The sequence below is a fragment of the Haemaphysalis longicornis genome, unplaced genomic scaffold (assembly GCF_048455015.1).
Source record: "Haemaphysalis longicornis isolate Haplotype H1 unplaced genomic scaffold, Haemaphysalis longicornis Haplotype H1 scaffold_19, whole genome shotgun sequence".
Lineage (NCBI taxonomy): Eukaryota > Metazoa > Arthropoda > Arachnida > Ixodida > Ixodidae > Haemaphysalis > Haemaphysalis longicornis.
In genome coordinates this window covers 7,308,026-7,444,610 of record NW_027526288.1, presented here as the reverse complement: position 1 = coordinate 7,444,610, position 136,585 = coordinate 7,308,026, and the positions used below count along the sequence as shown (strand labels likewise).

General features: G+C 48.1%; 3 protein-coding genes and 5 non-coding genes across 8 annotated transcripts in view; 3 read left to right on the top strand and 5 right to left on the bottom strand.

Annotated features, from left to right (window-relative positions):
* Positions 1-4,066: 4,066 nt before the first annotated feature.
* LOC144166824 (uncharacterized) lies at positions 4,067-29,732 on the bottom strand. Its single transcript, XM_077696311.1, has 10 exons — positions 29,702-29,732; positions 29,272-29,337; positions 24,980-25,198; positions 21,320-21,552; positions 16,722-16,886; positions 15,543-15,585; positions 12,628-12,744; positions 8,110-8,328; positions 6,585-6,817; positions 4,067-4,401 (listed from the first exon to the last, which is right to left on the bottom strand). The coding sequence occupies exons 1-10, from the start codon at positions 29,730-29,732 to the stop codon at positions 4,228-4,230; spliced, it is 1,500 nt and encodes a 499-aa protein (XP_077552437.1). The 3' UTR covers positions 4,067-4,227.
* A 10,960-nt stretch (positions 29,733-40,692) lies between these two features.
* LOC144166822 (uncharacterized) lies at positions 40,693-86,625 on the bottom strand. Its single transcript, XM_077696310.1, has 8 exons — positions 86,482-86,625; positions 73,172-73,390; positions 67,842-68,074; positions 61,460-61,652; positions 51,482-51,574; positions 48,374-48,592; positions 42,203-42,435; positions 40,693-40,881 (listed from the first exon to the last, which is right to left on the bottom strand). Exons 1-8 carry the CDS (start codon positions 86,576-86,578, stop codon positions 40,708-40,710), a joined length of 1,461 nt encoding a protein of 486 aa, XP_077552436.1. The 5' UTR covers positions 86,579-86,625; the 3' UTR covers positions 40,693-40,707.
* An 832-nt stretch (positions 86,626-87,457) lies between these two features.
* Positions 87,458-87,539, bottom strand: Trnas-aga (transfer RNA serine (anticodon AGA)). Its single transcript has one exon. It is a non-coding gene; the product is annotated as a tRNA-Ser (tRNA).
* A 21,140-nt stretch (positions 87,540-108,679) lies between these two features.
* Trnah-gug (transfer RNA histidin (anticodon GUG)) lies at positions 108,680-108,751 on the top strand. The gene has a single exon. It is a non-coding gene; the product is annotated as a tRNA-His (tRNA).
* A 12,594-nt stretch (positions 108,752-121,345) lies between these two features.
* The window catches only part of LOC144166792 (heparan sulfate glucosamine 3-O-sulfotransferase 6-like), a 92,011-nt gene continuing 76,771 nt past the window's right edge, over positions 121,346-136,585 (top strand). The window contains exons 1-2 of the mRNA XM_077696280.1: positions 121,346-122,250; positions 134,688-135,683. Of these exons, the coding sequence (XP_077552406.1) occupies positions 134,788-135,683 (896 nt within the window). The 5' untranslated portion in view covers positions 121,346-122,250; positions 134,688-134,787. The remainder of the gene's footprint in view (positions 122,251-134,687; positions 135,684-136,585) is intronic.
* Trnah-gug (transfer RNA histidin (anticodon GUG)) lies at positions 125,850-125,921 on the bottom strand. The gene has a single exon. It is a non-coding gene; the product is annotated as a tRNA-His (tRNA).
* Trnaa-agc (transfer RNA alanine (anticodon AGC)) lies at positions 132,448-132,520 on the bottom strand. The gene has a single exon. It is a non-coding gene; the product is annotated as a tRNA-Ala (tRNA).
* Positions 132,704-132,776, top strand: Trnaa-agc (transfer RNA alanine (anticodon AGC)). Its single transcript has one exon. It is a non-coding gene; the product is annotated as a tRNA-Ala (tRNA).

Here is a 136,585-nt window from a genome sequence, read left to right as displayed (position 1 = left end):
TAGCATGACCTTACAGAAGTGCTGCTAAGTTCTGCTTGAGTTTATATTATTGTTGGTCGAAACTATTGGTCCATTAACAAAGGCTGATGATGATGATGATGATGATGAGCAGTTTTATTCTGCCGTGGTCAGCCTTGCAGGCATCTCTTTATACGCAAAATTTAAAGAAAATTACAGTTTATGCGTAGAACCTGCGAAGAATGTAAAGCTCACAGCCCGGTTGGACCTTGTGTTGATCTGCTGTTGATCTTTTTATTGAACTTTGCGGCCACGCCCGTCCCGACTTGACCAGCCCCCCATGGACAGCACCCTCCGATGCTAGCTCCATTCGCTCGTCATTGCCGGGAGCCTCCTATACCTTCCCCTCTCATGGCGTTTCGTATGGAATGTGCGACAGCGGCCTACCTTCCTGTTTAGCAGCCGTTTCTCTTTCCCGCCACGCAGTCCAAACTCAGCTTTTTTTGTATGACCGGTTTTCTGTACTTCGCAACGCGCGTGTCTGAAACAGAAATTGATGGCTTTCGTCTTATAAATGACTGAGTAGTAGTCGCAGAACCAGTCTATGCTATCTGGGTCACTCCTTTGCGCTTGGAGAGTCATCATCATCATCATAGTCATCATCATCAACAGCCTGCTGGGGCCCAGTGGAGGAAGAAAGCGTGTCCAATTGACTTCCAACCGCTCCTGTCCGGCGCTGCACGAGTCCATTGCCTTATTATATGCGACGCATCTCTTGCTTTCGGGTATGTCCCTCCGTTGTCGTCGCGGCGTTGTCCGCACGCTCACTGCACATGCGCAACTCTCCTCCGTTCTTCTCTCCGACAGCTGTGCGCAACACTCTGACTCCGTCTCATTATCATAACAACAGTTGCGCGTGTGCGCTTCACTGCTCTGGGTGCGCGCAGGTGTGCGCATGCGCGCGACTCTCCCCTCCCGGCTCCTCTCCTTTCAAAAGCGGGAATATAAGCGCGGGAGCGCACGGCGCCGGATCAGTGCAGCGCTCGCTCTCGCACTTGACTTGACTTTGCTTGACGATACCTCCGTGCAAGATCTTCTGATGAAGACGTGATGGAAGCGACAGTCCCTTCAGCGAGTGGACTGACGCAATCCAATACCAGCGTCAGTCCAAACGCTCCCCCCTGATGCGTCGCATCACATCAAGGTTCCCTCGCGGGAAGATGGGCGTATTTCGCTTCATCGAGTTACTGGCCTTCCCCTTCTTATAGACCCATCTCTTCGTATCCACTCCGTTGCCCTGGTGGCCCGGCGATTTTTATTTCCTCCCTCTACATGGCCAAACCAAGTCCATTTCTTTTTATTTATTTGAACTATGATATCATATACCCTAGTTTGTTCCCTGATTCAGGAAGCTCGTTTCCTCTCCTTTAACATTGGTCCTATCATTATTTGTTCCATGGTCCGTTGAAACGACCTCATTTGCTTTCCAATTGTTTAGAAACGCGCGAAGTTCCCGCTCCATTCGTCACCACCTGCAGTGTGCTGACATATGTATGCTGAAACATATCAGGCACCTCACCGGCCTGCCTGATCGTCACCTCGCGGGTATACCAGCGACCCGCCCCCGGGCGTCGTTCGCAAAGGCAGTAGTTGCCCACAACACCAGCATGCCATCGAACTATACGCCGGCGATGAGACCGCTCCTTCCGATGTGGTGTGTGATGCAGCCCCTAGTGTGCCTAGCTACTCTAGGAGTAAAAAAAAGTGATCAACCTTATATCACATGGTGTGGGCTTGCCAACACAATAAGGATATAGACAGAATACAAAATCCAACTTTAGAGCAGTGGGAGCGAGAGCTGGTCAGCTCAGATCCTGATCGTCAGCTTCGGCTCATCGAGAGGGCGAAGGCGGCAGCAAGCTCTTCTGGGGTCCTGGACTGAGGACTCCACTCACAACGCTCTTATTTTATATGAATAAAAGTTTTCCTCCTCCTCCTCTTCCCATACCAGCCCTGCAGCAGCTAACTTTGACGTACCTGCACGAGACATAAAGCGACCGAATCCATATATACACCTATGGCTCGGTAACATCGTCGAGTTCTGCCGGCACTGTTATTGTACCACGAATGTCACTGTCCATCAAATTCAAGGTATCCAATTCTAACACCTCCACAGCTACAGAACTTACGGCCAACCGTAGCGCTCTTCTCACATGATTGAGCAAAATTCATGCCGAAGATAGGCGATCTTCTGTGATTCGAAGCCTGCCCTTCAGTCACTCCTGTCAATCCTGTGCTGGGGACCTCATGAACAGCTACTGACAGATATAAGGGTGTACGACCTTGCTCCCCGGGTAAGTCATGATGTCACCCTGCAGTGGCTTCCGAGTCACTGCGGCATTGTAGGCAATGAAAGCGCGGACGCTGCCGCCCGGTTAGCGCATCGAACAGCGAAGACTTCACACGTTCCATTGTCTACGACGGCCGCAGCTATAGGGCCCTCGGCATACTTTCCCAGGAAACAATATCTCAATGGTCTACAGAAGAATTCGCATGTGCACTTATTGGTGCCATTGAACCGCACCTGCAACGTCCCGTTTCACTAAGCTTCCACGGTGTGACGCAATTCTTCTTTGCCGTCTCTGGCTGGGGGTGGCATTTACAAATTCTTAATCATACTTCATAGGAATGGCAGCAAGTGAGGAGTACGAAACGTGCGGCACGACGGAGACGATACTCCACGTTTCATGTTAGTGCCCGCGCTATTCGCCTGAAAGAAAGAAGCTGTCGTCAGCACTTAGGAACCTGGACTCTCAAAGGCCATTTTCGGAGGAGAAGATTTTGTGTCACTGGCCTTCTCAGTCATCCGCTCAGAAGGCGAATGAGGACCTCTTATGCTTCCTACGGGCGACGAACCTAACACCAGACTATAGACTGAAAGACCCCAGTGACAATCATTGAAATTGAAAGTTTAGTGCTTATCCCTGGGCATACCTGTCTTCTCCAACTTTTCGTCATTTTTTGCTTTCCCTTTTTTGTCTATTTTCACTTTTCGACGTGCAGGATAGCAAGCTAGGCTCTAGATAGGTTAACTTTCCTGCCTTCTTTCTACACGTTTTCTTCCTTTTTTCGTTGAGTGATAGAGGTATCTTACTTCTCAGTCTTTGGGTGTGCTTGCCGAGCGCTCCTTAGCCCGTGCCTATTCTGCACCGGATTTTTCTCTCCTGGTTGGGGTCAGCCCTGACCGCCTTTCCTGGATAGTTATATCCTTGCACTTGTTCTAGCGTTTCGTTGCACACACTGAAGAGGGCGCTTTGGGCATGTTTATTCAACATTCCATTATATTTATTAGTGTGTATTTTTATCCCCACGACGTGCTTTCTGATTGTAGTTCCTCAAGCACTTTTGCAGGGGTTCTGTGCTCTCTGGATGATAAATGCAGCAGCCCCGTTCCAAAACGCTCTCTCGAAGGCGAAGTAATGCTACTGTGTCCAATATATGAAGACGTAAACGGGGATGTTTCTCGCAATTTTTTCGTTTGTACGAAATGTCGTGTGGAGAACAAAATAAACGATCTCAAGCGACGTGTGTAGAGACTGAAGAGCGTCTTGAAGAACGGACGTCTTAGTGTAGAGTACCAAGTACGTTTTTTTTGGGAAGACACAAAAACTTTGACAAATAAACTTTTTGACACTCCTCGTACTAAAACTTCGCGAGGCTTCTTCGCTTAGAACTATGGGTTTCAAGCTGTTTTCAGTTTCAAATCGTCTTCTGGGTGGCTTGTGTTTCAGGGAGTTATTGACAGCGCGGAAAGGTGGAGCAATTTGAAGGAGGGAGTTTTGCAAGCGCAACTTTGCTTAGTCCGAATCCCGAAATAGTGAACAGCTTCCGTGAAAACTAAGCACGATTACCTCCCCATTCCGTAGAGTAAAATGTAAGCTTTTGTATAAATTCCGAACTGGTTTGCAGCGTCTGCGAAAACTCTAAAGGCAAATATTTCATCATGCGGCAAGAGATTTTATTATAAAAAGTCCGTTAGGCTTCGCAGAATAGCCGTTCAATCGATTTTGCCCGGCAGAGAAGCATTGTACGTTGTTTATAATAGTTTCTGAACAGGGGTTGTAACAGTGAGAGAACAAGGAGCATCTTTGGAAGGGGCAGCAATGGTCTGCTTTAGAAGTCCGTGCGAAGAGGGGTATTACGGGATGCGAATACTGGACGAATTGTGGAGGCTGGGTACACTATGGTCAGTCCTTGAGAAGACACGCCTTAGAAAGGCGGCAGCCCGAACAGTTCGGGCTTGAAGTCGAGCAGCGAGGCGATGCACAGGGTAGCCCGGCATCGATTCTGCTCGTCCATGCGGGGGTCCGGAATCATGACCACCTGCATGCCGGCGGCCAGGGCAGCCGTGACGCCCTTGGGGGCGTCCTCCAGAACAAGGACCTGGCAGAAAGAAAAGTCGACCAGGCTTTGAGATGCTTGTGAGCAATGTGACTTGGCAGTGATGAGGCATTGCAATAGTAGCTTGTTATCTGTGGCACTTCAAAAACCGCGAAACAAGAAGCAAGGAGCCCTAGAATGCGACGGCAAGCTTAAGTTCGAATGATGCGTCCCTTTTTAATCACATCAAACGCAAACACTGTCCAAAACTGGATTATTTTGATCGTCACCGTAATTTAATTGTTCATCGCCAGCTAATATCTACATGAAACAAATCCAATCATATAGTATATGTGGTTATCGCAACGTCTATTTCCGCGTCTACGTAACTTGCGAAAAACAATTCGCACAAGAGCTCTCATATAAAGTGTTTGTAAAGCTGGACTTCGAGAACGACATTTACGTTGCACCCCTCTCCCATGCACCTTAAGCCATGGCACCATGCCAACCACTCATCACGTTTGACTGCGTTAGTCAATTATTGCGTTGGAATTAGTCCAGTACCAGGCCACTGGGCACATTCGCTCAACCGTAAGCGCGACATTATCGGGTGTCTTCAGCGTTTCAGTTCGGCGCTGCATTGCCGGGCTGATAAGTTTTCATGGCTTAACAGAATAGAGCAACTTACGTTGTTCTACCGTCGTACGAACCTCACCGCAGAAAAGCAAAAAAATGACCAAAACAAGATAAGAACAAAAAAAAAACTTGCAATGCAGTCAATGCCCTTCCCAAATCCTCCAAAGATCTTCATTGGTGTTTTTCCTAGAATAATTGAGAAAGGATTGATTTTTATGGTGGCAGCAGGAAGTGATTCCGTGTAAGCTTGACGCATCGCTTGTGCAGACAAACAACCGCAGGTAGTCTTTATTGTAGGATAGCCTTGTCGAATACCCCTTCGCGCTAATTCAAGGAAAGTGGAAGCTGTCTGCGCAGCAAAGACCTTTGCGGTAGACATCTCTAGCCCGCACCACAGCCACACATGTCCACGCCAGGCGAAAAAGCAAACAAAAAAATATTTAGAGATCCAGAGGTGGACCTTCAAGAATTCGTGCGCACCCGTCCCTATCCCTCATGGACTTCAGGCTCCACGCGAGCGCATGCCTTACACCTGCGTCAAATGTCCGCAACGGGACGTTTCTTGCACGTCCCTCGTACACCATTCCAACCGTGTTTTTCCTCTCTAAGTGTTTCAGTGGTGGCTAACTCACTCGTTTTGTTTCCCACCCCTATCGGCATTTCGTCGCCGTCATTTCTATTCCTTCCCCTTCGCCTCCCGCACTGGCTGCGGACTCGATTCTGCAACGCGCACAAGCAGTCGCGGGAGTCGCAAGACCGGTCGAGGCTGAGTCAGCTGGCGCCCCGCGCTTCTGCTTGTCTTAATGGCCCCGTGTCCAGGGTTCCGAAGGCTCTCCGCACGTTATCTCCTCTCTGTCATTATCTACTCTGCAACCGACCCTATGGTTACAGAGTGACGCGAAAATGAACAGACCTCCATGAAACGTTTGCCGACATGCCCACCATTGCTCAACGCAATAATAGAATGCAGTGCACATTGTGTCCTTGTTATGATCGGGCTTGGCGTGACCGACGGCGCCGCTACGTTCCCCCCACGCCATGCGGACAACGCCTCCGGTAGACGAACGTCATGCCGTACGACTTCCACCCGAAAGTAGCCCTGTACCGTCCGTTTCCTAAACACCCGTTGCGGGCATTCCTTCATCAGTGACGAGACGCCCTACAGCCGCAAGCCCCGCTCCGTCTGGCATTTTCAGCCACGCTGCGACCCGACAACAACGACCCATGCGAGCTCTGCGCTCTTAGCCAGCAAGTTTTGCAGGCCTTTTCAAGAAATTTTTTACAGATTTTTGTTGCAAAAGAGAGTGTGGCTAACAGCGGCCCTGCTGCTCTTCACAATCCTGTCACAACTGGGGATCTATTGAACGAACATTTGGAGACTATCGCTGCAGAAGTAACGCGTCCACCTTACCTTACCTCACAAGTTACTATACCCTTTCGCAAACCGTGTGGAAAGCATAAAGATTTAGAAGAACAACAACCAGAGCTAGTTGGTGTGAGTACATTCTAAAAACTGCTTGCACAAAACAGAAACTTTAGGGAAAGAAAGGCGATACGAGCGCCGACTATCACTTTTCTGTCGAGCTTAAAGACGTGATATGATGGCCAACCTTTTCGGGTGGAGGCTTGTCTGCAAACTTTGAGGCGGCGACAAGGAAGACGTCCGGGTGTGGCTTGCCCTGCTTCACCTCGGTGTCGTCACCCGTGCAGATCACGTGGTTAAAGAGGGCCACCAGGCCGTGGTGTCTGGAAGTCTTGAGTTCGAACGAGGCCGGCTTGGAGCTGGTGGCTATGGCCATTGGCACTTTATGGGCGTGCAGATGCCGCACGAGGCGCTCCACGCCTGAGGCAGCCAGATGAATTCAATTTCACTGCACAATTTTGGCCACTGCTTTCAGTACGCGCCTGCGCTTTTACAGACGTTGAAGACGGGTTAAATCAATTTCGTGCGGTGGTTTGGATAACCCTGCTTCCAAGGCTTCTGTGCAGTTTCTGTTGGACCACACCTTGTAGGAAACACGCCAAAGTTCTTATGACTGAGACAGTAGATTCAAGTTATTATACGTCATTTGTCTCGGTATATAACATCACTTACACTCCTTTATCTTTCTCAGTGCCGAATACCTATCAAATCGGCGGTTTTTTTTTTTTTTCAGTAGCTGCTAAAGGGAACAGGTGTGAAAGAGCCGTAATCTGTCTCCCCTTGCTCCTCGTCCTGTCTCTCTCTGTCATACAGTAGCATGTACTGAGTATCTGTTGCACCCTTAGCGTTACATGTCCTTGCCCTCGTACCTATCGTTGAAATGATCCGGAAGGTCGTACCTTATTTTCTCTCCACTTTACGATGCACGTTGTTAGGCTAAAGCGTGGCCGTAACAATTTTAGCGAGTAGGGAAAACACACATGACAGATCGGCACACAAATTCTACACATGATTAAAAACCAGTGAACTAACTCTTGGCCTAACTTTATCCCGAAACCGAACGATTTTAAGCCGAATGACCTTCCGATTGAGCTACCATGAAAATATCCCCATGAAACCTAACAATCCTTGGTGATTGGTGACATCTGAGCTTGTATGGCTATAGCTTAAAATGCCTTTTAGGTATCTTATGACACGGCATCCACACAACGTAGAAAATGGCGGCGGTGCTATATTTGTGGGAGAATGGTTCCGCAGTCTAGGGATCCACAGGACCGTCGGGAGGTATTGACTCTGGACGCCAGAAAAAGCCTGGGCTCCAGCTAACCGCTGGCCGTCAGCTTCTCTCGCAGCTCAGATACGAAGAGGGGAAAGGGGGGTGGGTCGGGAAGGTAATGTTAGGTAAGGTGCATGGTTGGGAGCACTGTTGGCACTCTGCCGAGTATCGGTTTGGGTGCATCGAATGAAGTCCGGCTGAGTAAGGAAAAGTGCTAGTTGAAGCAGCCGAAGGGTTCTTTCGTCCTATGTTGGAAGATTTGGGTAGGGGGCAGTGTGATGCCGCCGAGTCAATCTTTGATTTTGGGTGACTTCTTGGAAAGTGACCAATAGGAAGAACTCCCGTAGCTCCTCTCTTAATGGCACAGTCTGCTGGTGCGCAGATTTGGAATGTTTATAGCATGAGCCTAAAGAACCGCGGTCGCATGCATGCGTACCAGGCTTGAGTTCGGCCATGGGGAGCATATCGGCGAAAATGCAGTCCATTTCGGCCAGATACTCATCTTGGTTCATGGGCAGGCCGAGGTCGTCGATGATTAGGCGCGCCGAATCACTCGCCGGCGTGCCCATCGCGCGAAGTGTCAACTCCCACGTGTACTGCTTGCCGTAGCGGCCGGCCACCGCCTGCACCGCATCCGTGTACATCTGATCCGTATCTGCAGGAGAGAGAGACATGGTGTTGCGCTAGAACTTCCACTACTGAGGTGCTAGTTCGCAATTCCCTATCCTAGGATGTGACACATACATTATTGAATAATCTTTCTCTGGTTATTGGCAGTGAAACTGTCGCGGCTGCAGCCAAAAGCAGTTTGACATGGCCAGACGCAAACCCAGGTCGTTGCCCTCCAGGACACCAATACAGCCGCTAGGCTGCCCGGGTATAAGGCATGAGGAGGTACAACGATGAAGTGGGCCTCAGCATTCACACTCTCGTCAGCAAGCCGGTAGCTGCCGTTCAGCTCCACTTCCAGCTCACCACATTTATTGGCATCTTACTTGAGCTCATCCTCAGGCCATCCCCAGGATCGATCAAGCCACTTTGGCTCCCAAAGCGACCGCTGGCCGGAGAACACCACAGGGTGCGGTAGCATCTCCGCTTCTGTTCAATATTGCCCTCATCGGTTTTCCCTCGCTGCTCAACCAGATTTCATGACCTCTATGGTAGCGACATAACTATATGGCCATCTACAGGACCTCGGGGATATTGGGGAGCGTTTGCAGTGTGCCAGTTCTTTTGCAAAAAAGTACCGGCTTGCATGCGCTTCACAAAAAGCCGAGCTCTTCTTGAGTCAACCTGGTCGACCTGTCCATTTCTCTTGACGGGCATACTATCAAGCCCGCTCCTTGCATCAAAAACCGAGAGAATTCTTCCAGCATCATCGAAAGAGCCCTACTTTTGCCGTTTTCCTGATGACTACCATCGATCAAATCACTCACATGTTCCGCAGAGTCATCTTCGAAACCAGAGGCGTGGTAGAGCTCGGCGCTATCCGGCTAGTCCAGGCCTTTTGGTCTCCATGGTGGTGCACCGTACTCCTTACTCCCTGCTCAACCCTTCCGAAGTAAAAAAACTTGATACCCTCCTTCGCAAGGCCTAAAAACAGGCGCTGGGCCTCCTAATTAACACTTCCACTACCAGACTTCTTCAACTGGCTGTTCATAACTCCATTCTCAAGATTTTTGAAGCTCACCTGTCCCACGAGTGAGTACGACTTTCAATATCTGCCGGTCAAAACCTCCTACGCCTTCTTGGCCTTCGAGCCCGGCTAGAGCACCCACCATTAGCCATGGTTTTATCACCAAGAACTTACGCAACCTTATCACAGTCCCTCTGATTCCTCGAAATATTCACCGTGTCCACCATAAGAGCGAAGTGCAGCGAGGGTTAGAACTATTACGCGCATGTACAGAGATAATTGCCTAGTCGCATACAGAGATGCTGCTGCATACCCAGGTCGGCCAGCGTTTGCAGCTGTATTGCTTGCGGTCCAACAAGACATGGTCAGTGTCAGCGTCAAGGCCAAGGATAAAGAACTGGCTATAACCTTTGCAATTACGCAGACCGATAGCGCGGCAATCTTCATACATAGCCAACTGGCCTGCATAAGTTATTCCAACGGGAGCATTCCGTGCACAACCTGGTGTCTTCTCCGGGATCCCCCTCCTATAAAGTCCACCAGTATCGTCTGGGCACAAGCGAATCTTCTAATTCCTGGTAATTACAGGGCCAACCTCACAGCTCGAGGTTTGACTAACCAAGCATCCTTGACGGTAGATGAGCCACGGCCGCTCATCTCCTCGTTCTTGTATGGAAGGAAGGAAGCAAACTTTCCTGAGAAACGATGGAACGATGCCGCAAGGGAAAGGGGATGGCAAGGAGTACCATAATAATGCGACATCACTCTATATTATCGGCTGGCAAGCCCTCCCCCTCACCCGAATCTCTCTCCGGGCGAAGCACGGGCCTTTCGGGCCCTGCAAACAAGCTCCTTCCCGCACCTATCCCGCAGCTCTCATCTTACCCTGACCCTCCCCTCTCCACTTGGCCACCACTACGGAGCCATGGGCACACTCTATAGGGTGGGTTGGAATCACAATTCACCCATCCTCCACTATCCCATTCCATACACCTTAGCTTTGGGAGTGCGCCCTTGACAGTACCTCCCCCGCCATCCAGCATCAGCTGGTGGAGAGGGCGGTAGCTGCAGCGAGGGGCATTGGAGTCCTGGAAGGAGGGAGCCACCTCGAGGAAATCCTTCAGTGCCAGAGCAATAAAGATGTTTGTTGTCTCCCTTTGTCTTTATGAATAAAACGCCTTTATTGCAATAAAGTGGTGAAGAGTGAGGCTCTAGAGTAGTTGGCCTGAGCGCATACTTGGTTAAACATACGGCCCAGGACAAGTTCGTTTACGTTGACGAAGTTGAGGAGGATGCAATAACAGACTGGTTGCTCGTAAGCCGACTTTTTCGTAAGCCGACTCGTCAAATGAGTCGATAAGCAGCAACCCTCTTGAATTGGCGGTTTCCAGCAGGAACAAGGTAATTTCATGTCTGAACTATAAAATTGAAAGACTCCAGGAGAGCTTATTTCCGTTGACTATGTCGGCGCTGCTGAATAGAATGCGCCGCAGCAACCTGTCTGCAAGTGAACGCAAGACTATGTGGCTCAAATGTTCCACAAACTCAACATCACCACGTATGAGCTGTTCCGTGCACAACGACTGCCCCACACGTCATGAAAGCGTGTGCTGACCGCTTACGCTGTATAAAACAGAACGTTTGGAAGTGCTGGACACAATATTCAGGTGTTTAGGAGGCACCCTCCATATATTTACTGGACTCGGAGCCTTCCTTCGGGGCATCTTCATCGCCTTCTGTTGCTTTCTCCGCATAGCACTTTCCGGAGAGGGTCTAACGCATCTTCCTCCGCGTATTCCATGGGGGCTCGTATCCGCATTTAACGTGTTCGCAATCTTAAAGCAGTACTGATACGAAAATTTTATGTTACGTTTTTTTCGCTGCTATGCGTGCCTACCAGCCCACTAATCCTAGAACGACAGATTAGACGGTCGAGCGCAGCGTAAACATTCATTTACGGCGTCGTTTATTCGTGCCAGTTTCGATTTCGACAAAAAAACGCCGAGCGGCCGCCATGACAGCATGTATCACATGGCGTCACCATTCTTGCCGTATCGCTGCCTCTCTGGAAGCGCGCGCGAGCGAGCGCACGCGCGCGCCCAGACCGGCCGAGGTTTTCGCCATCCCCGCAGGCCCGGGCAGCATGACGTCAGTCCCAAAACCATGACGTGTACACACTCCCGAGCAGCGCGCGCCAACCACAGCCAGCGCATCGGCTTCGTCACGGAAGCCCCGACGTCGGCAGTTTGGGGCACGTAGCAGATGATGTCACATCGGCCCGCTCTGGGCTTTCTCGTGGGGGCGAAGATTGAAATGGATTTTAAATATGTTTCGCTGAACGGTTGCTGTTGAAACTTGCTGGGAGATATCTCCTGATAAAAAGGAAGCATTTTACATAGTTATCTCAGCTTTGAAATTTCGTGTCAGTACTCCTTTAATACCACCGGACAGTATTATATGTCATGTCAAAATTCATTTTCTGCCCCATTGATCCTTCATGTTCAATAAAATTAGTACAGCGTGCTTTTGTGAAGCTGTGAAACATGGCTTCCTAAAATGAGCGGTAAAATATCTCCAAGAAAGGCAAGACCATCTACCGCGTTAATAATGACTTGGTGAAAGCTCGGCAGATTTTTGTCTCAAAACTTCGGTCCTTAAGATTCTGGCCTTAATAGAACCTTGGAATGCGGCTGTTTCCAGACGATACACACTCCATTGTTTGGTGGCATAAAACCTGACGACACGTTTCGAATCCTCAATTGGTTCAGCGCAGATTGTTCACAAACTGCGCCGCCTAATAGTGATTTGTGACTGTGACATCGTTTGCGGGCCAGTATGGCCCCTAGGCATTCAAAATTTTCGCGTTAATATTTTAATCGAGCAAGAACCCTGCGGAGTCTCGTAGGCTCTCTCAACAGCAGGTAACAAAAGCGCATTCAAAGTGGTATGCACTACTCGCACCATTCGAAAGCAGCTTTCATTACTCGGCAGCACTCGTTTGGTGAACCTTTCGTCTTCCTATCACTACGGCCGCGTGCTCTAAGCATGAGGGGCGCGTTTACGCATGCGTCTCCCGTCTCGGGAACCGGTGCGTCTGCCGGAAGACCCCCGGATCAGCCGCTCCCGCGCGCGTAAAACTTCTAGTAGAGTTCTGCCGCGCCCGCGTCAGAAGTGGTATCTCTCGGGCGCACATGCGGCCGCCGCTTAATGTGCGCCTGCACTCGTTTTGTACAGCTGCGGCGCGTTACGCGGGATACATCCTTAGATAATTCCCAATGAAAATTATCGTCTATTCGGGAAAGGCTTCGATCGACTCACCCAGAATGACGCCGTCCAAGTCAAAGAGCACATGTGTAACGGGCTTGAAGATCGCCGCCATGATGATCGATGCTCCCCTTCTTCCGTTTGAGCTGGCACCGACCAGACAAAGTCGCCCTCCATTTGGAAATTTTGCAGGGACATAATGCTCCGGTCGTAAAGCGTGTAGCAGTTCTTTTGTTGTAACGACCTTTACTGCTATGAAACACGTTACTTTACAGCTTTGCTGTTATAAAAAAACGCTAGGGCCGTTAAGCCGACACCCTTGTTAGCTTTTATTACTTCGTAGGTCACGGATTTTACGACAGGCCAATCAGAGAGCGAGCGGGAGAATCGACATCACTAGCGGTCCAATAGTGGCGCCTGTCAAGATGCGAGCGCTTGCCGAGGCCGGAGAAATTCATTCCATCTCCTGAAGATAATCAAGGTGATGCGGAAAACTTATAGTTCGGCAAATGGCTTTCGATCCCGGTGTAGACGGCGACTTTCAAAACCGTTTCGCCAAAATCCCAGTTGGAAACACTGCGATGTTCCACTGCTCAGCAACGCCTATCATGTGAAACTCAATGAAACGAGAAATACAGTCTCCTAGTGTCCTTGATCTACGACTATTCGACAGCCCAGCGAAAAAAACATGGCTATGGTGTGAAAATGCAGCGTACCCATAAAAACTGACGGCATGTTCACGAAAACTTCGGGGTTGGGGCTGTGAGAACATGGGACAGTACACCATGAGGCTTAAAGGCGGGTTCATCAAACCGCAAGTCATGGCTACTTAAACTGTGCCCCGAGTAAATTGGTGATGCCCTGAAGCAAAAGAAAAGTCGGACAAAGTAGTAAACAAAGGGAGAAGACGATCGCTGTATGGTTGGTGTCGTGTTTGGTCGGCTGGCTGGTTAGCCTGCTGGCTGGCTGGCTCGGCGCGGCCGGTAGATCGTGCGGTCAGTAGCCTCCAATAGTGGCGCATACCTACGCGATGACTGGCCAAGAAACTGTCCATAAAAATTAGTCTAAGCTGACCCTAATTATTTTAGAAGGGCACTACTAGAAGGCCGGTATATGTTGAGCCACTCTTCTCAGTAATTCCCCGGAGATCGAGAGGGTATCTAAACAAACAAGCAGACAAACAAACACACTAAATAACTGACTGACTAACTCACTGACTAACTAAATAAATAACTAACTAACTGACTAAATATAAATAAATAGGCCAATGCGACAACTTTCACTTTCAATAAAAGTTACCGCATAAGCGTCGTCTTAGTAATTTCCTTAACTTTTATATGCACATGGCTGGTCCCACCTCCTCCGGTATTTGTGCTCTTTGTGGTGAACACGAAGCGGTAGAGCAGTTCATCTTGCACTGGCGCGGCTTTTCTTTAACGGGAAGATGTTAGCTTGCCGATCCCATTCACTGACTCGAAGTAACCTCCTCGATTGATTGTAGGGTTTAACGCGACGACGCAACGCAGGCGATGAGGCGCGCCGTAGGGGAGTGCTCCGGATTAATTTTGACCACCTGGGGATCTTTAACGTGCGCCGAAATCTCGTACACACGGGAGCTTTGGCTTTTCGCCTCCATCAGAAAAGCGACCGCCGCGGCCGGGAATCGAACCCGCGTCCTCGTGCTCAGAAGCGCAACGCCTTAGCCATACGAGTCACTGTGGCGGGTGGAGTTACCTCCTCAGTCCCGGTCCTACCTTTGTTTGGAGCCGCATCGCTAGGATCACTCACAGGGATACGCACATACTTTTTGAAGACCAGACGACTAAACTTTTAGCTTTCCTTCCAGAATTTATTTGCGCTATACACAAATTTTGACTTTTCTTCTTCCAACTTCTCGCATCGATCAAACTTTTTTTTCCAGTTACTCATACTTGTTCGTGCACTCTTTTCTCTCTTCAAATATTCTTGTTTCCAAATCATACTTTTGTGAAGCATGCCCACTAGCCCCTGAAAGCTTCCTCTCCTGACCAATCACCCAAGCGGGTGTGTTTCGAAACCAAAGAACAGCATCATCAACAAAATCAACGACTCGTTTCCCGTATGAATAGGTTGCAAAGGCACCGTAATCGATCCAGCTTGTTATACGATCTCGTTTGTTTGTCACGTTAACGAAAAAGTGCTGGTTCGTAATTATAACCTGGTTATATCAGAGCCTAATGATACTCTACTCCTGTAGGTGCGGCACGGGTTCGCGTTTTATCATGTACCGCAGACACACATGGCATAGTACAACTGAAAGCAAGGCTAGTAATGAACTTATCATAAACGTCGCGCAGGGAGGAAGAAACAGAGTCAAACATTGCACAGGGCACGTGCTTAAGATGGACACATGCATTGTAGACCCAAGCCGAGGTAGGGGAGGAAGATTCCCCGCATTTCCCCGAGGGGAAGAATGTGAAAGTGCGAATGCACGAGTTGAATTTGCGCGGTTCGGTAATGTTCGCGAAAGAGAGATCACACACACACACACAACTACAAAGAAAGAAAGATGCATTTATTCACAGACACCTATTTGTGTTGTCGTTGTGCTTGATTGCTAGAGCGGATCTCAGCTTTGAAATTTCGTGTCAGTACTCCTTTAAGCGGGTGCATTAGCCCTTCTCACGCCCGATTCTTGGCCAATCCCCCACGTGGGTATGTGCCATGTCAGCGGCCAGGCAGCGCGCGCCCATCTCCCCCCGTTGCCAAGGAAGACGAGGAGATTCCTGGCCAATCCCCCACGTGGGTATGTGCCATGTCAGCGGCCAGGCTGCGCGCGCCCATCTCCACGTGCGCGGACATCGCCGGTGGACGCAGGTTCAGGGTCGCTTAAGAAGTGCATTCGCACTTAATAAACTTTGTTTAAGCGAGCCTTAGGTGCTGGTGTCTGGGCACCTGCCTGGTGGCGGGTTTCCTCTAGTCCGAGATACCCGGGCCTGCGCTGGCCACAAGGACCCTCTCCACTTGGCAACGCTGGGAGGAGAGGTCGGAGCTGATCAGCCGTGCCACCCACTACTCGAATGTAGGTTGGGGATTAGGAGTAAGAAACGGGGTTTGTTGACACCCCCGTACAAGATGGTATAGGGTGCCCGGGTGGTGGCAGTATTTGCAAGATGCGGCGTGGAGAGTGGGGTACATTGCATGGAGTAGGGTATTATGGGGTGAGAGTTCGTTTGTAGTTGTCGGAATACAGTATAGCTTCGGTTCTGGATAGGTGTGGGTTGGGTTCTGGGTGTTGTTTGCGTCCGTGCCGGTAGTGGGCGAGTGTGTTGGCGTGTTTTCGGTGGGCGTAGGCTTGAGGATGTCGTCGGCTTGTAGGTTATCACCCTCTTCTGAAACGGCCCGGTGTGTATGGGCGCGCCCAGCGGCGTGTGCCGACTCATTTCCTGTCAGGTAGTCGTGGCCAGGCGAGCAGACAATCTGTAGTTTGGAAGTTGTTTAATTTGTTTTAGGATAGCCAATGCTGGTAGGGATATTCGTCCGATCAGGAAATTGCGGCATTCAGCTTGATGGTCTGTCAGTTTAACTGTATAGATTGCGCAAGTGGTGACGGCTAGGGTGATAGTAACTTCTGCAGCTGTTTCCATAGAATTCGTGGTGGTCGTGACCTTAGCCAACAAAAAAAAGCCGACTAAAAAAAAATCAGGTTTCTGCGCGTTTTGGGATCTCCACTGAATTCCAGCCAACAATAGTATTTTTGAGGCAGTATAAAATGGGAGCGTCCACACACTTACCAATGTGTGGACGCTTGCAGCCCCCGAAAAAGTTGCACGAGCGAAATATTACACTGCTCCTATGGATAACCAAGGTTTCTATTACCAAAAACTCCCCGCTATGTTAGACTTCCCTGAAAACAACCTAATGAGTTTTGCAGATTTGCGCGATTTTACCAGCTTCAAAGAGGAGCATGTCGGTTTATTTATTTCAAGCGGTTTTTGGGAACCTTGGATGAATGCGCGCCTTTTTAGAAAGTGCATCGACATACTGTTTGCACAGATGTCCGTGCAAAGATGCTTAAAGATAACGTGCTAATACAGGACGAATTATACAGGCAGGGAGCATTGTAGGGGTAAAAAGTCCTTGTGAAAAATGTATACGCCTTAGAAGGCCGGTAGCCCAAAGAGTTCGGGCTTGAAGTCAAGCAGTGAAGCGATGCATAAGGTCGCCCGGTGCCTCTTCTCTTCGTCGATGCGCGGGTCCGGTATCATAACCACCTGCATGCCGGCGGCCAGTGCTGCTGTGACACCGTTGAGAGAGTCTTCGAACACCAGCACCTGACAGGAAGAAAAGGGGACAGACTTCGGCATCTTTGTGAGCACTGCAAGTTGAGAATGCTGAGACATTACTAAGACCATTTTTATCTGCTATAGAACAAAAATCTGAGTTTCCGCAGCACTGAAAGGCGACGCCAAACGTGCTTTTGGATGCTGCGTCCTTTTTAGTGACACACAACATTAGCAAGTGTCTGATACTTGTATTCAGCAATCCCTATTGTCACTCATTTTTCTTGCTCTACGGTGTGCCAATATCCGAACATAACAAGTCGTATACACTGCGACTGGCTGTCACATTAAGATATTAATAAACTCAAATAAGAGTTGAGTAGATTAAAAATAACTGCAATAACAGCCATACAAATTTTAACAGGAACTGCACAACTTTAGCAAGAAATAAGATAAAAAAACGTCGATTTACTGGCCGTTTTTTTCGCCTTCCCTAATGATATATAAGGACGATGTTCTGTAATTGGCGGCCACCGACAAAGTATGTTGGCAATAAACATAGTTGTGCGGGTGTAGTGGTGCGTTCTAGTTCCATTCGATCGCTCCGCTTTAAAGGAGCCATGAAGAGAAAATGCAAGTTGGTTTTATTCGAAAGATTTCGTGTTTTATAGTGCCCCCAGCGCTTGTCCGGATACAAACGGTGCTTTATTCACTGAGAAATTAAACAATTTAGGTTAAAATTTTGATTTTCCCGCTCAATCGTGCGTTTTCGTGGTCCCAAATGACATCACAGGAACCGACCGCTCTGCAGCCTAGAGCCCCTTCATTCACGCATCCGCCGTACAGGGTAGAGACACGTATACGCTGGCGCCGCCATTTTCGGTTGCTCGCTCGCCGCCGAAGCAAGTCATTGTGTCGAAACCGCGCTAAAATTATCGCCGCAACGCGGTTTACTGAAGAAGTTGAATCATATTGTCTGTTTCGCGTTACTAGGTCTCGTGGGAAACGAAAAGAATAACGCGTTGAGCCCGTTGGCCCAATTGCGGCGGCACGGGACCGTTCAAAGGTTGTCTCCACCCTGTACAGCGGTATTGGTTTGTTCCCGCGTTTCTTTACGTTCCGTAACCTACATGACGCCACCATACCGTGGCAAGCGTTTGGTTTGTTTTTGCCCGCATTTAAACCTGGCTTGTTTTTGTTCTGGGAGAAAATATTCGTTCCCTGAAACAGTGCTCGCTCGACAAATGGGGTCACGTAAGACACCGTTGCTTGCGTCAATCGGCCAGTGTCGCCTGAGACAACCCCAAGCCCCGTAGTGCTGTGCAGCTAAACCAAGCATGCTGTGCGCAGTACGAACAGCAGAACGCATCAGTACTTCTATGTTTCCATGTGCTTTCGTAACTTTCACTGTTTGACCCATCATTCTTATTGCTTTGTAAAGAATGTGCCCTAAATTTAAGCGCAAATCGCTCGTTCGTCTAGTTTGTAAGCTCTACCTAATTTGCGTCTGCTTCTGCCAGCCTCCGCCAATCGCAGAGCTTAGATCATGTGACATCATAGGTTCTGTTGCGGGAAATGAGCTGGTGGGTCGCATGACCATTCCCGTTTTTCCTAATTATGTAGCTTATTTGAGCGAAGTTTACGTTAAAAGTGGTGTCAGTATGATTCTAACGAGACAATCTTTTGAATGAACCAAACTTGTGTTTTCTCTTCATGGCTCCTTTAATGCCACTGTGGATCAACACGGAATACCCTGTGACTGTAGTTACCCAATGGCGTTCTAGTTGAAGTTTTGTAGCTGAAGTATGAAAATGTCGACATTTGTTATATTTATCGCTAAAACAACGTCCTTCACGGCCTAGATATAGCGCCCACAAAGCCATCTATAGCATTACCCGCTTTCCGTACATGAAACAACGCTACCGAAGCCTAACTCTAGCTGTCAAATAGTGGGCTCTATACATGACACATACTAGCATGGCCTTTGTTATGATAAGGCGGCAAAGAACGTGATTTCTTAAAATATCTTACCCGGCGGAATAGAAGAGTCATCACGAATAGAAGAGTCCTTACGAACACTTTTATCGAAACTTTTCACATCCATAAATATATTCGACAATACTGCGGTTCTAAAAAAATATTATAGAAGCTTTGAAAACGGGGTTAAGCCACTAGGACTTATTCCGCAAAATTGATAGTTCCAGAAACACAAAAATAACTTTAGACACAAATACGATACATTTGATGCTCTAAAAGAGATGCGACGACGCAGCGAACAACAGAAATAGTTTGGAAGCGGTAATAACGCGCATAAGCGTTTTTACATACTCGGCTTTAAATTTTTTGACATTCCCGGTTTAGGGCAACTGTACACAAGAGAGGAAAAAATTGTCAAATTTACGATATTGGAAAACTTACGTTACTTGTTTATGACGACATCTGCATGTTCTAAACAAATAATGCAGCAAAAAAATTTGGTCTGGATTTCTTTCTTGCAAGTTAAAGGGTTAATGTTTCAAGCGCAGTGATTCGAGATTCGCAGCCAGCCAAACAACATACCAGCCAACCAAACCATTTGGTCGCTCTTAGTACAGACTACAAAATGGCACCTGCATTCAACGTTTAAGCGCTAATAAGTGAGAGGATTGCTAATAAATTTGTATGAACGACTCCCACAATTGCGCTATGAATGAGTTCAATTTCCATATTGCAATTAATTAAACTAACTACCGTGCGTTGGCATTGAGCAACAGAGTTCAAGTTTGGAATGTACGCGTATGTTTCTCAGAGGCATGTAAACGCAAAATACGAGTTGCTTCCAAGTTTTTATGTTCCGAGGAGCTCACGGAGGCACGGTAGTATCATTAGCAATGTTGCGTCGCTTCCGAAGCTGGATTTACAGTGCATACGGAATGAGCTCGTAACTTGTCGCTGGCTGTAGAGAATATTCCGGGCACTTGAAATTTCTGTCCTGTGGTATCGTCGGCACTCGTATTATACACCAACACCCTCAGCAAAAATAAAACTATAGTGGAACCCCGATAATACGTCCCCCGGACTTACGACGACCCGCTTTTTACGACGGATCACCGCGGTCCCGGCAAACTCACCATAGAAACAATGCATTAAAAACCCCGATGATGTGATACTCGGGAGCACGCGGTCCGCTTCATACGATGAACTGTGACGCGGATAAACCGGCGTTTTTCCCATATCGCTTCGCCGCCTCGCCCCGACCTTCTTTATTATGGACCCTCGTTTCACGCTGCTTGATGTGCAAAGGTCCGCAGGTGGACCAGACCAGTTGCTGAACAGACGCAAGCAAGCAGGCCGGTACTCGTGAGCGGGAGTTAACCTGCGACGACCCCACGCAGTAACAGTACGCCGACGCGCCAACCGCGAGAAGTCGAAGTTCAGGTGGCAGGCGGACCATGAATTTGAAGCTTCTGTCGAGCCGCCGACGAACACGAAAACACATACGATGCAACCCCATGGCGATGAACGAACAGCCGCTTTCCCCTCCCGCTCGATCCAAGTTTCTTCCTTTCACGACGCTCTCTGTCTCAACTCACGCTCCTCCACAGCAAGGGTGGAGACACGCACCAGTTGGCCCCGCCATTTTGGGTCACTCGCTGGCCACCGCAGCAAGTCACTGTAACAACTGTAGTAAGACCGCTCTATAAATTTCGCCGCAACACGGCTTACTCGCGAAGTTTGAATCATCTTATCTATTTCGCGTTGGTTGATCTTGTGGGAAAAGAAAAGTTATGTATTGGGCACTTTGACCCGATAGCGACGAATGTCGTTTTTTTTTTCAACTCCGCCTTGTACTATCGTTCGTTCCGCATGGCCTTGGAAGTTTCACATTCGCGTTTTCTCCTCTCAGTATCCTCGATCACTACCATGTCGGCCTTACCTCGCGCGCGCAAGGCACGGGCCTTTTGGGTTAGCTGGATGCCATGAAAGGGAGGGGGGCACAACATAGGCGTTGCTTTTTTTTAACTTGAGATTTCAGCCAGAGGTTCGCAAATCATGAGAGAACGCACTAAATACAGTAGTTTAAATAGGTTCTTAGCCCAGCTGTCGCGTGAGACCGTCTACTAGGCCGGAATTTACCGGCACCCCGGTCCTACGACACCCCGATCGTAGGACGCTTTCTCGAGGTCCCTTGAAAGTCGTATTATCGGGGTTTCACTGTATTTCAAAGTTTTTTTTTGTTTTTTGGTTTGCCCGTATACTCCATGTGACTCCGGTAAGCAGGTTGATTAGGGAACGGGTATCCATGAAACAAGAATGTGGTTAAAACGGGGCTTTGATGGGCCTTCGCAGTCATGGCGCTAAAATGTAAACCAGGGACGTAACGAACTAAGCTGCTGCCTTCAGGTCATAATTAATGCTACAGTATGTGCGCCTCACTAGGCCATACGGTGCTTTTGCGAGAGGAGAGTCACGAGCATTACGAAAATCGCATATTGCTAAGATACCTTCTCCGGTGGAGGCCTGTCATCAAACTTGGAGGCAGCAACAAGGAAGACGTCCGGGTGAGGCTTGCCCTTCTTCACCTCAGGGTTGCCTCCCGAGCAGACCACGTGGTTGAAGAGGGCCACCAACCGACAGTATCTTATGGTCTTCAGCTGGAACGAGGAAGGCTTCGAGCTGGTGGCAATGGCGATTGGCACTTTGTTGGCGTGAAGATGCTCCACGAGGCGTTGGATGCCTGCGGCAAACACAGCTATAGTATTTTACCGCAAGGCTTTAATTGACGGCTGCTTGTTAATTAGTTTGGTATCCCTTTCGTAATGGGTTGATTGCTTGAGTTATTGCATATACATTGTACTGCTTTTTTGATTTCACACCCCTTTTATAGATAGGGTTTAATAAATTATTATTTTTCAGTGCAAATTGTTAACAGTCGCTACCGCTGACAATGAACGTTAAGATGACAATGAACTACGATTTGAGTCTATTGAAGTGATCCGAAAAGCCTGGCGTCGTCTTGGACTGTTAACAGCGAGCAGTAACAAAAATGGAGTAACACAGCCATGCTGCCTTGGGTTATGCCTGCTAAGCTGTGCAACAACAGCCGTTGTCATGCCCGACCAAAAGAGGCGGGAAAAACGACGGCGGTGAAGCATTACCAACCAAAGTTGCAGAGTCCGTGTACGTTTGGGTCCTAAAATGGGAAAGGCGGCAGAGCTAACTTGTTCAGCTCTGTTCACTATCCATACTCTTGAAGCACTTAAGTTCAGAGAGAGAGAGAGAGAGAGAGAGAGAGAGAGACTAACAGAATATATTTTATAGGCCCCTTACACTCTACAGAGACCGCTGCGAGTACTCCAATTCTAATAAATCTCGTCGAGGACTTGACGATTGATTGACTCGACAAGTACGCCTCCTTGCAAGGTCAGGTAATCGACGTCGGCAGAAGCAGTCAGATGAGCTCAAAGACATTCCGACACGGCTTTTGATTGAGCCTAGGAGTAAAGGCTCGCCGCAACTAGCATACGGAAGTTGTACTGCCGGGAGTGCCGACCAGGAAAAGGCTAACATACTTCAGGATACACAGTGCGATGTGACTAAATTTGATTCTAAGAAAAATATGAGATTAAAGACCAAGCAGGAGAGGCTTTACCGTAAGAATTTAGAGTGGAGAAGAGTGCAGTCTCACGAGTTAGTTGCGCCGCGGAGCTACCATAACGATTTGTTGCGTTTAGGGCACGTTAACTTAAGTTCAGCTTGGGCCCCTACAGGGTCGGCTTCTGCAAAGATACTACTGCTCGGGATGTTTACGAGGCGTAGAGATTTCTGTTGCTACTTGAGTCATAGGTTTGGGAGGGGCACGCGGGCTACATGCATCGCATCAGCCCGTTCTCAGAGAACTGGCACTGTTTGTACACGAGTTTGGCTGTGCGTCACTGGACGTTCGAGGTTCGGTACAAAAAGGGGCAACTAATTGACTACGAGGAACGTTTTCCAGAGCACTTCACGCAGAAAGCATCCTCTAGATGCCTATATAGCCGGACTGCTTCACTTTTTGTCGCTTCGGTTTTGCCCTTTACGGTTACTCATGCCAAGTGCTGCAACTTTCTTTCACAAAATATATAAGGTGTCGGAAACACAAACTGGGGCGCTCGCTGAACGTACTGTAGTGGGGAATCGAATTTGCAGTTGTATCTAAAAGCCTAGGCTGAAGTGTGTATTTATCTTCTCACGATTGTCACCTGCCATTCTCACATTTGTGTTTTTTGCTTTTTCCTCGCGGTCACTTTCCTTCACATCAAAATCACTTCCAGTGAGCAGATTCTTCCTGCAGTCTGCCGGAGAGACCCAACTGCAGGGCTTCTTGTGAAGAGTCGCCTCTCAGATCGGCGCCCTGCCGGTGGACGAAGGCATAGGGTGGACGTCTACCAGAGACAACTCGAATCTATCTTACTGGACAAGGACCATTGGTAAATTCGGTGCTGTACGGGATTCTAACCACGGACCTTTGGAATATGAGACTGATGCGCATCCCAAAGATCACCGCAACTAGTTCAACCTTGCAGTCAAGTGTTCCTTCTCTTGGTGTCCTGGTTACTATCAGATAGTCAGCTTCGGGAACACTTCAGGATCTGAGACCGAGTGAATTGTATCCAGGCCCCATTCACCTCCCGCTTCCTTGAGCCTCAGAATAACTAAAGTTTAGTGACGAGATATGAACTGGGAGCCCATGAAAAATTAATAAAAACATTTCTTCACCTTGTTAATCAACCAGCCCATTCCACAGCGCAACCGTTTAAGAACCTTATCGATCGGAATATCTATCCACAGACGAAACAGCTGTTAAAAATATTAGCAGTGGCTTAGCTCGGCTATGCCAGGATATACGTATCGTGAGCTAAGGTTCAGCTTATTATTCGTAGCTTTCCTGGTTGTCTAGGATTATCTTGATTATCATGCTTGCGGCTGCTTCGATGACACACACATGGTATACGCACTATGTGACACATGTATATTTATCAAGCGGCTCCGGCGCAGAGTCACCAATCGCCCCAGAGCTTAGACGGTTCCACAGGCGTACGCCGGTGCTGCTGCGACGCACGAGCCATCGGTTCCACACCCGGCCACCCCTCGCTTGATCATCAAGTGGACCGGACCGCCACGTGTTTGGAACAAAGGTCGGCGAAGACGATGGGCGCGTGGGGTGAGTGAGAGACGCCGTGCAGCGAGCAACGTTCTGTGCGCCGTGTGACGTCATTGCTCCTCGCGCATGCGCAGCATGGCTGTCCAGGAGCCATGCGAAACTGCTCAATCTCGGCCAGTGTAGCTCACGCTACAAAATAATCTAAGAGCTGGAATGACGCCAATGAGTTTTGGGCAGAGATGTGGAGCTGTTACGCTGGCGGAGTAAGCATACTCATGATGGAGCCTCTCGCAGCCCTATTCGCAGTAATGTATGCATATGTTGATCTGGGCCTCATCATATACAAAGCAGATTTGTGTTTGCCTCTGGCTTTTCATCATCCGAACGGACCAAACCAGCACGCGGGCAGCTCCCCGTTCAAGTGAAGGTACTTCGAAAACACTCGTCAACGAGGCCCGGAAGCAACAATTGCATAAGTAGCTTTGTAACTTTTTATGTACTATACAGCTCTAACCATTGCTGTGATCGTTAAACTGCGAGGTAAGAAACACGCGAAGAAGAAATTAAAGTGTTTTGCGATTCTGAAGTTGCTTTCAGTGTATAAAACATGTATGCGCAGCCATGTTTAATGGCTGATGGGGCCATGGGTTTCCGTTGTTTTCGGCACAAGTACTGGGAAAGGTAGATGTATTAAACGTATCGGTGAAACTCCCCGCTCTGCCAGTCCATCACAGAAATCGCTGTATACTCTCGCTCTGCAAAGTACATTCATGGAGCCCATGCTTATTGATATACAGAGTCTAATTTGAGAAGTATCTTGAAGCAGCTATTACTTGTATTCCGTACCAGGCTAGTTTTTCTTCACGTGCTGTGCATAAAAAAAGCCTTTGTAGTTCGAAAAAGTTTATCCTTAGAATGATACAAGGTCACTGTTCTGAGCAGTTCCGTCTGGTAGGTAGCCATGTCGATGCTTTTGTAATACTAATAGACAAAGGCTGAAGGATCGCAAGGGCATGCGCACCAGGCATAAGCTCGACGTTGGAGAACATCTCGGCGTAAATCTTATCCATCCCGGACAGGTACTCCTCCGGGCTAATGGGTAGTCCGAGGCTGTCGACTACCAGGCTTGCCGACTCTTCCTCTGGTGTGCCCATGACACGGAGGTTGAGCTCCCAAGTGTACTCCTTGCCGTAACGCTTGGCCATTGTCTGCACGGCCTTCGTGTACACCTTCTCCGTGTCTGCAGGGGCGAGACACATTCTGTTGTACCAGAGCCCCCAGCTACATCGGTGAGCCTTACCGATCGCCTTGAAAAATTAAGATTCAACCCTCCCGTAACACGAAATTCTTTTGTTCAACGGCTACTGCAATATTACATACCAAAAGTTTGGAACAGTTTACTTATACAAATTAAAAACGCTGATAACTTTGCATTTACTCTGGAAAGGTCCTGCTTATCGACCATTGCATGAAATTTTGTTCTGTTTACTCTATTTAGCATTATTTGATTCACTGGCTCATTCTACTAAGTAATTAGAATTCGATATTGCTCTACTCGTCTTCATAATGTTCGCTGTTGTATTTTATATGCATCAGCTATTGGCCTTTAGAGTTCATGATGTGAATTTGTTTGCATGCAGAGTGGATGATAAATATTTAACTTGGTGTCACATTGCCAATGCCATTTAAGGGTTCATAAACACAGCGAAGCTATTGGATCTGCTTTTGGACCATGGGCCGCTCCGGATGTATTTCTGGTAAATAAACTGATTGACTGGTTGAAGTGAAAATACTTTGAACTGACTGTTTTTAAATCGTGTACAGTAAGTGCTGTAGCTAGCTGGAGGTGCATAAATTAAAATAGCGGAGGAAGTTCCCGGCTCCAGTGTACAGTCTCCTATTTTTTATGTCTTGTAGGGACGGTGCTACGACGGCCCGGAAGGGCCAAACGAGAAAGGGAGGTCACGCTCTAGCTTAGGACAACCCAAAGACCGTGTTTATCCTCCCGGGCACCGTTGACATAGCCTCGGCCGCAGCCCCGGGGTGGCAGATGGGCCAAAACACCTAGATCGGGAAGCCCCGTTACAAGATATCTCGTGTTGATCACAAGAAAGTGAAAGCGAAAGATTAACAACATTATATTACTTGCTAGCTGCCTAGGGGCTCGGGCTTCATGTTCGGTTTGTAACTTTCCGGTTTAGCTCGCGCTATTGGAATTCCTGAAACGTGTCCCGCACCTGTAAGGAACATGCGTATTCTTTATCGAAAAAACATCTACAATGCAACGAAGAGGCTGAAAAGAAGGTGTTTGCGCAAATACTTGTATAGTTAAATATGGTTTGTTGGTTCAGACTAATTAAGTTGAGCAGTCTCGTATGGCAGCACTCGTCGCTTGCGATCCACTGCTGCTACATTTTCTCATCTTTTCTGCCTTGGAAGGTTTCTCAGGAAATGAAATGACCTCTGGTGTTCGAGGGACGGCTTCAAGAGGACATTTCTACATTCAAACCTACAATGTCATTTATTTATTTATTTATTTATTCATACTATAAGCTGTAAGCCTATTCAAAGGCTCATGCAGGAGTGGTACAGTGCCAAAAACACATCACTTTAACACATCTCCTCGAAGGTGTTTAGCATACAAGGGCTAATAATGGCGATGTATATTTTTGTTTCACAGGTTAACACACTTTCATTGATCATCAGAGTTAAATCATATTTCAACTTCAGCAACAAACATGTACGCAGAACGCGCTTCAACAACTTCACTATGTAATTTATTCCGTGTTTCTATGGTTAGTGGAAAATAGGAAAATTTTAAAGTGTTACAACAAGGAACAAAAGGCCTGGTATTACAGCTATGGCTGGTTCTACGTGAATGATAAAAAGCAGGCCGGAGGTATATATCTTTGTCTATGTTTATGGCACCATGATAAAGAAGATAAAGGAACTTTAAGGATGACACGTGTCTGCGGCATTTTAATTTTGGTAGGCAAGCTTGGTTGCGGAGTGCGGTTATGCTATCGTACCGTGAGTATTTCGAGTAAATGAAGCGGAGGGCCATATTTTGTATGTGTTCTAACGTATCAATGAGGTATCGCTGGTGAAGGTTCCATACCACGCTCGCTATTTCAAGAATGGGACGTACTAGCGTTAAATACGCTGCTAGTTCTGCTTTAGGAGGTGCCGCTATTAGTTTTCGTCGCAAAAATCCTAATTACCTCAATGCTTTAGCGCATATATTGTTTGTATGTATATTCCACTTTGAATTTTTAGCAATTCTTACACCTAGGTATTTCACACTGTCCGTCTTAGTTAAAATATGACCTGCTAGATCGTAATTACAGCATAGAGGCTGTTTTTTCTGGGTTATAGTGATATTTTTTGTTTTGGTTGCGCTAATTTGCATCCCCCATTTGGCGCACCCGGCAGAAATGTTAGCTAGGAAAGTGTTTAGTTTCATTTGATTACCCATGGTCCGCACAGCCATATAGATTATGCAGTCGTCTGCGAATAACCTTAGTGTTACTCCCGGTTCAATGCAGGTATGTATATCGTTCACGTAGACCAGGAAAAGAAAGGGGCCTAAAACGGATCCTTGGGGTACTCCTGAGTACACGTCAAGTTGGTCCGATTTAGTGTTCTTAGTTTCTACATATTGGGTACGATTGCGGAGGTAGGCTGATATCCATGAGATAACTTGTGAATTAATGCCTATTGCTTGAAGTTTATCAATCAGTTTGCTGTGGGGGACACAGTCGAACGCCTTTGGCACGTCTATTAGGATTGCATCTGTTCGTTCATTGGAATGAATTGTCGACGAGAAGTCATGGGTGGTTTCAGGCAGTTGGGTGACTATCGAAAGCCCTTTACGGAAACCATGCTGTATATGCTAAAGTAGATGGTTTTGTTCAAGAAATGTCATCACTGCCTTCTTGATAATATGTTCTAAAAGTTTACAGCAACCGCTTGTTAGTGATATCGGCCTGTAGTTATTTACCAAAAACTTATTCCCGTCCTTGTGAGCTGGTTTTATTTTAGCGCAGAGCCAATCTGATTGGAGAGAAGCCGTTGATAGTGACGTTTTGAAGATGGAGCATAGAAATGGTGTTAGTTGTTCTGCATATCGTTTTAAAAATGAGTCCGAAATATTGTCAGGGCCAATAGATTTTTTGATGTCAGTATTCAACAGCAAGTTAATCATTCCCGGTTGTGTAATCACGATTTCAGGCATCGCAGACTCGTGATAACATGGGATATGGACTGGCCCGGGCATGCGCGAGAAGACGGACTAGAAAAACTCGTTAAAGAAGTTGACGACAACACGAACATCATGTACAACACTTCCATTGACCTCTATGCTGAACAGCGTCATGCCGTTTTGACAGATAGCGCCAAAATTTTTGAGGCTCATGATTCATAAAGGTAATTAAGGTTGTGAAAAAGAAAGTGGCTCCTGGCGTGTTTCAGTTTAGCGCGCAATTCGTTGGAAAGTTGACGAATTATTGCGGGGATATCTCTACGCTTGCGCATTGTTGAACTTTTCGTTTGAGATGAATAATGTCACTTGTTACCCAAGGTGTGTCACGCTTCGTTCTCTTTGTTTTCGGCGGAATGAAATGCTCCTCACAATATTCAATGGTATGTTTCAATTTCAACCATAAATTGTACACTGTGTCAAAACTGTTAGTCGTGAATCCGTCCCACAGTCTTTCAAGGTAATCGACAATGGTTGCATCATCTGCTCGGTTGTACATTTTAACTACTGTTTTCGAATTGCACCTGTTGCTTCTTAATCTAGAACCATGAAGAAATAGCTTTATTAATAGCAGTTTATGATCAGATATACCCTCCTCGACGCTAATTTCGGAGTATATAGATTGTGATACAATAGCCAAGTCGAGAAGAGAAGCAGAGGAACCTTGGATTTGGGTGGGCTGTTGAACTATTTGCGATAAGGAATAGCTAAATGCGGTATTCAGCAGTAGTTGGCAGCTAACTGCCTCCTTGGTGCTTGCTGAAAAGTTCTTCCAATCAATACCTGGTAGATTGCAGTCGCCGGTAAGTACTACTTTTGTTGTATGAGGCAGCATACTATTTAAAAATTCATGAAGTTGATTAAGATAGTCATCAGAGGCGTGCCAAGAACAGCCTACGCCCGGTATTGCACCTACCTTGCTGCTGCTGTTACGCGCCAGCAACAGACTTATAGTAGCCCCACGTGACCAATATAATTGCCGTGCGCGGCGCACCCATTTAAGATTTAGTCCCCTCACCTACTTTTCCCGGCCTTTAAAGATCTTCGAAGCTTACCTACGATTACGCCGTCTAGGTCGAACAGGACATGTGTTACGGGCTTGTAGACCGCCGACATTGTCCGCGTCGCCGTCCATCTTGTTCCCCTTAAGAGGCGGGGTGCGCACACCATAGGGAATCGCAGAAGCATTGCCAGTTTGGCTATAGTTAGCGTGGACTGCTAATTCTCAAGCCGAGAGCGGGACACACCATGGACACGATGGTGGACAATCTCAAAAATGAGATGGCGATGATGATGATGAGGCGGCAATACGTTCCCACTCAGGAGGTATTGGCCCAAAATAACTAGAGGTAATCAGCGAATTCAATTAGACAGGGCGAAAATTGGACAGCGGAAAGAAAGATATAGTCTGAATGGCAGAGAAAAATAAAGGGGAGGAGGGGAACTATAAGAAAACAAGTCTACCTGATTATAATAGCTCCAGAACGACCCCGAGGCGTCCCCGAAATGACTGCATGAGCGGCGTGTTACACATCTGAGTGACAGTGGCTCAGCCTTGTGTCCCCGAAAGACGAAAGCACAGGAATAGTCAATGGCAGTCATTGCAAGCGAGTCTCCAGTAGCCCTTTTCTTGGATTAGCCTCGCGCTTGCCTTTTTACGCCTTGACTGTTGTTCTAGCCATACGGAAGATTGCCCAGGTGTTGACAGAAACGGTTATTAACTTTTCAGGCTTTTATAGCATCAGCTAAAAGTGCTGCGTTTATCAAGGACCGGACGTCTTTTTTGGATATCGGAAGCTATCAACATTATTGTGAGATGCCATATTATCACCGGTGGCTGTTTGAACGCCAAACACACCAACAGGAATTACTCACGCGTAACCGCGAGTGGCAAATGTGTAATTCTCTGTGGAACACTGGAAGCCTATGGCTTTGACATAATAGTATTTTAACCATCCCACTCGGCTGGGCGATTCCACACAGAACAATTCCACCACACATGAACATATGAGCCCATTGTCCCCAACTTGAAAAGAGTCCAAGCCATAGCCAACCTCTCCACGCGTGCCCCTTCTATCTACAAGAATATCGCCTTGATACTTTAAACCTGGCTTTCGTTAGACATCAGAGCTTGAGCCAATCTATCTGCACGGTGTGCCAATCCCAATACCACACGACCATAAAACGACGACGCCCACCCAGCCAACCAACATCTCACTGGCTACTGGGACACCAGCGACATCTAAATGAGGAAATACGAACAAAATTAGAAATGTTTCTGTGATCCTGTGAGCCCGAACTAAGTTCAAAGAGATCCAGCAATACGTAAAGCCGTTGCACCTTTTGTTAGAATGTTGCGACAGCTTAAACATGGTACCCTACAACCGAACTCTGACATGTTCTGCTCGTACGCCAAGAAGAAAGAGTCCACGTGCTAGCGCAAGTCCGCCTTCAGCACCGGTTCAGAGGCTACTGACACGTTCCCCGTGTAAACGCCAAAACAACTCCGACACGCCAGCATGTTGATGTTGGTTCAACCCATGGCCAAAAAAGTCCGAGGACACCTAAGCCATTACGGGTTCGGAAAGCGAAAGTACGAAAGCCTCCAGACACGCTTTCGCTTCAGTCTATATGCCGATAATATCACCCTCTCGGCAACACGATGCAGTGATGCCCTAATTGAATAAACCTTTCAAACAGGCGCTCAAGTAGTCGCGGAGGAAGACAAACTGGCTGGCCTTACCTGTTCATCCACCAAGTCGGAATTGATTCTTCTGCCACCTAAACGTGGAGTGAAGACTCCACCCAACATTAAAATTTTCCTTGATGACCACCGGATTCCAGAGGTACAGTCAGGATCAATTTGAATGTGATCGCTCGGGTGGCAAATAAACAAGCAACAGCACCATGTTACTGGTTGTTTTAGGGTTGTATCGTTCAAGAGACAACGAGGGAAAGAAGGCACTGCTACCTATATCTCCAAAGTTCTGAAAACGTCCGCTGTGAAGGTTGGAAGGCCCGCTAAATTGATTCTCCCGTGATAACCTTCAAATTGATCCCGACTGCACGCACCCTCACGGTGATAGGTTTGCTCAGACAGCACAAGGCAAACACCCAGTTCGCATCTCAATTGAATTAACATGCCCAAATAATCGGTCTTATCAAACGATAACTAACCGGCGACAAGGCCTACCGGAAGAGGAGAGGCTCGCTTGATTCAAGCATTTGTCATCATCAGGATAACGTAATCCCTCCCTCACCTGCACGCCAGCGTTACTTAATGCCAAAACATTCATTGCCTTATTCGGAAAGCTTACAAGGTGGCGCTGCAGTTATTCTTGCATACCTCCGCGGCAAGGTTCGAACAAGTAGGGGTCAACAACGCAGCAGAAGAGCTGGTAGAGGCCCGTCTATCCAACCAAATGACCTGTCTAGCTACTACACCCACTTGGTTGTGGATTTCAGAGCTCCTCGGCATCAATATCACAGCAGATTTAGACGGCAAAATCCCCATCCCTCACACCACCCACGCTAAGCTCATTGTTCGGCCTCTACCGCACGATATGCACCAAACGCAAAACGTAGGCCGAAGATTACAGATGGCACGGGCGCTGGAAAAGCGTCTTTTAATCCGTCCGGATATACAATATGTAGACGCCGCTGAGTACCATCATCAAAACGCATATACCGTGGCTGTGATTAAGGAGCCCGACGGCCACGCCCCTATAAATTCTCTCACGCTTCGCTCCCCTCTCCAGCCGTGGCGAAGGGAGCGGCAATAGCGTAAGCATTTTCCAACAGGCCGGCTCCCACTATTATAATCTGTGATTCCGAAACGGCCGTCCAAAACTTTGCTCGCGGACGCATATCGCCGGTTGCGCTCCAAATTCAATAAAAAAATCTCCTAACCTCACCGGCGGAGTTGATTTGGACCCCCGTCCAAAATGGCCTAAGGGGAAACGAGGCAGCCATGACGTCGCTGGGGGACTCACGATCCGAGCGTGCCCAAGCCTCACCGCTATCATGGTGCTAGGTCCACCAGAGATAAACTTACAACGTTCCACGATATCGCCACTTATTGACGCCTCAGCCATCATAAATATCCCCCCGCACATCCAGAACTCGTCCATTCACAAGAACGTACCTGGCTTAAGTCGTACAAGCCGCAGCAAGTTGTAATTCTGACCGATTCGAAAGCAGCACTACAACTTTTGCAGCGTGCGATCCCCACAAAAAGGGTCTGTCCGCGTTCCTTGCGGCTTGTGCAAGAACTCATCAGCGAGGGATTTAATGTGTGGTTTCAATGGATTCCATCCAACGCTGGCGTTAAGGGCAATGAGACCGCTTATCAGATGACATGGAATGCGCTGTCATTTGCGCCGATATGTTCAAAGTTTTCGCCGATCACTGGAACGCCTTCAGGCGAACAGTCGTCCGGCATTTCAAGTCGTTGGGAGATCCTTATCATTAGCCTTGCGTCACAAAGGACTTAAGAGATCGGAGGCAACTTTGCTGTACAGCATCCGACCGGGCTCAGCGAAGGCCACAGCACGGTTATTCAAAGTGGGCCTCGTGTGATCGCCTCTGTGTTCGTCATATGCAGTGATAGGGGATGTACAGACGTGATCAAAAGTTTACGGACCAGGGAAATGGCAATTTTAGGTGATTTCTTCGATAGCAGCCCGACAAACTGTCGAATGCATGCCAGATGTCGTATAAGTACTGAACTAATGAAAACTGCCGCACATAGTACTTCGGGCTGCCGTGCGCTTGAGACATAGCTCAAAATTGCTGCTTTCGTCGCCCGTAAACTTCTGCTCTTGGGAGTACATTATTATGTAATGTGTTGCCCAGAGCATGACGTCAAACGGACGGCAATGCTCTCAGCGAATCGAAATTTGGCAGCCCCACACAACACTCTGGACTACTACATCGTCTTCCATTGTGGACATTGGATTCGGCCTATAGGCGTGGACAAGTAAACGTTGCCACGCACTTATTCATTCTTGTAAAGGTGTGCCGGGCCAGTTTCAATCAGATTCCTTTTCCGACAACGGATCATTCCACTTTGCGCATTCCATGAACAGAAGTCCCGCAATGGGAGCGCAAGTTCATTGCAGCGACGTCGTAACCGTCATTGACACCACTTTCGGCATCGCAAGAAGAAGTGATGCGGTATTCGGGTGCGCTGATTTGCTCGTTCACATGTATACAGTGCTGCCCAGCGGGTACAACGGCCACCATAAAAAAGCGTGCCAGTGAGACTGGCGAGGAGTGGGGAAGCAATGACTTTCACGGGATCCCGCATTTTTTATCAAAGCTGTTAATAACTCTTCTTGTTCAGGTGACGACCGGAATCACATGGGGAGGCATGGTACTGTGCATTCTTTTAGGTGCGTGGTTAACTCGCTATATTCATCGTGCTTGCGAGGCATGTGCTGGTGATGTAGAGGAACATGGCATCATTCTGGTTCGCGTTCCGGTTTGTTTTTGGCCAGTAAAAAGCAACATGCCATGGTACAGTTTCTCTTTAGTGACTCTGCAGGGGTGTCGTTCGTGAGCTATTTGAAGGCTGTTACAGAAACCGGATTGTTTAAGAGGGAGAGTGGAACTACTATACGATGATGATGACACTAGGAGGCAGCTTCCAGTGGCCACATCTACTTTCTAATATTTTTAACATCCTCCCGGCTACACGAGGAATAGAGGAAGATATTGAATTAAGGGACGAGAAAATAGTTCTCAGCGGCTGCCCAGCGCCTCCCTAGTGTTCGTTGTAGCCATTTTATTTTTCAAAGTCGTGTGGGCTGTCCTTTATGACCACGATCGGTTCCATGTACGTGTTAGCTGCATCAGAGTACTGGGTACTTCGTACATCGATGGTTCCACCGCCTATGCAAACTGCGGTTTGTGGAATCAGAGTGGGGTTGCGTTTTGGCTTGGCCGGCACAATCCCCTTATAAGAACCCGAGCTACCGCGATGGCGACGTGTGCCTGAAAGCTGTGTGCATGAGTATGAGGCTCGGTCGATGCTTCGATGCTGATGAGGGGGTCCTTGGTTTACCGACAGCGCTTGTGGGCCTTCAAGACATCGCTCACTGCGCTCCGAACCTATGTTAATCTTGTACAGACAACGCCAATGAGACGACTCTTCCGGCGACCCACTTCGTCGCGATTGCTCGGCTGTATCGTCTTCAATGTTAGAGATAGCGGAGGGAATTCGTCGTTTGGAGTGTCCAGTGTCGTGGACGCTGTTGACAAGTCGTCTAAGCACGGAACAGAAACGCTTGCCACATATTTGTCTATTAGTGCGTCCATTTACCGTTGGAAAGAAGCCGCTCGTTGGGTGACTTCTGGCTCCTAATCATCTACTTTAAAAGGTGCCACCAAATCGTTCTCCTTGTAGAGAGGGGGTCAGCTCATCACAGCGGATTCATTGATGTTTATACCATCGCGCCTTTCCGACGCTATTATTGTAATGTATTTTCCTAACAAAATTGACACAATGATTTTGATTTTAATGATTTTGCAGTTCCTGGAACAATCGGTCCATTCCAAATTTTGCCAACAGGATAGAAGATTCGAATTAATTGGCGCTTTAAAATTCTTTGGTTAAATAACCCAGGCGTCTCCGTCCAGCTCCTTCAGAATATCATGTTTTCGAATTAGGCTTCAGAAACATCTTACCGATGGGTGGTGTCTCGGGCATTCATCTGTGATGTAATGTCGTCAATCAGTGCGGTGGTGTCGTTGCTGACTAAGCTGACCATCGTTACGCACACGCCACCCCTCACGTCCTCGCCAGCGTCGCTCAAACGAGCGTCTCGTGCGGGCACAGCATACTGCCCTTCTCCCCCACAGCACACTTTCGGAGAGTGTTCGCATGCACAATAGATTTATGCACAATAGAAGCATGCACAATAGATTTATATACCCACAGTCAAATCTAAACGTCTAAGTCCGCTGGCAGTGTTCAACTTGTCAATATTTTTGAACAAGAGCTCCTCATTACGCTAATATGAGGCGAAAATGTTTTTTCAGTGCTCCTTTATAAAACTTTATGTATGCTTGATTTTTGTGATCCACTGCAGAAAAAAAGAATCTCTCTGTCGCCTGCTGCTGCCCGTGCCAAAATAGTATCTGGCGTCATTTTAAGAAATCAAACGGCAACGGTGACGAAAGGTGCCACTACATAGGCTCCACGTTCCGCTTGGAACGTGGAAGAAGAAGAAGAAGAAGAAGAAGAAGTCTGTAGAACATTACCTTTTGACATGCCGACGTTTTTCCCGACTGAGACGTCAGTCCCTGGAGGTGCCGCTTTACAGTTTGGGGATATCCCTAACAGTGCCGGCTATTCTATCGTTCGGGGCATCCGAAATGGGGTTCTGCCGCCGGGATGTATGCTCTGCCCTCCTGCGCTACATTGAAAATTCAAAACGTTTCTCTTTATGATTGCGATTGGTCACCCTCGCTTTGATTTTTCAGGATTTTTTTTTTTCTTTTTCTCAAAATTTTTTCCAACCGGTCTAAATTATCTTTCCTAAACGTCTCGTGATTATATAAGAATTCCATTCATTTTAACCATCCTCTGTTGTTTGGCCGATCCCCTGATTGGGTATGTGCCATACTTAAAGGCGCAACAACAACAACAGCACATTTATTTGGGAGCAGAGTTAGTTGACGATGCTGACCACCGTTTTGGCGGCGACCGCGGCCGCCCGGGCGACCAGTGAAGCTTGGGCCTCCTGGTCTGGGCAGCGCAGCGCCTCCTCCCACTACTCACATGTGGTTTTTTTCGGATAGGGATCTTTCGGGCATCCCCACATAAGGTGCTGAAGGGTCCGAGGGACTGGCAGGCTGTACAGTTATGGGAAGGGTGTATACGGCTAGCTGAATTAGGTGTAATTAACCGGGACTGGGAAATGTGTTTGTTTGCAAAAGACGCCATGTGTGTTCTTGATGGATGGTGAGTTTTGCGTGTGCCGGTGGGTAGACACGGCGATAGAGGCGGTAATGGGTGGTAATTTTATTGTGCGTGATCATCCGGTCTCTAGCGGATCTGGCACCATGGTAGGGGAACGAGCTGGGCCCGGCTCGGATGGTGAGTTCTCGAGCCATACTCTGGGCAGCTTCATTCATCTCCAGGCCAGCGTGCGCCGGAGCCCCGATGATTTCTACGGGGAACGTTGGGGGGCCTTGTTGGAGAATTTTGAGTGCCTGAGGCGAAATAAAGCCGGAGGCGAAATTTTGAATTGCCGTTTTAGAATCAGTGATGACTGGGGAGGGGGTCGGCCTTTGCGTTGGCATTAATGCTATACTGCCGCCTCTTCCGCCGTGGCTGGGTTGGTGGTGCGAATGGTCAGGAAGTTGCGCTGGGCCTGATTGGAGGGGCGGTAAGAGACGATTGAGAATGGAGAAGGGCTGCGAGGTTCTATGAACGTTGAAGTAGGGTGTCTCAATTCACGCGTGTGATACGGGCTTGCAGGTTGTCGCCATAGTCTACAGCGGGATTCTTCTAGTAGTTCACTTAAAAGGCGGCAAGCACCGACCAGGAAGTGTATTGCACTAGCGCGGCCACTCTGACGAGAATGTGAAGATGTGCATATCACGCCGGGAGTTGCGAGAGACCCGAGGGCGGATAACAATGATGACGATGATGATGGCGATGATGCTGATGGTATTGGGGATATACTCACAAAAGGTTCGGACAGACTATTACCCTAACTGTGGAATCCGGTTGCTGGTTATAGGTTCAAGATAGTTCACTTTTCAGAATATAAAATAGCTTGGTAAAACAAAAGAAAGTGCGCGGTGATAAAACCCGAATTACCTAATAAATGTGGCTTCCACAGCGATTACAGCGACCTGTCGCAGAGAGGTAAGCTCAAATGATATGGCAAATGCTCCCTTTTACGTAAGCCAGATTTGTGGCCCCGAAGGACATAAAAGCTGACATACAGAGGTGCGGCACCAAGAGTTAACCGGCTAAGATGTTCCATTCAGGGCCTGGCAGGGGACAGATACTGCAGTATTGCGAAAAGCCCTGATCTGGAGAGAGATAAACTGAGCCTCGAATTCTGGCAGTGGAGCTCAGTAAAGTTGCCTTGCATTGCCGTAAAGCGCAAAAGCGAGTATTCCAGCCTAACTTTGAAAGCATGTACTCTTCGCTGGACAAGAGCGCATCTGGTCTAGCAGCGTCTAGATACCAATATCTTATCACCTTTGAGAATTCAAAAACAGGCAGATTTAGGATGCCAAATTGAACTGGAGCTGTTATAGCTCGACCAGCTAGGCTATGGAAACTTTGCTACCCCTGAGGCCCGTACGCCCGCATGCCAAACGGGCAGTAGACTCCATGTCAAACGTGCAGTAGACTCCCGTTAAGACAAACTCGAAGGGACCATAAAAATTTGTTCGTATTATCAAAAACTCGTAATAAGCGGAGGTTTTTTTGGCTTGTGTACGTTGCAAGAGTGCAAAAATGTTGTTCGTCTTAACCATAGTGTTCGTCCTAACCAAGTTCGTCTTAACGGGAGTGCAACCATTTCCTTTACGTGTCCACACACCAAAAAAATAAGTGTTTGGGACAATGGAGACTCTGAACATGTGTTTAGTGCCAAAATTGTTTTCTTCTGTCTGTTGCCTGCAAACTTGGAAGCGGCGACGAGGAAGACGTCCGGGTGTGGCTTGTTGAGGAAAGATTATTACCAGCGCTATTGTGGAGATCACCCTAGTATTGACACAATCCACCATACATTTTACAGTCACGTATATGATATTTGAAATATTTTTATAGCGTTATCTATAAGGTTCGAATCATCCCACTATCAGCCGTCCTTGTTGGCCACAGCAAACTATATAAGCATCAGTATGGAACGGCTAATTACCATTGGTGGCTCTTTTAAATGCAAATACACCACCTCAATAGCCCGTATGCATCCGTCCGCGCCAAATCTCTGCAGAAGAGTGTGGGAACTATGGCTCTTACCCGAGAATATTTCACCGCCACCACCACTCCGCTCGATCACACGTGAACTGATGATCCCATTGTTCACAGCTGGCTTAGTGAGACCAACCCATGTTCGACCTCTCTAAGCGTTGCACCCTCCCCCCACACAACAGCAAAAATAGCATTTTAATACTTCCAACCTGTCTGTCGCTATCGACGACAGGAGTTCAGCTATTCTATTTCTGCGGTGCACCCCTCTCACTGCCACACAACCACGGTATATGCCAACGCCCTTCCAGCCAGTCAACCCCTCATAAACGCTGGGGCTCCTATCACACCCTAGTCACTAGATACAAACAAGGTGAAGTCCCACCCAAGCCGGAAGAAATCCGGCGATACGTAAAGCATCTTCCACCACTCGTTAGATAGAATGTTGTGACAACTTTAAAGGGTAACTTCAACACCGTATTGAAACATATTGTGCTCCTTCAGCACCAAGAGGAAAAACTTCCCCTTTTTGTCCCAATTCGCCTTAAAAACGTAGTGAATGGAACAAATCTCTACGAGTGACCAAGAATCACCTCTCGTGCATCCCCGTGCTCGGTACGCCAAGCTTCTTGGCGTACTTATCAGCCAAATCGGCAACGCTACCGGATGCTTGTCTTAATCGTGATAACACTTGAAGTCTCAAACAATTTCCATTTAGAACTTGCCACCTACTTCACAAGGAAAAGGTCTCATACGTCACCCCATACCATGAAGCTCGGGCCTATACCCCTATCCCCACCCCAACTCGTCCGTCAGTGAGCTGGAGAATCACATACCACGTTCTACAGAAGCATCAAAGACCGCCTCTACCACCGCAACACACTCTTTAGCCACCATACTTCTCGCTTTGCAAGATGGATCACCCACACCATTGCCTATACCCTCCCCCCACCCCGCCCCCTAACAAACCATTCGGAAAGTTGCCCTCCGCTCCAGCAGCGTGAAATCGATAACATAGAGGTCCGCGTGCAGTGCCGACGTGCGTTGTGCGACACATTCCCCGTCATGTGCACTTTCCTCTCCCCCTACTCCCCAATCTTGACGTGAAATATTCTTACCCCACTCGCCGAACACCTTCGTATTGGCACTTGTGCGTCATGATCCTTTTAAAGATGGTTGAAAGCTTGCAATAGGCATTTGGTTACTCTGGCCGGTTTTGAATAGTAGACCTCTTGATCGTCCGAAGAGCAGGCTCTACACTTTGCGGATGAAAATGTGCGAGCCTACTGTTGCACCACTCTTGGACGGACCGGGAAGAAAAAATACAACCTTGCTTTATCTGGAAGAGCTGCCCTTTGGTAACCCACCCAAATTTATTTTTCCCTGAAAGTTGCTCACCAACGGCAAATAATCTGGTAGAGAAGAATCTGGGAAAACACATGAACAAAGAAGTCAGACTAGCACAAATTTTTGATTGATTGATTCTTGGGTTTAACGCGCCGACGCAACGCAGGCGATGAGGCGCGCCGTAGTGGAGGGCTCCGGATTAATTTTGACCACCTGGGGATCTTTATCGTGCGCCGAAATCTCGTACACACGGGCGTTTTTGCTTTTCGCCTCCATCAGAAAAGCGGCCGCCGCGGCCGGGAATCGAACCCACGACCTCGTGCTCAGCAGCGCAACGCCTTAGCCACTGAGCCACCGCGGCGGGTAGACTAGCACAAAAATTCCATAAAGGGCTTTTTTCTTTTTTTATGGTGAGGTGATTGTACAGTAGCGTTACGACTAACGCCGCTGTGCAACGCCACCCGATTACAAAGGGGAAGCCGCTAGGCTTTCCCTTTGTAAGCATCAAGTATCATCATCAAGACACAAAAAATCATTAAAATTTCACGCCACATGAGCTTAGCCAAGATATAAGGCCACTATTAAAACAGTTGTCAGTGCGTTAACTCAGCGTAAACATCCAAGTTACATAATAAGATGAACTAGACAGCAATATCCACGTTACATGATAAGATGAATTAGACAGCAATACAGTTTCACAATCATGTTCCTTCGTGGTAGCTTTGATCAGCGCCACCCAAACGCGCCAACACGTTCCTGTGACGTCATAAGGCCCGTGTGAAAAGTAGTTTGCGAATCGCCATCGCATCAGCTTCGCATGTTATTATAGAAAGAAGCTGTTCAGAGCTGGGTTGGTAAAAGGTAATATTTTTCTTGAGAATATCTTGAATATCCGATTTTATTGGACTAAACTTATATTAATTCTCTATAGTTTTTTTATAAGACCGAATAAGCGTTTCTATTACAATAAAGTATTCGCTATGACATGTCTCACTCGGCAGCATTGGTGACGGTTTGGAGACTTGAGAAAGAATCATGTCGGTTCATTAATTTCTCAACGGGGTGCATAAAATAGCCGGTGCATCGAAGGGCTGCTTCCGGTTGTGTCCGTACAAAACGGTTTATATGTGGCGGACAAATACAAGAAGAATCGTAGACGTAAGCAGCGCCATGGTTGCGATTAGTCCTCGAGAAGGAGAGACACGCCCTAGAAAGCCGGCAGCCCGAACAGTTCGGGCTTGAAGTCGAGCAGCGAGGCGATGCACAGGGTAGCCCGGCGTCGGTTCTGCTCGTCCATGCGGGGGTCCGGAATCATGACCACCTGCATGCCGGCGGCCAGGGCTGCCGTGACGCCCTTGGGGGCGTCCTCCAGAACAAGGACCTGACAGAAAGAAAAGTCGACCAGGCTTTGACATGTTTGTGAGCAATGTGACTTGGCAGCGATCAGGCATCACAAATACAACTCGCTAAGGCAACGAGCTGGATGAGGAACCGGATTGTATCCAAGTTGGTAAGGCAGCAACATACTCGTAATCATGTTTTTCTCCGCTTTCGTTCTTTCATTTCAAGATATCTGTCGAAAAATACCTAACTACAAAACCCTATACCTTCCTTGGCATTCATTACTGCTGGCTTTCAATAGTCCGTTTATTTGAAAACCCTCTCATTCCCAATTCTGATGAGTTGCACGCATTGCGGGAGCCCCGGTTTCCGGGTGGTAGATTGCTCCTGTCAAATCGCGTTGTCATGAGTCACTGCCCATGGGTAAAAATGAGGAACCATTCACGCACAGCAGTCGGAAAAGCCCCGGCTACCACTCCCAAGCGAAGGATACACTTACATTTGCGTAAATGCACCAGAAAGTTTAGAGGCATATAGCCTGCTCAGTAGCCGAGTTGGTAAGGCATCGTGATCATAATCTCAGGGTCATTAGTAAGGGTCACACTCTGGCAACCCGTTTATCGCCCTCCCCTTTTTTGTATTTCAAAATGTATCGTTCGACATGAACAAATTGCTATATAACCATATGCCAACCTTTCCCATCTTCTAGCTTGTTTTCAGCGTTAATTGAGAATTCAAGACGCCACTGGTTCCCATTTCTGATTGAGATAGAGAACGATGAAATATAAACGATGGTGGGAAAAGAAGTTACAAGACTTAGAACAAGGTTGCGGCCTCATCCGGTGCCATGGCTTCGACTACAAGACCTGCCTTCGTATTTCTGGCACTACGCAAATCGAATCGTCCGGTGCCATGGTTTCCACGACAAGACTTGCCTTCGTATTTCTAGCACTACGCAAATCGAATGAGGTCCTGAGGAGCCGCCGTACAGGCTCAACAAAGGCACTAGTAATGTTCCTCTTCTGGTATCGTGTGCACTGGTATCAGAGCGACGACTTGAGCAAATATATAACGACAATTTGAAAATTTTTTCCAGAAAACTGGTTTAGCAGTAAACAGGCTGATCAGGAGAGCTGGTGTTCATGAAAACAAAGAGAAGAGTGTGGTTAAAAAGTAGCCTTTCTGGACCTTCGCAGTGATGACGCAAAAATCAAACACTGGAACGTAAGAAAGCAAGCTCGATGAGCAGTTACCTTCAGGCCGTAATTAACACCACATACTGTACGCCTCAGTAGCGACGTTGAGTGCCCGCACAAGAGCAGAGTAACGAAAATTAGGTATATATCATATTGCCGAGTCACCTTCTCGGGTGGAGGCTTGTCTGCAAACTTGGAGGCGGCCACAAGGAAGATGTCGGGATGGGGCTTGCCCTGCTTCACCTCAGGGTTGTCACCCGAGCAGACCACGTGGTTGAAGAGGGCCACCAGCTCGCGGTGCTTGGCGGTCTTTTTCTCGAACGAGGCTGGCTTGGAGCTGGTGGCTATGGCGATTGGCACTTTCTTTGCGTGAAGATGCCGCACTAGGCGGTCGACGCCTGTGGCAGTCACAGGAATACAGTTTCAGTGGACAGCTTGCACCACTTCACGATGATTTTGGGGGGGATCGAGGTGATGATGTGCTTCACTTTTTTAACACGAAAGTGTTTTATGCCGGAGTCCACCAAGGTCTGACTGACGTCATATCCGTCACAGAAATGACATCGCCAGAAAACCTTCGACTGACGCGGCTGCGCCGGGATTTGAACCACGAACTCTTTCGCCGCAAACGGGAGGTACGAAATGTGCTCCCGACTGCGCTATGATCAGACGCGTGAGCAGGCCGACAAACGCGCCTTATATCCTTTCTTTCAGATAGTGCTGCCGTTTAGGAGAGACGAAGGGAAGTAGTGCATCATGAAACTAATTAGCGCGGACAGTTGGCGCCTCGATGCCAACGCCTGTAAGCTCCATAAAAATTTTAGTGGCCTTAAGCGCGTACGTGTACGGGGTACGTGTAGCGTAACCTGCGGAGAAGCCGGCAATGACCACGGAGTAAGATCGACGCCGAATTGCGAATCTCGCGCTCGAGGCAAGGTACGCTGCTCCCTTCGCTGTAGCAGACCGTGTGTTCACTAGACGATTCGCTGACAACCCGTTTGGTTTCATTCGCACAGACGGTTTGCGAGCGCTGTGGTTTCAGTCGGATTTACTCAATGCTCGGGCACGTGGAATCCAGTGTCTAACGTTGATGCGTCAAACGGTGCCATACCGACGAAATATAAATAGCGACGTACAAGTTCATATTGATGCACAATAAGCCTTCAACTGCCCCTGTGAAGGCACATTTCAGTTTCGTGTTTTACCAGTTCCTATGAAAGAGGAATCAACCACATTTTTTTGCAATAAATGCTCACGAAGTAAAGTATTAAGCGCTTTTCGTACGCGTAATAACGCTACGAAACAGTTCATTTAACTCTTGCAGCTGTCCTACGATTGGGACCGCGCATGAAAAAATATGTTCTACTATTTCCTTAGTTAGGAAAACGTGAAGAAGGAGCCTAACGTTTCAAATGCTTATGCATTTCTTCGTGGAGTAAACGTGAAAACACGCTTGTCCATCAGTAACGTTTAATGTGTCACACTTTCGCCACGTGCAAAAATGGTATTAAAAAGGCCCTGAAACAGGTTTTCAGCATACAAAACGTACTAATACCGTCATTATGCCAGGTGGTCAACGTCGACTGCACCAATTATAAGTTTTTTTACGTGCAGCGGAAAGCTCAAACTTCTGTTGCGTACTTTCTAAACTACATTTCTACATTTTGCTAAACTGCATGCCAAAATGTATGGTGTTTTGTCAGGAGATTATTTTCATACATCGCAGCTTGCTTATATTTTGTCTACAAAAAAGATGTCATAGACGCAAAAAATTCGCAGAGTCGGCCATAAGGTCCAAGGCAAGCTTGGACGTCGTAAAACTATCGCCCGACACAGGAGTGGTAACCTGTTGAGCGAAGGAAGTCCGATCGGAGCCAATACCTGTGGCCGCAGAAGCTAGGGGCTTCGTCATTTTTAAGTGCAATGCACTTCTTAAGCGACCCTGAACCTGCGTCCACCGGCGATGTCCGCATCACATACCCACGTGGGGGATTGGCCAGGAATCTCCTCGTCTTCCTTGGCAACGGGGGGAGATGGGCGCGCGCTGCCTGGCCGCTGACATGGCACATACCCACGTGGGGGATTGGCCAGGAATCGGGCGTGAGAAGGGCTAATGCACCTGCTTAAAGGAGTACTGACACGAAATTTCAAAGCTGAGATCCGCTCTAGCAATCAAGTACAACGACAACACAAATAGGTGTCTGTGAATAAATGCATCTTTCTTTCTTTGTAGTTGTGTGTGTGTGTGTGATCTCTCTTTCGCGAACATTACCGAACCGCGCAAACTCAACTCGTGCATTCGCACTTTCACATTCTTCCCCTCGGGGAAATGCGGGGAATTTTTTCTCCCCTGGTTTCCGGATTTTATTCTAGTCGGGACGAATCATCACATAACGCAACACTGCAACATCAGAAATATGCAGAGGATAAATTGAACTGTTATCGCCTCCTCACATTGTTCTGAGAGATAGAATGGCGCATGCGCAGACGTTTTTGTGATTCCGCTTGCAGAGTTCTTTGCTGCTTTGGCACATCTACTGTGAGGGCCATTTATTATAGGTAACTGCGCAACTAACTACCCATGTTCCCACGCCTTCACAGCATGGCTTCAGAGAAACGGACGTTCACTTTCAAAAGTGCATCCCTCAGGTTCACACTTCACAGTTGTGAATACAGGGGGGCCACGCTTAAAAAGAACTTTTGAAGGGGTTCTTAATTACTCGTCATGTTGTGTACCACGCCAGTTTAGCCTTTAGTGCTGCGCGCGAAAAGAAACTTGCTGTTCACTTGAAGAAATTTCTCGGGCACTTAATCTGGACTATTAGATCCTGATATGCAACCTGCCTACACGACCATTGAAGATTCGAGAAGTGTTATTACTCCCTCCCCGCTATTCCAATTTACCGCTCTGGCCAACCGGCCTTACCTTCCTAATAAAGTACTTGACTACTACCGCTTAATTCTGCTTGTGTTTTATGAAGGCGAAACCCTAGCCATCACCAAACACTTCTTTACTACTGCGTCGTGTTTACGGCTCTTTCTTCGTCTTGGTCTTTCGACGCGAATTACTTTGACAAGCAGGCTTCCCGCACTTTCAAGGGACACTTAGAGTGAATTGCAAACATTGCGGGATTACGAGCGCAAAGTGTAGTCTGGAGTCTGTAGGCCATGTTTCGACCACTCTCGCTGCGTTTACGCGACTTTATTCAGTAGAAAAATCAATTCCAAAATGCTGTCCTCCTCTCTATATTCTCGTTGCCGATTTCTTATGACGTTTCGTACGATGTCAAAACAAGATGGCTTGGCTTGACTGCGCTACTGCACGGCTCGCCGACCCTCCGTCAGAACCAGTCGGCCGGCGGCCGTCGGGTACTGACAATTAGTTCGCTCAGTTGAAACTAAGCCACGGCACGTTTATGGCAGAAGAATGTACCTTTCGTTTGTTAGGTTGAAGGCTGTATCAAGCAGTATAGTCGAAGTTACTTCCGTGACTGATATGACGTCTGTGAAATCTTTGTGTACCCGGGCATAAAACACTTTTGTGTTAAAATCTAAGGCCAATTGGGGGCGAGAGAAGAGTCAGTGAAGTTAATATAAGTGCTAAGGAAATAAAATCAACCGAAACTTTTATCCTACTGCGTAAAACCAAGGTGCGGGAAGCCCTATTTGCGCTGGGTGAACTAGCACAGCTGTCAGAAGCCCGACCACACATCTGCGAACACTTCTCCATTCAAGGAATGCGGTCGCTAGACATGAGATATTGTGGGAATTTGGGGGCGCTTACTGCACGAGCGCTATACAATAAACACTCATCTCAGTTGCTTGAAATACCAAAACTAAATAGAAATTTAAACAGGCTACATGATGTATACTTTATATTTCCGCCCAGGTGCTACTGGCTTATGGCCGAGTTTTTTTTTTATTTGCCTGGTTTGGGTAAACACCTTATACAAAACATCAACAAAATTACACCACATGAGAAGGCACTAGCACATATCTTGCTATTGTGTCAGCTTTATAAAGGCGGTAGCCTCGGCACACTCTCCAGCACAGTCACCCATTCGGGTGGACTAGGCTCGGCTCTTAACACATCGACTATATAACGGAAATTCTCACAAAAATATTCCCTCCCTGGCCTCGCATTTACATCATTGGACCTACGGGCCATGCGAGCCTTCCATATATCGTGTAGGGCCAGTAACATTAGGCAGTCGTAGGGTACACCCCGTTCGTTTTCTATAGCTAAAAACCTGATTCCAGTGCCATTCACAGGAAAATCTTTCTTTAAAATACGCTGTAACACGTCCGATAGGAAGACTCCATCCCAACAATCTATGAGCACGTGTTCGATGGTCTCTGGCTTTTTGCAGAGGAAGCAATCAAAGCCCTAAGGCACAAATAAACCTTCCTCAATCATCCATGTTTTTTACTGGTAGCACACCCACATGCAAATTAAAGAAAAACGATTTCACATAGCCAGGAGCTGGCATTCGTTTCACACGCCGAAGATATAAACCTGTACAGTGGAATCTATATTACCGTGTCCACAATATTCCTATGCAATTTATTCCTCGGAACATTAGATATCTATTCCAAGGTGAAACGGGCACAAAGAAATCTTGCGGCATCTACATCTTCACGTAGGTAGCCATGGATTCCGCAACCATAAACATAACAGGAAACAACCAATTCTGGCAAAGCTGCACCCAAATGAACGGTCTAGATATATTGCTTTACAAATCTCAAATTCGAATCCCCGAGAGTGCATGTATTTTTTAGGTTCGTTTATTTGTGTTTGTGCAATATTTTCTATACTGAATTCACCATTTTTGCGCTGTAACTTTCATTGCTCCACGAGCGAGTTCACAGAACGCGTGAAGACTGGCACCGACGCACTGGTGCGTTCTTGTCGGCGCGGTGTTGCCATAAGCACCGACTGCTTGCGGGCACAATCCCGAGTCACCCTGCGAACACGCCTCTTACGATAAAGGCATGAGTCAGGCAAGCTCCAAAGTCGGAAGAAAAAACGCATCGCATTTGAGAGTCTGCGGTGACGCGGAGGGCGTTCACATACTACGTAGGCCTAGGCTAGTGATTGTTAAGATTCCAAGCCTTGCTGGTAGCCTTATCTAACGCCTTTAACAGCCGAAAACGGGGCAGAAGCGCGGTATGCCGATTACGGAGATATCGAAAATGTCCATCCAACGATAACGTCGGATGCCAAACATGTTGTTTCACAGAACCGAATTTCCAACTGGTTTGAATTCTAATCGCGGACGTCGCCCAATCATGTAGCACCTTTTCCTGACGTCACTACTGTTGGTGCGTCCGCCGCAGACCGCGCATGGTAGCTCTTCTTTCAGGCTTTATAAAATAAATACCACCTTATCGCCCGGATAAACGATGAAAGGTGTGTTTATTAGAGCCAGTCTACGCAGTGCGAGCAAAAACAGGAACTTGACCAATTCACTTCAGTACCCCTTTAAGGTGCAGTTTCTCCGCTGTCAGAGCTGTCCCCCACGAGCCCCCGTTCTGCTCACAAGCCGCCACGTGGACCTGTCACGATGCACGCGCACGCAACAGGCTGATTCTTGCTTCATTTTGCCAGGGGGCCAGGTTAGCGCTGTGGTTAGGGCATTTGAATGCTGCTTTGGCTACCCAGGTTAAAATCCCACACGAACCCAATTTATTTTTTCTCTTCAGAGTTCCGGCCATTTTGTTACCACTCATCAATTTTCAATTCATCAAGCTTCGGTCGATGTTCGCGCTTGAGGAGACACTATAAGCATTTCACCTTACACTGTCCAGAATGCCGTCCGGCGGTTCTATAAACACTCCACTAAAGCGACGTCCAACGGAGTTTTGATGAAAAAATGCCACGTCTGGCACTACTTCGCGCTCTATTAACGTAACGTGACGTAAACTAACCCTACATAACCTAACAAATAAAAAAATATACATTGAAAACACCAAAAACTATTAAATCTAATGAAAACTTAATAGGTAAGAAAAAGTAACCGAGGCAAGAGCCGGACTCTAATCACAGCCTTTGAGATCAGGACGCTGAGACGGAATATCTATACCAAAGCGGCGACAGCCTAGCCTGTGTCAGCTCAGTCTTAAAAATTCGAATGCTGTCGAACGGTACTTTAGCCAAGGCTGTAGCGCTGAGCTTGGGTGCCGTCGGACGTCACCCTAGACACTGCGTTCGCCTTAACATTTGTACTGGTAATGAAAGATCACCGTTGTTTTCAGTACCCTCCAGTAGGTTGCCACGGGGATGTTTTGTAATGCGTATAAACAAGGCTTGAAGATTATGAGTGCGTGCATGCGTACCTGGCATGAGTTCCGCGTTGGGGAACATCTCAGCGTACATGCGGTCCATCTCGGCCAAATAGTCATCCGGGCTCATGGGCAGGCCGAGGCCATCGATGACCAGGCGGGCGGCATCCTTCCCCGGCGTACCCATGACCTTGAGTTTTAGCTCCCAAGTGTACTGCTTGCCGTAACGATCTGCCACCTTCTGCACCGCCTCGGTGTACATCTTCTCTGTATCTGCAGGGGTGAGACGCATGCTGTTGCATCGCAGAGACAGAGGGAGAAGGAGAGAGAGAGAGAGAGAGAGAGAGAGAGAGAGAGAGAGGAAAACCTATTTCCCCAAGGGTAATTCAGGGGAGGGGCGATGACCGGGAGAGGAAAGCACCTGGTGAATGGGCGCCCGAGCGACGATGGCTTCTTGCCCCCACCCCCCGAATCCGAGGTTGATCTGAGTGACCTAACGCCCTCGCCCAGGCTCAACGTCTCGATAAGGGGAGAGTGGGCTGTGGGGGCACTGCTACGGGAGGTGATCAATGGTTTGAACCACTCCACAAGTGGGGCAGTGGGGTGAGGAGCACAGAGTGGGGTACATGCGGTGCAGGCGGGAGGGACGAGAACGCGATTGGCCCAGCAAAAAGGTCGAATTGAACGTTGTTAAACGGTGTAAAGTAAGGCTCCGTCTATCATCATCATCATCAGTATCATCAGCATCCTTTTTGTGTCCACCGCAGAACGAAAGCTTATCGCATGTTCCCCTACCCATTCCTGTTTTGCGATGCCCCAGTTCAATATCTGCCTCTGAATTTTCGCATTTCATCCCTCCATCGTCTTAACGGTCTTCCACTACTCTTAGTCCCTTCTTTTGCAGCCGCTCGGTCACCCCGGTGGTCCACCGGTTGATTGTCAGTTCTCCGCATGCCCATGTCAACTACTTACTCTTATTTTGAGATATGATGTCTTCCACCTTAGTTTATTCTTCTGTACGCGAGCCTCCCAAATGGTTAAATAATCATCATGCATATATAGAGCACAAGCACAGAGAAAGCTAACGGCAAGACAGTTAGCAGCTCTAGTGCTCTAATTTTCCTTTCTTATGTCAATCATATCAAGAGTAGGGAGAAACGCTAGCGCCGTCATATGCCTGGAAGTGAGCTGCCTAAGCAGTTGTGTTTTGTCGTGTGTTCCCTTTCGTACCTTCCATTTCAACTTGGCTGTTTGGATTCCTGGAACGGAGCCTGTGCCCCTAGCGATATTTTGTTTACTTAGCCGATGTATCGTCTTTTTACAAATTAAAGGGTGAGGTACAATTGCAAGAAGTTGGCCAACATGATTGTATGGTCGGATATACGTGGTGTATTGATTGACCCTAATGAAATTAATGAGGCCGATATGCAGCTCTCATTGCTTGCAATCCCCTGTTGGTAAATGGTCTCGTCTTGAGTGCTTAAGAAAAAGCCCTATAGCTAGATTAAATACTTTCTGCAGGCACAATGGATGATTTAAAATGGAGATGTTTATGTCTGACCCTACAAATTCAAAGTACTAGGACCAGTTAACCATTTTAACTGCCTCGGTGCGGCTGTCGAGAGGTGCTCCAGCAGGAGCTGGTCCCCAATACTTATAAACTTACGTAGGCCAAAGCACATATCTCCAGAGTGTAGTTGTAACGACGGTAGCTTAGTGAGTCATCCGCGATGTCAAGTCAGAACAAAAGGAACCCCACGAAAAGGCAACGCCTGTGAGGACATCCGTGGTTCAAAGCATCCACCAGTTCATTAAAAGATTGAATGGGAAGGTAGTGTGTTGTGACCTGGGTGCACACACACGGGTTTGTAAAGCTCCATCACGCTGCAGAAAAACCACACAGTGCGACAGAGTCCCTTTTAGAACATCTGATAAATCAACCGTGGTTCAAAGTGAAAAAATGCTTCCCAACGCTGGCGGCTTTATATCTTTGTGTGTTCCTGCGACTCAGCCTCGCCTCCTTTCATGTACTCCCCACGGAATTTCTCTGCCAAGCACTTACATCATCCTGCTCCTAGTTTTTGACACCTTGTCTGCTTAATACGTTTCCACGAATTGAAATCACGAAATTTCAGCCCACGTTTCAAGGTCAACTATAAGAAATAATTAATTTAAATATAATATTTCCACTTATTCTCACGTATGCCTGGAAACGCTAAAGAAGCCTTCCCGCATACCCCCATACCCGTCTTGAAGTCTCTCAAATGATCCTTCTTGCTCCTGGTATACTTAGCGTCGTAGCATAGTGGCTATAGCCAAAATCAGGGAAGGCGATTTGCAAGTTCAGCTGCTCCGACTTTTTCTGCTGAATGGCACGTGTGTAACTGATGTATATGTTCTTGAGGAAGATTTTAACGCAATAATCGGGTTCCGGTTCCTCAAGAATTGCCAGAGGATAGGAATTAACTACATTTCTTCTAAGGTAAGTACAGCATGATTTTGTTGAACATGCATCTGCAACGCTGTTCCAGCATTGAAATAAAAGCTCCGTGACAAAAGCAAAAAATTGCCATTCGCTTTCCACAACCGTTGAAATGAGAACATCGTGCATATTTCCCCAGTTTACGATTATCGTCAGTGAGCACTCGTTCTCACTGACGGGATTTTTTGTTCTAGACGGCATGCGGCCTGACCGTTCCTGGCTAACTCCGTTGGTTAAAGCCGATTAGTCACATTTACAATGTTTTACACATTTACAATGTATCGCTTGCAATCCTTCAAAGTTTTTGCAATGGCCCCAAATCAGACTTTTCGCGCCCTTCCACAATTAGCATGGTGTTTCCAAATGCACTATTGTGCAAGGTTATAACATGCCCGAAGTTATTTGCGAGGCATGGCGGCATGCGCCAACACATTTCACAATTAGTCACCAGTTGCTGGAAAATACTTCCAACTTTTACTGCATACATGGTTGCATACCGCCTAAGCCTGTTATGATTGAACTCGTCGCGAGTACCTAAATGTTCTGATTTTCATACTCGTGAACGGTCATTGGGACGCTCATATACGCTGCTGCCGCTACCCGTGGCAATGCCCTGCGCGGTAAGAAGATCCGAGATTTGAGCTTCTTATCAACACTTCCGGTGCTTATTTTTGACTCACCCAAGATGACACCGTCCAGGTCGAAGAGCACATGAGTAACGGGTTTGTAGTTCTTCGCCATGGTCCGTGCCGCCGTCCTTCTTCTTCCTCTTTCTTGAAAGGCGGAGCATTGTCACCAGAGGGCACAGTATGCAGTAGCACGCCATATACTCAATGAAATGTCCCCTACTCAGTATGCAGACGCGTGGCCGTTTTCATTTAATTTCACATCTTTATTCATGAGCCCACCCTCTGCCTTACTACTTGGGAATGCCAAAAACAACAGCCTCCCAAGATCAAAAACCCTAATGCGGAGCAATTCATCCCTTCCTCTCTAACGTGCTGACGCGTTACCCTCCAAGACACCGACACCCGATGTCATTGAACGTCACATCCGCAGAGCAGGATGCCACGCCAACTACAATGGTACACGCCACGGGTGAACCCTCCGGCCCCACGATTTATCCTACACGGCTTGAAGGCAAACTGCACTCAAATTTCACCTCGGCCGAATTTGCTTTGAACGTGCAGTGCGTACGACCAAACCAACTGGCACATGGCTCGTACCCCCTTGAAGTGTATTGTTCATTAGTTAGAAACGTTTAAAATAGCCCAGTCGCAGACGACGCAGAACATGCCGGCGGATCGCGCTAGCAGCCATGCAGCAGAAGCGACATTGCGGCCGGGCGGGTGTTCGGTCCTCCGGCTATCGTCGAGTGCCGCGGGGCGCGCTTCTCCGAGGACTGTCGCCCGCGCAAAGCTGTTGTGCGCAGGTTTGCTCCGGCAGGCCGGAAAGCCCTATTTCCAAGTCCTTAGTTCATGGTCGGGGCTTAGGCAGGAGGGGGCTCAGTGATGACGTCACTAAAATTGTGTTTACGAGAGGCGACGGGCGCAGAACCTTGGCGGAATCTAGAGATACGCTTGCATGAAGAGGGCTCGGTGCACTGTGGGCAGCACTTGCATCCCAAGATGTGTTTTAGTGTCCGTCTTCTTTCAGCTGATCAGTTGGGGATTTCCGTCTATGGGAGCATGCGTGCGTAAAGTAGGTGATGCGTTAGGGCCCGGTGGACTGCACTTGTGTTCGAAGATGCGTTTGTGTGCGTGTTTCTTTTGTTTCAGCTGATCAGTTGGTGCGTGTTTGGAGTGCACATGGGTGATGCGCTAAGGCAACTGCTTTGAACGTTTTCTTTTTTTCTGTGAAAGCTGCGCGGTGATGTGCCGCAGCTATGACGCGTGTTTCTGCGTCCGCCCCGTTTCAGCTAATCATACTGGTGCTCCCAAACTGGGTGATGAGCTAAGGCACCGCTTCAAATTTTAAGTGCGAATGCACTTCTTAAGCGACCCTGAACCTGCGGAAATAACGCAGCACTACAAGTTGGGACGTATCACCTACCCAGCACCGCATAAACACCTAACGAAAGAGGAGGAACGGCAGCTTCGTGCACTCCAGACGAATACTTTCCCCCATCCCACTAAATGCCATATCTTGCACCCCACCGTATATTCCCCGCTATGCCGCTTCTGCGGAGCCCCCGGGACGCTCTTTCATATGGTAGGGGGCTGTGCGCACGCCCCACTACATTCGCGAAATCCCTCAATTCCTTCTTGCGAGCTTTGGGAGAGAGCTCTGACCAGCTCTGACCTCAATGACCAGCGCCTGCTGGTGTTGAGGGCTGTTGAGGCGGGGAAAGCTCAAGGGGTCTTGGACTGAGGACTCCTCCCCATTGCTTTTCGCAATAAACACGTTTACTCTCTCTCTCTCTCCACCGGCGATGTCCGCATAGCATACCCACGTGGGGGGTTGGCCAGGAATCTCCTCGTCTTCCTTGGCAACGGGGGGAGATGGGCGCGCGCTGCCTGGCCGCTGACATGGCACATACCCACGTGGGGGATTGGCCAGGAATCGGGCGTGAGAAGGGCTAATGCACCCGCTTAAAGGAGTACTGACACGAAATTTCAAAGCTGAGATCCGCTCTAGCAATCAAGTACAACGACAACACAAATAGGTGTCTGTGAATAAATGCATCTTTCTTTCTTTGTAGTTGTGTGTGTGTGTGTGATCTCTCTTTCGCGAACATTACCGAACCGCGCAAATTCAACTCGTGCATTCGCACTTTCACATTCTTCCCCTCGGGGAAATGCGGGGAATTTTTTTAAGCTCCCGTGCGAAGTGATGCGAAGCTTGCTCCACCAGTGCGCAATGATGATTACTACCTTTTTTCCCATGAAGGGCTACGTACGTCCACTGCCGGTTTGTTAAAAACCGAACTAGGCGGTTTGTTTACGCACAATATCGTAAGTAGACTGAAGGAAAAGACAAAATCGCCGCAGTAGAGTGTCCTTTGTGCGGTAAATGTCGTCATACCCGCTGTTAGCAACCGGAGAGAATGCGACTATGTCGAAAGAATGTGCTAAAATAAAACACTCGCTAATGACCTAGAATTATTTAGATCTGCAACCTTAGATTTATTTGGTGTAGTAACGACATCGTTCACAAATGCATACCCAAGAGAAACTTTGTGCTAGCACCAGCTACTTTATAGTTAAATTCCCAGCTGAGCTCGGCTGTTCTCCGCTGGTATAGTGTTCGCTGGGAACAGCAGCGAATTTAGCCATAAACGAGCTCGTACCAGCCCATATTTACTCTTGGGTACGGATCACAATTCAAATCTGTCATATTCACTTCACCGATGCGTGGAACATCTAAGTGAAATAAGTACAATCTTATAGCCCTTAGATAGCATTTTTGGCACGCTGCTCATGATTTTCTTGATTTCTGACGCAATCAATAACCTAAATGTTCACATAACACAAGTAAAATATGGTGCATGTTCAGTTAGTCTCCAGAATAAACAATCCGCGGTTCTCTTTTATTAGAAATTAGCCTAGTGGTCATTAACATAGAGACTGCAGCGCACACAGAAAAACATTAAGGGAACGCAGCAATGTGTACTCTGAATTCATGCGGATATGTATAGCACTTAAATACTGACCCGTTCCACTCTAACTGAAACAAACTGTGTGCATTTTGGAAGTGTCACTTTCAGTAATGTCTAATGTGTATCATACCTGAAATCATCTGGATGGCACGGGGTTAGATACCTTTAAAACGCGTGAAGCATTTGAAAAAGGGTTTACTTAACTCTGTTTTGAATGGCATTGCATGTTACTATGGAGAGTGGACGAAATGAGATATTTATTTAATGACAGAACCGCAATGTTATAGAAATATGGTGATCCTGGGCATACTTTAAGAAAAGGGAGTTCACAAACTAATATGTGACATTTAAAGTGCTACAAGGCTCTTGACATTAAAAGGAACTACAGGTAGTCCTGAACCATTTCAGTATAAAAAGGGGGGAAGGAGCGTAGGGCGGTGTGGGTGTTTATATGCAGGGTTTGAACAAAACAAGCAAGTTGGCTAGGGAACACAGATATTTATGCTAAGTAAAACGAAAAAAATTCCCTCGCCTTCCCGCGAGGGGAACACGAGTAAATGCAGAGCATTGGGGCCTCAGTACTAGTTGAAGGCAGTGTTGCTTCCATCGCTTCTTCCGTGATGCTGGGGTAGCAGACACGAGTAAACGTGGGAGCGAGCGTCAACCAAGGAAGGAAGGAGCAACGCAGTGACTGAAGCACCAGCGACCGCTAGCCGCTTTATATTTGCAGCGCGCGGAGTAGAGGGAGAGCAGTACGGGGGGGAGAGCGCGCATGCGCAAGCAGCGCGCGCCCTTCCACGCCCCACCGCGCTGCTATCACGCACCTGTTACGCCGAGACCGCGACGGAGCGAACGGGCTGACTACGACGCATGCGCGCGCCAGCTGCTGTTGAGAGAGAGGAGGGAAGGAGGAGAGGCGCACCTGCTGCGGACGCGGAGCTGTGGACGCCGTCCGACACAGGAAGAGGCGAGGCTAAGATATGCTCTGCATGTAAAACATTTCTCAGTATTTTTTGATCACCACTTGTGCCAACCGTGATGCCAGCGCTGACATTTTTCCAGTGCATTGTCACAGTTTCTGCAATCTCATTCGTCACGTGGCTTGACAAAGAGGGGTTACATGTGCGCACCTCCCTTGAAAACTTGCGCATCTCCCGGCACGCTTTCTGGTACACCACTGCTCCTTTGCAAAGAAGGCTGAGCTCAAGTTGCATCTTAGGCAGTACTAAAAAGCGCCTGTATTGTGTCCCTGTTCCTGTGTCTCGTCTTCTTAGCCGTGCTCAAAATGCAGTGCTGTTTGTTCACTGTCAGAAGCGAAGTCTTTCCTGATAACCTGACGGCTTTTCTTAGCCAACTCCAGGGTATGTGGCTTGAGCAGCTGTTGTTGGGGAATTTCTGAAAGGCAGTGTACTGCACAAAAGAACCGGCTCACTTAAAATGCCACAGTCCTCCTAAAGCCTCTTGTTAGCATAATCCAGAGACAAAGGGCCTGTGCAGTAGTAGGCAAAACTGACAATTTTTTCGGTAGGGCTACGGCTCAAACTGATGAGCTTTGAGGTATGCGTAGTGTAGTTGTGACTTTGTGAGGTTCTGGAGTGCTTCAGTGGGGCCTATTTCGATTTCTCTTGCATCAGTGTCGGGCGCGCATGTCGTAGATCCGAAAGGCCCATTAAAGGGTCCATGAAGAGAAAATACAACTATGTTTAACTTAAAAGGGTTAGGCTTCAGTACCTCACTCAGCTCCATTCTGGCCACGAAAGACGTTTTTTAACCGATAAAAATGCAAGAAATACCTAAGAACTTTCAAATTTCGCGCCACAGTGACGTGTAATCAGCGCGAGTGACGTCATATGGGCCAGCACTAAAAACATAATTTTCAGTGGGTTAGGTGCACGTTAGCATTCAAGTGATTCGATCAAACGGAACTAGCGGCCCCACTACAATCGCCCAGTCATGTGTCCTGGCGATTGATTAGTTCGGCCGCCGTGAATAGCCCAAACAAGATTCTGTGACGTCATAGAAAAGTTGCTGGAAACTGGCTAGCGAGTCGCCCCAGCTCCACACGTTTTATTTAATATCTCAGTTATTTTTTGGAAGTTTGCGATGAAATCGGTATCATTTTTATCCGGACAAAGTAGCCTTCATAATGAACCAAAGTTGTATTTTGTCTTCATGGCTCCTTTAAGGTAACTTACAGGACGCTGTAGGAATGAAGTGTCACCATGCCTAAAGACAGTGCAGAGATGTTTACAGAAAATTTTCATTACATTAAAGCCCATTCAGGCGCATTCTTGCAGCAACATCTTCACTGTGTGCCTGCCAGATTGTAAGCACGCTTATTACTGTCTAACGATACCTGCGGAATCCACATCACCATCCTCGTACATCGGTGCAGTGTTCATTCTCTGCATCATCAGCTGGCCTGTAATACAAGATTGGGGCATGTGATCGCATTAATCGACCAGATGTAGGGGAAATCCCCAAGGTGGAGTACGTTTCTGCGAAGGAAAGTTTGACATCCACCTGAATGCAGCCATACGGCTACAAAGGAAAGCTAAAACTTCATGGCGGCAACTTCGGCGTGGTACAAAATAGCTCGACGTGACCTTAGCGGACCCCAGCACTGTTAACGCTTCGCTTTTCTACGTGACAACCCGACAGCGTGTACTAATACTCAGCCGATGCTATATCGGTATCCGGCCCTTTACGTTGCGCGCATGCTCTTTACCAAACGCTGAAAACTCAGCAGGGGCTTGAGCAGAGGTCTGTACCTGTACCTCTAGATGATCCTGATAATGATGATGATGATTGGTGTTTTATGGCCCAAGGCCAACTATTGGCAAAGAGCCCCAAAAGGGATTTAGGTGATCCTATAGGCATGCGCGTTGAGGTGGCGTACAAATGATTTGCCCTGCTACATTGATTCAGTCTTACAAGCTAAACTCAGCTCAGCTGGCCTATTCTCCAACAAATGTTCTCAGCAGTTTCAAGAAAAAAATGTGTTGCGTAATGGCACAATGAGACAAGACGAGACGGATTTGACGAAACAATATTTTTTTTAAACGTTGAATGCGTATTACAATACCCTTGGTCACAGGACTGAGGCCCGCGCTCGCCATATCACACATACTCATTTATCCATATGCAACGCAAACTACCCCACCCTATCTACATGCGGAGATGTGAAGGTTATTTGCAAAGGAATGTGGATTCACGGCCGTCCAGTTTCAAACACCACGCGTCCAGACACTTCACAAAGACGTCCGCTTAAGTATACTGGAGTGAAGACATGCAAGTGCTGCAATCACAGTCGCAACTGCTGACGGGACACGTTGTTAGTCGGTAGGATCGACTTGTAACATCATCTTCGTGACTTTCATCAAACACGTGCTATGGCTGGACGTTAAACAATCAATAATGGCTTTCAATCCTCAACCCAAACGTACAAATACCAAAAATAGCATTCGCCTTGTTTAAACCACTCGCCGCTGTATGTAAAGGTAAAACAAAAAAAAACTAAGTGCTAGCTATCATGAACAAGTGCTTAATGAGGTTTCGTTGTTAGTAAAAAAAAGGAATAAAATTGGAGGAGCAGAATCTTCACAACATAACAGTTCAAAACCAAAAAATTAAGTTTGGAAACAAATTCCCAGCGAAGCCTAGAGTATATACTAACTACAATTAAGTTTGCTCGCGCCACCAAAACACGTATTATCCAGCGGGTGTTCCAGTGTCCGCTCCAAGGCTTGACAAATTACGCCTGCTGGTGGCCTTCTCCTTTTATATCAATAAATACCTACCTACCTATAGCCAACGTTGCTTCAAAAAGTAAGCAGCGGCGTAGAGCATTGACGAACATTTTACGTTTCCCTGAAAAGGATTTTGATTTTGAGACTCGTATACGAACGGCTTCGAAGACACTGGGCCGAAGGCTATAAAAAAACAGCAAGCATCCGTGTACCTGATGCTCTACAATAAATAAATAAAAAAAGCAATGTCCATCTACCTATAACTTGCCCCTCTAACCTCCCAGTCAGCACCATACAGCGATGTTTTCCAAAGCGTGAAGCAGTGTCGAAGACTCATGATTGCCTGTGTACCGCTGTAGACAACCAACCATTGTTGCGTTGAAAATGTTATAGTCAGTTTAAAATTTACCGTTCCAGTTACCTTTCCAGCCGCTAAGAGGAAGAAAAAAAACGCATCAAATGTTCCCCAGTTTTGCACTCCGATTCCTGGCAGAGCCCGAAGGCGCAGTATTTATTTGACGCACGCTGATTGTTAACAAACTTCGGGACAAGTATTCATCTTCCCTTGAAAAGTTGCGCTATATCTTTGTAAACGAACGCTTCTGTATAACATGGTCGCACCAAAAAGGTGTTTACTTGAAATTATCACTAGGGTGTGCTACAGGGATCTCGCTCGTGCACTAATTAATCCGTGAAGCGTTTAGGACACCGCAGACATAGCAGTGGTCTTCACATAACCCGGAACAGCGATGGGCTGGCTAGATTTTTTGATCCAGCATTAGCATTAACAGCATTACCAAATGTTATAAACTAAACTGGCGCGAGCAACGTAGCGCCAAGGTAAGTAACCTTCCCTTACAAATTTGCAGCAATTTCAGCGTTTCTGGTCCGCTGCTCCCGGCATACAAGTTGGCCGGCTAAAAGGTATTCCAAATGTACCACTGAGTATAAACACCATTCAGCAGGCAGCAAAAACAATCGCGGTTTGAACATTCCCAACTCCAGCATAAGTTCTGCGTTTTGGGCCATTGCTTGAGAACACGGCGTGATTAAAGTAGTGTTGCATTTCACCATAAAAATAAATCTATAACGAAGCAAAGGCTGCGCGGAACAACGGATATATATGCGCGTACAGCCACTGCGAAATGTGTCGGGGCCGGACGATAAGCCGCACCAAACGACTAATTTCCCAACGGTCCAACGTCGTATGCCAAGCGTTCGCATGGAAGGCGCTGCAAGGGAATTCACCCTTTCCTTGTACTCTCTCTAGTTCCATTTAAAGGGGTCCTGAAATACCTTCCGCCGATGCATGGATCTACATGTAACCAAATAAGACAATGTATTAGCAATCTCCTCCCGCAAGAATTTTGTTAAAGCGATGAGTATTAGCTGAGAAATCGTAAATCAAAAACCGCACATTATCGTCGCGCCGCGTTTCCTCCTCTTTTCAACTGTTGACGGCGCGCGAGCACAGCCTCCCATGATGCTGCGCTAGTCAGCGGTGACGTACTTCCGCATTACGCTCCTCCGTCTGCCGTCTGCTACGGGCAAGTTTTGTTGACACCATGAATTCCGCACTCCGCTCAAGGATGGATAAGCGAACGAAAAATCTGGCCGCATGTGTGCGGTGGCCTGGCCTTGCCCTTTCGCGGTGTGCGTTGCTGCAGTGCAGCACGTGACTTTTAATCGGCGGCGAACTCGCAGCCGCTGGGGAGGATCTTGCGCTCGGTCCCTTTCATGCACCGCGCACTGTTTATCCAAAAAGCGCCGTATCAGATGTGGCCCCGCTGGTGCCGGGTCTTATTTTGCGGTGGTGGTAATTCCTGCCGGCGCCATGTGAAAAAGACATTTTAAGCCGATACAGAACCCGTGCACAAAACGCTTCAATCATGTGACCAGTTCAGCTTGGGGCGACGCGTGGTGGAGAGCGGCAACGTTGGCTAAACATGCTCCGGCGCGGCTCTGAGCTTTCTAGCGCTGGAGCGAGCGCCTTTCTTTGACGATCTCAAACATCGGTTGCCTTGGCAACAAGGCACAAACCGCCCCAGAGGTCAGTTACGGTTGCGTGATCCCGGTTCAGCTTGGGGCCCCACCTCGCGGCATATGGGCACTGCAGGCATACTACTCACTCTCATTTGGAAGTGCGAGATGCGTTTGGCATTACAGGAGGCGATGGTGTGTGTGTTGTGGACGCCTTTGTTTCGCGATGAAATGCGACGTTGTGCTTCTGCGGGTGGATAGTGCTTCCCATGGCCTGGATTATCTTTCTCGAGCGACGTACGACTCAACCTCGCATGGGGTATGTGCAGTGTGCGTGGCTAAAAGCCATCTCGGCTTGCGCGCCAGAGTTAAGTGACTTGCTGTTCGTCCCCGCAAACCGCGCGCGAGGTGAGTGCCGAATTTACGAGGGGCAGGAGGAGGCAGCCCATCGTCTGTCAATCGCGGTTCAGACTTGCAACGCATGTTGTGACGTTGTGTTCGTTCGAAACGCATCTCTGGATTGTTTGGAAGTTGAATAAAATGTATGCGTCAAACCCGGGCATTCGGCTCAGGGCGTTCTCTGCGATTGCAAGAAAGAAGTGCCACGGGGCTTCAACGCTTTCTTTATGGAACGTACTCAAGTAAGAGAATATTCATGTCGTGTTATGGCCCTGTCGCATTCAATACAAACGGTTAAGCGTTTGTTTACACTTGTTTCGTTTGTCGTAAAATGTCCAAGCACTCCGGCACTACGCTGGCAGATCAGCCGGCGAGTCGACGCTGAGCAGACGACTCATCTCTTTGCCGGAAGTGCGTGAAAAAGCCGCCCAATAGCAGGATGTCTAGCTCATGACGAACATCGGGGAATCGATGATGTAGACATGTGAAGATGGCGGCGTCCAAAAACACGAAGGAAAGGGTGAGAAAAAAGCGACAAACTTTGCAACAAAAGTGTGAGCTTTCCGCTGCGCGTAAAAGAGTAATACTTGGCCCAGATGACCTTGACGACCCAATCTAACGATTGCGCTACTTCATTTAGTGTGCTCAAAATGCCTTTCAGGGCCCCTTTAAGCAGGCGTGTGTATCGAAGCGTTCCCCCGGTAAATGAGTTCACAACAATTTTTCAATCTTCCTACGGCAGTGGCTGTGGTGCGGGGGCCTAGGAAAATGAGTCTACGCGCGACATCTTGTACCATTACGGAGGCGTATTGCACTTTTTCGGGACGCCGCAAGCCGTGTGCGTGTTTTGGGCGTCTCGTGGAGGGTCGATCGGAAATAGGTGCACGTTGGTCGTCGGGAAGGCGAGGCGGTGGGCGCGCCGCCGTGTCAGCTCTTCTGGGAGGAGTCTTCCTTGAAGGCCGGCAGCCCGAACAGTTCGGGCTTGAAGTCGAGCAGCGAGGCGATGCACAGGGTAGCCCGGAGTCGGTTCTGCTCGTCCATGCGGGGGTCCGGAATCATAACCACCTGCATGCCGGCGGCCAGGGCTGCCGTGACGCCCTTGGGGGCGTCCTCCAGAACAAGGACCTGTTGGGAACATGCGGATCAGAAACTCAGGATTAGGCGATCCGGGTGCCATGCCAATCGCTTGTGCCCGACAGAAACATGCAAACACTTAAGCCGCTGAAAGTACGCCTGCCCTATGCAGCGCCGCCTGTGAACCACTGAACAATGAAGACCTTGCAGAGCGCGTGCCAGGCAAGAGAGGCGTCATTAGACGTCTTGCTGCACCGGGTGCCTGATTTGTTCCGTGCGCGCGGCTCGACTTCTTGCAAGACCAGCGCGGAAGATAGTGATGATGGTGGAGAGCAGGCGATGATGGCTATGGGTGCTGCCGTGGTGATGATGATGATGCCGCACAAGTTTTTTTAAAGTGAGTCGGAGTTGCGTAGACATGGCGTTTTTTTTTTATTTACTACGCCCACCAGGCATAAAAGCCCTGTCCTTGCACGTGAAGTTAAGGCCTTGTATGCATCGTCCTATGCGGATGCTGATGGCCATCGTGGTGCGTGTTTCAAGCGAACCCCAGAAAAATTAAATAGAAATACGTTTAATAGACGGCTCTAAATCTTTGCTCAATATGCTCTGAACCCCGCGCTAAACTACACCTTGCATGGCCGTGGCATTTGCCGCTGCAGTACCCTACTTGGTCAAACACAAACAGCGATACAACACTAACAATTATTGACTGTTTATCTGCTTGCTTCACTGCCACGGATATCGGAAGAATAGTTTCGGCCGCACCTGCTACTCAAGTAGCCCATCTCTCCCCTATAGTACCCCTCATTTTGTGCCTCTCTGAGTCAATCTTACCTTCCGTCCTTCTCTATTCACCTTTCTTTCGATTATCCGCAACTTTCTCTTCTATTGCCCACTCCCCGTGAATACTCATCATCGCGCTACACTTTTCTTCCACACTCCCATCACTTCTCCTCCTTTTCCCCCGCCTTTTATTAGGCCTCGCTTTCGCTCTCTCTATTTTCTTCGTTTCTCCCTCCCTTAATCTCCCCATTCCCTCCGATCATCTATACCCTACACCTTTCCTTCATCCCAGGTATTTTCCAAATGGCAGTGGTGTTGGGTAGGGGGTACTGGGGGCCCACCATCGCCACTCTTCCCATCTCCCTCTTAATTCCCTTAACTTCTCCTCTTATTCCTCTTTCACATCCCGCCACTTTCTGTGCTCTTTTTCCTGCTTCCATCATCCCCTCTTCTTCCAACCCCAATCCCCTTCATCCAACACCATACCACAAGCTAGGTTCATACCACAAGCTAGGTGCAGCACTGTGGAGGCTACATTGTTGTTAACAGTCCGCCCATTGAGGGCGCTTAACTCACCACGAAGGGGGCCCTGAAAGGACATTTCCCTCTCCCCTCTCGGCAGGTGGAAACGCAAGGCCCCGGCGCCATTTGTTGCTTCCCGCGGTGAGTTAGGCACCCTGAGAGGGGGACTATTGACAACAATGTAGCCTACACAGCGCTGCACGCAGCTTGTGGTCTGAACTATAGACTCTATGCGGTGGTGTTGCTTCATCCCAACCCTTCACATCCCTCCTATACTCGTCATCCGCTCATTTTTTTCTTTTACCCAATCCCACTCACACACATCCACCACATGCACCATTCTCCTCTTTGCACCGACCTGTTTCCCCTACATTTCCCCGCCTCTCTCTTTCTAGCTGACTGCCCCACATTCTCTTCCTCTATCATTACTCTCCTCTTCACAACCTGTCCCTTCTCAAAATTGGCAGACAACCATTCGTTTCTCTAACCCCCTCATCACCCCCTCCATACTACACAATTCCGAGGCCTCCCCTGTCCGCTCCCCTCACTCTACATTTTTTTCTATCGTCTACTCCCTTTCCTCATCATTTCATCCTCCTCTCTAGATCCCACTGTCCCTCTTCCTGCTCCCCCCTCTACACTCTTTTTGCCTCGCCAAACACTTGCTGACGAGCTCCCAGTGAGTCAGTATTCCCCTAGCGAGCAGGCGCGCACAGACATCGACTGATTCGAGTGACTGCTAGAAAGACCAAAAGTTCGAGTTTAGGTAAACCCAAGAAACCGTATCGTTTTAAAAAATTCGTGGATCTAGATTTTGTCGGTCCAGCCTGCCATGATGCACCTGAATGGCCGGTCGTTTCACCCAGGGGAGCAAATTAACAAATAACAAGGCAAGACGTATGCGATTAGACATTATAATATCCGCCATGCGCTACCACAGCGTGCGATGCAAAAGGTAACTGTGAAAAACTTCGCGAAATCGATGACAGGGGCGGAGACTATCAATTACATGTGTATTCACAATGACACTTGCAACGCGCAGGTGTGCCGTGCACAGTTTGAAGAGTAATTACTAAAGAGTGTTGGTAGACATACTAAAAGTTGTCAAGAACTCGACATACTAAAAGTTGTCAAGAACTGCATTATGGGGCTTTTACTTTTTAGCTGCAAAGTTCCAATGATCCCCGGTTCGTGGACTTGGGTGAATGGTTCCAGGAAGGCCATGCTAGCTAGGTATATTTTCGGGGAACAATGCACCAAGCCGTTCGAAGACTGCGCTATGTCTGCGTCGTCCATTCTGTGCGCGTCTGTCAACTCCACGGTCACTGAGAGCGTCGCTAGTCAACTGTGTCGGCTCAGGAGTGCTGGATACTCGAGCACATGCTATCGTGGTATTTCGAGGTGTACAGATGCATAAGAAGACTCTGCAGCACTTCGGATAAACGCTTTCAACCTTACCTTCGCGTCTGGAAGCACTGTGGAAGCTAGAGTTATCGCTAGTACGGAGCCGCACAGCGAGATTTGGTCGAGGCAGCAGCTGCGCCTTTCGGTTCTGCTTTACCCGTTAAGGCTTTCTTTTTAAAGTGATATCGAATGCGTTCATTGCTGCAACTGAAGGAAATCCGGCCAATAGTCGCTTCTCAACACTGTAATGACGTAATTCCAGCTGTCGAAGCACGCCAAGACCGGCAAAGACAGGAAAATCTTCTGAGCAATTTTCTAAGTCATCTGATGGGCATATAACCGTTAATTTTTGGCTGACGTAGGTTGTGGTCCCTTATTCTGAGTACTGGATGTGTTTGTTCCGTACACTCTGAAAGCATTTGAGATTTCGAAAAAAGGTGAGAAAAGTGTTGTAGGATCTCTTTAAAGGGACACTGAAGTGATATGTAAACATTGCGGGATTACTAGCGCAAATTGTAGTCCGGAGTCCCCAGGCCATGTTTCGACCACTCTGGGCGCGTTTACGCGATTTTATTTAGTAGAAAAACTAATTCGAAAACGCTGTCCTCCTCTCTTTACGCTCGCCCATTTTCTGTGGCGTTTTCGTGTGACGTCAGGAGGGGATGAGCTGGCAATTGGCTGCGCCACGGCTGCGCTACTGCACCGACTGCACGGCTCCCCGGCCGACAGAGTCAGTCGGCCCAGCGCTTCGTCCGCCGGCCGCCGGCGGGTCGTCGCAATCAAGGAGGTTAAAAAAAATTGCTTGGTCGCAATTCGTTCGCTTAGTTGAAACGAAGCCAAGACACGTTTGTGAATGGAAGAATGCGCCTTTCTTTACTTGGTTTGTTTGTACACTGTATCTAGCTCCAAGTCAAGGTCGCTTCACACAAGCGCTGCACATGCGACGCTTCGCTGACTGGTACGCCAGTAGGAAAATATAAGGCCTCTTGAAGGCGGGAGAAGAGTCAGCGAAGTCAATATAGGTACTAAGCAAATAAAATCAACTGATATTTTTACCGTGCAGCGTAAAACTAGGGCGCGGGAAGCACTTTTTTGCGCTGGGCGAACAAGCACAGCGGTCAGCAGCACGACTACGCATCTGCGAACGCTTTTCCGTCTACGAAATGCAATTGCTAGACGTGAGCTACTGTGGAAACTCGGGCGACGCTTACTGCACGATCGCAGTACAACAAATAGTCACCTAAGCGGCTTGAAATGCCAAAACTAAATAAAAGTGTAAACCGGTTGTACAATATATACCCTATATTAACAAGGCATTCGCGTCCCGCTCCGTGGCCTAGCAGTCTGGAGCGCTAGGAATTCACCGCAAATGTTTTGCGAGTCACGAGTTCGAATCCCCGCGGGTACGTGCTTTTGTTTTTGTAAGTTAACTTTTTTGTTTTCCGCCGATGTTTTCTATATTTAGTTCACCTTTTTTGGGGCCGCAACGTTCATGGCTACACGAACTGGTTCACAAAACGCGCGCAGGCTGGCACTGGCGCGCTAGCGAGTTCTCGTTGGCGTGCTGTTGCCTTAAAAGCACCGACTGCTTGCAGGCAGTGGGCACAGGCCAGAATGAACAGACCCTTGGCCTGGTGCGAACACGCTTTTTACGATACAGGCATGAGGGAGGCAAGCTCCAAATATGGGGGAAAAGCGCATGACATTTGGGCGTCTGCGGGTACGCGGAGGGCGTTCATGCACTGCGTAGGTCTCGGCTAGTGAATGCTACGACTACAAGCCGTCCTGGGAGGCTTATCTTGTGCATTTTACAGCCGACAACATGGCAGAAGCGCGGTACGATGATTACTGAGATATTGAGAATGCCCATCCAACAAAGCCATTGGTTATGTTTTACAGAACCGAAACCGAAACCGAAACTTGTGTGATTGCTAACCTTGGGCATCGTCCAATCACGGCGCCCCTCCTCTCAACGTCACAGCCTTAGTTGGTGCGGCCGCCGCAAACCGCGCATGGTAGTTTTTCTTCTTTCGCGCTTTGTAAAATAATTACCGATTTGTCAACCGGATAAACGATGAAAAGTGTGCTAATTTGAGCCAGTCTACGCAGTGCAAGCAAAAACGGGAGCTTGACAAATTCACTTCAGTGTCCCTTTAAAAGAAACCATTAGGGCGATGCTCCAGGTGCCCCATTATTGACACAACTCGGTCTAGAGCGTTTGTTAGGAATGCATAGGGTATCAGGAGGAATTTAATTTATACCTGTGCTACACGGCCGTTACAAATGCCTTCCAAAAAGCCGTTAAACTAATTGTCTATGGAGTGCCCCGTCGCAAATACAAAGGGCACACTTAGGGCCAGCATTTAATCGCCAATTGAATGTCGCCGTGTAGCACAGGCGTCAATTAAGCATACATAACCTATTCAGTACGGTGGCCTTCGGGCCACCGTACTTTGGTATCAAAAAGCCTACATGGCACCTGGAAAAATGTTTTCTCAGCAATGCATGTGTGTGTAGTAAATTGTTTAAATCGTTTCGGTGTATAGCAGAGCGGCTTCAACATTTATTCTTTTATTCCTCAATCCCTACTTGGAAGGTATTGCATTTTTTTTTGCTCGATAGCGCATCAAGTTTTTAGGGGACTTATATTCTCAGCGGTTTAGAGAAATCTTTGAACTCAAAACGAGTCTACTGTTTTGTACTTTGCTAACATAGACAGAATAACCTTAATGGAGACCAGCGATGTCAGCCGAGCCGTCGCGCTGGCTTGCTACCCCGGATGATAGAAGATAAAGAAGAAAAAACAAAAACAATAATTATAAAAATGAAAAGAACCTGTTCACTTTCGCAACAACGGAGTCAGTAAAAAGACATTACAGTGACGCCACAAAGTACCGGAAAACTTCTTTAACGAACCGAATTCGTTGTTGGTAGCAAAAAAAAAAAAAATTAAAGCCGTTCCACTCAATGTGAAAGCTGTATGAAGTGCAGTGCAGTGATTCGGCATAATTGGTTGTGGCGCCGTTATCCCTTCAATGCTACCACCCAAAGCGATTCAAATTTCACGCCTTCGCAGTGTGCGCGCGCCCCCTGCTTGAAACTGCGCGAGCGGGAGTTCTGTTCTTTCTGTTCTTGCTTTGCCCCCCGCACGTGCCGGCGGTGCACTGCCACTTTTTTTTGCTTAAAAACGTAAAAACCAACCCAACGAGCGTTCCTGACTAAACGAATGCGGGCGCTGCCGGTTAATTGCGTATATTTTGTCTCAAATGTACCTACAGCTTCCATTTCGCTAAACAACGGGGAGATGTATGACAAGCACCAGCGGTTCATGAGCTTGGAACGCTTATGACTATGTAAGCCCTTTCAAAGTCTCTGGGTTACGCCGCGACGACAGCCGCTGCGATTGAACGCCGTGTGGCTCTACTTGGGCCCAGCAAGCGAGCTACCACGACAAGGTGAGCTCCTAAAGCGCCCTGCACTTTAAAAAGAAGAAAATGGGGCTTCGAATGTGAAAATCGCCGGAAGCACCTTTTCTGGCGGCGGTTTGGCGGCGAACTTGGACGCGGCCAGCAGGAAGACGTCCGGGTGGGGCTTGCCGCGCTTGACTTCGGGATTGCCGCCCGAGATGACCACGTGGTTGAAGAGGGCCACCAGGTCGCGGTGCTTGGCCGTCTTGATGGAGAACGAGGAAGGCTTGGAGCTGGTCGCGATCGCCATGGGGACGTTGTGGGCGTGAAAGTGGCGCACGAGCCGCTCCACGCCTGCACACGGAGGGAGGATCACCGTTAGTCGTCGCGCTTATGGCGGATAGTCCGCCTTGTTAAACCCTGCTCTGCCCTGTCGAAGATAGAAACGAAGACTGCTTGGCGAAGACAGCGTCGAAGGCAGCAACGATGCAGGCTATTTTCCTGTCTTAACTGAAAAAGGACGCCCCCGCAGCCATTATGCACACTTGTCGTGGCGTGGCGGTAAATACTTTCGCGGAGTTCTACACGCCGCGGTAAAGAAATAAAAAAATTAAATAGAGCCTGCTCACAAAAAGCATCGTGTGGACATTTTTTTTTTTTTTGCTTGAATAAACCAACACTCTCTACATTTTTGTTTTCACATTTTGATACATTAATGCGGTGTGTTAATAACACTGGTGCAAAAAAAGGCCGAAAGCACTCAGAAAAGTTTGGGGGGTGTTCTGACAGCGATACGCCCCGCTGACTAGGCCCCTGCATACTAATGTTGCAAAAAACTTGTTCTTCAAAAGAATGCTTCCTGCAAGTTATTACGTCCTATTCTACTTTTATTTACTTTGTACGATGTTCTAATCTATATTCTAATACCATGTTTGTTATTTAGAAAAGTTCGGCTTGCCTTTGTTATACATGCCTGCTGCAACATTTTCGTCTGCGGTATTTGCCGCGGCGCCTTTCCAATGTTCGACCTTTCGAGCCTAATTAGATTGGTTCCTATGTTGTCTACCATGCTGTCCGCGAATTGGAACGCAGCCAGAGAGGAGTTGAGCAGTTCAGAAGCGTCGATCGTTGCTTTATTCGCAACGGGAGAAATAGAAAGGTTTCCTATATCCCGAAATTTCCCAAAAACCAACGTGCAGCGTTTCATATTCCGTAAAAACAGTCAATACGTGCGTTGAAAAATGGTAGGATATATCCTTTCAATGTGAGCCGCATTGTAGGCAATAAGCGAAATAGGCCTGGCTATCTCAGAGCAGGACAGAAACGACGTCCGTAATCTTTGTATAGGCGAGAAGCTGCACACGAAACGCAGGCGCAAGGATGTTCTCGTGTAGCATCACCAAGTAAAGAGGCAGCGCTGAGTAGGCTTTGCCTATTTTTATGCCGGCACCGGAAACGTACATGTGCATTTTCATTAAAATTCTCAAGGGACGTGTGGGAACAAGCTAGGTTGTAGGATATTTGAGGAAAAGGAGGAGTAGAAAAACAAAACGCCTCATTTATTCGTATCATCAAGACAAGGTTGGAACAGGGAACATGATGGTGCGTGGATTTTAATGCTGCAAGGCCGACTGAGGGCAAAGAGCGCCAAAAGGAAGTCGATTCATGAGAGGGAAAGTAAAAGAGAAGCATTTCGGTAAGAACAAGCATGACGTAAAACACAAGGCAATGAAGATGACTGGTGTAAAGGGCCAGGTTGTCAAGATGCATGATAAGAAATTAGATGTACAAAGTTTACGTCGGTAATAAACTTAAAAATACATTTCACAGAAAACATTCGCTCGTCTCGTCTCCTAAAACGTGCGACGGGTGCTGTGGAATATGTCGTGTGTATAGTTGTAGCAAGTGTTTGCGTCGTGTTGTGTCAAGTGCCTTGCATTGAATAAGTATGTGTATTACGGATAGGCCCTCTCCACACCCGCTGCACATGGGTCTTGGGGATCCAGTCAGCCGGTGGGAGTGTGTTACATGTGTGTGTTGGCTATCCATAACATTGCTAAGCCAACTTCTGGAACAGGGAACAAAGTGCTGTCACACAGGAAGGCTGCTCGCGTGCTCACATCTGGCTTCGGTAGTTGGCGTCGCCTTATTTAATGTTGCACCAGCACTGCCAGAAACTAGTCCAGGAAAGTTCACTTTAATTCACGGATCGCGCCGGACGACAGCACATTTTATATCAAGTTTTGTTTCAAACATTTACCCACTTGCAAAAAGCGCAGTTGATGGGGCGAGTGTAAATCAACCTGGATACTTTATATTTCATCAAAGGTTAGAGCAAATCAAAAAGCTCATGTTATTAAATGTGGAACGTGGCACTTCCCAAGATAAGCCGCAACTCTTCGTATGGACAAGTCGCATTCGCACCCGAACCTAATTTAATACACCCTACTTCTATGAATTATTTGAAGGCCGGGGGCTCCTCGATATGGCTGTCGATGATCGAGCATGTCTTCAGCATGACTCGGAATAGCTTGGCGCTTGTGTGAGGGTAGTCGGCATTTATTAAAGCGACTGTCAAGTAAGTAGGGCTCCATCGTCTGTGATGATTCAGAGCTTCGCAAAGGGTGGATGGCGGATCTTTGCAGTCGACGCCAAGCATTCGCTGCAGCGTCGTATCAAAGCTGTTAATCATTCGCGTTTTTCTCGCGTCAGCGAAGGCTCTCCTCTTCGCGACCTTTATCTGCGCATGAGCTTGTAGACGCCGCCATTACTTTTGGTGCATGCTCTGTCTTATCTGAGTCGCCACTTGCGACGGATCCGGTAGGCACTGTGGGCTTAGCTTTAATCGGAGACTGACTGCTATATCTCCCTGCGCAGTTGAATCGCTTAGTCATCGGACGGCCCATCACCGGCATAGGGCACGGCCGGCCTGGAGGAGCAGCGGGCGTGCCCCTCCGCTTCTCCAGTCCGGCCGTGCATATATAGAGAAGCGTGTTGGCCAACAGCGCAAACATTGAGCGACATTTGCGCTTGAAAAAAAAAAAAAAAAAGCGGAGCAAGTTGCGCATGCGAATCAAGGCTGCCCGGCTATCAACCATGGACGTGTCTTGTGATTACCAATATCGGACGACAACGTAATCGGCAACCGTGGTCGAAAGAGCCGCCAGTTTTTACTTTCGTATTCGCCGCTACTAGCGCTTTTCTTGCCCTGTATATGGTCCATTGTAAACGTAACGAGCGCGTCAGGTTTCAGCTTTAAACTGACGAATACTGGCGGCGGCATGTGAACGCAGTGTGCAATCAACTGTTTGTTTTGATTTGTTGTAGGGTGCGCCGTATGGAGGGCCCCAGATTAATTTTGACCACCTGGGGATCTTTAACGTGCGCCGAAATCTCGTACGCACGGGCGTTTTTGCTTTTCGCCTCCATCAGAAAAGCGGCCGCCGCGGCCGGGAATCGAACCGCGTTCTCGTGCTCAGCAGCACAACGCCACCGAGCCAGCGCGGCGGGTTCAATCATTTGTTACCCGCGTAACCACTTTGTACGATGATGTGCAGGCGCTACAAATGCTAAAGCTAGGTGAAACACCCGCGTGTACGAGATTTCGGCGCACGTGAAAGATCCCCAGGTGGACAAAATTAATCCGGAGCCTTCCACTACGGCGCGCCTCAACGCCTGCGTTGCGACGGCAGGTTAAACCTACAATCAGTCATATCAATCACAAATGCAAAGCTATATATGCCTGAATAGCCGCCTGCTCCACAAACACTCGAACCTATTCTGAACCAGAAACCAAGAGTGAAAGAAGTGCTAAACCTCGCCGGTAGACAGGGTGTCCAAGCTATCATACACCAATTTTTTTTTTAAAGAGTAATGGCGTAACTCGAAGAAAACCTCGTGCAAAATGTTTGCAGTGCTGTGGAGAAGCGGCCAGTATTTTTTTCGTTAATGAGACTTCACTAATTATTTGTAATTAATTATCTAACTCGAGAAGTACTGTCCTAATCACTAAAGTGTCAATGAGGCACTTGTAGCTACCCACGAGGGGCATCTAACTGCGGTATTTTCAGCGACGAACTAATAGCGTACACATTTATTCTGACTGATAAAGAAAACCCGCGAAATATGAAAAATACCACGTGACGGAGCCTCCGCGCGCATCGTAAAGCAACGCCCTCAAACTGCTGCCTCTGAGTAAGCCAGATTGAAATAAACAAACGAAAGAAAGAAGAAATCGCAGACCGAGTTTGTGCCTTATCTGCACACGCGCCCCGCGAATCTTGCTGTTGCTGCTCCTTCCATGCATGCCATTATCAAGGTGATGCGCTGTCTCTTCGGGCGGGTAACACGCGAAGCAGTTGCTTTCAGCAGCTTATTTGGGGACGCTGCTTTATAATGCGCGCGGAAGCGCCGTCACGTGGTATTTTTTTCATATTTCGCGGGTTTTCTTTATCAGTCAGAATAAATGAGTACGCAATTAGTTCGTCGCTGAAAATACCCCAATCAGATGTCCCTCGTGGGTACCTACAAATGCCTCATTGACACTTCAGTGATCAAGAGAGTAATTCCCGTGTTGGATAATTAATTACTAATAATTGGTTAGGTCTCATTAACCAAAAAAATTACTGTCCGCTTCTTCACAATACTACAAACATTATGCACTAGGTTTTCATCGAGTTACGCCATTGCTTTTTTTTTTTTTAATTTTGGTGCATGATAGCTGGGACACCCTGTATATGCTTCATTTGCTGCAGATGTGGCAAACGTCGTCGACAATGGCTAACACCGTTCCTTAACCTTGTCCCCAAAATCGTGCGTCCCTCGTGCTTCTACTAATAAGACCACATGAGTCACTTACACCTCATCTACTCATTCCTTCTACACTCGCGTACAAGATAATAACGGCGATAGCTCATGTTTACACTCCGCCGAAACGACGGATTCGTGACGTCAACGCGCGCGCGTTTTGAAAAGAGATTGCATGCCATCGTCAGCTTTTTGTCGTCGCTGCAGTAATTTACAGGCAGATTAAGCCCGAAAGAAATCACAGGAACGACCCCTGTTCCGCTGAAAGCACTCGCAAATAATGCACCCGTTGCGGCTCGCGGAGAACAGCCGGCTGCGTTGACGAGGCGCAGAGGGAACTTCCGCTCTCGTTCTTAAGTTGTACCTCAGTATAACTTAATAAGGTGGGGCGGGTTGGTTTAACACGATTCAGACTATAGCACAGAAAGGCACACAGGAGGACACAAGGACATATACAGCGCAGAGTATGTCCCTGTGTGAGTCTTGTGACCCGAGTATATATCAACACGACGTCGTCGTTTGGCCGCTGCAGTGAGCTTATATTTGGTGCGGCAGGCAAACTTCGCGCAGTCGAAACTGCGCTCGCGTATCGACCCTCATATGCTCGAGACAATGTCCACCACAGACGAGAAGTAGATGGCGTACCGGGCATGAGTTCCGCCTTGGGGAAGAGCTCTGCGTACAGCCGGTCCATCTCGGCCAGGTACTCCTCCGTGGTCAGGGGCAGGCGTAGTTCGTCGATGACGAGGCGTGCCGAGTCCGGCCCTGGCGTGCCCATCACGCGAAGCTTCAGCTCCCACGTGTATTTTTTCCCGTAGCGGCTGGCCACCCTCTGCACCGCCTCCGTGTACAGCTTCTCCGTGTCTGCGCAGAGAACCATGCGAGGAAAGCAGGACGCGCACACTCGATGGGTGCTCTTACAGTATAGGGTGTAACGCTACTCTATAGCATGCGAAAAATTATTCCACAACTAACGTCCCCTTATGAGTTTCATACTGGCCCACTTCGAAATGGCGCCAGTACGACGCTACCTCCGGTTTCTTCCCCGGGAGAGATTAAAAAGCATCACCCCTCCCCACATCTTTACGTATTTACCCCTCAGCCGATCTCAACAAAATAATTAACAACAAAGTACTTGCCAACACGGCCACTACACCTCATATCATTCATAAATGGCAGACACTTGACGACCCGAAGAAGGGCATTGACACCACTGCCCCCGGCACATGCACCTTCTGTCACACTGTGTGTGAAGCAAACTTGGACCATCTTGTTCTGCACTGCTCCGCAGTTGATCTTCACAGATTGTACCATAGGGCGTTTCAAAATTCAGATATACAAGCATTGAACAGGGACACCCTCGAACATCCCGGTGACTTTAGCCCAGTTTGGCGTTGCCAGCGGCCTGGCGAGCGTAATTTTGTGGGCGTCTACCTCCCTCCCTATTCGCCTCTTCCCTCACCAGCGACCTTCGGTCCTCCCCTTCCTAATAAAATAATTTACCACCATGATACTAATATATGCTAGAGGGAAATCTGTTGCTGCAATCGCGTGCTTCCGTGGGCGCTCGGCGCCGCCATAGCAGCATTAAAAGCGTTCCCCTCCTACTAGGCTTCGCTTGGCACTTCTTTTCGCCCCTGAAGCCGCGTACCCGGAGTAACATGAGCGTAAGTAAAGCAACCACGGGTGTCTTTGTGTTGCCCTTTCATCCGGGCAGGCACAGCGAATGCCGGCTTCCAGCCACCGACCTGGTGGCTGGAAGCTTTGCACTGCGGTGTGCCGACCACCCGAGTCGTAGCTTCGGAGCGGGTAATGCCAATATCGTTCGAAAACCCCCCCCCCCCCTTGCAGTCGTATGTCTTTATGGGTTACGTCAATATGTGGCAAGGGCTCATGAACGACACCTCTATGAACTTAAGTTATACAAAGTAGCTGAGGCAGCGCTTTATGTTCTACTAGGCAATGCAGACGTCCAATGCTAGTTGTTCAGTTTAGACACGTCGTAACGAACCCCGTCAGCTGACGCTGAGCGTCGCCGCTTCGCGGTTCTGGCTTTCGTAAATCAAAACCAAGCTGCAAGATTCCTGAAAGAAAAGCACATGTGGAAGTAAGCAAATGAAATTAAAATCGCTTCCGGACACTAACTTGCGGCCTGAATGGCGGCAAAGGCAAGCGTCACTACCCACCGCTTCCAGTGCTTCCGACAGCCAGCTCGATCGAAGAATGTCGTCCTATATTCATTTCATAAAGGGCCGACCAATCAGAGGCAGCCAAAAGAAAGGGCTTCTCTTCTCCTTGGGCGGAGAGTGCGCATCTTGCAAGATGGCCGGCATTTAGACTCACTTACGGTACATTTCAACGTGATATTCGGAATAAGTGTGAGAGAAACTATATACACCCCCCTCATAGCCTTTCAAAGTGCCGCTACGGCGACGTGTGACGAACTTGCTGGAAGACCTGATGAATTAGAGGCTCTTTCGGAGTGTAACACGGCTGATTCGGTTGAGCAGGCTTGCTCGGAGATCAAACGTGATGCTGACGCTTCAGCAGCAGATCGCGCGTCAATGAAAGTTGATTGATTGATTGATTGATTGATTGATTGATTGATTGATTGATTGATTTTGATTGATTGATTGATTGATTGATTGATTGATTGATTGATTGATTGATTGATTGATTGATTGATTGATTGATTGATTGATTGATTGATTGATTGATTGTAGGGTTTAACGCGCCGACGCAGCGCAGGCGATGAGGCGCGCCGTAGTGGAGGGCTCCGGATTAATTTTGACCACTTGGGGATCTTTAACGTGCGCTGAAATCTCGTACACACGGGAGTTTTTGCTTTTCGCCACCATCAGAAAGTTGAGCTCGATGGTCTGGTAGCAAGTGTTACGCATCTTAACTCCCTTGTCGAAGAAGCTCGCGCGGAAATCAAAACTCGCTGCTAACAAGGCATTGGCTGCTCAGAATGACGCACTCACAAAAAAAAAAAAAAAATGTCGCTATGTGTAACAGCACTCTAGGATAAACAGTGTATAGTTGGAGGGAATTCCGTGTTCTCATGGAGAGGACTGCACGGCCATTGTTAAGGCCATTGGCACAAAGGTTAGCTGTATACTGACATATACGTCATTCAACGGGTACCTACGAAGGCTGGAACAAGCCAAAAAATTATTGCCCGTTTTTGTTCCCGCTCCAAAAAACATTAATCCGTAAGTAAAGTGCGGAAAACCCGTCTTAACACGAAGGACCTTGATTTCCGCGGACCAGATAACTACCTCGTCCACATTAACGACCATCTGACTCCTGATAACAAGTGGTCGTGCGCAAACGCTCTGGCAATCAAAAAAGAGAAAGGGTGGCTTCACTTGGGGACCGACAATGGCCACATTAAGGCAAGACAGCCCAATGACAGTCGGGTGTTTCGAATTGCGTCGGAGGCAGATTTATCTGCGTTTCACTAACTGGGATATCCATGTAGACAACGCGATAACAGTATCAATTCCCTTTCGTCATGGCCACATATTTTTCACCACACATACTTAAAGCTTTTCTTCGTAACCCTTGTCTATCAGCAATACACTTTAATGCCCGAAGTTCGAACAAACAATATGACGAAATTTACACTTTGCTATCAACAATAGAGCACAATTTTTCTTGTATTTGCAAGACAGAAACCTGGCTTTCGCGTGATCGTAAAAATTTACGCAGCCCTCTATCCTACACAGCATAATAATTCTATCGTTCGAACAGCAATCACGGGGGTGCGGCTGTTTTCGTTTCACCATCCCTAAAATACAAAAGGCGACTTGATCTGGAACCACCCCTGATAAATTGCGAACCGGAGTGGATAGAACTTGAAGATTGCCTTTTACCATCTCATGCTAGCAAAATTATACTAGGTTGCATATATCATTCACCGTCATCATCGGTGTCGGACTTCTGTACTGCCCTCAACGACCTTCTCAGCACTATTTCATCTGAAAAGCATCAAGTTGTTATCATGGGTGAAATTGATAATATTAATATATTAGACGACGACAATCCTACATTCATTGATTACACCGTTTTGGGAAGAGGGGGGGGATTTGGCTACGAATCGTTAATCACTCTCCCCAACTAGGTGCGTCGCTGGCTATGCTGGCAGTTTAATTGATCATATATTTCCAAACTTCATATCACCTCGACACTGTGGCATTGTAGATGTTAGAATCACTGATAATTATCCACTCTTTTTTGGTTATCCGTGTCGTCTACCTAGTAACGTAAATTGGTCCAATATTTTAGCATCAAATGACGCTAATGATGCGTATGATCAGTTTGTATTGGTAATTAAAAATGCCTAAACTAATCTTGCATTGCTACAGAGACAAAAAAGGTCCCTGCTCCTCATAATCCATGGTTAACGACTAGCTTACTTAAAAGCGTGCGCAAAAAAAAGATAATTTGTATAAAAAGACTAAAAAGCAACCATATAATATCAAACTCAGAGCCAGCGACACCAAATATTGCAATGTACTAATCAAACTTTTAAAGGAGAAAAACGAAAACATTATGAAACGAAAATTGAGCAAGCCGGTTCTTATGTAAGGAAACTATGCAAAGTAATTAACTCATTTCTGAATCACAAGCTTGAGGCACCTATCTCTGATTGATTGATTGATTGATTGATTGTAGGGTTTAACGCAACGCAGACGATAAGACGCGCCATAGTGGTGGGCTCCGGATTAATTTTGACCACCTGGGGATCTTCAACGTGCGCTGAAATATCGTACACACGGGCGTTTTTGCTTTTCGCCTCCATCAGAAAAGCGGCCGCCGCGGCCGGGAATCGAACCCGCGTCCTCGTGATCAGCAGCACAACGCCTTAGCCACTGAGCCACTGCGGCGGGTCACCTATCTCTGAGCTTCAGTCATCAGGGTATGTATACAATCACCCCTTACATATCGCCAACGCGCTAAATGAATTTGTTCTAATATACCATATGCTCGCCAGCAATTCGTGAGCAGAACCACCAGCGTTCCTTACAGTCATTTTTTTTTCTGTTTCCAACTATCCCGGATGAAGTCAACACCACAAAAGCGACAAGTGCAGGCCTCGACCAAATTAACCCTTGCAACATTAAATGGATAGTTCACCAGATGGCTGAACCACTTGCTCACATTATTAATCCAGTTTTCAAAACAGGTGTCTTTCTGGTCCAACTTTTTAAAAAGAGCCAAAGTCACACCGTTATTTAAAAAGGAGACCAAACTTTTATTATAGAGCAATTTATAGACCAATTTATAGACCAACCGTTATTTAAAAAGGAGACCAAACTTTTATTATAGACCAATTTATAGACCAACCGTTATTTAAAAAGGAGACCAAACTTTTATTATAGACCAATTTATAGACCAACATAGACCAATTATAGACCAATTTCACTTCATTCGTTTTTTAGCAAAGTAATCGAAAAACGCATTGTTCGGCGTTTAAACAAGTATTTATCACAGTTCCACACCCTATCAAAACACCAGTCCGGCTTGCGCGCCGATCATTGCACCAATCTTGCTTCACTGTCTTTCACTGACAAAATTAAATACGCAATTGATGCAGGAAATTATGCTAAAGCCCTCCTCATTGATCTAACAAAAGCTTTCGATTAGATCATTCACAGCATTCGCTTTCATAAACTAGCTCCAATGGGCGTTGTAGGACCTGCTCTGTCACTATTCAAAGCTACTTATCTGATAGAAGACAAGCAGTCTGTGCTTCACAAAATCTTTCAAACTTTAAAACCACAAATAAAGGCGTGCCCCAGGGCTCCATGCTTAGCCCTCTCCTTTTCTTGATATACATCAATGACCTACCTCATCGTGTTTCCAACTCCGAACCACGCCAACGATACACAATATTAGCTGCTGACAAATGCCTTAATTCCCTGACAGAAAAAATTACCTCTGACATTAATAACACTTTGCTATGGTTTCTCCAAAACTCTTTGTATATCAACACATCTAAAACAATGTTCATGACCTTCCATTCCAGTCAGCGGCGCCTTATACATGAACCAACAATAAGTATTACCGATCATACCATTAGTCAACCAATGCATGTTTCTTGGAGTTCTTGATAGTCATTTAAAAAGTAGTCAGCACATTTTATATTTAAGGACAAAAGCTGCTTATGGCATAAGGATATTCCTCACAGCACGCCTTTTTTTTCAGTGTATCCACCTACTTTCCCTTTAATATGCTTTTATTCATAGCCATTTCGCGCACTGCGTATCTTTATGGGGTAACCGTACCCCTCATTTGATTCCATGACAACATTTCCAAAATCAGGCCATTCGCATATTGACTTTTAGTCCATTTCGCACCCATGATTCTTCACTGATTCGGCAGTTGAGTATATTATCTATCAATGAATTATTCAAACATAACTTGACAATCTTGTTGTTTAAGTCATTGCGTGACATGTTACCACTGAATGACCTCACTCGGCGAAGTCTTGCTCTTACCTATCGCACAATCTAATTATAGAAAACAAACTGCCCACTTTGCCGCTCTCGTGTTTTGGAATTCCCTGCCAACCAACTTTAAACTCTCTTCGTCGTGGCAGGTATTTAAAACAGGTCCTCTGGATTTTTTTTTCTAGAATCATAACCACAGTCGCACTTTTTATTGTCAATATGGAACTGCCTGTCTCCTGTTACCGTTGATTATGTGTTAATTTTGTTGATTTATTCGATCTACTGCCAATATTTCATGTGTCATTGTCTATGCGCTTACTCACAGGAGGTCCCCTTTCAGCCCTTGGCTCTGGCACCTCTTTCTGTATTGTCGTATACATTATCAATGAACAAAAAAAAAACTATTTTTCTGGTTCTGGTTGTAAAACACATCACGTTTCTTTGAAGGCTCTTTGGTCTTGGAGAAAAGTTTACTATTTCCAGATGTCACGCCCCACTCTCTCCTCAAACCCGCTCCAAAACAAACGACTTGTTGCATCGGCGAAAAAAAAAATTCCACATATAGGCTCTAGCAGCCTGAGAAGTAATTTTTCTTGTGACAAGTAACGCTGACCCTCCATGCACAGGACTTCCTTTATATTGCAATGAGGTGCCCGGGTACAAGCGACGAGGAAGCGGAAGCTGTCACGGCGGCTGGCGACTGAAAAGGAGGCGGGGCTGCGCTGCAAGTTACGTTCCAGGCGAAACCTTTTCCTCGTTTCGTTTAGCGACCGGGAAAAGGTTCCGACGCAGCTGCAGGTCACAGGGACTCAGACAAAAAATTAAAGCCGTCCCACTCAATGTGAAAGCTGTCGGAAGTGCAGAGCAGTGATCCGCCATTATGGGCTGCTGCAGCCCCATTATCCGCTCACGGCTGCCAAACAATTGATGCATTTCAAATTTCCCGCCTTGTCAGTGCTCGCGCGTCCCCTGCCTGAAACTGCACCAGCGGGGGTTTTGTTCTTTTTGCGCTTGCTTTAATTTCGTATGCTGGAGCTGTTTTGCGTCATTTCGAACGCGTAATTTTTTTTCTTGCGCGACCAACCCAACGAGCGTTCTTAACTGAATGAATGCGACGGCTGCCGGTTATATACACTGATTATGACGGAAATGTACCTGAGTTTTCTTTGTGCTAAACAACGGGGAGATGTATGACAAGTGCCAGCGGTTCACGAGGTTCGAAAGGTTATGACTATTTAAACCGCGTGGTTTTTCGAAGCCTCAGCGTGACTTCCTGACGCCGGTATAGAAGGCTCTACTTGGGTCCGTTATCTCGCTGCACCGCCTGATTCCTGCAGTCGCATCGACCGTTAGCGAGCTAAGACGATAAGGCGAGCCCATAAAGTGCTCTGCACTTATAAACAGGAAGTGGCTCTACACTGTCTGCTGACAGCCTAGCTTACCTGGCGTCTGCAACACCACGATCCTCCCTGAAGATGGCCAATGCCATTTAAAAACATACTTAAGACATGTTGCAAACTTTTTTTTCTGCGCTTCGTACATTCGACGGAGCCCTCCTGTGGTGTCGCACGCCTGTGTAGCTGACCGCCCGGAACAGCTGTTATACTTTCCGTTAGAATGACAGTCCACCGTCATTTCAGCTGTAAGAGATATCGGTGTAAGAGCGGGGATTGCCGATACGCAGCAGTAAGTGTTGCACCCGATCGATTCTGAGCCTAACTGCCCCGGCGTCGGCTAAAGACGCGCATCGACGTTCAGTCGGATCACCCCATGCTTCGAATTCGATGCCGACTAACGACGCGAGAAGAGTCGTTCGAGCATGCAGCCTTACTTGTCTTGGGGGCAGGCAAAAAAAGTTGGGATGGCACTGCTTGCCTCATCGAACAGAATGTATGAGTAGCTCCCTTAGAGTGGGGATCGAAGTTTGTATATTATTCAGAATGGGTGTGTGTGACATCGCCCGCGCCTATTTGAGACGTATTTCTCTGTCCTCTGGGGATGTTCCACTTGCAACGCGTCGAGAGTGACCCCTTCAGAAGACATTATCACTCGCACTCTCAAACTGAATTTTTACATAGTTGTATGAAGCGCGACATTCCTTTTAAACACTATCAAGCGCCTGCTTAATTGTGTTACCCTACTCTGCGGACATTACTGTGACTTCGTGAAAACTTTCAAGCGTCCCTTAGAAGTCTAAAGCTGTGTTTCTTTAGCTCTTTATATGTTTTCTTTTGCACATACCTTTATTCATTCACTCCTTATTTCAGTTTAACAAGAATTTCAACGGTAACGAGCATTTATCAGGTAGTCTATTGTAGCTCGATGCCAGTGTGACGTCGGGGAGCTTCTTTGTAGGTCACGGTGAGTGCACGGGTGAGCTTCACGACGACAGCAAAAGATAAAGGCATCGTTCGATACAACCAGAGTCCTTCAATGCTTTGAAGGACTCTGATACAACTGAGCAAAATAATATCTTCACGCGCCACCTTCGTATGGTGATGCTTCGAGGGTGGTAAGATAATGTTGGCTTAATGAGGACCTCTGCTCCGTGGGCATAAACGCCGACGGCAGCGTAGCAGCGTCGCCTTATAGCAAGCTATCAAATTGCAGCAGAAGAAGGAACAAGTATAAAACGCAAAAAAGAATTTTTCAGGGTAAATCTTAAAAGATGAAGCAAGCAGGACAGGACGCACTTGAAAAACGAGGCTTAATTTTACCAATTAGCACATTCGAACTCACAGTTATTAAATTATTGTCTCCAATGGATGTTTCCTCTGCACATTTCTGCCTGTCTTCGGTCACAATATACACGCGGATTCAATGCGCTGCACTGACGTTAAGGGCAAGACGTAGCCGGAAGTGAGGTCACCGTCATTGATTTTTTGCGTCTGTCGTTATGCTATTATCCACAACGGAAACTTTTCACAGCCCCTGCCACTGAAGCGAATCTTGACCACCCCTTGGGGAAATGTCCGGGTCTCCAGTCAGCCCAAGTTCTTCACATGAATGCCCTCCAGGACGACGACCACCTGACCTTCACCGCTGTACGCACGATCGCTGATACCGGCCCCTACTGAACTTCAATGTGGAGAGCGAACTAGTCGATTTCATTTACATTCTGCCACAGGGCGTACTTGCACAATAGTAAAATAAGGCGACCTTCCAGCATCCCCGTGATATCGTCCTGGGGTGCACGAAGCCCAAGAATAAATCCGGCATTTACGGTCCCTGAGCGCGAGACATGGAATACGGCCCCCGAGAACCCAAGCCTACCTCTTCGAGAGCCGTGAATTGGAGCCCTTTCTGTAGCCCTGTTTCTAGCGCTGTTTTATAAGTTAGTCGTGAATTGGACCCTGTGCTCTAGCTCGCCGGCAGAGTGAGGAAGTGAACCGCGGAGCGGGCACTTACGAAGCAAACTCTATATGTTTGTGTCCTTGTGCGTAGCTCTTCCTTTCAGTATAGCAGTTGTTACCTCTCTTATTTGCTCATCGCAATAAATGTATTTGAGCTCCATTGTCACGGACTGCACAAGTTCCTGTAAATTACAGCCGCACAGAAACGCAGATAGGCGTGAGTGTCCAGAGAAAATCTCCCAAAGGGGGAGTAGGAAGCTAACCGGTAGGAGAATAAAAAAGGGTGAAACAAACGTGGTTTGGCGCCACAAATAAACATTTACTGAGAGCAGATGAAGGATGGTACTTTTTTTCTCTTTTGTAAGAGGCCTCCTTGGGAGGTTAGGGCCCGGTGTGTCCGCGTGGCCTTGTCTATCAAAAAATCCCGCGCCATCTCCACAAACGTGAAACCTGGAGAGGGGCGAAGCATGCAGTGTATGTATCCTTGGCGCTTTGGCGTTTTTCACAACGGAGATGAAACCATTGTGGGGTAGAGGCATACAGCGTTGCTGTAAAAGTCTCGTGTCTTTGAAGCACGAAGCTCTCTAGCGTAAGGTGTAAACAAGTGTCCCGGTTTTTTTTTTTTTTTTTTTTTTTTTTTAGTACGCAGTATGTTCTAGCGCGAGGCGTAAGCGACTTTGCCGGTGTTTTAGTACCGTGACTACTACATGAGACGACGACTACGACGACGACAGAAGACCCCAACAGCCGCCGCCCCTAAGGGGCTTTGCTCTAAAAGTCTTCTGGCCCTCCCACTGCTCAAAAGTGGGGTTGAAAATAGGGGCCTACCATGCATGGTAAAGAGTTCGTTCGAATGGGTAGTGTTAGCAAGTGGCTGAGATACAAGCACTCGGTAAGCTGCCGTGGTGTACTAAGTGTTGGCCTACATGCCGCGCAGTGTGATTTAGTCTTTCTCGGACAGTTTCAGGTGGTATATGGGGGAAATTGCAGCGTTGTTGCGTGCAGTGGTGCAAAGTATGCCAATGTACCGTCGTGAGATCTAGACGTCGGGGAGGGATCCCATCCCTGATCTTCTTCAGGCAATGCCCGCTGTGTGCGTGGGCGGGCAGGGCTGCTTTGTTCCCCTCGTAGAACTCGTGATCTGCGGTTCATACAATCTCGGGTTCGGGCAACGGGTTGGGGGACTGAGCCTACGGAGCGCCGCTTGGGAGATGCGGAAAACTTGAAAATGCGGCAGGCGGCAGCGCTGGTTTGCCATGAATCGATGAGGTGAGTCGGTTGGAGGACAGTGAGCTCCAAGGCGTTGGGTAGTGGCTAGTCCGGCGCCACCTCTTTGGGAGTCGAGGGCCTTTACAAAGCTGGTGTAAGGCACTGGTATTTTGTTGAAGGCCGGGGAGTGATAGGATGACTGTGCGAAGATGTGGGCCTTGCAGATAGGACGTTTAAAGATAAGGAATGCTGACTTCTGCGGGACGCTACAGGACCGGCCTTGCGAATGGCAGCACGTAGCAGCGCTGTCATTGTTGCGTCCCCGGGGAGAAATTGCATCTTCATCGGTTTTTATATCTGACACTAACGTTCTCTGGGACCTTTTGGCGCGGGGGTCACCTGCCTTCCCAGTGGACGCCTATCAGGAAGTCAGCGTACGTCCTTCAGAAGGAGGAAAAAACTTTATGTAGTCAATAATCATTGAGTTGTTTGATTAATGATGGGCTTCTTCTCGACGCCGTGAGGTGGCCAGAAGACATTGCTTTCGCTTCGGCTAGAATGTGGACTGTCGCAAGTGTTCCTAGCGCAGACGCAAATCTAGCAGCTTAAAGTCGACAGACATTACAAAGAACATAACGAATATGATACATACACGCATTAGCTAACATATTATTTTGTTACAACTGCGCTAAGTGTAGCATTTGGCACCGTGGTAACAAAATACAAAAAGTGGCAACAAACACGCGCCTACATCCGCCAATTAAAAGCACTGCAACTACCAATGTAAACCAAATGAAGAAAGTATAAATCCCAATTAAATTTGAATTAATATTCCAATATTCGTGTGTGAGGTTATAGAACAAGTCAGCGAGTTTTATTTGGTTTATGGTGCGTGATATTGTGGTGTCGCACAATGTTTTTCCAAGTCATAATCCTTCCCGGCATTGGATGCCTATTTTGCTCAGAGATTCCTCAAAGATACGTGTAGCCTTGTTCGATCTTCTTTGTTCATGTTTCGTCTTTGATTACTCTTCTATCAACAGTGAAGCTGTTGAGCAAATCATTTGTGTGTGGTGTCCACAGTTAAAAATAGCAAGAAAATGCCTAGCGCTCGCGCACACGTGCCTCAAGCGCACGTTCGTCAAGCTTATCACATCCACTTAAAAGAAAAACTCCGGCTGCCGGCTGCCTCGAGCGGCAGCGAAGACGCAAATCAGCTACAATCGTGGACTTAAATCGTCGTGATGACAGTGAAGATTGTGTACATTCCCGGCCGCGGCGGCCGCTTTTCTGATGGAGGCGAAAAGCAAAAGCGCCCGTGTGTACGAGATTTCGGCGCACGATAAAGATCCCCAGGTGGTCAAAATTAATCCGGAGCCCTCCACTACGGCGCGCCTCATTGCCTGCGTTGCGTCGGCGCGTTAAACCCTACAATCAATCAAATCAAGATTGTGTACAGCTTCCCTACAGCGTGCAAGTCTTTAGTGTGAGCTTCCTGCATTTTTTTTTTTTTTTGTTAGGGGTGATCCTAAAGTTGACAGCAGAACATCAACTCCAGTGTTTACTGCACACAACCTCATGGTGTCAACTTCGTCTAACTCTCCGTGTCCTACTGCCAATCATTATTTGATACCAACCTCCCCGTTAAATCGCCTATCAAATCAAATTCCAAACGTATGGCAACATAGCAAGCTATTCACCAGGGAATGTCCATGAAAGAAAACTTATCGTCCTACTACTTTATTTTGAACTTCTTGGCCGCGATACAATTGTAAAAATGCGCTCCTAATTAGCTTCCTTTAGCGCAGATATAATAAGTACCCATCTTTCTCGAAAATGTATGCCTAGTGCAAAGTTTGTTACTCCGATTCGGTAATGCGGCGGACTGCTTTTAACGAGAAGCACCCCGTAGGGCGAGAAACATTTGAAGGAAACGTCAAAGCAATCCGACCTTGTTTACGCGTCATCAACAAAGGTCGTTGCCAGCCACGATTGTCTATCTCTCTAGCAGGGTGGCTATATACGTGACCCTAGTTCTGTCTAGGTCGTTCGCTGCAAAAGATGCCAGATATGCGTATTGATAGTCCACCCGCGTTTATGTGTCAAGTAGGCCGTGATAAATCTGCGGGTTCGGGTTCGATAGCTTGGGGAGCAGTGATTAGATTGTTCTTTTTCTCTTTTTTTTTTTTACGGCATTGTAGTTTCAAGGTGATACTAAAGTACTCTGAAATGGCCAACACGTTCGCGGTAGCAATTATTTTCCTATTTTGGATTTGATTCTAACTTCCACTGCCACAGATCTTGCACGCGAAGTTTTAGCTGGACGTAATTTTAATTATTTCAAAAGTCGATATCGGCGAATCCGCTCGGTCAAAACAGCGCGTGTAAGTTAAAGGACACAGTTTTTTTTTTTTTTTTTTCTAGGCCTGAATGAGTTACCAACATCTGCTGGTGATCATTAAGCTGTCGAAACAGCTGAAACGGTGAAACAGTCGGCAGGTCGACGACAACATTTCTGACAGAGAAACTCAAACGTTCGAAATGCGCGCGCGAGGCGCGTCGAAACATGGAAACGTCTGGCAACGGCTTCTGCGAATTTCCCAATTCTCCACCGGTCGTCTGCGCAACGGGTGACAGCTGCAAAGCTCTTGCCGGCGCTCATTATCGTGCCACATCAAACTCCAGAGAACTACTACGAATAATCAACCGCTCGAAGCGCGAAGTAAACCCATTCGTATATTCTAGACACGCCCGAGGCGCGCGAAACTAGTTTTCGCCTGAGACGACCTCAGCAGCCGAAAGCGGAGCAGTTACAACCGGCAGCCACGCGGCTCGACTGGCGTCGTCTGCTAGGTGGTCGCGCTTCGCATCGACGGCCTCGGGGCGTAGTCGCGTTATTGATCATCTCGCGAGGTTGCGAGCAGCTCAAACTCACCTAAAATCACGCCGTCCAGGTCGAAAAGCACGTGTGTTACCGGCTTGAAGGTCGGTGCCATGGCCCCCACCCCGAGCGCTCCCTGTCGACTGCACATCTTCCTCGTCGCAGTTGCGGCAGACGACGCTGTGTTGCAACATACGGTTTTGGTTTCGAAAGTGCAAGCTTGGCACTATTTTGAAACGCACTTCCCGTTTCCGGCCCCAAAGATAACTTCGAAATCATTCATTTTCATAACGCTGCTTTTTATGCATAATTTTTTAAATTCTCTAAGGTTGTGATTGCTACGCTGCATTTATTCAGAAAAACAGCAAAGCAGAAAAAAAAAGAGAACTGTTTCGTTTTCTAGTTTCATGCTTAGCGCAGAGAAATAAGTCTGTTGGCCACACTGCCTGCAATGCTTCTTGCGAAGAAATGTAGATGTCGCCACCTACCTGTGCGCTTCCAGCCCAAAAAATGCGGATGACGCGTTGCTGCTGCCTTGCTGTTTTTACTTCTTTTTTCCACCGCAGTTTTACGGGGCTATGACTTATACTTCGCAGCCTTCAAATAAATCCGCCTCAGCGAACTGTTAGAAGGGAAGCGCACAGCCGATCTCAACTGAAGCCGTTGACAAGACGGACGTACCCGAGCTTAAATTGAACTCCTCGATCCACCAGGATCAACCTTTGTTTCCTTTATGGCCCGGTGTTTGTTAACACGCCGTGCCCCTTCATTAAGGCTAAAATGGATGTTGAAAATTAAAATAAATTAATCAAACTTTACTCATTAAATACAGTGGGACCTCTGAAGATCTGTATAACCCACTCGAAAACGGCAGTAAATCTAGTGAATAGAGATGGACAATTTTTTTAGTCAGAAGTCGTTGCGGAAAAAAAAGGACCTGAAGAACAACGTGTGAAATGAGAAACCTCTCGAGGAAACTAGTACGCCGTAGTAATTGATTAAAAAATTGAAAAAAAAAAAAAAAAAAAACCGCAGTCGACAGGATTCGAACCTGTGCGGGGAGACCCCAATGGATTTCTAGTCCATCGCCTTAACCACTCGGCCACGACTGCAGACGTGAGGAGGGGACGGAAATATTGATGCAAACATTGGGTGCCACTTCTTTAAGTAGACCAGCAGCTAAATCGGTTCAATGGCCCTCGTAACTTTGATTGCGGCCCTGCAAGAGTTGCCCCCTTCCCGAGACCACTTCTAACGGCAGGCGCGTGAGCTCTAGGGTACCCATACTAACCGTATTGGCTTTTACTACGCGCTACGGCGCTACTGTGAAGCGTCGGCTACCTCCAACCATGTGTGGGTCTGCTACGGACAAATAAACTATTCGCTCTTGACCGCGAACGCTCTGTTAATGTATCTGTTAATGTACCTGTGGGAAACAGCAGATACTGGAAACAGACTTTGGGAAACAGCAAAAAGGGGCGCAGCAAGGGGGTGTTTCGGTTTCAGAACATCCCTGAAATCTCCTCTTTTTCTTTCGAAGGGGGGGTAAACAGCCCCGAAATTTATTTCTGGCTATGCCACTGATCGCCGACCTGCTGAATATGGAGATGGAGAGTTTGGAAGTGCAAAACTGCGGGCTTTCTCTCCAACACGCGAAAAACTTTGTCGTAGACACAATTGTGTCCATCGCTCATCAACCAAGCGTTTGGAAACGATCTATCCGCCCCACTTATCCCCAAATGACGCCCTTTCCCCTTAAAACAGTCGCTCTCGGTCCTGTTCTGTGAATCTCCTGTTTGGATTTGACGGGAGTAGGTGTCCCAGAGTTCATTTCCTTCTGAAATGATGGCACACTCATCCTAGGTTCTACCTAAACTGCTGCCGCTATGCACCTCATATGAGAAAAAAGTTGGCCCTGTCCTACAAAAGTTGGAGCACCAGTTACCACCACCACCGACTTTAGTCCTGTGCTTTTTAACAGCTTGTTTTTGGCGGGAAATGTCTTATAAGGGCAATGGGGTTCAAATTATATGAAATATTTTTTATCAAGTGTTTCCTCCAAAATAATTCTATAGGGATGCTTACCTACACGACAAACATTAAATTTCGGCTAGCTTTCAAGGTATTCCTTCAAAGCGCAATGCTCTTGCATTGGAGCTGACGGTCACTATAGTGCGTTAAAAAGCCTGGAACCACTTTGGGCGAAAGACTTGTTCCACCAAATTTTTTCTCCTATCGTATTGGTAAGCGAAACCACGGGCTATGGAACGCCTTGCTCTGTGGAATGCCTCGCACTTCGCCACCACCACTCAGACAGACATCTGGCTCCATCGAGCTTTGTTCTTGAATCTCGAAAGAAATACAGAAGCACAAAAAAAAACATGTTTCCTTCGATAACAGCAGCTCTCGCTCCGATAAACAACTATCCGAAGCTAGCAAGACAGCCTCAGGGTTTAAAGACACATGCATCACGTCTGATCGCATCCAGCGAGTTAAAACAAACAATGGGGGATGACTCAGCCAAATAAGCCAATTAAAGCGATTGATTAAACAACTAATTCACGTGACTTATTATGCGGATTAAAATAGAGCGACAGAGAAGCTATTTATTAGCAAACCGAGTGTTTAGCCTAAGGCTACCTCAGCAGACCATACCTTCCGGAACATTCGAAAGGCATTTTTCACTAAACACGACCCTCCCGTCTCGGCCGCCCTTGCAGAAACAAAACGCATGTATACTCATGCACTTGATCGTGGGCTGACGACAAGACTTCCGCACCAGCTTCGTCGTCACCTAGAAACTTTATACCGTCGGCTCCCACTCAACTTAGAGTACACCAGTAGTTCCCGTTTCCGCATTGGAGTAACTTGTGATACCTGTTGCAACAACTGTGCATCAGAGGAGACAATTGAGCAAGTCTTGCTCCACTGCTCCATTTGCGTGGACATCACGTCAACCTTTCAACGCAACATAGTTCGTGTAGCTTATGTGCAAGTATCGGTAACTCTAAAAACCATTTTACAGCCCAAAAGTACGTGAATCCTCGGAATAATTTTATTTACGATACTTTTTGAAACGAACAGCAAAATGCACAACCCAACCATACAGCCCGCTCAGCTGTGAAAGAAGAAAAAACTAAAGCCGTTCTACTCAACGTGAAAGCTGTCGGAAGTGCGGAACAGTGATTCGTCATAATGGGCTGTAGCGCCGTTATCCGCTCACTGATACCACCCCATGCAATTCAAATTTTCCGCATCCGCACTGCTCGCGCACCCCCTGCCTGAAAAAGCGCCAGCGGGAATTTTGTTCTTTTTGTGCTTGCTTTTCCTTCTGCACGGGCCGGCCTTGCACTGCCACTTTTTTTCGCTTAGTAAAAACTAACCCAATGAGCGTTCCTAACTAAATGAACGCGGACGCTGCTTTTCAATTACTTATATTTTGCCTGAAATGTACCTGCAGTACATTTCTTAACGCTAAACAACCGGAAGATGTATGGCAAGCGCCAGCGGTTCACGAGTTTCGAACGGTTATGACCATTTAAACCGCTTGGTTTTAGATGCAAAGCATCTCTTGCTCTCGGATCCGTCGTCCGTCGTCCGTCATCCGTCCATCCACCGGCCCAGGAAGACACCGGCAACACTGCCGCTCCAGCACCTCATGGTCGGGGCTATGTCCCTACCTTGTTGTGGCGCCGTCCACACCCCCACTGCGCATGCTCGGCTCATCTCGGGCCGGCCCAGGACACCGGTAACACTGTCGCTCCAGGAGCCATTAAGGGTAAGACACCACCGGGCGTTCAGCAAGCCGAGCATGCGCAGTGGGGGTGTGGACGGCGCAACAACGACAAGGGAGGGACATAGCCCCGTCGCATCTAATAAAATTACACCATCTTCCCGTAGGGGAACCCTGAGTAGTATGCGAAACAGCCATGGGCTCAACGCAATTTCCCATTTCGTATAGTTCCGGTAAGTGAAAAGTGTGGTCGTTACCATGGAAACCAAACTGTAAATATAACGGTAGCTACGTACCTCAACCTAACGGAAACGACGAACTGAAAACTAATGGGCACTTGAATCGACCCCATGGCTGCTTTGCATGCTACTCAGGGTTCCCCTACGGGAAGATGGTGTAATTTTTTTTTTAAGCCTCTGGGTTACGCAGCAACGACAGCCGCTAGTACGGAACGCCGTGTGTCTCTATTTGGGTCCAGCGAGCGAGCTACGACGATAAGGCGAGCCCCTAAAGTGCTCTGCACTTAAAAGAAAGGGAAAGAAGAGGCCGTTGTTCTAAAATCAAGACCGTAGGGCCGGATGTGCGCAAGATTGCTTTCGCGTATTAGCTACCGCCGCTTATTAATCTCGGAACAGCCAACACGTGCCAAATGAGCACGCGTGAGGGCGTGTCTCTGGTGCATCGACTTGGACGTTGGGAACCGGTTGGGCGGAGCCATATGCGCACCAAGCCCCCTTGCGCGTCCTTCGGCGTCTCGGGGTCGCGCACACTGCTCCGGGTTCGCCACTATCCATGCATCAACCGCACCCTGCGCCCGTGGGCGACAGCGTCGTTCTGCCTACGGTAGCCGCCGCCGGTACGGTTCACTTTCATCTCAGGGAGGCCGCACACGGAAGCCGCCTGGGTGTTGGGCACGACCGCCCGTTGGGTGCCGGGGGCAGCGCGAGATCAGGAAAATGGTGCGGCTCTATAACACACGTGACGGGAAATACTGATGAGTTCCTTGAAGCCATTGCGTGCCGCACGAAGACGATTCCCAGCTTCCAGTTATGACTAAATTGTTGTTTTACTGTCCTGGTATCTGAGGCTAACAGTGTTCGTCAAAGCTTTCCAATCCGTATGAAATACACGCAATAATGGTGTTATAACCTAAAGATAACGAGTGTAAACACCTGCTGGCCACACTTATCGAACCTATAAAGCACTTTCGGGGGGAAACTAGGGACTAAAAATGTTTAAAGTGCTCATCAGTAGTTCCCAAGGCCACGAAGAGGTTGCAGCAAAAGCTTAACAAGTAAAAACAACCTATAGTGTGACCGCATTGTTTTATAGCAGTAAGAAAGTGCATTCTCCCCCAATTTGGCATAAAACTTTCCGGTACCACTCCAGAGAAAAGCATCAACGTTTAATTCGCTGCGGCCTCTAAATTCCTTTTTTGCTTTAACATGTCCTAGAAACTTTTGACAAAGAGTGTACGTGTGCCTGGCTCTAGGAAAAAAAAATCTTCTGGCTTTCTACCCAGCCCGGAACCCAGCGATCACGTTCGGCTGGTTGAAAGGGCCCGCCTGGCAGCGAGGGACTTCTGGACGGAGAAAACCCCCCATTTCCCCTACTTCAGGACTAATATAGAAATAAAGGTTATTCCTCCTCCTCCTCCTGGAACATGTGAACGTACATTACGAAGCCCCTCCATGTACTTTTTGTCTGGTTGGTGCACTTTATAATCAAAGTAAGAGAGAAGTGTTGACGATTTAGGTTGCTGCAAGATGTTGTAATCCATCCCTCCATGGCTGTCACTAATATTTGCAATATGCAAGAGAAAAATTGTTATAGTCCCCACTTCTAGTATTCGAATCATCTCGTTATCATAAATTTTATTCATAAATTTTATTCAAGTACAACGCAATGCGCTTGCGGTATTTTGTGGCTCACTCCATCATATTGTAGATGGGAACAAAACGATTAGCTTATGGACTGACTGTGTTTCTTGAGTGTTACTATCAACGCAAAGCTAGCGTCAATACGCAAAGACAAACCAAAAGGGAAAACCCCTACAATGAAAATAAATGAAATGATCTCTGTCATCCGCAAGATTATGGGGTTAACAGCACAGAAATTCTTTGACCTCGGCGCTGTCATACCACTGACAACGGCCGTAGTAAGTGATGGCGCTGCCCTTCTGTCCGGTCTTATCTGACGCGGTGCCTTCAAGACATCGGCGCCTGGGAGCAGGCCAACACTTTGACTCGGGTGTTGAAATAGGAACGGACCCCTTCGCTGGCTGTGAATCGCTGTTTTTTTTCTTCAGTCTCCTAATGACGCTTCCTGATTCCGTGAGCAAACACTGCCCCCACGTATACAATGGACTCCACGGATCCCGTTCGCTCGTTTGTACAGGCCAAGACAATCGCGCAGTTTTGTCCTCATCCGAACAAAGGAACGGCTTGCTTCGGTTGCCCACGGGAACGGTCTTCAACTAATCTTTGTCATCCGCTCGGCTATAAGAGGACGGCTCCGCTCAGCTATTTTGGTGGGAGCACTCGTGACGCCTGAACTACACTCGAGAGTTCGATTGCATTGTTTAGAACAAAATGAATGGTGGGTAGTGGAGTGAAGCGGTATGATATATGGAACGAATTTTCCGTGGGCTTACTTGACGTCGCCAAACAGCACTTGCAGCAAAAGTGAAAGCTCCTGACGTTATGCGAAGGCTGAAAAGAGGACTTATAATGCGAAAGCAATGTGTGCCTCATTGAGCGAAAGAACCGTCTTGCAAGAAACGCGGCAGATCGATTCCCACCGGCGGCTAAAAATTCCCATTGGCTGTGAAGGAGTTCGACGCACAATTCGGCGCTCGGCTGAATGGGCATGCACCGACCTGACGTTACGTTAAACGTTAACGTTACGCTTAACGTTAATCTCATTAGGTTCATGGGCATAGGGAGGGGAGACGTCGGATGGGACGGCCCGACGTGCTTTGAGCCTCATGTCACGCTGAGATATGTGCGTGCGTGTGTGGGCGTGCGTGCGCTCTCTATATGACTCAATGGAGGAATGAGATAGGAAATCTGATGGCCAGAATGGATTAGGAGTGCCCAGGATAGGAGTAGTTGACATTGGGAGTGAGTAGGAGAGGTCTTCATCTTGCAGCGGATGTATAGGCTGACGATAATATATAACATATCGCAAATTAGGTGTATGTATACACCGCCAGTTTGTTTTCTTTGTTTCTACGATAGTTGTTAGGTACATAGACATCGGTGTATTCCAGTTATTTACTTCGAAAACACAGACGTTTACCAAACCCCGCATTCCATTTCAAGGAAAACAAATAACATGTGTCACACACACACCAAAAAAAAACGAAATCCCACCTGCTCGACAACATAGCAGGGGAAGGGCGCATCGTTTTCCCTCGTGGTTACCAGGACATGCATATGCCAAAAAAATTCGCCTTGGGAAACTCTCGCGATGTATACAGCATTTTCTGGCGTTTTTCTTTGTGCGGGTGCAAGCCTCTCTCGTGGGTTGCGTTTTAAGGGACCAGAAAAGCAAAAAAAAAAAAAATCGTGAAAAGGCGCCCACTGAAGCCGCCGAGAGGGTGAGTAAAGCATGGTGGCCCAACACCTTCGCCATGAAAAAGCCGATCAGACAGAATGGAAAACGTCGTTCTAATTCGGCGCACTTTCAGTTACTGGACAGTGTAAGATAGCTTTCTGAGAGGGCGACCGATGGCGTCCGCGGAATCTGCCGGCTTGCGTGACGTCAGTCGTTCGGAGAGAATGGAGCACTCAGGCCATCTCCCTTTTTACACGCAATGCCTGGGCAGCTTGTTGCGAATAGGGAGCCATGGGAGACGCGTACATCGAAGGGGACGGTCGAGCCTTTCAATTCGCCACTCAGAGCTCACTGCGAGGCAAAGCTGCCGCCGTCCGTTATTGTTACGCATATAGATGATGCGCAGGCACCCAGGGAAGAGCGGTGGGTGTTGTTCAATGCGGCGCAGTCGGTGGGGATGCTGCCGCTCCACTGTCCCGTGGGACGATTTGTGAGCGGGAAGGATAGTTGGGAGCAGCGCTGTGGGAGCTTAAACGCTGACCTATTTAGTGAATAGAGGGTCCTGCATAAGGAAGGCTTATATTGAAATCGAACGGAGCAGTTTGAAGGGAGAGTTATGCACTTAAGCAAGCCATGTGTCGACAGAATGCGTTCATTTCCACCTTGAAAAAAACTTCCTGTCTGTAGTCTACATATTTTCTCGACTTGTTTTCATCCTGGGAGCAGCAATTTCATCCTGGAGTGGCTTTAACTGTGCACGCGCTACTTTGTATCACCGACCGAAACATGTCGAGATGCTCTTTAAAGAACAAAAAGGTGTGTAAGGTAGCGTGTTGGGGAATTCGGTAATTTTCACACGAATCCTCTGGCCGTTTTGCTCCATGTAGTCACTGTGGTTTACAGTAGCGTCACTAAATAAGCTACGCTTTATTTTGTGACGCTAGTTTACAGGCTACAATGAGTGCAGTCTCCATCAAAATTTTCTAAGCCACGCTAGAAGTTTCTCTACCACAAAGAATTGGAACCAAAAACTTCCTGTTGAAGTGTGACCGCCAAATATTATGGGCGTAAGAAAAAAATGATACTTTGAGTAGCTCTCTGGAATAAAAATTTCAGCGTCACTCCAGAAGTTTAAGCTCATATTTTGATTTCTTTGTAGCTTGTTAAAGGAGCCATGAAGAGAAAACACAAGTTTGGTTCATTCAAAAGATTGTCTCGTTAGAATCATACTGACACCACTTTTAACGTAAACTTCGCTCAAATAAGCTACATAATTAGGAAAAACGGGAATGGTCATGCGACCCACCAGCTCATTTCCCGCAACAGAACCTACGTCGTCACATGAGCTAAGCTCTGCGATTGGCGGAGGCTGGCAGAAGCAGACGCAAATTAGGTAGAACTTACAAACTAGACGAACGAGCGATTTGCGCTTAAATTTAGGGCACATTCTTTACAAAGCAATAAGAATGATGCGACAAACAGTGGAAGTTACGAAAGCACATGTAAACATAGAAGTACTGATGCGTTCTGCTGTTCGTACTGCGCACAGCATGCTTGGTTTCGCTGCACAGTACTACGGGGCTTGGGGTTGTCTCAGACGACACTGGCCGATTGACGCAAGCAACGGTGTCTTACGTGACCCCATTTGTCGAGCGAGCACTGTTTCAGGGAATGAATATTTTCTCCCAGAACAAAAACAAGCCAGGTTTAAATGCGGGCAAAAACAAACCAAACGCTTGCCACGGTATGGTGGCGCCATCTACGTTACGGAACGTAAAGAAACGCGGGAACAAACCACAACCGGTGTACAGGGTGGAGACAACCTTCGAACGGTCCCGTGCCGCCGCAATTGGGCCAACGGGCTCAGCGCGTTATTCTTTTCGTTTCCCACGAGACCTAGCAACGCGAAACAGACAATATGATTCAAACTTCTTCAGTAAACCGCGTTGCGGCGATAATTTTAGCGCGGTTTTGACACAATGACTTGCTTCGGCGGCGAGCGAGCAATCAAAAATGGTGGCGCCAGCGTATACGTGTCTCTACCCTGTACGGCGGATGCGTGAATGAAGGTACTCTAGGCTGCAGAGCGGTCGGTTTCAGTGATGTCACTTGGGACCACGAAAACGCACGATTGAGCGGGAAAATCAAAATTTTAACCGAAATTGTTTAATTTCTCAGTGAATAAAGCACCGTTTGTATCCGGACAAGCGCTGGGGGCACTATAAAACACGAAATCTTTCGAATAAAACCAACTTGCATTTTCTCTTCATGGCTCCTTTAACTTGTAGAATGGCTTAGAAACTTTTGACAAACACTGTACACTGGCCTTGTTATATCCAATTGAGAAGAAAAAAATGAACTTGACACTTTATTCATTATGCAGGGTCACTTTACCATACAACAAGGTCATGTGATAGCAGAACGTTTTATAGTGCGGAGCCTGGTCGAGAAGCAATGGCTCAGGCTGATTTGGTTCAGTTTCTGTTGCTGTCCTCCAAACCTCCTGTTTCAACCGATGCAATACATCTAACCAGACTTCAAACAGTGAACAAAGGTACTAACACTATTTGTCACTACCAGTCAATGCTCACCAAACATTCCCACGCATGTCAGGCGCCGCCATCATGGGTAACTTTGGTGAAACAAGTTTTCCTTTAAACGCGGTTATTGAAACCAAGAGCTCAAATTTTAATGGCAAGATTTCGCCCCGCATAATAATGCTTTGCGGCAAAGCCGACTTAAGTCAGCAATTTCCCGCCGACACAGATCCTACAGATGCTGCCGTTATAGCGTTCTCATAGCATGTCATGGAAGACAGAGTACTCAGGAGAGACTTGCTCAGGATACTGAAAGGGGCGTCACTTTTGGCGAAGCCACTCCGCCATCTTGACATTTTTACGTGGGTCCTCTCCTCAGTATTTTCCAACACTCAAGGCTAGGTTGTCTGTATACTCGGTGACAACTTAAGAACGGCACCGGAAGTTGCCACTGTGCCTTATCACCGTAGCCGGATGTTTCTCCACGCGGTGCAAGTAGGACGTTACTGGGAATATTTTGAACATGGCGTGAGCCGTTCCCGTGATTTTTTGGGCTTAAAATGCTTATAAACGACTCCAATGACGAGAAACAAACTGCGTGAGACAAAGCAGACGATATCACGCATTCATAGCAATCCCCTTTCAAAACGCTCGCGCACTGACGTCACGGGTCCGGCGCTTTGGCGGAGTGATACACTACATGAGGTGGTGCCGTTCTTGAGTTGTAACCGGGTGTAGTCTAGTTCACTGCAGCCCTCTGCGTCGCTGCACCCAACTCACGGGACACACAGGAGCCATGCCATCTTTTATTTTTCGCCCACAGGAGAGGGGTTCCGATGCGACAAAGGGATGCGCTGGTAGACACTGTTCAAAATGCAGCCCTGGGCACAGCGGGACGATCACCGTGTCTAATCAGGTGGTTGCGGGGTTTCCTCAAATCGGCGTGACACACGGGGCGGCTCGTCACCAGATGGGCAGCCAGCCGAACATCTGGAACTTCGCCGCTGTCGCCTGCAGCTGCTATTTTCTGCCCGACGCCCAGCTACGTGTGCTGTTGTTGTTTATACAGTTTTGTTGTTATTATTACTGCTACTGCCGTCCTCATTGCGGTCATTACAATATCACGCGCTTTGGGGATGTAAACTAAGCCAACGAAAGTGACGACGAAATTTCGACGAAAATGTGCTCGGTTTTTGTTGTGCGTTAAAGGAAACACACGCAGCTGACCACGGGCTAGTTCTCTTGTATGCTGTGTTCAAAAAGTGTCTCAGGGTCTTTTTTAAAGGGCTGTGGATTTAGCAATAAGGTTTTGAGTTTCGAATATCTGAACTTGTAATCGCTTTGTCGCATACACGAGCAACAAGTGCATCAAAAACGTATGACGAAGGCTGCCCGCATGTGATGCCACAGCTAAAAAGCAGTAGTACAATAATTTATTGAGTCGTATGAAGTTAGGTAGACCCGAAAGTGCCCTAAACCGCAGTTGCCACACAGCGAAATCGAGGTTCGGTTGCGAACTTCTTTCTCCCTTGAATCAGAACGGGGCCGGAGCAGTTTCGCGCTAATGAAAAATTTCAGAGCGGACTAAAGTTTTGTTGCTCCTTCACTACTGGGTTTGGCACAACCCGGAAGTCTTACTCAGATAGTCCACTGCCCACATTAGCAGCGGTAAACTATCGCCTCTTGTTGTAGTTTTCATACAAGTGGGTGACTAAAATGGGTGTGGAGAGCATCGGGGTTGGCCCTCTCCGTTGCACTGTGTGCATACAGATCACTTCTCCGTTCTCAGACAGCCCACAGGATGCCTGGGTCGACGTCTCCTCTCAATGCGTACTTCCAGTTTACATAATTCTTCTACGCGTGGTGTCCCGTAATGTTCGCCCCAGTACTGCGGCGCGTGGGAGTATGGACGTCGCGAACTTGTTTATGATGGCGCGACGCTTTAACGTGCGGAGGTGGCTTGCGCTGAGTCAGCGTCCGCTGACGGCACGTGAGGCCCGGCGTGCGGTCTTTTACGCAGGCCACCCGCGTGTCAGAACAACGCCTTCAAGACAAGACGGACATCTGGGGAGTCTACATCCCGTTCACTTCAATACGCCAATTGATCAAGAACTCACTATTACGCATACGGAAAGTATTGTAATTTTGGCATCATAATTCATATACGCAAAGTTTGTCCACGAGCCCCCTTGACAACACCGCTAACAGGCTTTCTTTTACTTTTCAAGCTGCAGGTGATGGCGTCGAGCTCTGGAAACGTCGTCGCCATCAAGGTAAACATGCATTTATGACACGTAATCAAATAGTGATAGTTATGGGCGTTGCATGTTCGTGTTAATAGTCTGAAATAAAGAATTTGTGGCATAGAAAGGCTATGTCTAAGCCCTCAGCGGGAAAAGCATCAGTGAGGGTGAAGTTTTTGGCACTGCTTGTATCTCCGGGGTGAACAGTACACATGCACATCCGCAAGAACGGATTTCCCTGCCACTCTCTCCGGTCATAACGCGCGTCAAATCGGCGCATATCAGTTCTGGTCACGCACGTGCAGGTGGCCGGGTTGGCGGCTTTGGTACCAGCGTTTGTGTCCGGTATATGGAGACTGGAGTGCACTCTCTGCCCACGTGTTTCTCGATTACATATCAACCATATATGAACAAGAAGTGGTGCATTTCCTTGAAAATCACCCCACCCTTCACCTGCCCTGTATTATGGTAGGGCATCAGCATGGTCTACACTGCGCGGCATAAAAACGTTTAAACTTTGAAAGAAAAAAATGACGTGGACAAAGGTCTTGTGTAGTCGTTCTTCCTGTCAACGTCTTTTTTTTAATGCTTAACATTCTGCCACTTCAGGTGTACACGCAATGCTACTGCCCCGATTCTTACGAGACTCTCAACTTTAAAACATCTCTTTAGAGCGTAATCAGTGCAAGTGCCTCGAACTATGTGCCCTTTCGCGCTGTGGTGTTTAACTGTTTTTTTTTTCTTGGGTTGCCGTTCTTCCCATTCTTTGCACCGCTTACTTTGTACTTTGATTCAGAGTTCACCTTAAGCATGTCCTTTTCAAATTTAATCTCTCTTACTAGCAGCGATTCCTCGTATTTCGTTTTCAACGTTTCTTGTTTCCCTTCTCGCTGTTCTACCCGTGACGTGCAGCATTCACCACTCATCACTGTAGTCATCCCCCACCTGGCGTAATAAGCGCTGTCACTAGACTCCCTAGCAAGGCTGACTTCCCCCCCCCCCCCCCTCTCTCTCTCTCTCTCTCTCTCTCTCTCTCTCTCTCTCTCTCTCTCTCTCTCTCTCTCTCTCTCTCTCTCTCTCTCTCTCTCTCTCTCTCTCTCTCTCTCTCTCTCTCTCTCTCTCTCTCTCTCTCTCTCTCTCTCTCTCTCTCTCCAATGCTCGAAGGTGTCTACACCTGAGGACGTCTCGCAGCTAGCGTAATATCACACTGCCGTTGCGAGGTAGCAAAAGTGTGTTGCGCATAGTACGAGTGGTCATTCCAGATGTAACGACCGGGCGATATTGCAGGATGGCAAAGGAAAAGCGAAAACGGGAAGCCAACTCGGCATTATGCGCGCTGATTGAGTCTGCTTCTAGCAGCTTCTAGAAGATCTGTGGAGAGAATTGAGACAGGCTGCAAGAGAGAGAGAGAGAGAGAGAGAGAGAGAGAGAGAGAGAGAGAGAGAGAGAGAGCATGGAGCGCGCAATAACGACGATGTTGGTGCCAGACTTCATGCGGTTAGCGTTTTTCAGGTGGAAGGCGTCGGTGCTTCGATCATCACGGTCTAAAGCAATTCCGGAGCGTTTTGTAGTTTCCCGTTTCTGGCACAACAGTTCCGGTGCGTGACGAAGGCGTAACAACACGTGCGGATTTCAGGGCAACTGCTCGCCACAAGGCCATACAGCATGATATTACTTTAGGACTAAATTACTTTAGAATACAAATTATTCGCGATGATATAAAAAACAGGAAGTGTAATGTAATTCCTGAAAGAATGGAGAGCCATGACCTCCTGGAAAGTTACGAACTTACAGGTCCAAATGTGATTCGCCTCACCTTAGATGTTTAAGAAATTTTGAAAATGAACGCGATTACGCGATTAGAAAAAGTTATCTCTGGCAACCATTATTCTACCATTCCGGAATCTTCACTAAAACACGTAGGACTTTAGCAAGGAACTATGCCTCGATTACAATAGAGCAATTGCCTAGATGTGTGAATTCTCCAAACTACTGTTTTTCTATTTTATTGGAGGACTGTATAAATTATACAGTTAGAGGACGCTGGGGATCAAGGACATGTGCACGTCATGAGTAATTCTCTATAGAGTCTGGTAGCATGCGGCGATGCTTCATTGATTTGTGGTAGTGCCTCGCTCAGTGCTCCAGAAAAAAGTATAAAGGCAGGAAAATTGTGCTTTACTGTCTGCTTTTTCATTGTTTCAGAAAAACAGCTCATTTCATTGCCGCACGTAGGCGTGAAGTACTTTAAAAATGGCATTTGCATGAAAAAGACGGTAGTATTTGCGTCCGCAGCAGCTTTAGCTGATCGCTGTTTTTATTTTTTATGGGTGTCCACAAGACTGGTCATTTTTATGCAAGGTCTTCACCGAAGTTGGCGTAAACCTGAATAACGGTCACACAAAGTCTAAAGCGGCGAGACCGTAAAACTAGGCGCGAATTCAGAGCCGACAGTCGGAACGAGACGCTGGCGCAGCATGCCCGGAGGGCAATAAAAGAAACGTCGGACGAATTGCCCACTTGGCGACGTCCGTTTCGCATTGCTCGGCTGTTTCCGTGTCTGATGCACTATAAGGATCCACAACTTCGTATTCCGCGAGCCCGGTAAGAGTGAAAGAGAACACGAAACTCCGTAATTCACTTCACAGCGTAGGAACCGACGCTGCTCGTCTATGCTTGGACACGTGCTTTTGTATATGTGCGAATGTGATAACAGCGTGACCGGCGTATCTTCATGGTCGCACACGCCAGGTATGCGTACCGCGGTGAGCTGTGCGCACAACGTTGCATGCGCACCGGCCCGGGGGCTCTTTTTCCAAGGGACTGCGGCCGACGGCTGCATCGGACAGCACGTCCGCGGAGAGCCCTATTCAGCTACGAAAGGGGCGCTGCATCTCTTGGGCGTTCTGTAAGGTCTTATAGGAGGTCGTTTGTGGCACCGGTCTACCGCCACACGGTCTGAGCCGTGGGAGCCGTTTCTGACAAGTGTCGCCAGAACTGGCTAGTTATTGCCAAATTGGGCGTCGTAATTTTAGATGCGAACGCATCTCATTCACTCGCCTTGTCCCTGCATCCATCCGGCGTTGTCGGCGTTGTCGGCGTCCACCCCTCCCCCATTCTCCTCGCCGCGCCAGCTGCGCTCTCCGCGGCTCACCCTCTCTCCTATCCGATAGCGAACACTCTCTCGCGAAGGGGCATGGGATTGGATTCGATTGGATTGGCTTGGCTTAGATTGGCTTGGCTTGTCTAGGATTGGATTGGATTGGATTAAAGTGGATTGTGTTGGATTGTGTTGCGTCATAGCCGCGGCAGATGCACTGGCGCCGGCGCGTCCCCTCACCGTTATGCGCGCTATAAAACGCGGTGCCTGCGCCGCTCCGCTTCATCGTTCCAGTGCCGTTGCTCCGCTGTCCAACGCTGCAACGTGAACCCCCTATGCGTCGCATCTACAGAGGGGTTCCGGAGGTGGGAGTTTTGTGTGTGTGTGTGTGTGTGTGTGTGTGTGTGTGTGTGTGTGTGTGTGTGTGTGTGTGTGTGTGTGTGTGTGTGTGTGTGTGTGTGTGTGTGTGTGTGTGTGTGTGTGTGTGTGTGTGTGTGTGTGTGTGTGTGTGTGTGTGTGTGTGTGTGTGTGTGTGTGTGTGTGTGTGTGTGTGTGTGTGTGTGTGTGTGTGTGTGTGTGTGTGTGTGTGTGTGTGTGTGTGTGTGTGTGTGTGTGTGTGTGTGTGTGTGTGTGTGTGTGTGTGTGTGTGTGTGTGTGTGTGTGTGTGTGTGTGTGTGTGTGTGTGTGTGTGTGTGTGTGTGTGTGTGTGTGTGTGTGTGTGTGTGTGTGTGTGTGTGTGTGTGTGTGTGTGTGTGTGTGTGTGTGTGTGTGTGTGTGTGTGTGTGTGTGTGTGTGTGTGTGTGTGTGTGTGTGTGTGTGTGTGTGTGTGTGTGTGTGTGTGTGTGTGTGTGTGTGTGTGTGTGTGTGTGTGTGTGTGTGTGTGTGTGTGTGTGTGTGTGTGTGTGTGTGTGTGTGTGTGTGTGTGTGTGTGTGTGTGTGTGTGTGTGTGTGTGTGTGTGTGTGTGTGTGTGTGTGTGTGTGTGTGTGTGTGTGTGTGTGTGTGTGTGTGTGTGTGTGTGTGTGTGTGTGTGTGTGTGTGTGTGTGTGTGTGTGTGTGTGTGTGTGTGTGTGTGTGTGTGTGTGTGTGTGTGTGTGTGTGTGTGTGTGTGTGTGTGTGTGTGTGTGTGTGTGTGTGTGTGTGTGTGTGTGTGTGTGTGTGTGTGTGTGTGTGTGTGTGTGTGTGTGTGTGTGTGTGTGTGTGTGTGTGTGTGTGTGCGCGTGTGCGTGTGCGTGTGCGTGTGCGTGTGCGTGTGCGTGTGCGTGTGCGTGTGCGTGTGCGTGTGCGTGTGCGTGTGTGTGTGTGTGTGTGTGCGTGTGTGTGTTGTTTCAGACAATTTGGCTATCTGGCTATTATGAAGCTGCAGCTGTACCAATGATACCACCTTCAAAAAAGCGAGTTCTACGTTTTGCAGGCGGGGCACGGGGTGCTGAATGTGCCGGCTTTTGTTGGCATGGTATACAGCGCCGCTACAGCGGCCGGGTATACAGCGGCCGAAAGTTAGACGGGCAGAGGAGATCAAGAAGTTTGCGGGGATTAATTGGTCGGAGTTAGCTTAGGACCGGGATAATTGGAGATTAATGGGAGAGGACTTTGCCCTGCAGTGGGCGCAGATAAGCTGGTGATGACAGCGCCGCTTCGCAGAAACCAGAAGAACCGATTTTTATGGTGACACAGCCACCCTAGTTACACCATGGAAGCCAGAACGTCCACCACTGCGCACGACTTCGCTGATTGGAGGCCCAGCTATTTGAAATTGGGTAATGAGACAGGCTTAGGAGAAACAGGCGGCATTTCGCATTGCCCCCATTAGTATTAACTCTATGGCTCCCGTACTGGCGGCGCTGGCGGTACTGTTAGCATCATGGGAAAGCGGGCGAAATACGCTCTGAAATAGCAGAAAGAACCGGAAAACAAAGCAGATTTCAGAGGCGAGTGCCCGCAACCAGCTCAATAGGCGTGCTGTATAAATTTTCCGTGTTATTGTAATTCTTGCAAATAAAAATGCTTGTACCACTTCGCAGTGCGTTGTTCTTGTAGAAGAATGCACTGCAAAGTGGCGCATTTTTGCAAAGTGGTACAAACATTTACTATCGTCAGCTACATTTGGCTTACCATTTGCGGTTGGCTGCATTGTTGGCTATTTCCTGCTGCAGTTTTTTTTTATTATTATTATTAGGGCTTTGCCCTTTTAGCGCCTTCTGGCAACCCGTTCCTGACTAGAGCACCGGCGACCGCAGCTGAGGGTAGCCACAGCCGGCCGTGAAGGCGCCGCCGCCGATACTTCAGACGCAGCCCACCCGGTCTCCGAAGATCGTCAATGGCGCAGCGCCTTCAACCGCCAGGCCTCAGTTGTGAGCAGTGGATAAACTGGGGTGTTGCTGAACCGCTTCTTCGGCGTGCGCTCTTTGCGAGTAGCAGCAAGGCCGTGCTGCTTCAACAGTAAGGGCTTGATATTACTATCAAACGCTGTGCTCATCCCTGAATTAAAATGAAGTTTTCACCTGATTTGAAAACCGCATAGAGCGACGATCAGGCTGGGCACGATGACCTATATAAAGCTGCGACATCGCATGCTACCGCTAGACAAATACGTGCTAGGAATTGCTGCCTGTGTGGGAAACGACGAAGGAAGTCAGTGCTTGGATTATCACTCAAGTACATGTCGAATGATTTGAGTGCGCTTCTACGTTCACGAGTGCAGGTTCCCCGTGGGTGAATATCGGGCACCTCCCTGAAGGACTATAATAGCCCGGTACGTCCCCTCGTGTGGAGCATACTATTCATCGCATATCTTAACCTTGTACACCTTCCTGACTATGTAGCGGCTAGGTTAGTGACACGTCTGTTCCCAATCCAGACCGAGATCGTCGTGCGCTCCTGTCATAGACAGCTCACGCGTGCAAGATTACACCAATTTCGAACGACGCGCCGCTCTTGCACACAAAATCACCGTGTAGCGCATGCATTGAAAACAGATCGATCGATGAAAGCGACGCTGATGAACCCCTTTCTCAGGTTGCAAGGACTTGCCAATTTTCTTTCTTCCTTTATCTTTTAAACGTACCTTCAACATCAGGGTTACATAAATAACTGAAACAGAGGTAAAAGGAGGAACAACACAGTGCTTCTAGTTCTCATGCTATTTCGCTGGTTCTCTACTGATGACTGTAGCTAAAGCGCATACCGCATCGGAATTTTACGGCTTTTTTGGGCAGCGTCTCATGGCAGTCATTCATGGCAGGCGACTGCATCATGCGCTTGAAAGGCTCCTTTCAGCCCACGAACAGGCCTCCCTTCGCGACGACGCGTGTTTCAAGTAAGTATACTCTGGCACCGTTGCCACACTGTGCGGTCAAAGTGAACGTTTTGGCATTGTTCGTTCGACCAGGGGGTATTGGCCGTGCGTCTACCCAGCGCCACCTAGAGAAGGTTTTCCTCTTTCTGATGAGGTGAGGGCGCGACACCCTCTTCCCGGGACGATGGGGACGAGAGAAGAGGAGGCGGCAGCCGGCGGCAGCAGCTCGTCGACAGGGTGACGGAGGGCAGTAGCATGACATGATGGAACAAATAGCGCTGAACTTAACTCGACGACCACAGCATAAATGGGTGAAAAAAAAGGACACACGAAACGGAAGTAGCATGAGCCGTTCAGAAGACATCACCGGGCAGCGGATGAAAGTAGTCCAAAATCCCAGGATCAACAGATTCAGCTGCGCTCACACTTTCCAGAGTCTTCCCCGTCACATGCACCATTTTGCAAGCAGCCAGCCATTGAGAAAAGGAAGACAGTGTTGCGAGTCCTACCCCGGTAATAGTTTGCAAGTATGCAGTACACCCAATGCATTGTTATCTGAGGAACAAGTGGAGGCCTTGCGGTAATAGCCCGCGTCGGAACAGTGCAACCGCTATGCAAGGGAAGTCTACGCCGCTGCTTTGTAGCCCTAAAAAGCCACGGCGATGACAGTTCGCGGGGTGCCGCAAGTAACGGCCATCGAACTCGGCGGTCTTTCGCTGTCTGCAAAGCAGCCGAGACAATCGCGGCATGCACATTCTTCCAACCGCCCTTCGGCATGCGCGGGGGGCTTGAAAGCCAAACGAGATCTGCAGCGGTTCCGGTGGAGGCCCAGGGGAAACCGAGCGATGGCATTTCTCGGAACAACGTACCGTGCAGTGGAACAACCAAAGCGAAGCCGGCACACGGATGGAACGCCGCTGTCGCAGAGTTCTTTCGAGAGCAGAGCGCCGTCTGCTAAATTTGTCGCAGACGACGCGTGTGCCGCAACCCGCTTGCCCATGCCCTTTGACAGCGGCGCCCAATGCTTGAGAAGGCGGGCCTAGGAGGCTTTGTTACGGAAGGCCGTTTCTGCATTAGCCTTTCTGGAGGACTACGCCCGAGGGTGGTTTCTCTAATCGGTTTCACAAACGTTGCCACGCGCCACTTAAGCACCCGATGTTGACCTTTTATTGAGTGAGAAATAATAGATGGGGTATGTTGGAAACTTTTTTGCAGAGTTATGTTCATTTTCCCGTCGTCCTGTGGACAGGGAAATCGACGGAACGGCACAGGGCGAAAGAGACGAAATAGTACAGAGAGTGAAGAGAGCTGGCTTCAACGCTGGCGATGCTGCCCTCAAGGGGACAAGTCGAAGCACGGCTCGCCAGCTGCCTCTGCCTCAACGCGTGGAATCGAGCCTGCAGCCAGTGCGGGCGACAGATGAAGGAATAGGAACGACGGCGACGAAACGCGTATGTGAGTAAACGTAACCGATGAGACGGTTACAGCGCTAGGCAAGGTGAAACGGTGTACGAGGGACGTGCGAGAAACAGCGCGATGCGGACGTCTGAAGTTTGAGACAAGCGTGCGTATCGGGCACGGCCTCAACTTCGCGAGGGAGAGAGAGTATAGTTGTCTACGCGTTCTTTAAGATCCGCGAATGAACTTTCTATTATTTTTTGTGTATCCAACAAAGCTCTCCGATCTTCAATAGCTGTAAGCTATCGCATTATCGTGGCGCTTTGTGCGTAAGAAACCCACAAACCATGAGGTGCAGCCGGTGCCACCTGTCGTGACGGTGACGGCAAATGAACGTACTGAATATCGTGGCGCTCCAGCACAATCTAAGGAATAGCAATAGTAGTACTATAGTAAGGGAATCGCCGCAATGCAGGGCACCTATAACTGGCAACAATGGCGTCTGGAACCAAAATGGCCGCCACAGATCACCCGCGCACGCCAGCGTCGTTGCTGCTACGCGTAACTTAATTATTTATTGCTTGGGAAAAAGCCCGTGTAACAGTGAGGTTCGGAACATCCAGCTAGTCAGTATTTTAATTTTTGAAGAATAACACGTGCTTATATATGAAGGCTCCCTTGTGAGCCACACTGTAGTTCAAAATCGTAGAAAAGCCATTTTATTTTCCGATAGCGCTACTAAAGCTTTGTGACCTGATGCAGATGCCTCCTGAATACCTGCTTAAAGGAGCCATGAAGAGAAAATACAACTTCGTTTAATTCAAAAGAACTAGGATTCAGTATCTCACTCAGCTCCATTAAAGCCACAAAAGATGTTTTTTTAACGAAAAAAAAGCAAGAAGTATTTAAAAACTTTCAAATTTTGCGCCACAGTGACGTGTTATGAGCGAGAATGACGTCACATGGGCCAACAATAAAACATAATTTTCAGTGCGTTAACTGCACGTTAGCATTAAAGTGATGCGGTCAAACGCAACTAGAGGCCCCATTACAGACGTCCAGTCATGTGTCGTCGCGACAGGTCAGTTAGGCGGCCGCCAATCGCACAAACAAGGTTTCGTGACGTCATAGAAAAGTTGCGGGAAATTGGCTAGGGGGTCGCGACTGCTCCACACGTTTTCTTTAATATCTCCGTTATTTGTTTGAAGATTGCGATGATATTGGTATCATTCTTATCGGGACTAAGCAGTCTTTCTAATAAACCCAACTTGTATTTTGTCTTCATGGCTCCTTTAAGTATGATGCCGTGATTTCACGCTCAAGCTCGTCGTTGACCTTATGCAGGAATTTTGGGCGACGAAACGCGCAGTTGCATTTTTTGCAAGGCTTTGAAGAGTGTCACGGGTTATTCTTCATGGCCCAATTGTGCTCCCTCACCCCGTCATTGAAACGCCTCCCCGTTTGCCGCATGTGCACTCGGCCACACATTATGGGCATCCCGCATACGACCCTCACGAATAAATCGATACTCATAAAATCTGGAAACGAATTGACACGTATAAAATGGGCTTCTTAACCCGTTTATATCTTATCAAACCTTCGCTTAATAACATTTCAGCCCTTATCAGCCCTTTCAACACGTATCAACCCTTCGCTTAATAACTCTTCGCTTAATAACATTCATACATTAGGAATTTTAAGTATTTCAATGCTTTTCATTTCTCGTTGTTGTATTAGCAGGTAATACCTGAAAGCGTAACAAATTAATACAGAAACCAGGAGCAAAATACACCAATAGAAGATGAACCCGGCAAAGCAGTTTAAAAAAAAACATACATACAAAGAAGCCGAGGAAGAGGCAAGAATTAGGCGGCACTTACATCGCGTCGCAAAAAAAAAAAATTAGTTTATGAAGCTTCTTTTGTCTCTTCTGTAAGTTTTACAGTACAAAATGATGTGATGTCTGCTAATAATGGACTAGCGCAAGCCGTTTTGTTTTCAATATACTTCGAAATCTGCCTCGACAAATGCTTCAGTTTGTCGTCCAGTGCGCTGCATAGCGCGAACGCAGTTTTGTAGGTCATCGACCACTCCATCTTTCTCTTTTTTTTCTCAGCGTCGTCATTGTGCTGTTCGTAACTCGGTCGGGCGGCGCAATGCGAACGAGCACGCAAAGCCTACATTAAGCGGCGTGCTACAAACAGCTGCGCGCCAGGAAACCTGCCTTGCCGCGTGCTCTACCGCGCGAGCAAGACCGAACAAAAAATTGCGGGCGAAACGCGTCGCGTTGAAGCGCCGCTCCCACCAAAACACAAAAATACCGCGTGGAGGCTGGGAGAAAGCCTTCACTCGCTCCCTAAGCGGTGCTGCTTTCGCCCTCCCGGGTAGCCGTGATCGTATAGTGGTTAGTACCTTGCGTTGTGGCCGCAATAACCCAGGTTCGAATCCTGGTCACGGCACTTTTTTTTTTTTTGTTACGCACGTATTGTGACATCCCTTTGGCTCCAACAAAGCTCTTGCCAACAGGGACATTCCAACATTTCAACAACAAACTTTTTCTAGCTGGTGTGCCTTGCTGTCGTAGGGGCTTAGGTCATTAATTAAGTAACCCTACGTGCTTAGATAATGCTTAACAATAATTCCTTATCAAGCGCATAAGGATTCATTTTGTCGTTAGAACTATTCCTGCTTGAATGGCAAAATGCGAAAGCTTTATTCAAAGTAAGTTTGAAGTCAACATGTTTGAATAGAACACAAGCATAGCTCACAACGAAATCGCCATACGTGCCCGTGCCGGCGCACAGCAAATGACCAAGTCAAGATATTCCAGATACAAAACTGAAGCAGCTCTCATTCTTAACCCTCATTCATAAGGCTATGAATTAGAGATTCCGGGAGTTTCGTCAATCTCGCTTTACTGTCGTTGCTGTCGGTGTATATATTGCCCATGTCAAGACTTCGTGCATCACAAAATATAATGTTGGTGCTGAGTAACATTTCGTCATTCGGAAAAATAAGGCCCATAGTTTTCACAGACAGAAATAAGGAAAGCCAGATCTGTTCGCCTTAGCAACTTTCAAAGTAGCCGCCATTTTCATTCCCGAATTTGAAACGCTACAACACCGGAAAACGACGATCCATTTACTTTGGGCCATTTAAGGCTTCAATTCCACTGGCCAACATTGAATGTGCGACACTGAATTTCGCTTAAGGAGCAGCAAACCTCTGACGGTCAACGGGCAAAACACAAGCCATTACCTTAGATGTACGGTTCTGCCGCGTCTTGTGCCGTACGAGTCCATTAGTTGGTTCCGGAATTTCATTACCTCACCACTCCATCTATTTATCGGTTATCTAAACCAGAATGCTGATTTCCTAGCCCCGAGAACTAATCCTTGTTTCTATGGTTCGTTGGACTGACCTCAGCTTTATGTGGAGGGGTTAGTGGTAAGCCTACAAATTCCCGCCCCAGAAGTCATTGCACAACAAAGTACGCATTGATTGGATACCATTTTTTTTAACTGCAGAAAAAGGCATTGCTACTTGTTCGCGACTACATGAAAGAGCTTGGCGAATTTTAACACCGACCACACTCATTCTCCGCCGCCGTTTTATCATTTGCTTCTTTGTTTGCTGATATTTATCTGCTTGTAGTAGTTAATTACCTAAGCAACAGGGCAGGCTCTTTGGATGGAATTGTTTACCGTTACTTTCGATTTCATCAGCTTTAATCCAATGACTGAGCCTCGTAGGTACAGTTCATGAAGCATTATTTGCGCGTCTTCTCCAGCATCTCTAAATACGACGCATATATCAAATGATTCACATATTCCCCTAACGTGGATTTTTCCCCATCACGGCTCCACAATACCTGGTCTCTGCCCGTGGCCGTGTACAAATCATCAGAGTGGTTTCTTGGGCGAGTTGGTCATTCATCGTGTAAGTAAGCGCAAAATGAACAAGGACGAACGAAGTGAACGGGACATGGCGCTACTATCAACTCATTTTATTTTCACTATGATGTCCGATTTTATACCGGAAGATACACAGCTAATGAAAGAAAGGACGAAAGGTACTTGCTTGTGCTCCTCCCCCTTTCTTACACTTGCTTGTGCTCCTCTCCCTTTCCTCCTTACTTTCATTAGCTGTGTATCTTCCGGTATAAAATCGGACATCATAGTGAAAATAAAATGAGTTGATAGTAGCGCCGTGTCCCGTTCACTTCGTTCGTCCTTGTTCATTTTGCGCTTACTTACACGTGTACAAATATTCTTGCGTTCACGTCTGTAAGAAATATTTCTTTTAATCGCTCGTCCGTCCACTCCAGGGTCGGCGGGAAACGGTGAGACTTGCTGAAGCAACAAGGACGGCAAGTGCTTCTTCCCTCGGTACATTCCGACCCCCATCTATTGCCGAGCGTATAGTGCCGCGCGCTGCTGAGGTTTTTATAATCAACGCTCGAGCTTGAGCGGCAATGATTGATGGTGTCATCGCCAATTGGCGAGCTTACATCCCTGGTCGTGGACGCCAGCTACCCGGCGACGTTGAGGCCTCTCATCCTGACGGCACCTGCCGAACATGTGACTTGGGGGTCCGACCTACTGTGCAGCACCTTGCGGGGGAGTGTCTCGGTCTTGAGGGTGTTCGCGCGCGCCGTCGCCGTCAATTGCCTACGTGCGAGTTTTGGATAACGCCTCCACAGCACACGCACGTCGCCCGAGTCCTACGTGGAATTCGCACGCTAGGCTGACATTGTGAGCCGGACTTAATTTGACCCCCTCCTTCCAATCCTTATATGCCTCTGAGGCAGCCCTTTCCATCTATCTATATAATCATAATAATAATCATCAGCCTATTTAGGCCCACTGCAGGACGAAGGCCTTTCTCATGGACCTCTAGCCGCTCCTGTCCTGCGATACCGGAATCCCTTCTTTGCCCACATTTTTTTTTTATTTCATCCCTCCATCTACCCTCCTTCTAGATATATAGGTACGTTCCAATTTTCCCTTTAGACGGCTTCGTTACCGTCTTCGCGGCCAGTACGCCATGTTAAGCCCCGTTCCGCTTCGAACAAAGCAGTCCACCATGGAGCAGACAACGAAGACTGCTTCGAGGAGACGGCATCAAAGTCAGTAACGATGCAGGTTACCTTCCTGTCTAAACTAATAACTGACGCCAGCGCCACCTTTTTGCGTAATAATGTTGGAACAAAAGCACTTGTTCTTTTATAGAAATATTTACTATAATATAATAGTGGGGCAGATGACCTTGTTTAATTTTTAACTTACGTAATGTTTGTACTAACAACAATAATATTAGTTACAAAATCTGCCGCTTGCATTTCTCAACATGTCTGCTACGAGGCTGTCGTCTGCGCTGGTGTTGCGTTTGGGACCTCGGCGCCGTTCCAATTTTATTCCTGTAGACGTCTAGTTAGACTGCTTCGTAGGCTGTCTACCAAGCTGTCCGCGAATTGAAACGCAGCCTATGTCGCCACTCTGCTACCCTGGTGGCCCACGGGGTGTCACTTCGTCTCAACATGGCCAGCCCAAGTCCACTATGCTACCTTCTACTCGAGCCTTGTTCTCTGATCCAGGATGCTCGTTTAGTCTCCCTAAGCGTTGCTCCTATGATTCTTCTTTCTATTTCCTGTTGAACTTGCTTCTAAGTCATTTTAGAGCGTTTAGTAAGGCGCCAGGTTTCCGCCCTGAAATGGCGCCTTGGTTGTACAGCATCCGTTTAAGCGACACAGTTGACAGTGTTCGCCAAATGCACCCCAGACCCAGGGGCGGATCCAGGGTGGCACCAAAGGGGGGGGGGCACTACATTTCCATAGCAGGAAACAGGAAGGCGCGGAGAGCGAGATGAAAGTTGCCCCCTGAAGAAATCCACGCAAATACTCAATGCTTTTTCGTGCTGGTACGTGTACTAAACCTGTGTACCCCAAGCATACTTATTTTAAAGGCGTAGAAGAAAACTAACCTTGCGGCGCAACATAATGTTCTGAAAATGCGCTGAGCTATTTTTGTCCTGAAGAAACTAGGGAAAAGTACACAGTGTGCACGTGCGACTCGTCCGTTAGTCGCAGTGGCCTAAGATGTTTGCAAGACAAATCCTAGCACGTCCGTCGTGATTTCTGACGTTAAGTTCTAGCCAGAGCTAGAAGTACAATTTTTCCGACACATTGAATAAGGAAGGATTTACTCTTATATGCTATGTATTGGAGGGAAATGTCAAGCAAAAAGCAAAAAAGAGTCAGTATACATGGTTCTGATAATTTATTTATTGCAAAGGGAGCCTCGGCGACTGAACCACAACGCCGAAAAAGCACAAACGAAAATTCCAATAATGCATATGACATACCTGCAGACACATGGAATCGCTCGAGCACCAGACAGCATAAATTGAAGGTGCATACTGTGCCTAAATAAACATTTCAAATAAATTTCTCAGCTTCTAAACACACAAATGATTGATGTGAATGATACAAAAAGAGGCATACACTAACGCACCCGACACTAGAAATTCAATCTACAGCCATTCGTTTTTCTCTTGTAGACGGATTACAAAGATAACTGCACTCAATCTACAGCCATTCGTTTTTCCGTTATAGACGGATTACAAAGATGGCAGCAACCTGCGGTTCCCACCATGAGCAAATCGCTCAATTACACTATTTACGTCGACGAAAATGTCCTCGTGCGTAGACAGTAAAGCAAGTCCTAACAATCTATCTTCGCATTCGCACATGGTGGACCGAATACACGTCTTTAGTCTGCGAAGAGTTTAAAAGAACCTTTCTGCTGTCGCAACGCTGATTGGCAGCATCACCAGGATCTGCAGGAGTGCGTGAATGGTTGGAAAAATGTCCTCATCGCAAGCGCCGAAGGCCTCAATGGCTGTCGACGGAATGCGCACACCACATTCCTTTTCTGTGCACCACTTCGCAAACCACAAGTCGTACTCAACGCGGAACGCCTGTTCAGCATTAGTCGGTGGCATGCGAGTAATTGAGCCGTACTTCATTGCAAAGCTGCTGCAAATCAGGCAGCTCCGGAACTGCAACTAGCATGTACTAAATTAGAAGGCAACAAAGAAAATAGCTGGAATATATCCAGCGTCTCAGATGGAAATCTTTGGATGATCCATGTCCATGTCCATGATCACATTGTCCAACAGAGACACGTAGACAGTTTGTAGTAAGTGGCAACGTCATTCGTGGACATATTTTGGGAGCAAGCCTGTCTTTTTGGTGCGCACTTCAGGCGAAGATCTGTCCCGATCTCCTCAGCGAGTGCAGTGGCCTCGTTAAAAATGTTAGAAAATCCGCTTTCGCTCTAACGTCGCTTTCCCCGCAGTACTGTCAGCGTGTCCTGTACAGCGTCTTGAGCAGTCTTAACGTCTATCGATGGCTTTTGAAACACCTTGCTGAGCGGATACGTGTGGGCCAAAATATCACTTAGGACCACCAAAGCAATAAAGAAGTGGCTATCAGATACCGCAGCGAGAAGTGTTGCAGCTCTGGACGCACTCTGGCATTCCCTCCAGTGGGCAATGTTATTTAACGTTTCGACGATCTTCGGGAGAGGGCTGCTGAACTGCTGAACACTTTCATGGAGTTCGACCCATCGGGTTTCGCACAATCCTGAGAGTTGCCCTCCAAACATCTGTTTGAGAACTTCATTCCTTTTAGACGAAGTTGCGAAGAATGCAATTATTTCTTTTATCACACCGTCAGCGTTTCGGATATACAGCACTTCAGTTGATCTCGAAATTGATAAATTAAGAGCGGGATTGTAGCATGGTCATCTCAGAGCATGCGACGCACTTCTCTGCTCCCTTCGTTTCAGACACCATAGTGCTACAACCATCTGTCCCAACTCCGACAGTTTTTTTTAAAATTCAGTCCATGCCTTTGTAGGAGGGCGAGAACAGTGCGCCCCAGATCTTTACCTGTAATGGTTGGCTCGTGGACACTTTGATTCATGGTCTCGAAATTGATAAATTAAGAGCGTGATTGTAGCATGGTCATCTCAGGGCATGTGACGCACTTCTCTACTCCCTTCGTTTCAGACAGTGCGCCCCAGATCTTTACCTGTAATGGTTGGCTCGTGGACACTTTGATTCATGGTCTCGAAATTGATAAATTAAGAGCGTGATTGTAGCATAGTCATCTCAGAGCATGCAACGCACTTCTCTGCTCCCTTCGTTTCAGACACCATAGTGCTACAACCATCTGTCCCAACTCCGACACAGTTTTTTTTTTTTAATTCAGTCCGTGCCTTGGTAGAATGGCGAGAACAGTGCGCCCCAGATCTTTACCTGTAATGGTTGGCTCCTGGACACTTTGATTCATGGTCTCAGAGTGCTCGGCAGATGGCCTTCTCAAAGAGATAAATTCAAGGAAGCCCTCGCGGAGTACGCCGTTATGCACGCAGCGCAACACCAGCGCTAGTTGCGATTCGTGGGCGATATCCGTAGTCTCATCAAACATGATGCCGTATAAAACCGCAGTTTTAGCTCTTTCTGTGATGATAGAGCTGATTTCAGTACAGCAACAGGATATAAGCTCGTTCTGGATGGTCTTGCTGATGTACGTCTCCCGGCGTGACGAACGAGTGAGGTGTTCAGCGAGCTCCTTGTCTCCGCTTTCAATCCGGAAACGTCAAATTTCTTGAAATTTCCTTTGTTCGCGAAAGAAGAAAAGTTCATTTCACCTCCTTTCAAGAGCACCTTATCATCTCTATGTCACCGCAAAGAAATATTTTGCCGGCCAAGAAAAATTATAGTATTGACGATTGGCACCAGCTTTCGTCGATTTTCTTTAACCTGACACAATCGATGGGCGTTGAGCTGGTTTTCTACGCTTCTCTCAGGCGCGCTAATGCGCTGGAGAAACTCCTTCCCAGAACTCACAGCAGCCAAGTGATAGCTTTTTTTGCGTGAGTAGTCAGGCTACCGTCCTTCTTCAGCAAATTCTTGAACTGCGTTAGTGGCTTCGAAACCAGCTGCTGAAGAGGCGCCGTTTTGTGCTTGCCGCCAACGTTTCCCGGCACAAAAAGGGCGCAGTACTTGCAGTAAAACCCTTTTTGAATATCAGAGAGGACCAACCACTCAAACTTATCCAAATGATCCCGTGTGGCATGACGTGGGATATCTTTTCCATCTTTTTAATGAAAAGAAAAAGGAAATGTGCAGCCTTTTGGGGGTTTCGAGTGCTCCCGTAGCAAAATTTTCTTCGAGAAATCATGGTTGCTTTCCGATACAACTGCCGATATCGTTCGGAACTCCTATATTATTGCTGTCCGCTGCGGGAGACTCAATGTAACCTGGCGGGTCTACTGCTGCATGTGGAATACAGGAGGCAGGACTGTAGTTACCGTGATCTGTTTGTTCACCGCAAGAAAAAGCTGAATGAAGAATGGGTTTGGAAGAGCTTGCAACGCAAGAAGTATGGACGTCTGGAACCGTCGATGACGTTGGACTAGTAGTGTCAGTGCTGCCGGCAGAAGTGCTAATGCTGCCTTGCTAGCCGCTTGAAGAAGCTGTCCAGGGTCCTCGGGGCTGGTCTCTTCAGTTTTCGAATGGTTCTGTCCATCTCTACAGAAAAGAGTACTATTTAAAATTATGTGAATGACCAAGCATAAACAATATCAACCAATATTCAATGTTTGCCGTGTAATGACCAAGCATGGTTTTACATTCAAGAAAATTTTAACAAATTGTTCACATCTTCATTTATTTGCAGCCTAATGGGGAGTTTAATGATAACAACAAGAATACAATGAAAATACTATTTCACTTAACACTTTTTAAATAGCAATTTATTATTCACTGGTTTTGTGCGCTGCTCACATCAAATTTCACCACAGTATGTGGAAAAAGCTATTACGGACATTGTGTCAAAGGAACAATAAAGAACGGAAAATCTATTTCACTTGTATTAGTAAATTACCATTGCACAATTCCAAAAACGCCACCTTTGCCGAGAGAAGGCTTATAATAAACCATAAAATGCACAAGAAACAAAACGAAAAATAAAAACAAACTCCTCTATAGGGCTTATCGAGATGCGTAAACATTTCCCACTAATCGCCTGCAACCAAGTGATTCGTCTTACGTTACGTGGACAGATTGATTTACGCTTGGGGTGGGCATAGAAATACTTACGCATTAAAAACAGATGGGAAGTGAAGACGCCTCGAAGTTCCCGCGCTATCCCGCTGTGACCTCACAGTTTTCAACAGCGTTTGCTGTGGCCTATGTGATTTGTTATCGGTAAAAATTGATTACATTACTGCGTTCTGAGGGAGACAGGGACCTAACATGCGAAGTTTATGGAACTTTCATTGAGCCATCCTCACCAAAATACAAAAACAACTTTGGAATGGCACGAGATACAAAAAATTGGCCGCGTATCTACTCGCTTCTCTGCAAATGGCGTCGAAAGACGATAGTCTTCTGCAGCCACTGCCACGTCATACATTCCCTCTCAACCCCCCACCCTCGCGCTCTTCCCCGCCCGTTCCCATGACAAACACCGTATATTTGAGCTAAATTAAATTCAATTTTCCCGCCCGCAACGGCCCCGTGCCTTCTGTTGGAACCTGTTACTGTTCGTCTTGGGGTTGCGCTCGCGCTCGTGGCTCTTGCGCCAGCTTATTATTTTTCTATTTTTTGGTCAGAACATTAAAATATTGCTTTTAGCGCGTTTTCTATCCATTTGCTGTCGTAAAAATCGAGGCCACGTCTATTCTTAATTTCATCTATTATTCTTATTTCATTTGCTTTATGCGGGGCAGTTCTGGACTGCCCAGGAGCTGCTCAAAACTGCTCTGGACAGGCAAAGATTCCAAAGGTGTTGCACAAGTCTCGGGAGCTTTCCTTTTTTTTTTTTTTTGCTCAATCTTTGTCGTCTGCATCCGCGCTGCCGAGCCGTGCTCCCTTCCTCATCGCCTTGGCGGCTGCTGTGGGGCAGCGCTTGGCAGCGAAAACCGCGGGAAGGGGAAACATTGAACGAGCCGCCGAGGAAGGAGGGGGGGGGGGGGGGGCGGTGAAATGTGAGGCGGCGCGAAGTCGACATGTGCCTGCTATGAGCCCAAAGCCATGCACACATGGTGGAACATTACGTTGTTGGTGGATGAAACGGATGGGTGGAGATGGGTATAAAAGGGGAAAGCAAGGGGGGTGAACAGGTGCCTTGGGGGGGGGGGGGGGGGGGGGGGGGCCCGGCCCCCAGGGCCCCCCCTCTAGATCCGCCACTGCCCAGACCCCAGTAATTCTACGCCTGATTTTTTTTCCCCTCGTCGTTGGGATTATCACTGGCAGCTTGTCCAAGGGTTACATTTATACGCGTCTCTTCAAGCTGAGGCTTTCTGCTTTTCTGATTAACATCACTTACCATTTCCTCAAATTCAGCGTTAACCCTATTTAGGGGCGTATTGGTGCAAATCCTCAAACAGTTTGGTGGTCTCTCGAGACTAATTCAACAAGACAATGTCGTCCGTAAATCACCCGATAAAGCGGATCAAATATTTTCCATCTACTCGTATCCCTTACCTCGAGCCAGGTTGCAAACAATTTTAGGAAAAAAAAAAAGACCCTGTCTCGTTGCCTCCCGCCCTTCCTGCCTAGAAAATTTTCGCTCTTCTTATAAGGGCTTACCCTGCCCGCACATCTGGGGTATACGCCCTCGAAGATACCGCTATTCCCTGGTATCTGAATGTTTTTTCAAGTATTGCAGCGGTGTCCACTGATCGCCGAAGTTTTTTTATAGTCTATCAACGCCACCTATAGCGGGTTATTGTACTCCGCGCCTTTCAATATCACCAGGTTCATCACATGAATGTAGTGAGATGTTGAGTAGTCTTTCCTAAATCCAACTTGTTCAGTCAGTCGTGCACGATGCTTTCTCTTTTCAATTTTTTTCATGGTCCCAATTGTTTATTCGCTTATAGAGCACCAAAAAAGTATTTTTTTATGAAGGGTTATATGCTATCCTTGTCTTTCTCCCTTTTCATCTTTTTAAGACTTCGCGCACTTACGCTCCTCGCGTCTACTGAGGTAGGTGTTTACAGCTTCCACTAACGTTTTAACTGCGAGAAACTATCTCCTTCCAGATTTACGAGGCTTTTCGTTCTTCCTTTCTCCAATCACCTTCATGGCAGGCCCAGGAGCTTCCAGGAAGGGCCGAGACTCGAAAGACTGCCGGCGGCATTGCAACTGGCTACCCTCGCTACGAGTCATTGTACTCGGAGGAACAAATTAGGATGCTACAGACGCGGTTCCTGTCGAAAAAAGCCCCGACATGGTGCGCACTAGGAATAAAACGTTCGCGCGCTTATTTGAAAGCGTCTGGTCAAGCTCCAAGCTATAAACAAGCCATTTCAACGGCGTATGGTGTCGCCGAAGCCGTCAAACGATGACAAACCCCTCCCCTGCTATACCGCGCTTCTTTTCCCCCGCAGACGAAAAAAAAAAAAAAAAAAGTAAGAACCGAGGGAAGAGCACGCTTGTGGGGAGCGCAGAAATTTACGATGCTGTTCCCTGGTTGGCATCTTATCAGGGCTCAAGGAGCTTTGTACCACAACTGCCCCAACTCGGTTATTCTCGACTGAAGAAAGCAGACAGCGCGCGCCTACACGTAGATCACAAAAGCCAGCCCGATGTCTGCCCCCTCGTGCCAACTTAACGCTCCCGGCTAAACACATGACGAGGAGAAAGAACTGCGGGGGAAACAACCGAGTGAAACAATTAAAAAGAAAGCGCCAAGCGATCGGGGCAGCAAGCGCCCTACGCTGTCGGCGAATCCTCAAAGGCGAGCGACAAAGACGCCGCCGCAGCGAGCAGACGACGTTCCTCCGCCTCCTTCGGCTACTTCCCTTCCCAGTCGGGCCCCTCGGCAACGCAAGGGCGTCACAACAACCCCCCTCGAAAAGCGAACAAAAGGAATAATGCAAGAGTGCGGCAGAAGTAGCCGCTAAACAGAACCACAAAAGTGGACAGCGTCTCGATCCGAGGCGCTTTCCTTTGTTCCTTTGTGTTTGCGGCCGCCGGCCACCGCCCTCCAAAGCAAGCAGAAGCCATTTTCGAAGGCGTAATTAAAGGAGCTGATTCCAGATGGCGCTCCCTGCGCGCCGCCTGTTTTTGAAAGGCGCTGTCGTCTGCTAGCATCGCCGCGATGGCGCAGACGATTTCGCCCCATTAGAAATGAGTGTAGCTTATATTCTCCGGTAACGGTTACGGAGGCGGCTTGCCCGGTGAAAGGAGGATGTTTTAATAGCGCACACTCAGACAGGGAGCCACAAACAAATGGGTCTGGCAGAACGTTTGTTGAGAATGGTGCGATAACGGCGCCTCGCGGTTCGTGGGTCGCATCGCTGGTCTGATAATGGCGGCGTTACATCACGCTGAGATAAAATGCAGCTGCCGTGGCCCTGTGATTTAGGCTCAAGTGCGGCGGTTCAGCCGTTTCTTGCTGTATACGCGCGATAACGGTAATCGGTGGGCTCGCCTGCAGAAAATACGGGAGTACTTGGGCCGTTTACTTAGTGCTACTGCTTTATTCTCTTCTGCGGGGATATAGATCATGTCAGTAGGGCACGCGTGATTAGCGGGTGCGTCGCTATAATTGCACGCATAAATAACGCGCTCAAAACCTGCTTCTGGACAAAAATTCAGGAATGTAGGTGATTCCAAGTTGATATGCGTCCGCTTTTACCTGACTATTCGGTGCTTTGCGCATGCGACGGCCGCGCAGTGATCGATGTGGCTGACGAAAAAAAAACAGCATTGATAAGTCAAGCGGAAAACAGATATTATTGTTTTATTGGGCTCTTGTCGCGTTTTGGGGTTACCTCTGCCTCCCCTAGGACAAGAAAGTCTTCGGACGAGAGAAATTATCTGTTCTTCATCAGGATTGTTTTTTCAATGTTGCTTTGAAGTCACGTGGCTGACTTTGCGCGAAAATTTTGTTATATATTCCTACATTACTTATATAATGTTGTATGTTTACGTAGTCAAGAAGGCAACGTATAAAATGTTTCTAAAAACATAAAGAGATATGTGTATATTTTTGATCGGTGGTCCTGTTTTCAACATTCCATTTACAATTTTATTAGAGACGCAGGCTGCCAAGTCACTTATAGCAGATGATAGCAATAATTAAAACAGAGAAGTTTTTTTATATAATCTAGAAAGATAGATGTCAAATTAACTAATGCGTGATGGATTCGAAAGCAGCAGGGTAGTTTCAAGTTCACTAGAAAATTACGCGGCTTGTTCGCCATCAATTAATTCCAAATATCGTCTCATGATTGTCTACGGCCTCAAGTTATGACTCGACCTCTTGTCAACGCCCCTACATCTTGCAAAGAGTGGAATCTTCCGAAGCAGAATTCATTTGTACAAAATTGCCGCGCAATTAAATAGAAAATACTATGGCAAGGTAGTTTCTTCTAAGTACTCGCAGAAAAAGAGGGGGTTCTGGGAAAATGGTCTTTGAAAGAAACCTCCGGTTGACCGATCAGATTTCACCCTGCCCGTTATCTGGTGGTTCGCGAAAAGCGCTGTAATCTGAAAATCGCTTAACTTATTCGTCCAACTTATTGGTTGGTTGGGGGGTTTAACTCGCCGACGCTACATAGGCGATGAGGCGCGCCGCACTGGAGGGCTCCGGATTAACTTTGACCACCTGGAGATCTTTAACTTGCGCCGAAATCTCGAACGCGCGGGCGTTTTCGTTTCCTCCATCAGAAAGCGGCCGCAGCGGCCGGGAATCGAACCCACATCCTTGGCCTCAGCAGCAAAATCGTCCAACTTACTCAAACTGAACGACGTTTACCTTCAACGAGCAACCAAGGTTCTACTATACTGTTACCAAAATAACAGTCAGGAAGCGAGGACGAACAGTAAACGAATGACGATTCGTGTTTTGAAAATCGCGCGCTCAGGTACAGCAGTATGGGTGGGGTGTCTCCAGATGGAGCCACTGGCGGGACAGCGAAGGCGGGGCCCCATTCCCCTCCCTCGAATCGCGCCGTTCGCGTTCGGCCCACGCGCGACGTTCGAAAGCACGCCGAGCAGACAACCGGTAGCAGACGACTTTCGTGGGCCACCGGAGCAGACGACCGAGGTCTAGATTCTGAGTGCTTCTTTGACAGCCACCCGTCACTGCACGTCTCGCTACTTCACCCAGTGGCTGTGTCATCCGGTACTAAGCTGAAGAAGCAGTTCCTTGGACGGCTGGGAAGAATATCAGCGAAAAAAAAAATACTTTAAAGGTCCCTCTGGATACTAACCGTGACTCCCGTGTCTGCAGGACCGACCGTGCGTTCACGAACTCTCGTCTGAACATGGCTTACTGTGAACTAAATCAGTGCTGACAACGGATTCAAGTGGCCGGAATTGACGAGGAAACTGCGGATGACTTCCTAGAACCGGATATGCGGCTGATTGCTCTCTAACCAACTTGACGTGGATCGTCTCAAGTTGCGCTGTCTCACGTGGACTGCGTTCGTAGCTAACGCAGGTTGACGCCGTTGTTGACAGCCACTCCAACCGTTCGGGCCGCGTTATTTCTGAAGGCGGCGCTACCATTGTCAGCAAGGCATTTCACAGACAACAATCGGTCGGTCAGACCTTGATAGCAGCCCTCAGTTATTTACGCGTCACAGGGTTTGTAAATCACGCCTGTTTCGCTGACATCCGAACAAACCCCGCTGCGGACTTTGACCGACGCATCCGCAAGCCTCATTGTCTCGCTAGCAGCTGGCACGGCTTCAAATTTGCTACCGGCTGCTGCCTTTGTGTTACGCGCGTTGGCTATAATGAAGTGCGAACTTGACCTTGTGTCGTGAGTGCACTTTCTTTGATGTGGAGTGCAACGCGTCGAGGTACCTCGGCGTTTCATTTGCTGCGAAGCTGACCGCCATGTCTACGCACCACTGTTTGCTTTCAGGTAAGCCACAACGTATAGTTCTTGTTTAGAAAGGAGGGGAGGGGGGGGGGGGGGTTGCACGCTGGGAAACAAATACAGTAAGTTTTTCGCTAAAAAAAAAGGTCGCTTTATTCCATACGAACCCAAGTAGTGCAGTTCGGAGAAATCCAATCAACAGCACTTTTAACGAAGTCTCGCTTATAACGAATTCAGCGTCCCGTCCCGGGGGCTTCGTTGTACCGAGTGTTTGCTATACATGCAGTGTATTTTTTTAATCGCCGTAAAGTTCCTCCTTGCACACGACACGCGCCTTTCGCTTTCTAACGTTCGCTCCAATAACCTTGAAAAATTGGAGTACTTCAAAACTGAGCCTCCCTAATGTTGCGCACCATGGTAGCGTGGTCGAAGTAGAGAGTGGTCGGTGTCGTGCCGGGCCAGTCACGGGAACCAAGTTTACGGAGAAAGAAAAACACTTTGTACAAGCATTTACATTCTCAATCTCAGCGAACAGGCAGTGAGTGCGCCCCTATGCCCGCGAGGTTCCGTCCCCTTTCTCCCTTTCTTCGCCCGCTGTGACCAGGAACGCATCAATCACAAAAAAAAAAAAAAAAAGTCATGGCGCTGATACTGACGCCCCCACACTCACACAGAAAGGGCACGTTCACCTCTCGCACATGTGGACGTCAGGTTGGCTCCTGTGAGGCAATCTGATAGAATTCCTTCGAACCACCAATGTTGAAGCGCGCTTCGGGAGGAGGAACCCCCTCTGGTAATGCGGCGTTGGGCGGCTCGTTGAGAGCGACGCCGTCTACAGCGTCATCAGCCACGCCGCAAAGTGCAGGACAACGATGCGCGGCACGCCACCAATGAAGAACACGTGTAGGAACGCGCAGACTGCAACCGCAGGCCTTTGCCACCACCTCCTTTGATAGTTTCCGGTCGTTAAGGTGGTGTACCGCCGGTGGGCGCTTGGGTGGCCGGGAAGTCGCCGAAAGCGGCTTACGTCGCCGCCGCATCATTGTGTACACGTCGAGTCGTTTGCCGTCGACGATTGGCACCCGGTCTACGACAGGCTTGGTGGTCGAACGGCGAGGACGGATTTCGGAACAATAACTAGCTATCGAAACATTTGTGGCCACTTTGGATAACGAGTTCCTCAAAACGATCAGAAGTGCAGCCACGTATTTTCAATCTGATTCAACGGATACGTCAAGCTTTTAGAATTACTTACTGGAGGTGTTTTGTGTTTCCAATTTACTATGTAGGCGAGCTGCTGGTTTTAACATTGTAAGCCTCTTGTCGAGGGCCCCTGGTGATTTCGCCGATATCGGTGCGTTGTTGCATTTGAAGCTCTCGCCGCATCTAATAACCTTAGACGATTGCAAAGGGCATTTGCTTCGGCGTTTTCCGGAGCGCACCCGTGAAGAGCCAAGCAGAGATTGAACTGCGCCAAAAGTGATCTATTTTTAGTTTTAACCCGCCCAAGGCGATGAGGCGCGCCGTAGTGGAAGGTTCCGCATTAATTTTGACCACCTGGGGGTCTTTAACGTACGCCGAAATCTCAAGCACACGAGCGTTTTCGCCTTCATCAGAAAAGCGACCGAGTATCGAAGTCGCGTCCAATTGGGCTCAGCAGCACAACGCCTAAGCCAGTGAGCCAGTCTGTGCCAAACTTGCGGACACGAAATATAGCATTGGCATAAACGAAAGTACGCACCAGGCTGGCTTCGAGGCAACGGTACAATCTCTGTACAAGGGTTGTTTGGCCCAGTCGCCTCACTGTTTCACGACATCAAATGTGCCGCGGTATAGTTGGTCTCGAATATACACGCCCTGTAGGGATCGTAGCAGGTGGAGTCGAATCAGATACTATTTTAGTGTAACGTTGGAAAGAGAATGCATTATACAGCCAATATGTTCTAATAATATCTGTTGAATGTTGAGCGAAACCTGTTCCACCTTATATAAACTGTAATGGCTTCCACGGTAATGGCTTCCACGGTAATGGCGCTGCATTCAAATGGCAGCGCACCTAAAAGCAGTTTTCAGAGTGCTATATACGGCTCTCTCAATATGCCCTTTCTGGCTCGATATATGAAAGCGAAAGCATTATATAGTTGATCCCGTAGTTCGAAAATCTTGAGTCCTGTGCAAGTAAGAAATCGAATACAAAAGGACAGATGGCTCAAAAAAGCGAACCTCAAGTGATTGAGTTGAAAATGAAATTGTGTGCATTTCGGTCTGGATGGGAGTCGAACCAAGGACCTCCGTAAAGCGAGACGAGTATGAACACCTCCAACCTCATCAGAGCTCTGTTTTCTTCGTTAATGTATTGGTAATTCAGTCACTTCAGGATTACATATTATTAATATGCACCGCGTTAATATTATTTATACAGCGTGTTCCAGCTATCCAGCACCAAGATTTAAAAAAACAGCAATGGCGTTACTCGAGGAAAACCTAGTGCATACTATTTCTGGTACGGTAAAGTAGCGACCAGTAATATTTTGGTTAATGAGATTTAATTAATTAATTGTGAATAATTATTTAATTCGAGAAGTACTGCCCTAATCACAAAGTGTCAATGAGGAATGTATAGGTACCCATGAGAAGCATCTAACAGCGGTATGTTGTGCGACGAACTAATTGCGTACTCATTTATTCTGACTGATAAAGAAACCCCGTGAAATATGAAAAGTACCACGTGATGGCGATTATAATTCAGCGCCCTGAAATAAGCTTATTGAAAGCAGCTGTTTCGTCTGTCACACGCCCGAAGAGACAGCGCAACACCTTGGTAATGGCATAGAAGCAGCAGCAACAGCAGGTTTCACCGGGCAAGTGTGGCAGATTAGGTGCAAACTCGGTCGTGATTTTTTGCTTCCTTTTTTTGTCCCCCCTTTATTTGGTTCTGGCTAGCTCAGAGACAGCCTGTTCGAGGGCACTGCTTTATGATGCGGGTGGGAGCGCTGTCACATGGTATTTTTCATATTTCGCGGGTTTCTTTATCAGCCAGAACAAATAAGAACGCAATTAGTTCGTCGCATAACATACCGCTGTTAGATGCCTCTCGCGGGTACCTGTATACAAATGCCTCATTGACACTTTAGTGATTGGGACAGTACTTCTCGAGTTTGATAATTAATTGCACTTAATTAATTAAAACTCATCAACGAAAAAATTACTGGCCGCTACTCCAGTGTACTGGAAGCACTGTGCACTAGTTTTTGTTAGAGCAACGCCAGCGCTCTTTTTTAAGGACTTTAATTTATGCATGATAGCTGGGACACCCTGTGTAATATGCAATACACAACCAAACGGGCGTATGCCGCAGTACGAAAGCATATGTAATACACATTCAATAACGTTTTTCAAAACCCGGGCAATCAGACACACACGCCCAACAGATACGTATGTACACGCCACTCCGGCGGATCACGCGCTATGCGCCGCATAAATACTGTGCACGCACGCAGCCTGTTTTCAAAAAAAAGGCTTAGTTGACCGAGGGGGTTCCGCATGCCGGTCAGTTCCGTAAACTACACCATTCCAGTAGAACAAAAACAGTGTAAGGAAACGCAAGAACCGAATGATGCGCGAAAAAAAAAAAAAAAAAAACTTGCCGTGACCAGGATTCGAACCTGGGTTATTGCGGCCACAACGCAAGGTACTAACCACTATACGATCACAGCTACCCGGGAGGGCGAGGCAGGGACTAGTTAGTCAGCGCATGGGTGATGGCCTTCTAGTTAAAAACGGGTAAATGTTGACAGGTGTACAAGAGTAACTTGAGCCGGCTAATTACAGGAGTGGTAGCCAGGCGAGTAGCAAAGTACGTTCTCGATAAAAATGTCAGCTTGGTGATCCGAACAGGGGTACGTGCGGGTCATGGTACCGGAGGGGAGAAGAGAGAGGAGGAGGAGGAAAAAAACTTGATTTATCCTATCCGTTGTGAGTGCAGTCACTCCGGACCAGTGAGGGGTGCCCTCAGTCCAGGACACCCTGGCTGTAGCCGGCCTTCCGTGCCCTATTCACCAGCCGAAGCTGGGAGCAGGGGTCAGAGCTAATCAGCGTCGCCACCCACTGTGAAGAGGTAGGGTTGAGATTGGGAGGGAGGTGTGGGGTGTTCGGGCATTCCCACACTATGTGGTGTACTGTTCCTGATGTGGGAAGAAGATGCACTGAGGGGAGAATTGGAGTATTGGGAGTATTGGGCGGGGAATATTTTGCGCCAGAGCGCGTTGTGGAGGAAGGTGTTTGTTTCGACCTGGCGAAGATATGACTCCTTCCGCTTTGGTGAGTTGCTTATGTGGGGGAGGAAACTGCTAACGAGCTAGTCGTTGACATGTTTGCACGTCGCAATTTTTAATGGCTTATTGCTCATACTTAGTCGGAAGATTTATGTTGACATTTCGTGCTCTCTTTCTCTCTCTCTCTGTGCGTGTGCGTGTGTGCGCGCGCGCGTGTATATGTGTGTGTGTGCGTGTGTGCGCGCGTGTGTGTGTGTGTCCGTCCATCCGTCCTTTAAGTACTCAACAGCTGTGTCCCAAATTTCGATTTATAAGCTACAGTTTTGTTTTTTTATTCTCCTTACGCTTGGCCACGGCCGGACTCGACTCTCTTCCTCCCGGGAGGAGGAGAGTCGAGTCCGGCCGTGGCTAAGCATTGCTGTTTCTTGCACTGTGCCACCCATTTCGTATTATGTTCCTTTCCCCGACTCCTCCCGATTTGTGTTGCTGTTGTTGCTGCTGCTGCAAGCTTTAATAGAAAGGAAGGCCTGTGGCCAGCGGGGAAAGAGAGGGGAAGGCGGAAGGGGGGTTCAGTCCTCATGGAGGTCATCTTGAAGAGGCATCATTTATTATTTATGTAGACCCAGCTCAATTTCGTGGCACAAACGAAAATGTCGCAGGCAGTATCGTATGAGTGATGTGTTTAACCTCCCACTAAAGGCCAATGTTAGATAAATAACGATGCTAACGATAAAATTCGGGTGACGATTATAAAGTGACAGTTGACTTGTGCCACTCACCAGGAAGCATCATCATCATCATGGTCGTCGTCTTGACGTCCTTGAATTCATCACCTCTTTTGTGCACACATTCAGGCACGTATACTTTGATGGAAATGTCTCTCGCATCCCCCCTCTTCGGCCGTTGAGAAAAGCGGCCAAAGGAATATCACCCACGTCGGCTCTAACGCACCGATATATATGGACGAGCATTTGCGGGTCTGCGTTTCGCGTATATTTTATTACGTGGAAGCTTTGTAGAGCTTTCGCTTTGGTCGAATTCACCTACTTTTAATCCTACATTGAACTTGAGGCAGACTCTGTGCCAGCAGGTATGACTAATAGAGCCAGCAATGTTTATAACGAGAGTAAAAAGTGCTCAAACCAGAAAGTGATACAAACACAGCACTAATTGTGACAACCATGGTGTCTTGTAAATTTCTTTTTTTTTTTTTTAAGGAAGCGATTCTACAAAAAACCGTCGTCCTTGTTTCTGTTGTTGTAGTTGTTGTCCTGTCAAGAAAATGGTCTCCGCTGTAAAGAGTAAACAAAAAACACATGCGTGATCTGAAAGAATTTGATCCGAGATCTCCACATAGTAGTACCCTATCGCGCTCTGCCTGTGCAATCGCCGCAGCATGTCAGCGGCGGAACAAAAGTTGTTGCAGTATTTTTTTTAGAACATACCCACTTTGTGGATTGGCCAAGAGTGGAGAACTTTGAGGGACTAAGCTGTCTGTATGAATTAGAAACTTCAACGTTGGAGAATAGTGTGTACCGCGTGATACCTGAACGTGACGTCGCGTGAGTAGAAGAAAAAAAAAGCCAGTCGAAGTAATTTCAGCCAAAACACCAAGAAACGGAAGCGAAGGAAGCGATGCAAATACAATGTAGCAGAAAAGAAGTTTTATTAAGAGAGAGAGAGAGAGGGGATAAACATCATAAATTGTGAGCTCATTGCTGCATGATTGTAAGTGGGGTAGGGGGAAAGGGGGGGGGGTATTGGCGCCCTGTGTTAAGCGTCGGCTAGTCCGGGATGCCCTGGTCCTTGCTAGCTGCTCGTACCCTCTCTATCAGCATGCGCTGGGTCGGGAGGAGGAGGAACAAACTTTTATTGAAAAACAAGACTTTTGGTGACGCTGATGGGTGGGGTCCCTAGTCCAGGACTCCACTGAGTCTGGCCTTCTCTCGGGCCTGGTTGTCTAGATGAAGCTGGTCTTCCAGGCTCGAGCTGGCCAGGGCTGCCTCCCATAGCTCAAATTTTTTTCTCTGGTGTTGTGTCTTCACGCCAATTGCTGTTGCACTCCCAGGTGATGTGGTATAGTGTGGGAGTGCTGCCGCAGGTTGGACATTCTGATCGGTATTTTCCTGGGTAAATAAGGCTATACCTGTGGAGGTTCGGATAAGTATTCGTTTGAATCTGTCTCCAGGAGGTGGCTTCCATTGCGTTTAGCTTTTTGTGAGGGGGCGGGTAGAGTGCCCTGGCTGCCCTGAGTGCTTCCAGTCTTTCCCCACGGCCGTTGGGCAGTGGGGTGAAAAACGGCGTGCTGTCACCCGCCCGGTCCGCCAATTCTCGGGCAGTGCTGTTAGCCGCTTCGTTCCCCGCCAATCCCTCGTGACCGGGGGTCTAGGTCAATCTGTGCGTGCCTTGGGGTCTTCCTCTGATCTTGTTCAGTATGTTTGCTCTTGAGCTGGGCAGCCGGTCCACCCACTCCTTGTACGTTTGACGGGGATCGAATGTGACGGACGGGGAGTATCGCCAGGCTTTCGCCTTCAAAGCCCGTATGCAGAATTGCCTTTTTTTTTTTTTTGCGAGGTTGCGCCACGGCATAAGAGGAAGTTTTCAAAGGTGCAACACTGCACCCGTTTCCCTAAGAAATCCAAGAAAAGAGCGGTGCTGGGGACCCCATATGTAACGCTTAAGATCTGGAGGTCTCCCAGGATGGAGCCCTGTGCCTCGGAGGTGTTGCATTCGGGCGTTTCTAAAACCTGGGCAAGTCCACAACAGGTGTTCATTGACGGGGCAGATGTCCGCAAACGGAGCGTGATAGCGGGCAGACCAGTGTGGGTAACTGGGAATAGCGCTACCCCGATTCGAAGCCTCCGCAGCAGGACCTCCTTCCAGCGAGCGGGCCCAGTGTGGGGAGGTCAGTTTTACGCGGTGGAAGCAGAGCACGCGGGGTGCGGCAGAGATTATCCTTTTCCGCCAGCAGCTCTTCTAAGTGGTAGTGGCCGTGGGAGGTCTCTTCGGTGGCAGGCGCGATCCGCCGCTGTGTGGCGATTCCACAAAATACGGACAGGGCATGGGTAGGTGTCGTTACATTGGGGAAGGCGTCCCCGAACCGGGCCCCGTCGTCTTCATCATGTGTCGTGGTGGTCGAGCGGCCAGCAAAAGCTGCTGCTTTGGTGTTGGCAAGAAGCCGGAGGCAAACTTAACTGGTTTACTGCATGGCGAGAGGTGAACAACGACGTTAGAGGAATAGCACCTTTTCCAGGCGCGGGTACAGCAGGGCTCGAACAGAGCGACAGCGCCCGCTCCGATGCTGTCAAAAGAATGCCGTTCGGTGCTCGGAGGAGCCGCGTATTTATCCCCGAAGCGCTAATGGTCAAACAGCTTTCCTAGTGCTTTTGCACGCGGCCCGAACACAATACGGGTACTAAGCGCTCTTTCCAGAGTTCGTGAGGGCCGGCAGTAGCGGCGCTCGTTGAGTCTGAGAGAGGGGGAAGAAGAGATACCAGCTGCTGCGCCCGCTTCGCAGGTGCACGTCTCAACACGAACAGTTTCGTATTTTGTAGCCGCCGAGCCTGGGTAACCGACAGCGAGGCGCACACGCGGCGGCCGTTCTCCGGCATGTTGTAGCCTCTCCGAAGAAGGGCGGCTTTCTTACATAGCGCCGAAGTTCTTAGCGTAGAGGGTAGCGGTGTGAATGCACGCAGCCAGGCTTGTACCCCGCGCAAAGCGACGTAAATCCCGAATCGCTGCCGTTGAGTCCCCGTGGAATCTTTCCCCCGAGAAGATCTTTCCAGCACTGCTTCCCCACGTTCTAATATCCAACAACCAACCCACTTGGTACCCCTCTCTCCGGCAAAGTTACTGGGGCGTTGGAAGAACCTCTAGCGGTTCGAGAGGGCATCGCGGCTGCTCTCACTTGAGCGAGACGAACGGCCGCTCGATATGTTCCCGTTGGTCGGCGCGGGGCCGGCACAAGCGGGATGACGGTGAGGCATGTCTAACTCTTACGTTCTCTGCGTTTTCTCGAATGTGGAATTATTTCGTTGTGATGACCGGCTTCTCAAAATGCAGAGCCTTATCGATTGATTTGATTGTAGGGTTTAACGCGCCGACGCGGCGCAGGCGATGAGGCGCGGCGTAGTGGAGGGCTCCGGATTAACTTTGATCACCTGGGGATCTTTAACGTTTGCCGAAATCTCGTACACACGGGCGTTTTTGCTTTTCGCCTCCATCAGAAAAGCGGCCGCCGCGGCCGGGAATCGAACCCGCGACCTCGTGCTCAGCCAGAGCCTTATCGCGTGTATATCACCGAGTGTTTCCGGACTACGTAGTACTTCCCATTGAGCGTGCGTGCGTGCGTGCGTGCGTGCGTGCGTGCTTGTCTGAAGAAGAGAGAACGAGAAAGAGAAAGAGAGAGGGTATATATTTGACATCACATTCCGCATTCTTACCGATTCCCCAAAAATCGGAATTATTAGGCTGGTTGTCGCTAACCCCGCTAGCGACAACCGGTATGAGACACGTACACGGCAGTTGCTGTACACGAGGTGGTTCGTTCAAATCGTAGTGGGATGTATGTGAAAAAGGCAACCTTTGCTCCCGCTATGCCTTCTCACCCGCTCCACGCACCTATTATGTGGAACCGAAAGGGGGGGGGGGGGGGGGTGCACAGTAACGGGGTTAGGTCGACCTCTGGAGCCGACGTTTATGCCGCTTGGGACTGTTGAAGGCGCACCGCTTTTTTAACAATAGAGCTGTTTAAGCTTCAGCTTGATCCATTGGCGTTCGCAAAAATAAATATCAAGAAAATCCCGGGCCATCTCCACTAACGTGAAACCTGGGGAGGGGCAAATCATGCAGTGTATAAATGTATTCTTGGCGCCTTGGCGTTTTGCCGTGAAACCGTTGGGTGTACAGCTTTGCTGTAAATGTCTCTTGTCTTTGAAGCACGAAGCTGTCTAGCGTGAGGCGTAAATGAGTGTCCCGGGTTTTTTTTTTCTTAGTACGCGTTACGTTCTAGCGCGAGGCGTAAACGAGTTTCCCGGTATTTTAGTACCGTGAATACATGAGACGACGATTACGATGAAGACGACGACGACAGGAAACATCAACAGTCCCAGCCCCTAAAAAAACCGGCCGCGACACCCGGTACAACCTTCGAGGAGTTGCTTTAGCGAAAAAAGAGAAAGAAATCGAGCGCTCCTCAGCGTGCGCCACATGATGAGAGCCCAGCGTCGTCTATAGGCTTGAGCGTGGGCTTGTGCCACGTGAGGAGCTCCCGCCTTCGCCGTCGCCGTCGTGTAGCGACCGGCAGATAACTGTGGGCCGCCGCTCTGAAGACGACGACGGCAAACCTGCCAAGCCCTCCCTTCCCTATTCACACGTGGACACGGTCACCAGACCAGCTGGCGAAGGAGTGGATGTCCACCGAGGCGAAAACGTGCTACAAGTGCATGTGCCCTACGCGGCTGTGTCTTCGGAAAGCGATGACGAAAGGAATTGACGGCAATTGCTACTGAAAAAAAAAAAAAAAAACACTAGCTGTACCATCGGCGTCTAATGAAACGAGAGCACGAAAATACGAACCTGAACGCACAAATAGCGTTATTTCTTTCCACGCAAATCAAAATGACGCGTGGCTTAGTTACAAAAGCAAAGTTGGGAAAAGTGGATATCGAAATATACCAATAGCGTGCCGTTATAAACAGCATTTTTCAATTTTGCGCGTTCTGGTTCATATATTCGTGTCCGCGTTTCATTTGACGCCGACAGTACATACATTAATGGTGTTTCCTTTAGAGTTCCGTCCAAAACGGCTTTGAACTGCTGGGGTCCGGCTGCTCCCTCTCTCCTGGGATCCGCTGTCAGTGCGGGGAGAAGGCAGGTCGCCCCCCAGCCCTGCTGGTTCTTCAGCTTTGCACCACCAGTGCGAGCTGCGCCAATTTTTTTTTTGTATTTAAAAACAAAACAAAAACAGTGGAGGTGCTGGGTATCGATCCCAGTACCTCTCGCATGCTAAGCGAGCGCTCTACCATCTGAGCTACACCCCCGGACGAGGAACGCCTGCGGTATAAAGAAACCACTTTCAAGAATCGACCTCCCTCCCCGTTGCGCCACTCTTGCTTTTGACCCAGATTAAATCCAGTTCGGCGCCGAGCGGAGATTGAGCAACAAAGTACGCAGAACGTCTACCGTTTCCTTCGTATTGTCCGGATTCGAAGTGCAACTCCGTCGGGGGTGTAGCTCAGATGGTAGAGCGCTCGCTTAGCATGCGAGAGGTACTGGGATCGATACCCAGCACCTCCATGTCTTTTTTTTTAAACTTCGTTATATATATTATGCATGTTGCTATTGTTCAGAAATATGTAGGAAACGTACTTGAAACGCAGCTAAAAGAACAGTGTAAGGTTACCTGATCGCCTTACAATTACCGCGAAACTGGAGCATAATAATTGAAGTAGCAACAAAATAACTGATTCACGTCTGACAGGTGTAATGTACAACATAACAACGAAAAGCTGGTTTTGTGCTTTGCCTTTCAATGGGCGCCGCCCTTCACTGCTGCACTCCCGGATATTATTTCCTCATGAATGGCGCAACTTCATCTGTTTTCATCATGGCAATGAAAACTTTCCACGTGTGCAAGGGTGTTAACGCAGTATTGTTTCCACTTGGCATACGGACTGTCATGTGATGGTTTGAAGTAACGCATGTGAGAGCCCCGATGCACTCCGGTGAGGTTGTTGGTGAGATCCCCGATGCAAGACGACGACGAATCTGTCAATCCATCTCTTCACAATCCACACGTGGTCACGTTCACTGGACCAGCGGACGAAGTAGTGGAGGTCTACCGAGGCGAGGACGCGTTACAAGTGGATATGACTTAGCGCGCGCGGTGCCGTCGGAAGACGACGACCGAAAGGGATGACGACGACTGCCAATGAACAAAACACTGCACATACTTTAATGGTCCCTGCTTTGCATTGCCGCCCAAACGTTCTTGCACTGCTGGGGTCCGGTTGCTCCGTCTCTCCGGGGATCCGCTGTCAGTGCGGGGAGATGCTAGGTCGACCGAAGCTCTGCTGTTTCTCCAGCCTTGCCCTAGTAGTGTAACCTGTGCCATTTTGTTTTGTTATCAAGAGAAAAGGGGTCGCGCCTCGCGTACGGTTCTCTGTTTAGTCCTTGTCTGCACAAAATAAAAAGGAGTGGTGGCGTAGTCTGCAAAGTTACACTAAATTTCCCCTGAGGGTTACCGTTACACTTATTAGGGAGAGGAAGTCAGCGTGTATCGGTCGTGAACAGTTATTAGCTATGCAGAATTGGGCCTGTAACTTGGCAGTGGTCTACGACGGCAAATTTTTGTTTTCATACGGGTAGCAGCACCGTATCTAATAAAGAGTTCAGACGATGTGACTTATATGCGTTTTAATCATATCGTTGCAATAAAAGAATTTGAATTTGCATCAGTATCCACCATCCCGGGTCAGTGCGATCATCATCCGTATTAGTCGTTATTTCGTATCACTCGCTGTAACTTAATACTCCTTACTTCTTTCCCCCGTCACTGAGGAAAGAAACTGCGTGCACGCCAAAGGACGTCATTTACTGCTCACCAAAATCCCACGCATAATGATCCTAGTATTGATAGACATTTCGCCATTTTTAAAGCAAAGCTTTCTACCTCCGGAAGGCAACGGTTTCGTCGTGTGCGAGACAAGAAACTCCCAACCAGACTAAATGAAACTACGGGCACTGCCAGGGATCGACCCTGGTCCCGAATAGAAGCGGAGCGAGAGAGAGCCGTCGTCTTAGCGACTAAGCTACGCCCATACGTGGAGACGGGGAGACAGACGCTGGTTTTGATTCAGCGGCTGGCTGGGGAGGGGGAGGGCGCTTTTTGGCGCGAATACCAGGTATAACGGCTGGCAGAATCTCTGGTTTTACTCTTTGTAGAGCCGCGTGAGAGAATACGTCGTATGGGCAGTTGTGTGGGTGTCGTTTACAGCTTTGCTTTCCAACAAACTTCACAGCGTGAATTGGAGCCGACTTTTTTGTCTAACCTTTTATACTGCATAGTAGGTACGGGTTGAAGCACTCTTTTGATGTTTTTTGTGTTTATGTACTCTTTACTGTTTCCAAAATAAGCAAGGTTTCGTTTTCAAGTTGCCGTGTGGTACTTATCTGATATGTGCCTCTTTTTTCCTTTTGCCATTCCAGGTGCATCAGCACCGACACGACTGTTGGTGCGGTATTGCGCTGCGGAAATCCGGTGACGTCAGTGGCGCGGCGCCTGCCATGAACCAATGGGACAGCCACGATGAGTTCCGCCAGGAAGACATCGCTGAGACGACTGGTCGCGTACACCGCCGCTCTCTGCATGCTCATTGGCTACGCCTTTTTCGCCCAAGACCTCACTCCGACATCCGGCTACAACGGACCTTCGCCGGTGCAGCCCGTCGACGACGGTCAAGAGCCGGCGACGAGTGCCTCGGTCACCACTGCCCAACCTGCAAGTGACGTCGCCATCAACAGCGTCCGGCTCCCACGACAAGCGCGCAGTGAACGGCCGCACATGGGCGATGTACTTGTGGATAAAGAGGGCACTTTTAGACTGCTCTCCGAAGTCGATGAACGACGGCTTAGAGCTTTGAGAATGCGACGACGCAGCGGCCACTCACGGAGAACTTTAAACGGTGGCCGTTTGGGTCCGCTTGCGTTGGCACTTAGAGCCGCCCCGTCCCCACGGCTTCAAGTTGCCGCGTTCGGAACACCCGAAGCGTCACCCGTGGTTGGCGATGGCAGCGATGACGAATACGACCGACCTGAGAAGCCGGCTAACGCCAGCCCGTCAGCGAACGAGGTCGACATCCGGGATAGAAATGACCTGGACGACGGTGAAACGGACTCGTCCGGGGAAGGGGGCACCCGAATCCTCGATGGGTACTACGACGGTGCCGTGTCGCGAGTGATCGCTGGTGACGCCGGAGTGCCCAGTTCTCAGAGTGCAGGAGCTTTAGCGAACTACAGCGTGGTGGACGCGACGTTTGGCGAGCGTCCTCGACGTCGCCTTCCACAGGCGATCATCATCGGCGTGAAGAAGGGCGGCACGCGGGCCGTGCTCGAGTACCTGAGACTGCACCCGCAAGTGCGAGCAGCGGGGCCCGAGCCGCACTTTTTCGACAAGCACTACCACAGGGGCTTCGTCTGGTACCGGTAAGTGCTCGCCTATGCTCCTTCTTTTGAGCCTGAACCACGGGTGCGTTTTGAGCGCGAATGTGCATGCAGAGGGCAAAGCCCACGAAACGCTCTTCACGAAAGCCAACTTCACGAAAGCCAACTTTCTTATAGCAGTGATGACGATCGTGGGTGAAGTTAAAGAAAAACACGCTTCCCGCGGCGGAATCGAACCTCAGACCCTCTTGTTATGAAGCTGGCGCCTATCCGATTCTGCCATTTTGACACGGTCGCAACAGCCCGTATTTGGAGACGGGTGCATGGACGGGCACAATTAGTCTGAGGAATCACGCACCCCTCCGTCTAAAGACGACGACGGTTTAGCGCGAACCTTTCTTCGTGCGAAATAAAAATGGGAAAAGGCCGAAGTCACAGCTACCCGAAGAGCAAAATGCGTGCGAGTCAAAGTCAAAGCTTAACATATCGAAGTCCAAATGCATGCGTGTCAAAGTCCAAAGTAGAAAACGACAACCAAGGACAACCGTCGTCGTCTTTAGATGGAGGGGTGCAGGATTTTTTTATGGCTGCCTTCATAAGCGGAGCGGGTGACGAATTATAGTGCAGTTCTCATTCTCATAGTGGGAGGGGCCTGGCTACTTGCGTCAACAGGAAGCGCGCCTACATGTGGCGGTGGGTTTCAAACGCCTATCAGTGTTCGGAGCAGCCTTCTGGGCCGTCTAGAGGCGTTCAGGCTTACCACCACGGTGGATATTTGACGGCCACTTATATAAGCGGCATGGATGACGAATTGTGTCGTTTTCAGCCATATTATCAGCTCATTCCGCGCATGTGTACCTTTGTATGCGCCTTGAGTTGCGTTTTGGCGAGCGATAACAAACTGACGCTGGCGCTACCTGCGCCACTTAAAGGCAACAGCTATA

Coding starts and splice junctions, on each gene's coding strand:
- LOC144166824 (XM_077696311.1), bottom strand. CDS start 29,732: ATGCAGTCATTTCGGGGACGCCTCGGGGTCG. Junction 16,887..21,319: donor ACAGGCCTCCACCGGAGAAG/GTATCTTAGCAA, acceptor TCTTCCTGTCAG/GTGCTGGTGTTCGAAGACTC. Junction 8,329..12,627: donor CTTGGACGGCGTCATTCTGG/GTGAGTCGATCG, acceptor TCTCTCCTGCAG/ATACGGATCAGATGTACACG.
- LOC144166822 (XM_077696310.1), bottom strand. CDS start 86,578: ATGTGCAGTCGACAGGGAGCGCTCGGGGTGGGGGCCATGGCACCGACC. Junction 73,391..86,481: donor CCTGGACGGCGTGATTTTAG/GTGAGTTTGAGC, acceptor TTCTCTGCGCAG/ACACGGAGAAGCTGTACACG. Junction 40,882..42,202: donor ACAAGCCTCCACCCGAGAAG/GTGACTCGGCAA, acceptor TCTTTCTGTCAG/GTCCTTGTTCTGGAGGACGC.